Source organism: Rhinolophus hipposideros (assembly GCF_964194185.1).
Source record: "Rhinolophus hipposideros genome assembly, chromosome: 4".
Lineage (NCBI taxonomy): Eukaryota > Metazoa > Chordata > Mammalia > Chiroptera > Rhinolophidae > Rhinolophus > Rhinolophus hipposideros.
The window spans coordinates 39,731,603-39,875,781 of NC_138050.1; the positions used below are offsets into that span (position 1 = coordinate 39,731,603).

The 144,179-nt window shown below is 39.3% G+C and overlaps 4 protein-coding genes across 7 annotated transcripts; 2 read left to right on the plus strand and 2 right to left on the minus strand.

Moving 5' to 3' along the window:
• Positions 1-9,957: 9,957 nt before the first annotated feature.
• Positions 9,958-32,849, minus strand: SARAF (store-operated calcium entry associated regulatory factor). Of its 3 annotated transcripts, XM_081046491.1 has the most exons (7): positions 31,089-32,172; positions 27,842-28,269; positions 21,154-21,332; positions 17,284-17,689; positions 15,309-15,438; positions 14,507-14,658; positions 9,958-12,731 (listed from the first exon to the last, which is right to left on the minus strand). In XM_081046491.1, the coding sequence occupies exons 2-7, from the start codon at positions 27,978-27,980 to the stop codon at positions 12,706-12,708; spliced, it is 1,032 nt and encodes a 343-aa protein (XP_080902617.1). In that variant the 5' UTR covers positions 27,981-28,269; positions 31,089-32,172; the 3' UTR covers positions 9,958-12,705. The 3 variants fall into 3 exon arrangements, with proteins under 3 accessions (XP_080902617.1, XP_080902618.1, XP_080902616.1); XM_081046492.1 differs by lacking the exons at positions 27,842-28,269; positions 31,089-32,172 and adding an exon at positions 32,621-32,849; XM_081046490.1 differs by lacking the exon at positions 31,089-32,172 and having other exon boundaries at positions 27,842-29,848.
• Positions 32,715-44,068, plus strand: LEPROTL1 (leptin receptor overlapping transcript like 1). Its single transcript, XM_081046493.1, has 4 exons — positions 32,715-33,174; positions 38,239-38,314; positions 40,343-40,529; positions 41,779-44,068. Exons 1-4 carry the CDS (start codon positions 33,159-33,161, stop codon positions 41,893-41,895), a joined length of 396 nt encoding a protein of 131 aa, XP_080902619.1. The 5' UTR covers positions 32,715-33,158; the 3' UTR covers positions 41,896-44,068.
• Positions 44,069-53,307: 9,239 nt separating this feature from the next.
• MBOAT4 (membrane bound ghrelin O-acyltransferase MBOAT4) lies at positions 53,308-59,778 on the minus strand. Its single transcript, XM_081046494.1, has 3 exons — positions 59,298-59,778; positions 56,825-57,049; positions 53,308-54,394 (listed from the first exon to the last, which is right to left on the minus strand). The coding sequence occupies exons 1-3, from the start codon at positions 59,414-59,416 to the stop codon at positions 53,431-53,433; spliced, it is 1,308 nt and encodes a 435-aa protein (XP_080902620.1). The 5' UTR covers positions 59,417-59,778; the 3' UTR covers positions 53,308-53,430.
• Positions 59,779-63,062: 3,284 nt separating this feature from the next.
• On the plus strand, positions 63,063-84,307 carry DCTN6 (dynactin subunit 6). 2 transcript variants are annotated; one of them, XM_081046496.1, is made up of 8 exons: positions 63,790-63,858; positions 64,335-64,404; positions 69,848-69,912; positions 77,513-77,618; positions 78,962-79,050; positions 80,303-80,350; positions 81,696-81,838; positions 83,363-84,144. In XM_081046496.1, the coding sequence occupies exons 5-8, from the start codon at positions 79,011-79,013 to the stop codon at positions 83,459-83,461; spliced, it is 330 nt and encodes a 109-aa protein (XP_080902622.1). In that variant the 5' UTR covers positions 63,790-63,858; positions 64,335-64,404; positions 69,848-69,912; positions 77,513-77,618; positions 78,962-79,010; the 3' UTR covers positions 83,462-84,144. The 2 variants fall into 2 exon arrangements, with proteins under 2 accessions (XP_080902621.1, XP_080902622.1); XM_081046495.1 differs by lacking the exon at positions 64,335-64,404 and having other exon boundaries at positions 63,063-63,858; positions 83,363-84,307.
• Positions 84,308-144,179: the final 59,872 nt, after the last annotated feature.

Consider the following 144,179-nt stretch of genomic DNA (forward strand, 5'->3'; position numbering starts at 1 on the left):
AAAATCTAAAATTGAGCACTGAGACTGAATTCCGTTTTGCTCTCTACAGATGTCTGACACAGAAGAGAGAACTAGTCCAGATGTTTCCCACTTGTTCTTCTCCACAAGGTTCCCAACATAAGTGATGTCACTAGCAAGAAAACATCCTAGCAACTGGGATGGGGAGGAAATCAGACTAAGAATGTACCTTAGGTAGGTGGATATAGTATAAACTGGGGCAGATGTTCTCAACCCTGTTTCCTCTGAGACATATCTGAGAAAGAAAAGTCACATTTGAGACACACTTCCAAAAGAGATATTTTTTTAACAGTGAAGATTGACTATGGGTTATGCACAGTACCGTGATTTGTTGATCTGTCAGTATAAGCCTACCTCTTTCTCTTCCTCATAACAGGAAGCAAAATGTTTGACCTAAGATTTTAAAATAACAAGGCATTGTAATGGCTGTGTGCGATGTCATATGGGTAGTGGATAGGGGGAGGGGAGTTTTCACTGTGTGAGGGATATAAATGATAAATGTCTAATTATTACATTGTTTTGTGCACCTGGAACTAATTTTTAAAATGTTTTTAAAAAAAGATAAAATAAGATAAAGATAAAATTAAAAAATAAAAAGGAATTTTTAAAAATTAAAAATTTAAAAATCACAAGGCATTGACTTTGGACATCTGACCTCCTGACCTGTCTACACCAGTCCTATACCTGGCCTGGGGCGATTTGTGAGTACTGGTGATGCCTTCTGGATAGCGCCTGCTGTTTGCTTACTATTTCCTCATTTTTTCTCACAACTGTAGCTTTGAGAGCAAATCATTACCCCCAAAGGGAGGTATAGTAGGAGGACAAATTAAGGACTCGAAGAAAAGATTAAGAGATCAAGAGGAAGAAAAGATTAAGAGATCAAGAGGATGCCACCCCCACTGCATGAGCCAGTCGTTAATTAACAGTGACGGTTGGAAGGGGATGGAGAGATGCAGCCAGAGGTTTCCTATTCTATCTTTCTTCTCCCTCTCACTACTACCTCTGGTGCTATACTACCAATCCCAGTCATCTCACCTCTCCCAGAGCCTACCCTGTAGTAGTAAGAAAGGGGGTTTTCTTGCTAGTGACACTACCCTATAGTGGCCCCAGGCAGGAAGAAGAGAGAAGTGAGGGAAACAGAATGAAAGGTAGAAGAGACGAGACAGGTCCTGTGGATGTGGACCATTCCCAAGAGGCCACACACACGTAAGGATCATAGTGGGCTGGGTCATGCGGGTGGGGGATTACCAGATGGGCCCAAACTAGTACAGGATAGGGAATTTACATGGTAATTCTTTTTAATACTAATGAAAGCTACTTTTACAATTAGAGATTGGAATTCATACTTTGCAATTCTCAGATATTATTTTTAAGTGAAGACAAAAGAGGTATTTTACTTTTAAATAGTTTGTCCTATCCAGACTCAAAATTTCAGTTAATGCATGTTTCCGATGCTCTTGAACAGGTGCACATTGATTTAAGAATATCTAGCCACTTAAGATCCTAACACTTGTTCCAAAGGACCCTTGTCTTAATTACACACACACACACACACACACACACACACACACCCTGTATTCTTTCCCAACAGGTTTCTGTGAATTCTTTGAAATCAAGGTAACCATCAAATCTTTCCATTCCTTGACTATTCCTCTCTCCCATGCCCAACCTTACAGGAAGAAGCAGGACAGGAAAGCAAGAAGATAAAACAATTTCTTTTTCAAGTTTCACATTATTATTTCTGGAAGACAGTGTTGGAAAGAAGGCTGGCAAGTCCCAGGCAAGATCTGCAGACTGATTTGTTAAGCTGAAAACCAAGGAAAGCCGGTGGTATAGTTCCAGTTCCAAGACTGCAGACTCGAGACCCAGCGAGAGCTGACGTTTCAGTTCAAAGGTGGTCAAGAAGGAACAGCATTCAAGCCTCACCCCCCTTCCCTTTGTGCCCCACATCTGGACAAGCTGACGGGAGCTTTCACCCCAGCTCCATTCTCTAATCACAATGAAAACCCATTTCAAACGTGTTTGAGAGGTCTGTCCTACTCTCCCAAGAGACCTCGGTTATGTAAGCGATAAATCACCTTTTATACCCTCTTGTGTATGTCATTGGTCTCAACATCCAAACCAAACTTTGGGTGAGAGTCCACTCGCCTCTGCAGGGACCATAACAGAATATATTTAAAATAAGTGATTGTGTACCACTATATTTGTGAATCCAACGGTAAAAATAATATTAACAATCTGTTTATTGTCATGATGCTTAAGGAGTTCCCAGGTTCAAAAGAATTCACTCTCCCAGTTAACATCCTACTTTCAAAGACTTTCACTATGGTTTTAAATAACCACAGAAAGTAATTTCTCTAATTCATGCCATTGTTCCTCCTTTGCTAGTCAAAGCATGTATGGTGGGCTATCGTATGAGACCAAAACTACTGTATGACCAACTGCTTATTCATTCGATACGTACTACTGAATGTACTATAAAACAGGCACTGTTCTGAGCAATGTGGATATAGTATAGAACAATACAGACAAATACCCCTGCCCTTGTAGGGCTTATATTCGAGGGAGGAGAGGTAGAAAAAACAATAAATTATGTAAGTTAGAAGATAAGTGCTATGGGGCAAAAAATGCAACAGAATAAGGAAGATACAAAGTCCTACGGCAGAAAGGGGGAATTGAAAATTTTAAATAGTTTGGTTTTACCAAACGTATTTGTTTTTCCATTTCCAGGCTCATGATAGGATGCACTTCCCGCCATATTAAAGTTAGGATTAGCCATCTGACTTGTTTTGGCCAATGAAGAGCAGAAATGACATGTGTAGTTTCCAGACGGAAGCTTTAAGAAACGTGCATGAGGGCCAGCCCGGTGGCTCAGGCGGTTGGAGCTCCGTGCTCCTAACTCCAAAGGCTGTCATTCGATTCCCAAATGGGCCAGTGGGCTCTCAACCACAAGGTTGCCGGTTCGATTCCTTGAGTCCTGCAAGGGATGGTGGGCTCCGTCCCCTGCAACTAAGGTTGAACACAGCACCTTGAGCTGAGCTGCCCCTGAGCTCCCGAATGGCTCAGTTGGTTGGAGCGCGGGCTCTCTACAAGGTTGCCAGTTTGATTCTTTGAGTCCCACAAGGGATGGTGGGCAGTGCCCCCTGCAACTAGCAACAGCAACTGGACCTGGAGTTGAGATGCGCCCTCCACAAAGACTGAAAGGACAACTTGAAGCTGAATGGCACCCTCCACAACTAAGATTGAAAGGACAACTTGACTTGGAAAAGAGTCCTGGAAGTACACACTGTTCCCCAATAAAGTCCTGTTCCCCTTCCCCAATAGAATCTTTAAAAAAAAAAAAAAAAAAAGAATGTGCATGAGTCTCCACATGCCCTTCCCTGTGCTGCTGCAACTGCAGAACACGCCAAAAGGAAATTTCCATCAGCCAGAATCCCTGAGCAACTGTGATGAGCAGTAGCTCCTGCCAATGTGTGTGAAGACATGTGGTGTGAGCTGTGTTTTAAGCAAGTGAAATTTTGGGATTGTTATGCAGAATAACCTAAATTACTCTACTAACGTAGTCAGAGTAGACCTCACTAAGGTGACAGATGGAGGCTTGAACCTGAGTGGCAATAGTGGAAAAGATGAAAAGTCATCAGAATCTGGATATATTTTTATGTATAGAAAAAAATTAAGTCCTGTATGAGTGAACACGTGAGAACAGTGACAGCAGACTGCACGGGTTCTAGTAGTACATCAGAAATCTCTTGTGTGAGTAACACCTCTAATGTAAGCAAACATTATATTCTGGTAAGTCTGGAAGGAAATAAACAATCTAGTAGGTCTACAACAGCATAAACAATTTGCTAAGTATTAAAAGTTAAAAAAGAGAAAAACAGATTTCACTGCCTACTTTGTATAGTGGAGCATTACTGCCCTCTAGTAATGGAAAGAAAAAGAATTTAGAAAAAGCTTTAAAGTGGCAACAACTGTTGCAGAGAAATATATATTTTAAAATTTTGTGATGAATACAGATGCAAAAATCCTAAACAAAATTCTAGCAAGTCGAATACAATAATGCATTAAAAAGATTATTCATCACGACCAAGTGGGGTTCATCCCCAGGGCACAAGGATGGTTCAACATCCGCAAATCCATCAATGTGATACATCACACAAACAAAATAAAGGACAAAAATCATATGATTATATCAATTGAGGCAGAAAAGGCATTTGACAAGATACAACATCCATTTATGATTAAAACACTTAATAAAACAGTTATAGAAGGAAAATACCTTAATAAAGGCCATATATGACAAACCTTCGCTAATCTCATAATTAATGGTGAAAAACTGAAGCCCTTTGCTCTACATTCAGGAACACGACAGGGGTGTCTCCTAGCACCTCTGCTTTTCAACATAGTGTTGGAAGTCCTTGCCAGAGCAATCAGGCAAGATAAAGAAATAAAAGGCACCCAAATTGGGAATGAAGAAGTTAAATTGTCACTCTTTGCAGATGACATGATGCTATATATAGAAAACCCTAAAGACTCCACCAAAAAGCTAGTAGAAACAATCAACGAATACAGTAAAGTTACCGGCTACAAAATCAACGTACAAAAGTCCATTGCATTCCTATATACTAACAATGAAATGTCAGAAAAAGAAATACAAAAAACAATTCCTTTTGCAATTGCAGCAAAAAGAATAAAATACCTAGGAATAAACTTAACCAAGGATGTGAAAGACCTATATGCTGAAAACTATAAGACATTTTTGAAAGAAATTGAAGAAGACACAAAGAAATGGAAAGACATTCCGTGCTCATGGATTGGAAGAATCAACACAGTTAAAATGGACGTATTACCCAAAGCAATATACAGATTTAATGCAATCCCCATCAAAATCCCAATGGCATTTTTTAAAGAAATAGAACAAAAACTCATCAGATTTGTTTGGAACCACAAAAGACCTCAAATAGCTAAAGCAATCCTAAGAAAAAAGAACAATACTGGAGGTATCACACTCCCTGACTTTAGCTTGTACTACAGGGCTACAATAATCAAAACAGCATGGTATTGGCAGAAAAACAGATACACAGGGTCAATGGAATAGAATTGTGAACCCAGAAATAAAACCACATAAATATGGACAGAGCAGTTTTGACAAAGAAGCTAAAAACATACAATGGAGAAAAGACAGCCTCTTCAATAAATGGTGCTGGCAGAACTGGAATGAAACTGGACTGCTATCTGTCACCATGTACCAAAATTAATTCAAAATGGATCAAAGACTTAAGCATAAGACCGGACACAAAAAACTGCATAGAAGAAAACATAGGTACTAAACTTATGGACCTTGGGTTCAAAGAGCATTTTATGAATTTGACTCAAAGGCAAGGTAAGTAAAAGCTAAAATAAACGAATGGGATTATATGAAACTTAAAGGCTTCTGCACAGCAAAAGAAACCAGCGATAAAATAAAGAGGCAACCAACTGAATGGGAGATTTTTGCAAACAGTGCCCCAGATAAGGGGCTAATATCCAAAATATACAAGGAACTCATGCAACTCAACAACAAAAAAACAAACAACCCAATTGAAAAATGGGCAGAGGACTTGAAGAGACATTTCTCCAAAGAGGACATACTAATGGCAAATAGACCTATGAAAAAATGCTCAACATCACTAATCATCAGAAAAATGCAAACAAAAACCACAAGGAGATATCACCTCACCCCAGTCAGAATGGCTATCATCAAGACAAATAGTAACAAGTGTCGGAGAGGCTGTGGAGAAAAAGGAACCCTCATACACAGTTGTGGGAATGCAGACTGGTGCAGCTGTTATGGAAGGCAGTGTGGAGGTTTCTCAAAAAACTACGAATAGAATTACCATGTGACCCAGCAAATCCCTCTCCTGGGTATCTACCCAAAAAATCTGAAAACATTTATACATAAAGACACGTGTGCTCCAATGTTCATTGCAGTTTTGTTTACGGTGGCCAAGACATGGAAACAACCAAAATGTCCTTCGATAGATGAATGGATAAAGTAGTTGTGGTATATATACACAATGAAATACTACTCGGCAGTAAGAAAAGATGAGATAGGAACATTTGTGACAACATGGATGATCTTGAAAATATAATGCTAAGCGAAATAAGTCAGAAAGAAAAAGCAGAGAACCATATGATTTAACTGATATGTGGTATTAAACCAAAAACAACAAAAGAACAAGACAAACAAATAAGAAACAAAAACTTATAGACACAGACAATTGTTTAGTGGTTACCAGAGGGTAAGGAGGTTGGGGGCTGGGAAACGAGGGTTAGGGGGATCAAATATATGGTGATGGAAGGAGAACTGACTCTGGGTGGTGAACACACAATGGGATTTATAGATGATGTAATACAGAATTGTACACCTGAAATCTATGTAATTTTACTAACAATTGTCACCCCAATAAATTAAAAAAATAAATTAAAAGAAACTTTTAGAAAGGTTAAAAGAAAAATTTTGAGTTGTCTTTGTGCCATGACAGTTTACTTTATAACAATTTTTGATTAAGACATATGAGAAATTCTACCAAGGAAAACAAAATCTGGCATTGCTTTTCAAAGTTATCCATAGTTTTCAAGAAAGCAAGAACCCTGAAACCCACTGGTTAAGGTACAATGACTATTGTAGGTATAAGAATTAGTTCTTATAGTGATATCAACAACACAAATCTTTTCTTGTCATCCATAAAAGATGACGAAGTGTAATGAGTTTAACTGGGAATTCCTGAATTTAGATCTTTCGGTTTTTTTTAGTCTATTGTACAAGATGGTGACAAACTTCCAGGCTGTAAACAGAGTGTTTTTTATTTTGTTTTTTGTTTTTTGTATCATCTTCCAAGGCTTAATATAAAGTACTAGAGAGATGGAGCTAATAAAATGCACTGCACTAATAAAATGTGCATCTACATCAAGGAAGTAATATATGCACTGAAATTTGTACTGGTATAACCAGTATGAATTATTTCACCAGCTGGAGGGACAAATATGATTGCATCTCTTATTTTTTCTGATTAAACTAGGCCAGAAGCCCAATATTTTAAATTAGCTGGAAATATATTACCTTTCAAGAGACCTTTCTTCTTATCCCTTTATTCAAGAACCGCAGGGACATTATCCAAAGTAGCTGACCATATTCCTTAAATGCCTTCTAGAGAGCAATTTGAAAATCTGATCCATCCACCAGCAGACTAAAATTTTTAGCTACCAATTATTGTTGCCACATTGTGAAAAGTGGTTTTGATGTATTCTTCTCACGGTTCCTTCCAGTCCCTATTCTTGAACTGGCCATAGTGCCCTACTCCTAGATGTCCCAGATTATAGCTCTATAGTTTGAGACCTACATGTTCAGCCACTCTTTCCAAAGCACACTCGTCGTGCCGTATTAAGATCTGGGGCAATTCCAGTTCCAGACATAGCCAGCCACAAGCTAAATCAAAACCAGGTTTCCCCTCAGACCATCTAGAATCCGGTAATAAGCCAGAATCACCGGTCTAAACTCATCTTGCCCTCCCTCAGTTAAGTGCTCTAACCGTCCAAAAGGTACTATTCACGAGGTACTCCAAGAGAGAGGAGTGAAAGATGTTGATACATTGTTTTCCAATAGCCACCTTGGTCTCCATGAAAATTACTTCCTCTTAAGCAACCTTTAACCTTTACATATTAAAAGGTATTAAAAGAACTGGCCTTCATTAAGCCATTTTTTTAAAGTCCTGTTATACACTTTCCCAAGAGCAGTAAATGGCTACTTACCATTTATTTACTTAAGAGTCCTCTCAGAACAAAGATCTGCTTTGGTGACTCACCTTTTCCACCCAGGTGGAAAGATGGGAGGTCATATTTTAATGACAGCTCCTCTTACATCCACATCCTAATTTCAGTCTGGGTGCCACATTGAAACATGGATCTTACCACTCCAGAAATATATCCCACAAATCTAAACATAGACATATGAAAGATCTAAACTACATTAGAGTGCAACTCTGTTGCTTGGGTGGGGGCCCATCCTGTCTCTTTGTAGTGACATAAACACATGTATTAAAGATGTCTTTGGATGCTCATTATCACATTGCTGAAAATAGGAAGATTTTTGAAAACAATGCAAAAATCAAGGGCAGATTGTTATGTTATATCCACGTGATGGAATGCAATGCAGCTATTAAAAAACACATTCTTTATGAAAAAATTTCTGGATGTGATGTATTATTTCTAAAACAACTAAAAAACAGAGATTACTTCTACGTACAGACCACTCTGAAGGGAGAGAGGAACGACCACAAGGAGTAGTCCAGATAGATTCGTTTTGCTTTTCTCTTTATATCCCTTCTAAACTATTTGAATGTTTTACAAAGAACTTACAGTATTTTTATCTTTAATTATGGAATATGTATGATTATGACTTAAAAGTGTTAAAATATGTATAATTGCAAATCAGTTTAATTACATAATTTAACCAAATACAACTTAAACAATTTAAATTAATATTCATAATCTTGAATGTCTTAATGTAAGGAAAAAAATGTTTTTTCCTCTAGTGTTATATGGAAACTAAGAGATTATGCTAGGGATAAAAAGATAAATATCAAACCTAGAATGATGACCAGATAGATGGTGGGAGACCTAAAAACTAAAGAAAGAAATAATTGATGTTTTGGATGGCCACCTTGGGAAAAAGAGCTATCCTCAAATATGTAAGTGAGGGCAATTCCACTTCCAAGTAATTGAGGACTACATGATTTGTATCAATCCTATCACATAGGGAAATTAGCAACACTGAACAAAATATGAAAAGACACCTTCCTGAAGGCATCATAGAGCTAACAAAACCATGAAGATTTACTGCTCCTGGATCCAGGGGAGAACAGAGACCCCTATAAAATATGTGGGGATAGTTCATTGCTGCATTTCCTTCACCATGAAATGAGTTTCTTGGAAACAATGTAATGCAGAATACTGTAATGCTTAATAAGGCATTCTGTACATCCACTTATCATGTATTTTACAAGAAGCATTTCAAGTGGGAAAGGCAAATCCAAACCTACAGTAAATGTATATTTCAATGACAACAAACCGTAACAGAAGTAGTTCAATGTAATCAAAGGGACCAATTCCCTGGTTCCCCAGGGAATGGTACCATACCCAGAACTCATTGTTGATCTCTGTTAAATATTGGGCACTCACCAGTGGCTGTAGCCAGACCAAATTTGGTAAGTAAAAGCCTCTGTTGCTGAGTCTGTGAATAACCTTCACCCCCCCTTACCACTGGAAAGAGTCAAGAATGCCTTTCAATTTAATCAGATTAGAGAACATATTCTAGAAAACCAAGAACCAATTCAAAAAAAATCATCCTTAACGATTGTTTCTCCAGAATCATTTCTGATACCAAAATCTGTATCAGTTAAGGTTCAACCAGAGAAAACAATCAGTAGCTGATATATAAAGAGGGATTTATTGGAAGGAACTGGCTTCAATTGTGGGAATTAGCTAAGCAAGCCCAAAATCCACAGGGTAGGCCATTAAGAAGGGCAGGTGCTAATACTGCAGCTAAAGCTGCCATCCACAGGAAGAATTTCTTTTTCCAGGAAACCTTAGTTCTGTTCCCAAGGACTTTCAACTGATTGGAGCAGGCCTACCCAAGTCATCAAGGATAATCTTTGCTTAAAAGTCAACTGATTGTACATATTAATTACATCTACAAAATACTTTCACAGCAATACCCAGAATAGTGTTTGAATAACTATAATCTAGCCAAGTTGACACTTTATATAAAACTGACCATTAATCGTACTACTGGGGATAATGCCAAGCAATCAGCATTAAAAGTCCTTCAGTGATTCCGATGCTCCTTCAGGTTTAAGAACCACTGGTTTAGAGACCAAATCAACAGAGAAGAACAAATGTCGGGTGTCAATCACAATGTTTTATTACAATCAGTCTGTTGCTTACAATGAAAAAATCTCAGGAGATTCACCATACATATAAGGTTCTTAGTAACAAACAACAGAAAACGACTCTACTAAACTGGGCAGAAAAAGAATTTATTAATGTATGTATCAAACAGCTCACAGAATTGATGGGAAGGCTGGCAAACCCATCTTAGGAAGAGGCAGGTTTTCAGGAATGCGCATCCAGGCAGCACACCACCCAGCCAGGACATACCACAGCAACTGTCCAGTTAGAATGTCTCCCTAGGAACTACCACCAGACACTCACCAATACCTCCACTAAGGCTCTCCTCTATCACTTCTGGGAATCTTTTCATTGCCCAGAGGTCTTTGTGCCACTACCTCCAAGACCTGGAGGAAGCACCTGATTGACGTAAGTTAGTCACGTGACAATGCCCTAGTTGCAAGGGGCAGGAAGAAGGAATATTTGACCCTCTCCCCTAAGGAGCTCAGAGTAGTAAGAAAGACCTGCACTTAAAAGACAATTACAATGCAGTAATTGTCTTTTAAGTGTAGCAAGTACAATAGTTAAAGTGTGTACAATGCATTATGGAAGAGCAATAGATAAATTTAAGCTAGTCTTAGAGGATAGGGGTCAGAATGGAAGAGATCAAGATTTACAGAGTATGCATGAAACTATAGAAACATGCCTAATTGGTTGAAAATATCAGAAATCCCATCCTAACATCCAAAAAGTTCTGCTGAACCCTCATGTGACTAAAACTGTAAAGCTTGTCTTCAGCTCCTTTTTACCCCTTTTCTCCTTTTATGCCCTCCCAACCAGGCACACCAAGCTCCAAAATGAAGTACCCCACATTCCCTAGATACCAATCCCTGTTGCAGGCCATCAACTCCCCAAAGGGACCCAGTTCTATTGTCCTCTATTCTCTGAGTCTTAGATCTTGGAAGTGATACTTCAGAATCTTTTCCATAAATAACAAGGAAGTATACACATACAACACTTAAACAAGGAACTCTCTAGTGGGGATGAGGGTGAGGAGAAGATCTTAAGCCCTACATACTCAGTTTCTTTGCCCTCCTTCCCTCCAGGTAGCCTCTGAAAGAGCCTCAAAGAACACCCCAAGGATTTCTGAGAGCAGTCGGAAAGCCACCAATTTAATCAACTCTATATTCACTATTTTCGCACAATCTGAATGACCTGCAATAATGTATTCAAAAATAGAAATCTGAGCAGTGTTTTAAAAACAGCAAATTTAAATGCAGATCAATATAATCAGACCAATCTATAGTTTTAAATTAACAAATTTTTCACTTTGCTCTCCATTGCATACTCAATGCAAGATTATCAATTCCTGTAGCAAAATAAATAAATAAAAACCCAAAACAGTAAGCAAATGGGGAAAAAGGCAATAAGTTGATTTTCCTTTATTCCATCTCTTTCTACTATGGAGAAATAGGTTAAGAATTTTGTGCAACAAACCTACTAAGGAAAAACGTGTTTCCTCTGTAACATAAATTAAAATTTCTACTAAGTTTTACCAATAAAGAAAGGATAGTTTCATTCACAGTACCCTTTAAACCACTCCCTAAATTACATTCTAAAATCTAAGTAAGTTTTTACATAGTTCCTAAAAGGTAAAAATGAGACTCTAGGATTACATAGCTTAATTAAAACAGACTGTATAACCTTTGAGGATTGTGAGGCTTAGAGATTTATTCTTTTTAAAAAGCAATTTTTTAGCAGAGGCTTCCTTCCACACCATTTCTAAATTATTTTTTTGAAAACATTTACCAAATAATGGTAGCTGAGACAAGACTATCATGGGAAATTATTGTTTAGGGAACCAGACCTTCTACATGAACCCTTTTCCCTCTGGGAAATAGGGCAAAAAAGTAACATCAATTTGTGTCAAAGCAGCTAGAAAGAATAAGAATAAAATCCCTTGTTAGTTTATTTTCATCATTTTAATGTAAGACCAAAACAGACTGCTACAACAATATTTGGGATTCCACAGTGAACTGCATGCTTTTGATATTAAAAGACCTTTGTTGAAGCATGTGAACTTTACCTTTTAAGACATGAGTACGGGGATTTCAAGAATTTTTGTCAGCACACAATCATTCACAACAACCTTCTAGGTACTTATTTTTTCTATCGTTTCCAAAAAAAGTAATTCACACTTGCCAGAACCCCCTCCTCCCCACCACCACAGAAGAATTCAAAGTTCCTGAGCTCAAAAGTGATCAAATCCCACAGGTTCGTAAATTAGTAGTCCAAAGTTTGGTTTAAAAGTTTGAAAAACAGCAAACACCAAATACTAAATACCAAATAGACTATTATTGTTTGTATGAAGTAATGACTCATCAACTAAAACCAGACTGAAATTTTCTGTACCCAGGGTCCACTGGCAGAAAGCCTTCACTCTTAATGCTTCTCATAGCATCACAGGTTTTAGAAATTAAACAATACGTTTTCAGTATTCCACAGTAATCTTCACTTTCAAACACTGTAATAAATATCTACATGTTACACTAATATACAATTTTCTACATAAGCATTTTGTCGTATTACCAACTCTTAGTCTCAAATAATAGAATACAAGAAGCTATATAGGATAAAACACTATAGAGCTTTTGAATATTCCTTTCCCCAGCTGTTAGCAGGTAGCACTTTTTTTTTTTTTTAAGAGAAAGTGATGAAAAATCAGTAATTTTGCATCCAGTTTGACTTCAACTTTTTACTTTATCGTCTTCTGGTACCACCATACCCTAAATGAGAAGAGTAAAATTTACATTAGTTTTTAAAAATGCACTAGAATTGCTCATAAAGTTAAACAGTAATACATTTTCTTTTTAGCAAATGAGTAAGAGAAAGATGAAGGAAGGAGAGAACGAGCGTCCCGGTGGAACAGCGCTATGCAGGACGTAGGGCATCGCCTCCCCACAACGGCACTCCCTATCAGCCAATCATCATCAAGTATATGAAACTCACACATGCTTGCAACGAACAACTTTCAGTCAGAAAACCAAAGATGTGTTCTATGGCGGGGTCAATGTGGTACAGGCAACACACAAAGTCTAAGCCAAAAAGTAGGAAGGCCAATGAAGCCTAAGCCATGTCCTACTACCTCGCCCAACTCCAGCGGTAAATAGAAGTAATGTAGGGGAGGGCTACGGACTTTCAAAATCACGCACAGGTTACAAAAGGACTTTTCGTCTGAAAAGTCTCAATTTTTTTCAGGTTTTCCTTTAGGGTTTTTTTGGTAACGTTTTTATGATTTTCTTCATGTAAGTCCCGTACGTTTCTGATTGATACTTATGTTTTCTTACAATTTGTTTCCACTAAAAATGAGTTTTCTTTTGTCATGTTGTACCCTATGCAGTTCTATTTTTATATATCCTCCCAATCACTACTTCACCTTTTCTCCCTAAAAGTAACAACTACCTTAGCATCTAACACCATAGGTTAATTTTGCTTGTTTTTAGACATGTAGGTTTATAAAATATGAATGCTGTAATCATATTGTACATATTCTTTTGTGTCTGGTTTCTTTACATTTGGTAGACCTATCCACATGATTGCATATAACTATTTATTTATTCTCACTGTCTCATAGTATTCCATGGTATGTATATAACTCAATTTATTCATCCATTTTACTGCTGATGGATATTCCAGTTGGAGGTTATTATGAATAGGGACGCCACAGACATTCTTATATTTATAGTTCTGTGTACAAGCATATGTATTTCTGTTACAATACATTTGAGTGTGAAACTGCTGGGTCCTGGGTATGCTTATGTTCAATTTTAGTAGGTAATGCCAGTTTTTCAAAATAATCGTGTCAAATTATATTCACACCAGCACTATAAAAATTTCACTTTTACATTTCTAAACATTTCTAAACATATGTAAGTATATTCTATCAATTTCAAGAACTAATCATTGTTTTATAACTGCCCTGCTGAAGACAAACTCAATTCACAGCATTCCATTACTGCCTCGCTACCTACAACCTCCCATTCTCTGCTAATTAGCTGGATGTTTAACTCCAAATAGTTAATGTTTTTAATATTACATCTTCACTTTTTGCAAAATGTCCTCAACAACTGCAAGAAACATTACAATCAAACTTTTGACAATTATTTCAAGTATGACTCAATATATTTTTGAGTTTTACTGAATTTAGAAAGTTCAAACTTCTACTAGAAAAATCCACTTTAGAGCTTAAAGGACCCCTAGATATCACAGAATTAAACCTATATAGAGAAACCAATGTCCAAAAAGGTTTTAGTTAGAATCTTGGTTAGTGGTAGAAGTGAGTCTAAACCAAATCCTCATTTGATTTTTAAAAAATGTATAGAAGTGAAAGAATATAATTATATTTTAATCTCAGTGAATTCTGCTATTAATATTTCTAGCGGGAATGCCAAATAAAACCACAATCACTAAATGAATGTATAGTTAATCATCCTTCTTAAGTTCCAAAACTATTTCTGTACTTTACTGCTATGTAATAGAAACTTCTGTATTTTGCTCTTACCTGATGCTGTTCTGGATTTTGTCTCTGAACTTGAACATGCCGAATGGCTGTCTGAGCCTTCATGAAAAGGTGAGTAAGCACGTCTATTACATGTGCTGGAGTACGAGGGATGAGACGGGTAGTACCACGAGTCTGAAAAGGGTGTTGCTGCTCTAGAAAGACATAAAAGTGTGTCAAGCATTGTTCTTGTGCCTTTAATTTTTAAATACCTTCCTATTCCTAAATTATCAGAAAAAAAATCTTTTTACCAAGTGTTTTTTCTTCCATGTTCTAGTATATTAGGGTTAACATGAAATAAATACTGTCTTATATCTCTGGTTGTTGCCATTGGACCAGGGATAGTGACAGGGATAAAAGGCACTTTCTTTCTGAATTTGCACTCAAGTAAAATCTAAACTTAAACTACCAGTAATACTGAAGACATTCCAAAATCTGGCTCTACGCTTTTTCCAGCCTTGCTTCAATCATTCTCCTACCAAACCAGTCTGCTAACTATTCTCCAAAGGTTGTGTTCTTTCCTGCCTTCTCATTTTCTCAGATGTCAAGTAAACAGTCTTTTTCCTATGTCATATTATCTATAAAGATGACATAGGAAGAAACACAATGAAAAGAAAATAACATAGATAATATCAATCAAAGCACATACAGTGTACCTTGTCCATCCCCAGAGAATCCGATTTAATAGGGTAATGTCACTGTAATTTATTTTCCATAACAAAACCAAATCAAATTATAAGCAAAACAAAGAACTCTCGAAAGAAAAGTTGAATTAAAGACCAAGTGAGATAAATGCAAAGCCTACCTATTGCTGCCAAACAAGTATCCTAATATTCCTCCAGTTCCCAAGCCAGTCCAGAAACCTGGTCCTGAATTTTCATGTCCTTGTTGTCCTGTGAAAGCACTGCCAAAACCAGAAGTTGCACCATGTGGTCCTAGAAATAAAAATGATTATGTATCATCATTTAAACAAAACATAGCATACAAAACCAAACATAATATGACGCTTCAATTATTTTATCTGTCTTATCGTACTTATTAGTAATACTCAGATCTCAACTTATAAATTACTTGCATTCAAAAAGTGTATTTGTAAAATATTGGTTTATAACTAAGAAGCGCCTTTCCCACAGACATAAAAAAGAGGAAAGTATTTTAGGATTGGCGGGACCTTCCTATAAGCGTACATTTTCTCTGGTTAAGATCACCTACTACCCCCACTTGTCAGTTACTTCCTTTCTGCGTTGTGAACATCTCTACAAGCTCCAGGTGACAACTATATTTGAGTGTCTAATGGAGGAATCCATTAGAGGCAGCTACTAGATATTTATTAGTTGGGAAGTCAGATCTTAAAGGGACCAAAAAAGCATCTTCTGCTCAGAGGAAGTATTTTTAAAATTGATGTATAATATACATAAAGGAAAGTGTGTTACTCTTACACGTACAGCATAATAAATTTGTCTATATGTACCCACGCATGCACTACCCACATCAATAAATCATTTCTAGTAGCCCAGAAGGCTCCCTCATGACAATTCCCAATAGAGAGCCATCCACATCAGAGAGAAGCTTTACTCTAACCTCTTTCACCATACTCTAGTTTTATCCACGCTTGAACTCTTTATAAATAGAACCAGACAATAGGTACTCTTTTGTGTCTGCTACACCATTATGTCTATGAGAGTCAACCTCATTATTGTGTATATCATATTTTAGGTTTTTGAAACTGATGTGTGGTATTACATTGTGTGAAAGGAAATCACAATTTGTGTCATTTTAATGTTTATGGACACCCTATTTCCAGTTTTTGGTTACTGTGAATAAAAGTGCTATGAACATTCCTGTGCATGTTTTTTCATACACATACTCGTATGCATGCATTTCTCTTACATACATATCAAAGAATGGAACTGCTAGTTCATAGGGCAGGCATGTGTTTAGTAGGCATTTAGTTTTCCAAAGTGTTTTACCATTTTACCTCCTACCAGCAAGTTCCAGTTAACTATACCCTTGCCATTACTTAGTACTGTGTTTTTAATGTTAGCCATTACAGTGGTTATCTGGTAGTTAATAATGAATTCAGTGTGGTCTTAATCTGCATTTTCCTGAAGACTAATGAGGTTGAGCACCTTTTCATATTTTTATTGGGCATCTTGATATGTTCTTTTACGGTAAAACGGCTGTTCGAGTCCTGTCCATTTTTAAAATCGGGTTGTCTGTCTTAGATTTGTGGGAATTCTTTATATCTAGATACAAGTTCTTTATCGTATAGATGTCTTATAAATATTTTCTCCACAGTATGTAGCGTGCTTTTTCACTCTCTTAATATTTTCTTTTGATGACCAAATGTTCTTTCATGGCTGGTACTTTTTGTGTTCTACGAAATTTTTGCCTATCCCAAGGTCATGACAAATACTTTCCTACATTTTTATCTAGAAACGTAATTGTTTTACTTTTTATGTTGAGATCTATCATACTTAATAAATGTTGTGTATGGTGTAAGACAGAGTTCAAGGTAAATGCTTATTACCAAATCTGATCAAATTTTTCTGATTAAGATGATTTACAACCTATTAATGCATCCTAGAAATAGTAATCACAAATACCTCAGAGAAAAAAAGAACAAAATTAGTAAAAAAAAAAAAAAATTGAAAGTAAAAAATAAAATGAGAAGACAAATCTGCTTTGGTTTCCCAATGCAACCATTTTCTATTTCAGAAACTGCACAGGATTCATACCTCACATCTACCCGATGATGGCCATTGGCCAGGCAAACATACCTGTGAACTCTGGCTTAAAGCCTGAGGGAGGGGGTCCTGCTGAGTTGGTGAATCTCTGATGACGATGGAAATTTGGAGGATACTCAGAATATGGTGGAGGAGAATCTTGACCATCGCTAAGGAATAACTTATACACTCCAAAGGCAACAGCAAGTAGCACCACGATGGTAATCAATCCACTGATGCCACTGGAAACTGGGGAGTACAACTTATTATAATAATCAGAGAAAGAGTTTTTTCCAGACTCTCTCATTTTCTTCAGGCCAAGTTCCGTGTAATCTAAGTTATACTCCAAGCCACAGGAACCTCTTAGTACGTACTGGTCTTCAGAGGATTCATAGCCTTCACAGCTCACCACAGTTTTTCCAAATTTGTATGCAATATCTAAATCGGTCTTACATTCCCACTGTGAAGAAAAGTAGAAATAGGTTATTAGAACAAAACGATTTTTTTTTCTCACTTAATACTTATCATTTGTACTGTCTAGCTGTCAGAAAACAGCAAAATGAAGCAAAGAAATGATAAAACAAGATTCAGGACAATGAGTATTCCTGTGTTGGGAGAAGGGCAAGTTCGGGGCATCGAAGATATTGATGATGTTGAAGGTCTACATAAGCTCGGTGGTGGGGACATGAGTGCTCATTTTGTTACTATTCCTTATTCTTTACGTATAGATGTAAGGAATTATTTTGTACAAATTAAATATTCCCTAATTTATAAATTTTAAGCAAATTTTCTAAATGTCAACTTTTTGCCACTATTGTTCAAGATGCTTTCCTCAAAAATAGAGGTTTTTAAATCTTAAGGCTCAAATATCAGCATCATATATATGATAGCTTCATATACCATTACAGATAGTATATAATCTTCTGAGAAAAGCTTTCTACGCAAATTTTTTAAAACTATGGACTAACTTTTCAGAGTACAATCCTGCTAGTAATTCTCTTAAGTTTTCTTTTTAAAGATTTTCAAAAAATGCAGAAAGAATCCATGCTAGCCTCAAAAATTTCTACCTTTAAAAAAAAAAAAAGCCAGGTTTAATTTAAATTCTGTAACTGTATTTTGAGCTAAATAGCTAATATACTTCTTTAACAAAATTTAAAGAGACACTAGCTAAAATAGAGTTGATTGGCTCTATGACTGGTTCTATTGCCTTTCTGTGAGTTTATCTCTAAGAGGAAGACAAATTACCTCTTCTCTCAAACTTCAGATGCACTATTTTTATAACAGCCTTAATAAGATATAATCTACATACCATATATATTCACCCATTTCAATGGTTTTTAATATATTCAGAGTTGTGCCACCATCATCACAACCAATTTTAGAATATTGTCATTGCCCGTATCTCATATCCATTAGCAGTCACACTTTATTTCCCCCCAAATCTCCCATTTCTAGGCAACCACCAATCTTTCTCTATTCTGGACATTTCATGTAAAAGGAATCATACAATATGCAGTTCTAAGTGACTGGTTTCTTTCACTCAGCATAATGTTTTCAAGGTTCACACATATCGTAGCATGTCAGTACTTCATTCCTTTCTATGGCTTAATAATATTCCATTGTATAGATATACCATATTTTGTTTATTCATTCATCAATGATGGATATTTGGGTTGTCTACTACTTAGCTACTATGAAGAATGCTGCTACAAAAATTTATGTACAAATTTTTGTGTGGACACATGTTTTCAATTCTCGAGTATATTCCTAGGAGTGGAATAGTTGGGGTATATGGTAACTAACCTTTTGAGGAACTGCCAGTTTTCCAAATCAGCTTTTTATGTTCCTAACTGCAATGCATAAATTTCTCCACATCCTCAGCAACATTTGTTTATCTGTCTTTTCCATATTCTAGATACAAGTCCCCTATCAGATATATGATTTGCAAAAGCTTTTCCCCATCATACCGGTTGTCTTTTTACTTTCTTAATGGTATCCTTTGAAGCCCAACATTTTAATTTGGATAATATACAATTTTTATATTTTGTTGTTGTTGTTGCTACACCATTTTATTTTTAAGTCATTTTATTTAGAGGAAGATTTGTAAGTTTGCTGATGTAGGTAAATAAAACAAACTAAATCTCTATTAGCATTTCATGTTGTCAATTTCTTAATAATATGTACTAAATGTGGCTTCTAATTATTATTTAAACTCTTAGAATTGGAAGAGGCTCTCCTGCTACTAAGTCAATGTATGATATCCTCTAAACTTCTTTGCTAATGGTATTCTCTTCTCTATCTCTTCAGCTCTAAAAATCTTAATGCTTCCTTCCTAACACGGCACATACTTTCTTCTTTAAGTCTTTCCCAATCCCCCACCCCCCCTTTGTTGGTACCAACATGTAATTTGAGTGTTTGTCTTATCTCCTCTACCGGGAAGAGAGTTTCTTGGGTTATGACTCCATCTCTTTCATTTTTATATACAGTTTCATATATGTTGAATGAATGACGTCACCTCACCATTAGTGTCTTTTTTCCCATCAGACTGTAGAAGTAATTTAAAAGTAAAATGAGAGTGGGACATCTGAAGATTCTTGATTCAGTTAGCAGTAATAGAAAAAAATGTTGTGAATTAATTAAGTATTAATTAATTAAGTAAATCTGAACTCTCTCTGTGAACTGCACATATCATGCATAAAGGTTGGAAGGGGAAATCAGCAACACAAGTTTCTTGCCAAATGACCAGTCATCTCAAAACCTTTTTAAAAGCAGGCAGAATACAAAGTAGAATATATTAGTATTGATTTAAACTGAATTCATTTAATAAAATCTATTCCATTTCTAAAGAATAAATTTTGGAACTTCAAGAAGATGGTCCAGGGGCCGGCCCAGTGGCTCAGGCGGTTAGAGCTCCATGGCCCTAACTCCAAAGGCTGCAGGTTCGATTCCCACATGGGCCAGTGGGCTCTCAACCACAAGGCTGCCAGTTCAATTCCTCGAGTCCCACAAGGGATGGTGGGCAGCGCCCCCTACAACTAAGATTGAACACAGCACCTTGAGCTAAGCTGCCGCTGAGCTCCCAGATGGCTCAGTTGGTTAGAGCGCAGGCTCTCAACCACAAGGTTGCCAGTTCGACTCCCACAAGAGATGGTGGGCTGCGCCCCCTGCAACTAGCAATGGCAACTGGACCTGGAGCTGAGCTGCACCCTCCACAACTAAGACTGAAAGGACAACAACTTGAAGCTGAACAGCACCCTCCACAAATAAGATTGAAAGGACAACTTGACTTGGAAAAAAGTCCTGGAAGTACACACTGTTCCCCAATAAAGTCCTGTTCCCCTTCCCCAATAAAATATTTAAAAAAAAAAAAATTATATATATAAAAAAAAAGATGGTACACCCACAGTACAAAATGCCAGAGTCAAAACAATAAAGACCACTGAAATGCTTTTGTTCAGAAGTAACCACGCTCAGTTCTAAAATAATTTTAAAATCAGCTGTTTGAAGCACAATAGGAAGACATATATTCCCACTGTTTACAATCTACAATTCCTTATCATAACTTTAATATATTTCTTAAGAATAAGTTGGTATTCTTTAAGGAATGACAGAAAACTAACAACCAGAAGAAATCCTACCTCCCCCCCCATCCCAAGTATATGAAAAGTATTGAAAATTTACTAATGTCTTAGAAGAAAGTTCTGGTACAGAAAATTACAATGAATATTTCCAGGCCTTAAAATCAGTTCATTTCTTTTGGAAGAAGTTTCTGCCAAAGAACGAATGAAATGATTTATATTTATATGTTTTAGGTTAACCTGAGATTTTCTATAGGTGCTACCCCAAAATACTGAATAATGCCACAATAAACACTTTATTGAATAAAAATCCCATTTAAACTGCCATCAACATAATGAATATTACCTGTACATCATAACCATCCCAGCCTTTGTTCTCACACTGTATGACTTTTGGGGTATAAGAATCACATCCAGCTGTGCCTCCAACACATTTCAACTGTGGGATTGGCTCCAGCCTACGGGAGGTAGTATAGCGGTCATAATGGAGGGTAAGAGCTTTCACATCCCGCAACAATATTCTGTCTGAAATAATAAAGACACAGATGAACAGATAGTAAATATCTTGTCAAACATATAAAATCATCCTAATAAAACTCCTGTCATACGAAATACTTTCAAAAGTAAGGGTCTTTCTCACTTTTTGAGGATGACTAAGAAAAAGATGAAACAATCTCCCAAAGTCATCCTAACTACAGAAAATTCAGGTGGTCACACTTTTAAGGCCTTCCTTCATTTCAGGCCTGATGCTCCCCAAACTGCTTCTATATCACAAGTTCTACATAATTTTTGCAAAATCAGAACAAAAAGTTCATTAACCTGAAACATACTCTTGTACGACCACATTAATGGTTAACTAAAATGGCAAAAAACATACATCAATATACATCAAACACATTTAATGATCCAAATGTCAATAGGTGAATGGATTAATAAAATTTTGGTTTATTCATACAGCAGAATATTCTACACCAGTTAAAATGAGTGAACTACAATTTATGTAACAGTCTAGGAATATTAAAAACATTTTAAGTAAAATCCAAGATGCCAAATATTTATGATAGCTTTACATAAACCTTGAAAGCCAGCAAAACATTACTATATATTGTTAATGTCGATACGTGTATATAATGAGAGTATGTGAACATGAACAGGAATGATTCAACCCCAAATTCAGATGAGTATCTCTGAGGAAAAAAGAGACTATTTATTTAGCTCTCCATTCTTGTTTTATTACTTTTGGATGGGGGGAAGATTTGCTGCAAATATGGTAAAATGTGAAGATTCAATAAAACTGTGTGGTGAGTGTATGGGTGTTCATTGTGTATGTACTTAAATATTTAAAATATTTCACAATTATACAAATTAAAAATATTTAAACTATTTTATAATTTCAAAATCACATTGACAAAGAGGTTTCAGAATAAGAAGTCAAATAAGAAAATTATGTCTGGCATTCATATTCATAAATGAATTTCAAAGCGCTACTGGAAAATGAACAGTCTTCCTACTTATCACACTTGGATTATGATAAAAGATGACCGTGAACTGGTTCGCTCAACATCATTTCCCTCTCAAATTGGTATGCCTTCTTGCAAAGCTAACAGAATCCCAAAATCTCTTGCAACTTGAGTTCCCAAAGAGGGACTCAAGCCAGACCTAGAGAACAGACCTTAAACCCAGACTGCATACTGTGTCCTTTGGCTGACAAGCAGTCATAGGGGCTCTGGGTTTTCGTGACAGCATTCCAGTACCCCTTAATCAGCTTCGTGGATGTCAATAGGCTTGACGTGAGCAATCCATTTTTCACTGCTGCATGTAGCAGGCATCACTTTCTACTATTTTGTTAGCATCTAATTCCCTATATTCAACCTGCCACAATTAACAGAATTTGCCGCCTCCCAAATTCTACTAAAACTACAATAAATGGATTGTTTTGTTGATATGAATGAACAATGTCAAGGAAAACAGAAAAGGAGATGACAACAGAATTTTGGAAGGTGAAAGCAGATGGACTAGTGGTAGGTGACTAAGCCAAATGCCAGACCAACAGATTTGGAAAACTGAGAACCAACCTCACATACATAACAGAATCCCTAAAAGGAACAAGAAATGGCAGCTCTTGACTTGGAGGCCTATAATAAGCACTACAAGGCGAAAGCTACTTGAGAAGCTACAATCTCCAGACCCTCTCCCAACTCTACACTGCTGCAACTTGCCCCTTCTCCACCAGGAAAATGTCTGGTGACGTATTCTCTAAGAATGGTAAAAACTGAAGGGCTCTGCACTGGGGCACAGCAGAAAGGTACAAAAACATAACAGGGTGCCCAAGTAACTGTATGCACTCTGAATGCCAAAAGCATAGACCACTTTCCCACATGGCTCACAAAATGCTAGCAACCATTCCTTTGCCCTCTGAGTGAGAGACTGGAAGTCTATTCCTGCTGTAATCTAACCAATAAGAAATACATATACCAACATCAGGAGTTTCCCCAAAAAGAACCGCCTAAGTAACCTTAGTCACCAGGTTGCCCCACAGTAAAGTTCAAAATCCAAAAGCACCAACCACCTTATCAATATAAGCTTCCAATCAGCTTTTTGGTTCCCACCAGTAATCATGAGCAGAGCCAAGAATTACTGAAAATATGAGGAAACCCCTAACATGTAATACAGCAACCAATACAAAGCAAAACCACAAAAGCAATTTGGAGGAAAGAGAGACTGTACAGAAGAAGAAAACTTTAAAAAAAAATTTTTAAAGCTATGATCCTCAGAAATATAAAACATTGCATACATAAAACAGTCGTTTTTAAAAGGAACACTCAGAGAACAAAACAAGAACTGGAAATTAAAGACAGGGCAGCTGAGATGAAAAACTCCATAGAATTGTTATAGGTTAAGAAAATCTCCTAGGAAGTAGAACAAGAAGATGGAAAGTAGGGGCGGGGGGGGGGGGGGGGAAGAGAATTACAGGACCAATTCGGAAAGTCCAAAAATCTAACGGGATGGGACAAACTCAGTGATATAATTTAAGAAAAATTCCCACAACTAAAGAATGTGAGCTGTCCTACTAAAAGGACCCAATAAATACCCAGGCCTCAAAACAGACCCACACGAAGGTACATCATTGTGAAATCTTAGAACACTGTAGACAATAACTGCCAACAAATTGTCAGAAAAAAAGGGGAAAAACAGGTCACATACAAAAGATAAAGAATTAGAAAAGCTTCCAATAGCTCAACAGGATAGAAGAAGTGGAGAAATGTCTTCAAAATCTAAAAGAAAAAGACTGGCGGGGTATAGAATTCTAGATTGTCACTCAAACAGGAGGGTAGAATTTTCAGGAATATTAGTAATGGTACACAGAGTTCTTTCTAGTCACAAGCCAGGGGAAAAATTTAACTTCACAAGAGCGAGATAAAGCCACTTTAATCCACTAGTCAATCTTCGCATCATTAATGGCAGAACAAATTGACATTACACCATCTCCTATGATGTAATCCCCCAAAGTACTTAACATGAACCTAATCAAGCCTTTGGACCTAAGCCAGTTTACTAAAAATACAGAAGAAAGAAAACCAAGCTAAAACAACATCATGAGAAAACAGAATCCAGAAGGTAGACTATTCTAAAGGACAACTGGCCCAAATTCTTCAGACAAGCAGTAGCATGAAAAAAAGGGCTGTTCTACCTTTAAAAAGACCGAAGGGATAATTCAATTAAATGCACTGCATGTTTCTGCATTGGGTCCTGGTTTGAACAAACTAGCTTGGACGTTTTAGGGACCACTGTTATATCTGAATATGGAATGGGTAATTAATGATATTAAGAAATTAGGATTAGTTTTGTTAAATGTGATGTTTTTACTATGTGGAGAAAAGTTCCTTTAAAAAAAAAAAAAGGATGAAAACTGGAAGACTTATGGGGTGGCCTGTCATGATGCCTACAATTTACATTAAAATATTTCTACATTTGAATAAAAAAGAGTTGAAAGAAAACAAAGAACTTAAGACTGATAACTTTCCATAAAAATTTAAAATACCCTTCCAAGAATTCCCCTAGCAGACAAACTAGAATGACTCAGCATCAAGGGATTCTACTAGGAGGAGTGTCATGCAGGGTCTCAGCTCCCACTCCCCACATAAGAACGCAGGACACGGTGAGGCCCAAAAGGAACACCCATGGAGCCATAAGTAGGGGAGTAAAACCAATCTATTCTCCCTGGCGGCTGGGCTGGAGACACAGGAAGCAGGATCTACATAATCTGCCTAACTGCAGTCCACGCTTGCCAGCCACCATCTTCTTGCTAGCCCCCATTCCTTTTTCTGCTAGCGTAGCCACAGCCGTTATATTAGTGGCCAATGGCCTACGGGTTACAGCTGACAGCCAACTAGCCACAGCTTCTGGCCATCTGATCACAGTTGATGGCCATTTACTACCCGAGCCAGCACCTTTCTATTGTGAGGCCAAGAGCCTGGAAACTGTTTTTTGGGGCTTTGTCCCCACAAGGAGTATTTGGCTTTTCCAGTATTATCACAGAGGTAGACAAGAAGGTAGAGAATGGCTTCTGAGTAATCATCCAATAGTGTCTGTCACACTTGGTACAAACAGCAGAAGAAAAAACATTTTATTTAGAGTTTCTGGACCTACAAAATCCAAGAGAACTTCCCAAAAAACAATCCTATTATAATTAAAGAGTAAAACGGCTGCATATTTTATCAAGTACCAAAAGTCAATAGCTTTTTCTATACCTGTAATATCCAATTACAAATGAAAATGGAAACACTATTTCAAATTAGTGACAAATTACATACCTACAAAAATATTTACAAATAAGCTTAAGGTCAAGATGTGATCTTCATATATAAGAAAATACTATATGAGACCTAAATAAATTTAATGCACTTCCAACCAAGAACCCAGTTGGGTTTTTTGGAACTGGAAGGAAATTATGTTAAAGATCCAATGGACACTGATTTGTGGTTCTTCATTTATCCTATTAAATTTTTCTATATTCTAAAGGAAAAAAAGAAATCCAACAAAAAATTTAATGTCTATAAATAGCCAAAGAATTTTTGAAAAACACATTGCCTACCAGATAATAAAGCTTACTATAAAGTTACTATAATTAAAATTGTATGGAATTGAAACAAATAGACAAGGGAACTGTGAAACAAAAGGAAGTCTAGAAATAAATCCAGATATATGTGGGAATTCGATAAAAGAATAAAGTAATCTATTTAATAGAAAATGGATGGCTTCTTTAATAAATGACACTGTCATAACTGACCATACAGCTAAAAGAAAATCCTCCTAAAGCTACATAAAAAGTTAATTCCACATGGGCTAAAAATCTAAAATTTCCAAGAACTATATTAAAATAAAATGTGCTCTATTAAACCCAAACTACCTCCTCAAAAATAAAAAATTTAACAATGAAAATGTTCAATGGTTTAAAAAGCCACCAAGTATAATTAAACTTAACAGGAATAATTTGAATTTATTGTAGCAGAGTTAAGATAACATAAAGAACACTGCAGTTATTAATAATTCCCATCACTACCTTGCTTATGACTTTGGCCAAATCACTTAATTTATCTATATAAAAGTTTCCTTTCCTGTAAAATTAAGACAATAAATCCAAGGTAAAATTGGTTGTGAAACTTAGATATGAATACTAAAATTATCTAGCAGAATACTTAAAACATAATAGGTGATAAAGTACGATACAAATTATTGAAAATGTTTATGGGGTTGTATACACATGGGATACCACCGTGTTTCCCTGAAAATAAGACCTAGCCGGACCATCAGCTCTAATGTGTCTGTTGGAGCCAAAATTAATGTAAGACCCTGTATTTATTTTGTTGTGTTATGTGTTGTTATGTGCCGTGATGTGACGTGACGTTATGTTATACCCGGTCTTATAGGAAAATAAGACTGTGTCTTATGTTAATTTTTGCTCCAAAAGATCCATTAGAGCTGATCGTCCAGCTAGGTCTTATTTTCAGGGAAACACGGCATTACCATAACCCTACAGCATCTTTCCTCCCTAGAGGTCCTAAAGGTCACTATGTTTTGTGTCCCCCAAAAGTCGTATGTTGAAGCACTGATCCCAGTGTGATACTATTTGAAGGCAGGGCCTTTGGGATGTTATTCATTTTAGATGAGGTCATGAAGTCAAGCCATAACATCTTTACTCTTCAGAACAAAAATGAAATTGTAACTGTTTGTTTTTTAATTCTAATTTAAAGCACGCATCACTTATTAAATGGAAATCTGTATATATGTGATACATACACACATATTAATTACAAGGAATATTACTGATTCCATAAAAAATTATTTACATAATTCTAATAACATAATGATAGAACAGAGCATTTTCCCTAAAAATCTCTTATGTCCCATCACAAAAACTAATAATATGAAAATATTTCTTAAATTCTAAAGTACAGTTTAAAACAATGAGAAAAGCTGGAATAACACAACGTAATTCACTCTCATGGTCAGAATAAGCAGCATGAGTTCTGCTCTCATAACTGTTGTGATTCTGCTAACCTACCCACAAGGTCGGCTGCCTCGTCCACTGAGCGTGACTCAGAGACTGAGGATGTCACGGCAACTGCCAGCCATAGCAACAGGCAGTCACGGAAACAGTCAGCGACATCAGACACTCATGAAAACAAAGCGAGATGCGCAGGTGAGCGCCGAGCTTCCCAGCCCGACTCCGGCACGAGGGCCGTAGCCCGAGAACAGAGCAAGGGGACAGATTCTGAGTCCAGAGAAGGAAGAAAGGAGACGTGAGAATGCTGAGCGGTCCCGCCCGCCCACTCCCCAACGATCCCCCCTCTCCCGTAGGACTTCTGGGGAGACCAAAACGCCAGGCGGCTCACAGATGAATAGAGAGCGGGATGAAAATGAGGAATTGGAGCAGAAAGGCTCAAGGGGCGGCAAACGGAAACGGTCGCCCGCGAAGCCTCCCGAAAGCAGGCTGAAGGCGGCAGGAAGGCGCGAGTGAGGACCGCACTCACCAGGGTTGTTCCAGCCCAGGACAGGGCCCCCGATCAGCAGAAGCAAAAGGAGGCTGAGGAGATGGCAGCGTCCTACCGCTCCGGGCCCACCGACTGCGGCCATGGCGCTCAGTGAAGATGGCGCGCGGCTGCCAGGCATTCGTGATGCGGGAGTCAGCGCGTAGCCGCTGGGCGATGCCGGCAGCTCGGGCCACGGAAAACGAAAGGTCTGTAAGCAGAGGCCCAGCCACTACGAAGGTTCGGCCGCCACTGTCACGTCACTGCCGCTGCGGCGCGTGGGGGAACGTGAGTGGACGCGGCTGGTCCCGCCCATGGTGCTCTGCGCGGGCGTGGGTGGGACGCCGCCATTGAGGGCGGAGCCAATGGCGGGACGCGGAGCCTGTGGGCGGGGCCGGGGGCCGCCCTGCGGGAGGCTTTCCGCTCAGGTGCTGCGATTGCAGAGAAAGAAACCAACACAGTGAAGTCTAAGATGTGTAGTCAAGTTATGTATTTACAAAAACCTCAATAACTTTCCCCAGGGAAAGTGACTATGCCTTATTCAACTTTATGTCTTCAGCACCTCGCACAGCACCCGGCACTATTCGCGTTCCATTACTGCTCGCGAAATAGAGAAGATTCGAGCGAAAGGTAGCACGGAAATAAATTGTCTGCTTTCCGAAGCTCAGAAACTTTACATATTTCCTTGTACGTGGTGGCAGTAAGGATTTACAGAATACCAGAAGAGAAACTACTGCCTACAGAGCCAGCCAGAGGAAACAGTTCTAAGAGTGCAGAGGCATTGTCTTTAAGGTCTCACAGGCCTGCTTTCTCTGGTTCATTCATTCAACATATATAGGTGGAATGCCTTAGGTGTGTCAGGTACTCTTTTAGGCATGAAGGATACACCCAAGGTGCCTGTACTCATGGAGCTTACACTGAAGTGGGATAGGACACACAAAGCTAAATAATAAATTAATAAATAGTATAGGTAGAGATAAGGGCATTGATGAAAATACAAGTGACACCAGTACAATATAGAGACTGGGGGGCGACTTCAAGGAGAATCTTGCTGAGGAAGTGATTTCGAAGATTTGATACCTGAATGATGAGAAAGAACCAGCCATGCAAAGATCAGGGGAAGAACCCTCACGGTCCAGTGAACAGTGGATGCAAAAGCCCCAGCTTTGTGTTTTGAGGAACATCGTTCACTAATTTGACCAATATGTTTATATACTGACCACCTACCAGTACCTAGTAGTACCTGCTAGGCGCTATTCTAGTTTCTGGGGATGATACAGCAATGAACAAAACAAAATTGGGGGTGTGGGGGGCTAAACGGGGAGAGGCAAACAAGGCAAGTATAACTGAAGCAAAGTAAATTAGGGGAAGAGTGAAACGAGAGAAGGCAGAACAGTAGTGGCTTGGAGTGGGACCAAACGGGACTGGAATAAAGATAATAGAGAATTCTATTCTCAGTATGTTAAGTTTGAGGTAGGCATTCAGGTAGACATCTTATAGACACCTGGATACTTGAAAGTCTGAATTTCAAGCTAAGGTAAACTTGGTAGCTGTTACCAAAATGAAGACAGTATTTAATGCCACAGGAGACACAACGCATAGGGAGAGAATTTAGTTTAGATATGGCAGTAGCAATGTCTGAACCTAATTTGGATCCTTATTCAAACAACTATAAAATAAATGACATTAAGAAGATAATTGGAAATGTGAACACTGACTCGATATATAAAGGTATTAAAGAATCATTTTTCATGTGTGATAAATGTACTATGACTATTTATTTTTAAGAATTCTTTTAGAAAAACTAACATATTAAAGGTTAAAACTTGTATAAGGAATTTCCTTCAAAATAATATGGGGAAAATAATATGTGGGGGGGAAGCAGATGAGGAGTATAGCAAAACAACATTGACCATGTGTTAATTGTTGAGGATAGCTGATGGTACATGGAAGTTCATTATACTACTCAGACTACTTTTTTATATATATTTAAATTTTTCCATAATAAAGTTTTTTAAAAACTAAAACTAAAATCTTCTCTGATTTGATCTGTAAGTTAGTAATTCAAAATTAACAAAATTGTGGGGAGGATTAAATCAGATAAATATTTAAAGCACCAAGCACATAGCAGCTGCTCAATAAACCACAGCTCTCTTTCTCTCACTTCCATTCCCATCTTTGTGAATTAACTTTGGAGGACAGGAAACCAACTGATTTAAAAGTTTTGAAACTATGAAAGGTTAACTATTATGTAAGAATACTTAGAGAACATTTAAAGGACATAACATTAATGTTTAGTATTCACTGGGCAAACTGATGAAGAAAACTGACATTCTGCCTTTTTCAGATAATTATTTTCAAGCTTTAGTTTGCATGGGAAATCTTTAGGGTGCTTGTTAAAATTTCAGATTCCTGGGCTCTGCCCACAAAAGTTCTGATTCAGGTCTGGAGTGGGACCCAGAAGATTGCATATTTAGAAAGCATCCCAAAGAATTCTGTTGTAGGTGGTCTTTGAAGTACAACATTTGGAATCACTATTTTTAAGATCTCAACTGACTCTTGACAACATCTATAGACCAAAAATAGTCCTTAAGGTAGTGTTTTCTTCCTAGAAATACTATGAATCTCATGGGAAAGTCAAATGACACAATCTCTTAGGATCCTGTGACCATAGAAGCAAAATATAGATCCTCCTAACCTGAAGAACAATCCCAATTACCGATGTCACCAAGAATGAATGTCTGATAAAAAATAAATAAATAAATAATAAATAAATAAATAAATAAAAAGAATGAATGTCTGTCTGTAATGCCCAACCCATTGTATTCACAAGCGGAAATTAGCGGACTAGCACTTAACCTTGCCACAGGGGCTTGTGGAAACTCCAAAAGGCTTCCTAAAATGTGATTTTCCCGAGGAGCCAAGCTATGAGCCTATGAGATAAGAACCTATCACTTCCCCATACCACCACCACTGATCAGCTATGTCTGCTATGTTTCCCCAACCATCCCTGCTTTCAAGGATGGAATCCTGTGAAACAAAGCAAGAAAAGGTGTTAGTGGTGACTATTTGGGATGGGATCATTTACTTCCCCAGGAATTCTACCTACTCCTTTCAAGATGGTTGGGGAGGATGCATACGCCTACTTCAGTTTAGAGAGCTGGTGTTCAGACTGTCTAAACAGCAACATTTCTACAGCATTCGAGGTCTGACAATTAAGTGAACTCATCCTGGAAAAAGTGCTACATACCTCATTGCTGAATATCACTATGGTCACCTTTGAAATACTCCCCTTGGAAAGCTATGCACCAATGCCAGCGCCTAGTCCACCCTTCAAAGAAATTTTGGAACTCTTTTTTTTATGGAATGGCCATCAGAGCTGTCGTCTTGTTACTCTTGATGTCCTGAATGTCATCACAATGTCTTCCTTTCAATATTTCCTTTATCTTCGGGTAAAGAAATAAGTCATTGGGGGCCAGATCAGGTGAGTAGGGAGGGTGTTTCAATACAGTGATTTGTTTACTGGTTGAAAACTCCCTCTCAGACAGTGCCCTGTGAGCTGGTGCATTGTCGTGATGCAAGAGCCATGAATTGTTGGCGAAAAGTTCAGGTCGTCTAACTTTTTCAGGCAGGCTTTTTAACACTTCCAAATAGTAAACTAGGTTAATTGTTTGTCCAGTTGGTACAAATTCATAATGAACAATCCCTCTGAGAGCAAAAAAGGTTGGCAACATCCTTGCAATAAGTCCCCGAACTTAATTGTCGGATCTCCTATATTCGAGTGTGCCTTGTGGTTCTGCTACCACAATCCTTAAATGGAAACTCTTCATGGTACAGAGGATGGCAGAACTTTTTGCACTAACTTGACTAGAAAAAAAAAAAAAATCCTTCTCCACAAGACACCTATAGATTGCTTTGGGACATTAAGCATCAAGAAGTGACCTGCTTACAGAAAGAATTGTAATTCAACCCTGGACGTAGTGGAGAAAGGCAGAGTGGACAATACCTTTTGCTTCCCAGTAGCTCTCATTTTTAAAGCATGGTGGAAACCATTCACTCAACAAAACTATACATGCCAGTTTTAGTCTGACGACTGAAAATATTTTAAAAATTCCAATCTTATGTCACCCACCTCCACCTGTATCTTTTTAAAACCCTTCAAAAAATTCTCATTGCTCAGAGAGGGGGAAAAAAAACTCCTTATATAGGACCCTACTGTATAATCACAGTCCCCAAACCCCAGGATTCCTGCTGGCCTTCTCTCCTCTCCAGCAGACCAAGCTCCTGGCTCCCAGTTTGCAGCCAAAGCTCACCACCTCGCCCCCTCCACAAACACACTACCCTCTCCATGACGGCTTTTCCCTCTTCTCCAGTAACACACCTGTTCATCCCTCCAGGTGTTCCTCCCTCGGGGAAATCTTTTCCGACTGCATCGAAGGCTTTCATGGGACTATTAACCCATTTTCCTAGCAATTATCACTGTTGCAATTTCACACTTTTATATGCCTGTCTCTCTCACTACACGCAAGCTCTTGGAGGGCAGAAACTGTACCTAGTTTTGCTCACCCAAGGGCCAAGACCTGTTCCCAACACATAGTAAGTGGTCAGTACGTTTCTACGAGGACTTCAGTAAATGTATTTGTATCTCTGCTCTCTCCTTTTTTCCTAGCCCTGTTACTACCAAAAACCCAGCGGTTCTCACAAACTTCCAAAAGATCGGCTTTGTATTAAATTCACCCTTTCCAGGATCCCGCTCCTCCCTTCTCTGGAGGTAAGTCTCACCAGAACCCTAGTTCTCCGTCGGAAACCGAGAGGCCAAGTGCAGACCACCCAACGAGCCTCACTTCTCCTTCGTTACAAGGCTGGGAGGGGAAATGGGTGCGTTCTGAAGATCGCAACATTCTCCCCACAGACACCACACCTCGCGAAGGTCAGCGGCCACTTGCGCTCCCTCCTCCTCACAGAACGCGGGACGTTGCGGGTGAGGGAGAAGAGCTGCAGACGGAGCTTCCGCCAACCCTGAGGGGAATCTGGGGGCTGGCGTCCGCACGCCCCGGAAGCCGACCCGGGAGGAAAGCCTCCGCGGGCGGCGATCTGCAGAGGAGCGGGCCTGGGAAGGAAGAACTAGGCTAGACAGCACCAAGCCCGCGCGCCCCCCGCGTCCCTCGCGCCCCCGCTCCAGCGCGAGCCGCCGGCGGAAGTGCTGCGTCGCGCACTTCCGGGTGTTGTCTGGTCGCCGCCGCCGCGCGTCTGTGGTCTCCCGGCCGCCGCCGCCGCCGCCGCCGCCTTGGGTCCTGGAGCCAGGAGCGACGTCACCGCCATGGCCGGCATCAAAGGTGGGCCTGAGACGCTGGACGCCACAGGGCTGGGTGGTCTTCTGGGGCCAGGGGGACGCAGCCCGCGCGGCCCACGCGCGCCGCCGCCTCAGCCCGGGCGCGCGCCGCGGGGTCCCTGCGCCCGAGGCCGACCCCCGACCCTCGAACCTCCCTCCGCCCTCGCAGCCGCGCGGCCGAGGGGGGCGCGGCGCCCTCTCTGCAAGGGCGGCCGGGACGGCGGCTTCTTCCACAGCCCCCACTTTTGGCTGATCTCGGCAGCCTCTGTGGTCCCCATCGCCCCGAGTACAAGGAATGAAGTGGTCCGCGGTCGCTTAAAAGTCCCGCAGCGACTCGAGCCATCAGACACGTTTTGCAGGAGTTTGCCTGCGGGAGAGAGGACGGCAGAGGGTGGGTTTGCGGGGTTCGAGGCCCTAGAGATGCCAATTACGGAAAATCAGTGTCATTTCCCACTTAAAGGCAGAATAAGTGCGATCTTCAGAACGGAGTCCCTCAGGAACGCCCAGGAAGGGCGTAGGGACGGCTCTTGCCCAAACCTGGGCCGTCACATCCACTCTCAGGACCTGTAAATGCTCCAGGAACGGATGCGTGTTAATTTGTGGTGTTTATGCGATAGGCTGGACCCGCTAAGCGACTCCGGCGTGCTCCTGTTCTCTGCCTTCTCCACAGTTGCCCGATGAGCCCTTTTTCACATTTCAAAGTTTTTATTTAGTTAGGTTTTCCAAAGATAGAATTGTGTTACAACTTAAGGAAAAATTACTCGTTCGTTTCTTTAGAAATGGGAAATGTTGCGTTTTTTTCCCAACTGTGTGGCAGTTTTGTTAGTGTGATGAAAAGCAAATACCATTAACAGCATTTTCAACTTGACAGGAAACTACATTGATTTCCTGACCTGCGGCTTTGTAAAAGGGGCAGATTAGCAGGAAATGAAGAACTTGGATAACAGTGTCTTTCTGTCTATTTTATTTCCTTTAACAACAACTTGTGTTGATCTTCTTCCCCAGAGTCACATTGTACTGTTTCTTCTTTAGCTTTAATGTCAGGAAACATTTTATTTCCCATATAAAACGTAATTTGAATAACTGAGATACTTTTTAATCTCCTTTTGAACTATAATAGACCTTTTTAAATCCTTTAAATCCTTTGAATCAATGCTGTGGTTTTTAGGATGTTGCCACGTGCTCTGCTCTTCCCCATTTCTTCAGTGTCATTAATGCGGGAGTCTCTTCTCTCTCTCAAAAAAAGTAATGTCTTTCCGTAAACCTAGGTCAATATTAATTAGGTGAAAGTTTCTCAGTGGAATTGTACTTACACTTTTGGTTTCAGTCAGATTTTCTGATTGTTATGATTATCAGGATATTTTCTTCCTGGCCTGTCTTTACATTAAGTAGCGTTGCTATAATTGAATTCCATTATTTATTTCTTGAATCATTTGCTCATTGCTTTGTTATATATTGGGTTTCTCTGGTAACTCCCAGGTTAGGGAATTTGTCCCTTCTCCTACTTTAATTTCTTTGTAACCACAGAACCATCACGCTGTCTCTAGAGAGTTTAGATAATTGAGCTGTTTCATTGCGAGCCTAGAGGCTTTGGGAAGAGAAGCCAGACTCATCTAAGTTTTGCTTCCAAATGTTGCATCATTCAATTGCAGTATAAATTCTTGTCTTGTTGATGTGTCATCTAGAACAACCATTTATACACAAATGATGAAATTTATATATAAATCAGCCTCGTTGCTGATTTCATAAGACTGGAGATACTTTACAAGTTTTGGAAATACTTCTGAACAATTTATTTAATTCCATTGGCATTTGTCTTATCCAATATGACTGGGAGGTAAGATGTCACATAAAATTATTTTTTTGATACCTGAATCTTACCTCATTTTACTTGATTTTTTTTAAAAGAAATTGTCTTTCATTAACTTCGAGTATACTCAAAAAATTTAGACTTTTTTTTTGCTAAGATAAATAATTGTTCTCTGTCAGAACAGAATTAACCTCAGAAACAGAGTCTACTTGCCTGTTGTCCACGATTACCAAAAACTGGTATGCTTTTTGAGAATTTTTCTGCCTGATGTAAAATATTTTTCAGCCTCCTCCCTCCAGTCAGAGGGCAGATCTTTCTCATATGCAATTCTATCTCCTCTTTCTCATTTGTTTCAATATGGCAATCAAGATCATCAAACTTTCTAAATTTTATGTCACAAGGTACAGGTAACAGTGATCTTTTCTGGGAAGGGAAAGTTACTTTTTACTTAATTTTGTTCTGGGTACATGAATTATTATTGAAAAAATATAAATAAGCATTAAATGATTCTTTAAAATAAAAATGTTTGATTCTGCTGAAATTCACAACAATTGAGCCCAAGTGGCTGTTTATAAATAATGTTAGCTTTAGTGTATGGGCTTTGTGACATCAATTTTGTCTCTTTAGAGACTTTTGTTTTCTCCAGGATTCTAAACTATAATCTGGATAAATGGTGTTATCATATAGTATTTATAGTGGTGAACTTAGCTGTTGGGCAACTACTTTCAAAAAGTAGAGATGGTTTATTACTTCTTCAGCATGTCTTATAACAAATATCTTTAGTGTTCAAAGAATTATTTGCATTTTAGCTCTAGTCCAACTCATTTTATAACAGAAAGAAATGACATCCAGACATAATTATTTAGACAGCTAGTATGTGGCTGGTAGGAGGCAGGACCCAGCATCTCCTGACTTTCAGTTAAGCACTTTTTCTACTCAGCTACATCAGGTACTGTCTTTCCCTACCCTTACCTCCTCTTCTCTCCCTTTCTCTGTTTTTTCCTCCTTTGGTTCTTTTCATTCATTTTACAGGTATTTATTGTTAAGAGCTGGAGCATCAACAACAGAAACCTTTTACCCTTGTGGAGTGAACAGTTTAAAAGGAAAGACAAATAAATCAATATAAAATTATAGCTGTGATAACTGAGCAAAGGGGAGGTGTACAGTGCAAAGAGAGCCTCTGCACGTGTGTGACCCTCTGCCAGATATGCTCCCTCCAGTTATCCACATGATTTACTCTCTGATTTCATATAGATCTCTGCTCAGATGTCACCTCATCAAAGATGCCTTCCCAGGCTACTGTGTCTAGAATAGCACTCCCTCCCCTTACTCTACCTGATTTTTTCCATAGCACTTGACTTTTATTTGGTTACTTTTTAAAATCATTTTATTCTCCCACTACAATGTAAACTTCATGAGAGCAAGAGCTTTGATTTTTTTCGTTATTTTATCTCCGGTATCAAGAGCTGTGATATACATTAGGTGATCAATAGATACTTGTTGAATGAATGAATGTAATTGGGGGAATTGGTCTAGTCAGGAAATATGGAAAAACTTCACTGAGGAAGAACTGATTGAGCTGAGATATGAAGGAAAAGTAGGAGTTAACTTGGAGGAAAGAGGAAAGACTAGGACAAGAATGCAAGCTCTGGTGAGTGTGAAAGAGCCTTATCTCATTTATTAACATATCCCCAGGACCTGTTACATATTTGATGCTCAGTATGTATTTTTTTAATGAAATGAATAAATGAAAAAGTGACTGAGATAGAAGAGACAACATGTGCAATAGCCAGGTGAGGGAACCTATTGATTTCCAGGAAAGGAGAGAAGGCCAATGTCACTAGAATGCAGAGGGCATGAATGAGTAGCCTGGTGTGATTGATGATGTGTCAGAAGTAAGGAGGGCAGATTATGAGGACCTATTTCAAACTGACCAAAGCAAATGTAAACTCAGTATTTTCCTCATCACTTACATTGCCTTCCCTTGTAAACATAAAGTTCCTCATTTGCTGTAAAATAAAAGTGCAAATTTCTTTCTCTTTTCTTTCTGTAACTGAAATATTATGTATGGCATTAAGGACTAAATAAATGTGTTCAGGGTTGATATGCCCTATATCAGTGATCCAGATGAAAACTAAATCTGCCATGCTACCATATCAGTGAGTATCCTTGATTATGACTATTTTAATTCAGAGAAATTTTATCAGTAGTACTTGGCAGCATTTAAACCTTTACTGTTAATTTTGGTTTCTACATGTTAGATTTTGTCTTGGTAACTTTTAGAGCTTGTACAACTCTTAAATTTTAACTACATCATTAAAAAAAGACATACGTTATTCTCTTAATCACTGTAGTTGCAGAAATACAGATTATACATAACTCAAAATAAATTGATCATTTATTTTTTTGCTTAATTCTAGGTCATTGATTAACTAGGCCTAGTCAAGACAGTTGTTTGTACTCACTGATACATGTGAAAACACTTTGTAAAATATAATGCTTTGTATAAGTATGTCTGTAACTTTAGAAGCTACATTTCACCTTTAGAAACTATATTTCACCTGTACAATGCATCTGTTGCATTATGATAATGTCTTAAAATAGTAATACTACAAAAAGACTGTACCCATTTTCCTGCATATTTTCTAATGTATAAGAGATTAGGGGAGAAAACCCAGCTATAGTTTTGCCAAATATTTAAATATCTGGAATAAAATTAATCAATTTACATTATTAACTACAGATATCCTTGTATACTTTTTTCTTGTAAGTTTTGCGCCTGTTGGGGGTAGACTTATATACAAAGAAGCAGAAGCTGAACCAGAGAGATTTTCCCAATGGATGAGGCTTCTAAAGTTCAGTAAAGCTGACAATGCGGAGTTTCTTCACATACTGTTTTTCAAAACAATAGTGATCTGTGAGTAAATATGATACTAATGTCTGGAGGAGCATTGATCTTGCAGACTGGGATACTCATTAGAAATGGAACCAGTAATTAGGGAATACAGTGGTGTAATAGGTCAGGGCTTTGAAAATCAATATTGCTTTATTTTGCTTTGAAGATGCTACGCAAGACTTAATTCTGATACTAGATAACTACTCTTGGGATAATACTCACTTTTAATACATTTCTTTTGTGTGTATTTTATTTTTTGCTTCGGGGATCACGTAATGTTCAGACTGCTAATAATATTAATAAAAATAATATTAACATAGTTTAATTAAATATTTCTATTTCACTTTTTATTTACCTTGCAGCTTTGATTAGTTTGTCCTTTGGAGGAGCAATTGGGCTGATGTTTTTGATGCTTGGATGTGCCCTTCCAATATACAAGTATGTAAAATTTTTGTCTTTTTGAGAATATAATGGCAAAATCTTTCTACTTTTACACCTTAAAAAAATTTTTTTACTATTGTAGAAATAATCCTGAGAAATGTTTATTTGCCAAGGACAAACTTTTTTTTAAAGTGTTCACTTAAAGTTTGTTTGTAAATGTTTTAAGACATCAAGGTGCAAAAAAAAAAAAAAAAACACTTTGGCTATTGTTCCTTAACTGTTGCCAAGTCTGTAACGGTAAGATAGCAAGACAGTAGCCTAGCACTACTATCCAGTTTTGAGCACCTACCGATAAAATTAAATACAAGAAAATTAAAAATACCTTTTCAGCAAAACATACCATAAGCAGAGTCAAGAGACAATTAACTAAGAAAAAAAGTCATGTAAGCAATTACTTTTCTTAAAATAAGAAAGAACTTTTAAAAATTACTAGGATAAATAGTAAAAAATATATAGAAAACTCAGTAGAAAAATGAAATATGAAAAATGAAAATATGAAATGAAAAATGAAAAACAAACCTGAAAATTAACTTCAAATTGCCTATGAGCACTTGAAAATATACTCAATGTCACTCAAAATTAAATGAAATCCATTGGCAAGAATAAAAGATACGGGAAAACAGGCACTGTCATGTACTGTGAGTGGAAGTATAAATAAGTGCAGTCTTGGAAGCCAGTTTGCTTGCAGCTCACAAAATGTATTTATTCTTGGAACTAGCCCTCCCACTTTTTAGAATTTCTCATACAAATCTACTTGCAGATGTTTGCAAAGATATGTGTGCTCGTAGTTGGGTGAGAGTATGGATGTTCATGGCAGACTTGTTTATAACAAAAAAAGCTGGGAGCATCCAAAAGATCTGTCAAAAGAAAAATGGTTAAATTATAGCACATCCATCAAGGGAAATATGAAGCAGTCTTAGAAAAAATAAGGAAAAGGTGTAAGAGCTAATACGTAAAGTTTAAGATACACCGTTAAGTGAAAAGGTACGGTGATCCACTCATATTTTTGGAGTTTATCTATATGGAAGTATGGAAGGATCCACAGGAAGCTCAGTGGAGAGTGGGAAAGAAAACAGGAGATGTGGGCAAATTTGAGTTTTCACTTTTTGTGCTTTTGTATTGTTTGAATTCTTTTTCCTTAAGCATTTGTTCATTTGTAATTGTTTTCTATTCTCAAAATATTTAGGGAAAGATTTTTAGTAAAAACGTAGATAAATCTTTGCTTGTCATAAGCCTGTAAATATAAGCAAATCTCCACTGTGATGTGTAGTTTATTTTATGGCAGTTTCAAAGACTATTTCTTTTTATTTTGAAATAATTACGGACTCTCAAGAATTAGCAAAAATAGTAGAGTGGTCCCTGTACCATTCACACAGCTTGCCCCAGTGGTATTGTCGTATGTAACTATAGTTATATTATCAAAACCAGGAAATGACATTGCACAATACAATAGCCAGACTGGAGACTAAAAGTCATCGATTTTTGTGATGAATTATTTTTTCTGGCTGAAAGTCTTCAATATTATTTTTCAGTTCATGTTCTGTATTTTGATTTCAGTATTTTGGGGGTTCCTAAGAGATGTTTGGAGGTATTCCAGCACTATGCTAAGGCAGGATATTATTGAAATCAAGGGCATGAATCTTGAATTGTAAAAATTACTGTGTTAATATTCCCCATTTTCCATATTCCTCTTTATAACCTAAAATGAAAAATATTTTTTAATTTTGGGTCTTGATTCCAATTGTTATAATTTATAAAGCATTTTCTTTTAATATAAGAAATATTTCATTGTGTCATAATTGACATTAGGGATACTATGACTAGATGTTTCTCTATTCAGTGTTCAGGTTATAGCTTTTTTAAAAGCTATATTTTTTTACATATTTACATATATACATATTTTTAAAATGTATCATGCTTTCTACCTTTAGTTATTCCTTTAGTTATTATTTTTAAAAAGCATATTTTATGTACGGGAAAATAACAGATGGCAAAAACTACATTAACTTATTTTTCTTTTTCTAGCCAATACTGGCCCCTCTTTGTTCTCTTTTTTTACATCCTTTCACCTATTCCATACTGCATAGCCAGAAGATTAGTGGATGACACAGATGCTATGAGTAATGCTTGTAAGGAACTTGCCATATTTCTTACAACAGGCATTGTTGTCTCAGCTTTTGGACTCCCTGTTGTATTTGCCAGAGCACATCTGGTAAGTAAATACTTTCTTCACTAATGTGATGTAGTTTTTCTCAGGAAAAAGTTTTTGTTAAATGACATGAAAAAGAGCCGGCCCAGTGGCTCAGGTGGTTGGAGTGCCCTGTTCCTAATGCCCGCCCGGTTGGATTCCCACATGGGCCAGTGAGCTGCGCCCTCTACAGCTACGATTGTGAACAACAGCTCTCCCTAGAGCTTGGCTGCCATGAGTAGCCAGAGGTCGGCGTGAGCTGCCACAGGCTGCTGTGTGCTGCCACGGGCTGCCATGAGTGGCTGGCAGCCAGCATGAGCGGCGGGCAGCCGGTGAGAGTTGCCGTGAGTTGCTGTGAGCAGCCGCCTGGCGACTGACTGCCTGGGGCGAGGGGCATGAGTCAGGGAGCTGTGTCCTACACAAGTAGACTGAGAAACAATGGCTTGAACTGGAGTGGGGGCAGGGGAGGCAGAAGAAAGGGAGGGTGAATGACGTGAAAAAGAGATGAGAGACATAGGAGACTAGGAGATAGAGATAAAAATCTTATTTTCATTGTTAACTGATAAAAAGTATATTGGAAAACATGGCTGGAGGCTGCAGCAACAGTTGGCTTGCCAATACTTCGCCCTCAGAATTGGGCACAACAGCTGACCAACCCAGTGCTGAACAACCACAGGCCTGCCCTGTACAGCTTAAAACATGGGAGACCCAAGGAGGTCCTGTGTTCTTTGCAGGTGGGAAAGTGCAAAAGGGAAGGAGCTGGGCTACATATACTGGGTTCTTCCACGTTCCCGAGTCAGGTTCAGTCTTCCATCTTGGGAGCTAGACAAGGCAGAGAAGATAGGCAGATGGAGAGGGCCACTACTCCTCTTGCCCCTTTAAAAGAATGTGCTTGAGTGTGTTTTCACCTATGATACTTTAAATTTAATGTACTCTCTAGATAAAGTTTTAGATTCACTAAGAAAGAGTTGGAGCAAATTTCTTTATAAACAGAAAATTGTAGAATTCTGTTCTGCCTCCTCATGGCCCAAAGTCAAGCTTGCCTTTGAACAGTTAATCATCTTTCCATGACTTTGTCTTTTTAAAAGAAATACAGATAAATAAAACCAGCAATATAGAAGTACAGGTAAGTGTTCAGTAGTGTGAAAGTTATTATTACAGGTCTTATTTGTTTTAGATCATAATTGATATACGACTAGAGCCTTGATTTGCTTTTCATTTTCTTTCTGCTTTTCTTGTCTGTTAACTGGGTGTTTGTGTGTTATTTCCATAGATTGAGTGGGGAGCTTGTGCACTTGTTCTCACAGGAAACACAGTCATCTTTGCAACTATACTGGGATTTTTCTTGGTCTTTGGAAGCAATGACGACTTCAGCTGGCAGCAGTGGTGAAAGAAATTACTGAACTATTGTCAAATGGACTTCTTGTCATTTGTTGGCCATCCATGCACACAGGAGATGGGGCAGCAATACTTAATGGGTATAGCAAGCCTCTTGGGGGTATTCTAGGTGCTCCCGTCTCACTTTTATTATAAGCATACTATTTTCACAGAGACTTGCTAAAGGATTAAAAGGATTTTCTCTTTTGGAAAAGCTTGACTGATTTCACACTTATCTGTAGTATGCTTTTTGTGGTGTCCTGCTGAATTTAAATATTTATGTGTTTTCCCTGTTCAGTTTTTTTTTTAATCAATATACAACATTAAACATTTTTTAAATGTAATAACCATTCACATTGGTTAGGAATTAGATTTTTGCTGGCTGTTACTGGGCTAAAGTATATTTTTTCTCTTAAAATTAACTTCATCATTACAAAAAGTTATAAAAGTAAGTTTTCAATCAGTCAGGATGACATCATTCCCAATTTTATGCAAACATTCAGACTGTTGGCATACCTTATAGACTATATACTCAGTGCAAATATAGATGCATTTATACCTCAGAGGGGCCAAGTGTTAATGCCCATAAGGATTGCTGATTTTGCCAGTAAGCAGGTGTTTTGTGAATTGAAAATTATTTTATGGAATTGCTACAAAGGAGTGCTTTTCTTCTCAATTGTTAGAAGAAGTTTTTGTTAAACTTTAAGATAAGGGTGTAAAAACGGATTTTGACATATGGTTTTTATTTATGTTTATGATAGAGTGAGTTGAATTGTGGGAGGAAATGATGTTGAAATTCCATTTTTTGAATCCTGTTTCTATTTATAAGCGATCTTTTGGATCTTCTGCCTTTCATGTTTTACTATGGGTAAAATGGACATTCATGGAACTACTGATAAGGGAAAATTGTGTGTTTGCATCATATATACCAGAAAACCTTTCCCTGCTCCTTCCTTTTAACTTATTTTATATGATGTATATATTAAGTAACTTTTCAGATGTAGTTTAACAACACTTTAAATTAGAGGTGTTGAGCTCACCTGGAAAGGAATTGCTATGCCATACATTCAGAGTGCTCCCTGCCCCACAAGGCCTTGACGTAATTAGCAAGTGACTTGTTAGTCTGGCAGATAATTCATACATTAACAATTTAAGATTTAGACCATGGTAATTATAGTTCTTATTCTCTAAGGTTATATATCATGTGTACTTTAAAAATATTTAAGACAAGTTTCCTGTATACCTCTCAGTTGGTTTGATTTTTAACTCATCATGATAGATCTGCTGTTTACTTTTAATGGCATATATTGTGTGAATTAATGCAAAGTAGCCAAATCCAGCTGTACAGCAGCTTCAGACACAAAGCTGACCCAACAATTCCCAGTAACTAAGCATGATCAAATTGTAGTGGTTATTTGCAGCTCACAATTATCCGTACTTTTTTCAGGAGCTAGTTATGAAAATGTTCAAGTTGGTCTAACAGTATTTTGTTAAGGTTATTTGTATGTTTCTTTAGTATACTTACATAAAAATTGTTTTGCCTTGAGACAAAACTGAGTAATCATGACAGCTATCTTTTGTTGTTTTATAAAGTTTATTTCTCAAGAAAATGGGAACAAATTTTGGGTGTGTTTAGTTTTTTACTAAAGATGCCTAAAAGCCACAGGTTTTATAGCTGAACCCAAGTTGTTTCTTTTAGTTGTGAGATGGGAGGCAGAATGAAATATCTGCCCGGTGGTTGTCCCATTTATATGTTAGGCTGAAAATGGCTTACAGTGTTATAATGTTGTACACTTAAAAGAAGAAGGTACGGATACACATGAGTTAGTTGGTGAAACAGTTGGGAACTCAGTGCCTGTGATTTACTCAATTTTTGGGGGCAGGAAGTACATTCTCTGGTCCTTCCGCATTTTCTGTTCTAGAATGTCAGTGCAGTGCACTGCAACTGTTTTATTCACTTGGCCATAGACTCTTTTTCTAACAGCTGCACATTCTTCCTGTATACTAACTACATTGGCAGCGTTGTGTCTTTGATCTTGCACACTAGCTCGACATAGTGCTGTCTCTGATTTCTAGGCTAGTTACTTGAGGTATGAATTTTCCATAGAATATGCACTGATCCTGCATTGCCATTGTTCTATGGAAAGAAAACTTTTGATGATGAAACAATAAAGATTTTAAATATGTTTTTAGTTTGTGGGTGTTTTTGAAATGAAAATATACTGCACACTTCAGTTTCTGAAGTGCGTTATCCATTTTAATAGTGTGATATAAAGCAGCTATGACATTAGTTATAACAAAATAGTCACTTCCAAAATAAAATTGAAGCCATAATAATAAATATTATAATGAAGCCCTGTGATTTTGAGCTATAGTAAAAGGATTGGTAATCTGGGGAATTAGAATTTTAAAATTTTTAACCGCTTACCAAAACAGCCATAGAAGGTTTTGTTGACATAAAAAGAGAACTGATGATCTAAAGTCAAGATTGTACTAGTTCTTAAAATTTTCAGAACTTTTTTTATGACTACGTGTTTTAATATATTTACTACCATTTATTATTGCTGTTTACAAACGTTTCAAACAGTTACAGGTAAAAAATTAATCTGTGTGGTGGTACAATGTGAACAGAGAAAAGTACTGTTCTCTTTTATCAAACATGAATCTTGTTCCAAATTGTCCTAATTATAGTCTCATTGTATACTTTACAAAGTATAGATTACTGGTTCTTAGTGTCTGCTTTAATATGATTTTAGGGGGAATTGTCATAATCCAGATTTCTAGAGTTACTCTAGAATATTTTATTAAATGTGACTGGATTCATAAGTTTCAGATAACTTTGAATCAGCGTGTCAAATTTAACAAGCAGCCATGCAGCAGTACTGTTAAATGATATGTACGTTTTAGATCTCAGGATGCTTTATAATGTATAAAATTGGTGGGAAATGCAAATTCGTATTTCTTCCACCTAAACCTGTATTGTCCTTTCTATCAATGAAGATAAGGGAGCTCTTTTTTTATTATAGGCCTCCTAATTTTTTTAGCATTCCCAGGGAACAGAACATATCCTGTAAAATAAATAATTGCAGATAACTGAAGCTTAAGTCAAAAAGAACTAACACTTGCTAACTGGAAACCTGAATGAAAGCAAAAGATGTTCATTGTCTGCAAGTAGTGGAGTGCAAGCTGTGGCAGATGTAAGTTTTTTCAGGGGCTGACAAGATTCTGCATGCCACTGCTTTTAACCAGATGTAAATTTGTGACTTTGGCAGTAGTTTCCTTACCTGGGTAGTAGTGGAAACTTACTGACCTCTGGATTACAGGTACAGATGGCTAGCTCCTTAACTTTTGTTCTCCCAAGCATTCCAATGATTTTTTTTTTAAGTCAACTTTAATACCAAGATAATTCAATGGGGAAAGAATAGTTTTTTCAACAAATGATCCTGGGACAACTGGATATCCATATGCAAAAGATTGAAATTGGATCCCTACCTCACACTATATTCAAAAATTAACTCAAAATGGATCATAGACGTAAATGTAAGAGCTAACTTATGAAAGTCTGAAATTTACATCAGTGTAAATCTTCAATGACCTTGGATTAGGCAATGGTTTCTTAGATATGACAAGCAACAAGCAACCAAAGGAAAAACATATAAATTGTGCTTCATCAACATTTTAAAACTTGGGGGCCGGCCGGTGGCTCAGGCGGTTAGAGCTCCGTGCTCCTAACTCCCGAAGGCTTCTGGTTCGATTCCCACATGGGCCAGTGGGCTCTCAACCACTAGGTTGTTGGTTCAATTCCTCGACTCTGGCAAGGGATGGTGGGCTCTTCCCCCTGCAACTAACAAGGGCTGAACTGCGCCTTCCACAACTAAGATTGAAAGGACAACAACTTGACTTGGAAAAAGCCCTGGAAATACACACTGTTCCCCAATAAAGTCCTGTTTCCCTTCCCCAATAAAATCTTAAAAAAAAAAAAAAAATTTAAAACTTTTGTGCTCAAACGACACTCAAGAAAGTGAAAAAACAACCTACGGAATGGGAGAAGATATTTGCAAGTTAGCCCTCTAATAAGGATTACGTATCCAAAATATATAAATAACTCATAACAGTGGAAAGACAACCCAATTAACAAATGGACAAAGCATCTGAATACACATTTCTCCAAAGAAGATACACATGCCAATAAGCACATGAAAAGATGCTCAACATTAGTCATTAGGGAAATGCAAATGCAAACCACAATGAGATATGACTTCACACCAACTGGACTAGAATGAAAAGACAGATAATAAGTTGGTGATGAAGCGGAATAATTGGAACCTTCATACAATGCTAGTGTGAATTTAAAATGGAGCAGCTATTGTGGAAAATAATTTGCAGTTCCTCAAAAAGTTAAATATAGTTACCATATGACCCAGCAATTCCACTCCTACATATATACATAGACAATCGAAAACATATCCATATAGAAGCTTGTACATGAATATTCATAATAGCTCAAAAGTGAAGTATCTGTTCTTTTGTGAAGCATTTTCACATTTTTTGCATATTTTTACTGTACAGGCTCTTATTACTGAGTTGTAAAATCCTGTGTCAGATGTGTTACTTTTAAGGTTTGTGTTTTGCTTTCTCGATGCCTTTCAAAAAGCAGAAATTATAGTCTTATATTAAGGCCTATGAGTCATCTCAAGTTCATGTTTTGTATGAAGTAAGAGCTGAGGTTCACTTTTTTTCTCCATATGAATATGCATTTCCAGCATTGTTTATTGTTAAGACTATTTTTCCCCTTTGAAGTTTGGGCACTTTTGTAAAAAATTAATTGACCATGTAAGTGTGACCCTACTGTCGCTTTATGATCAGCCTTCATACTCTTCATTTTTTTCAAAAATTGTTTATGCTGTTCTTAGTACATTTATATAAACTTTAGAAATAGATTGTCAATTTCTATTTTTTAAAAAGCCTATGATTTTAATTGGGATTGCATTGAATCTGTCCATCAATTTGGAGAACTGAAATCTTAACAATTCTCTCAGTTACCTATTGCTGCATAACAAACCACCCCAAAACCTATTGGCTTAAATCAACAGTCATTTAGCTCATAAATCTGCAGTTTGGGCAGGGCAGAAGGTTCATTTCTGCTCCATGTGGTATCACCTGAGGTGGCTTGACTGATGGCTGGTGGATCATCTCCCTAGATGGCTCGTTTAATGCTAGCAAATTGGTGTTGGCTGTCAGCTGGGAGCTCAGCCAGGATGAGGGCCAAGGCCTCTCTTTCTCTCCTCATGAACCTCTACTTGTCCATGGAAATGTGGTTTCATCACAACATCATGCCTGACTCCTAAGAGCAAATGTCCCGAGAAAACCAGTGAGAAGCATATGGCAATTTTATGACCTACCTTGAAAGTCACATAGCATCACTTGGGTCAGACCAGTCTAAAAGGTATCCTGCCCCCACCCAGGTTCAAGGGAAACGGCCACAGACCACTCAATGGGAAAAGTATCAATGTTATTTTGTAAGAAACGCATACGGAAAGGAATATATTATGGTGTCCATCTTTAGAAAATGTAAACAGCCACAATTTTGAATGTTTCAGTCAACATGTATATATCTCAAGTTTTTTTGTTTTTTTATTTTTCTCAGAAAATGTTTCGTAGTTTTTAGTATGTAGGTCTTATACTCATTTTACTATCACCATGTTTTCCCGAAAATAAGACCTAGCTGGACAGTCAGCTCCAATGCATCTTTTGGAGCAAAAATGAATATAAGACCCAGCATTATATTATATTTATTATATTATATTATATCCGGTCCTATATTAAGACTGGGTCTTATATTCATTTTTGCTCCAAAAGACCCATTAGAGCTGATTGTCCAGCTAGGTCTTATTTTCGGGGAAACACAGTAGGTTGATGCAAAAGTAATTGCAGTTTTTGCAATTATTTTTAACCTTTTAAACCAATTACTTTTGCACCAACCTAATATATTTTACTCTATTTAAATATTTCAGGGTTTCTAATGTCATACTGGCATATTTTCTCTCAAATCTGAAGTGTGAAATATGTTTGCATGGTTTCCATGTCTTGTTCCTGTTTAGGAAACTATCCAGGCCTTTATTTAACAATAGGTAAAAAGTATAATTTCATTTCATGAAAAGTAATATGAAGCAAACAAAGGGTAAGGAGGTGGGAATGCTGTAGTGGAAAGGGGGTTTATTTTAGAAAAGGTGGTTCTGTTCATTTGAGCAGAGACATGAGTGATGTGAAGGAGCAGCCATATGTAGATCTAAGTAAGAACATTCTAGATTGAGGAAACAGTAATTTCAAAAGCTCAGAAACTTACCGTTTAGGCAGATAGAAGGAAGGTCAGTACAGGTGGACTGCAATGAAGAAAAAAAGGCCAAAGGTTAAGTTGGCAAGATTAGCAGGTAAACCGCACTGCCTTTTGTAAACTAATCTTAGAGGTGACATACCATCACCTCTGTCATAAAATATTTGTCACACAGACCAATTTTGGTTGAATATGGGAAAATGTGAATACCAGGGAGAGGAAATCGATCATTGGGGTTATCTCAGAGGCTTCTTATCAGAGTGATTTTTACAGTTTTTGTTCTTTTCATAAGTTGGGGGAGGGAAATTCCTTAATATGACTTCACTCTACCATATTTACCTAGTAAATATGGCATAATTGTTTTTTTTGCATAATTGTTTTCATGTAAAAGGTAATAACTTTTTCTTTTCATGTAAAAGGTAATAAAAGAAATAACGGGAAGAAATATATGCCAGTTGTTTATAAAGAACCTTAGACACTCAGCAGATTATCTTTTATTACTTCCTGCAAAATTTTTTGCTTGATGAATAGAGGCAGGTTGGGAGAAAGCTGCTTCACCTTTCCTATGTTGAAAAATTGAGAAAGCACACAATCATAATGCCTTCAGTTTGAAAAATAAAGGATATTTTATCCACCTTTAGTTTTGGCACACTAGGAAACTTGGGCCTGGAGAGGGAATGGCTGGGGTCACACAGGTAGTTAGTGCTAGGCCTGGGACTAAACCAGACCCTCTGCCTCCTAGAGAGGTTCTCTGGCTACTTCCCCACTGGGCTGTCTTGTTAACATCAGAATCAGCAGTGATTACGAATCAAATGCTAAAGTAGCAATACGCATTTTACTAGACCTTTTTTTAAAAAAATTGCTTTGGAAATAGGTGCAGTTGAGAAAGGGCACATAAAATATAATCCCTTTACCCCTCAGTGCTGAACCCCGAGATGATAGGGAACCAAGTTTCCTACACCATCTGCTGCCATGTTTTCCCAAAAATAAGACCTAGCCAGACCATCAGCTGTAATGCGTTTTTTGGAGCTAAAATTAATATAATACCCAGTATTATGTTCTATTACACCCGGTCTTATATAAGACCCAGTGTTATAAAGACCCAGTCTTATATTAAAATAAGACCGGTTCTTAAATTAATTTTTGCTCCAAAAGACGCAATAGAACTGATGGTCCGGCTAGGTCTTATTTTCTGGGAAACACAGCATGTTACAAAAATGTAAAGAATCTCTTGGCCTGATCACTGTAGTTACTGTACACCTGAAACTGAAGTTGAACAATAATGAATGTCTACTATAATTTTATATATATATATATATATATATATATATATATATATAGAGAGAGAGAGAGAGAGAGAGAGAGAGAGAGAGAGAGTTATAAGAAGCGGAGTACAGCATTAGGAATAGAGGCAGTGGAAATGTAATGCCTGTGTGCGATGTCAGAGGGGTAGTGGACGGGGGAGAGGAGTTGTCACTGTGTGAGGGATATAAATGATAAATGTCTAACTATTACATTGTTTTGTGCACCTGAAACTAATAAAAAAGAAAAAAAAGGAAATGGAGCACATTGCAATTAAGCAAAAAATTATGTTGGAAGTGGCTTGAATCTATAGTCTAATAGTTGGCATTTTAATCAGGATAATTACTAACGATTGATTGCCATTTATTCTTTCATAGCAGTTGGTCATTGCAATACCCATAATCTATTGGTCTCTACAGTGTTCCTATGAGAACAGAGGTCAAATAAGCTCTTTCACACCTACAGAACCTGCTTCACTGTCAACCTGCATCTCATTGTTAGGTCCCTTTCCCTTCACCCAGGATTGGCAGGCTGGCTGCCAGGACCTCTCAGGTGACCATAGAGACAGCTCATTGCCTCCAGGAGGTCGGTCATATAGGCTGAGTAGCATCCTTTGGACAGAGGTAAAACTTGGCTTTCTTGGCACTTACCTGGTTGGAAAGATCTAATCCTTGCCATGATAAACTCCTCAAAATTCTCCATCTGGGCCTCCTTTCCCATGTTCTCATGGAATTGAACAAGGATTGGATGTGTATCAGTGAACTCTCCCTGTGTCTGCTTTATAAAACTACATGGGTGAAAAAAAAACCAAGACTGGATTGTCTCCTGTGGAGAAGTTTAACAATTAGGGTGGATCGCCAAGTCTGGGTTCCAGTTTAGGTCCACTGGCTACCTATTGGTCATGGCACCTGCCAGCAGAGTAAAACCAGCACAGGTGAGTGGTTACCTATGCATTAGAGGGACATGAGCCTAGCTTATCCAAAATAATAGGTCAAGAGGTGACCTTAAATTTCCATGGAACATTTATTAGGTAATGCCATTTCACAAATAATGGTATCTGTAGTTCCTTGGTGCTCTTAGGAAGGCACATTTTGTGGCTTTCTGTTAAATAATTTTCTGACTAAGCTTTGCCAGGATTCTGGGCTTTGCAGTTACCATGGCTTATCCCATTTTCAGGGATTTCTTAATCACCAGAATTGCACACAATGATATTTTCAAACAACTGGATAGGGTCCCCTGCTACCAAACCCCCCAAAAATGTTACAGTAATGGCCCTTACCAAGCCCTTCAGAGTGATTTCTCTGATAAAAGGTGGGAGGCCAGGGGTCAGGATGCGTATGCCCACTGGGGGCTGTTTCAATGAGTCGCTCAGCTCTAATACTTTGCCCACAGAACCTAATTCACTTGTCCAGGGCTCCTGTCTACAGGCTGTTGGCCCCTTGCATTTGTAGAAGATAAACATGATTTGTCAAAATACTATTTAGTTTGGGCCAACAAATGGGCCAGAACAAAGACATAAAGCAGGGAGGCCTGGGGGCGACTTCTATATCAAATGACAAGAAAAACATCAAATCCAGTTCTGGAAGCAAGTCAGAGCCATGAGATTAATAAGAGAGGTGAATAAGCAGGTGCTACCAGTCATGTATCCAAGGGAAACAGGCAATGGGTAGAGTCTTGGGAGTGACAGAATCAGTAATTGAAGGAAAGGAAAACTAAAGTTGCCAATTACTGAGGTAGCATCTGGGGCAGGAATCTGGAACAGGAGTTAAGTCTTAACAAAGGAAATGAAGACTGGAAGAAGATCCATCCTCCCTATTCTCTACCCTTCTTGGATCCCAGGATCACATTTCTGCAGACAGATGGTTCCTGCTGGCTTTGACTTTTTTCCCTGAGATTGAAGTCTCTCAAATCGCACTGTTCTTTATCCTGTCCAGTTCTTTATCCTGTCCAGCTTCATGAAACCCTTCCTCTAGGTTGAAAATAGAAGGGATGGAAATAGATGTTCTGGTTTTAACCAATCAGAGGAGCAGAAATTACCCTTGGCCATCAACAGAGACCAAGGGCCATAAATTTGGAGACTGAATTGCATTTCAAAAGATTTTACTAAGCAACTAATTTTAAAAATTGAACATTCTCTCATAAGCATTTCCCTAAACATTAAAACCACTCACTTAAAAAAAATGATTGAAGTGTAACATACTACAGAAACTTACGTATATCTTAAGTGTGGAGTTCTAAGGATTTTCACAAACTGACACATACATACATGTAGTCAGCTCCCCAGAAGTGCCTCTCTGAAAAGCACCCATTGTTAAGAGCTGTGTAGACTTATCATAATTTGCTTAACTATTCTGCTAATGTTGACTATTTTCTTTTTCTATAATAAATAGTGCTGTAATGATTATTTAAATTTTCTGTCACCTTACTACACTACCACCACCACCCCACTTGCCTTTCCGGTTTGTAATCTCAGTAAGGATCATTAGTTTAGTAACATGTTCAGAATGCTCTTAGAGTCATTCAAAACACCCTTGGATATATCTACCGTTTCCCCCTTAACTGTCCCCAACCCTGGGAAACCCAATTGGTCTGTGTTGTCTCCTTTAGGCTACTGACTGTGGTGTGAGGAGTATAGAATTGTGATGATTCAGGCTAGCCCACGTCCATGCCATCTGTTCAGCCAAGTCCTCACTGCTTGTTGTGTGATAGTCTGCGTGCTAAGACTAGGATGTTTGCTCCCTTCATGTTAGTGAGTGATAGTGACCGAGAACCTGCTAAGTGACCTATGACTTCTAACTTAGTATTATTTTTGTCAGGCTTTAAATAGTAAAAGCTTGCAATTTTGTATTTTGAGAAGGATGAAAATGATTGGTTTGGGAAGTTTAGATAATTGTACAATGCTTCCTATGGTAGAGGAGATGTAATCCTGGGTAAGCAGGTGATTTTAAGCAGTACACAAATACACGTCTTTCATTTAAACAAGTATGTGTTTCTTTTAGTGAGTACTAGAATAAAATATAATTAGGACACTACACCCAGTTTTCACCAATGCCAGTTCTTAAAAAGAGGGAAGGCTTTTAAAAGTAAGTGGAGTTGGAGTTGATTTAAAGAAAACTAGTAATTATATCCTAGTCCAGGAGGCCTGCAAATGGGTAATGGTGAAAGTGCTAGTTAAATGGCATTGCTTCACAGTAACTTGGAGGTGAGACATCTTTCTCTCAGTGTATTTTAAATCCTCACAGAGGAAGGAACAGAGGGAATTATGTAGGATATGTTGAGAAAAAGGAACCAGACCTTCAAAGTTGTGCTAAAACAGTGCTTACTTCTTGTTACAGGTCTCTTCATGTGACATATTTCATGAATCAGTTTTATATTTTATAATTATGTAAGTGGTTATCAAGTCTTAGCTGCATTTTCAGTTTATTAACATACCTCTGAAATAATATCAGCCTTTTCATTTTTAGACCACATTTTTCAGATTAATAAGGATGAGTCTCTAGTTCATATAACAAGCGAATATAAAGGGATTTAAGTGTTGTTTCATTGGTGTTTTTGTCTTGCTAAACTCACATGCCAGGATCAAATGGACCAATCGGACACTCAGTTTTTAGAAGTCCATGTATATACCTTATGTTTTTATGTATCGCTTTACTTAAACTGCTCCTACACCGAAACTGTAAATTACAAGTGAAGAAACCACAGCTTTTTTCTTTTGGGGATCCTCTGTACCAGTATAATAGCTTGCTAAAATAGACACACAAATTACTATGGCAAGATATCAGGTATATTCATGCCATACTTAAAAAAACCTTTTATTATGGAAAAGTTCAAACATAGGCATCAACAACGCACCATCTGTCACTTTCTAGATTCTGTGTCATGGATGTATAAGATGAAGGCTGGAGAAAGATGTCAGTTAAATTTATACTTTCTCTTTGCTAACAGAAAAAGCAAAATACAGTACACTATAGGAAAGACACTGTTGTAAGAATTACACAGCAGCCAGAGAGAGGAGAGGCTCCTGACCTCCACGGCCAGCATTACGTAGGCAATGATGAGTTGGGTGTGGGCCCAAGTGACAGTTCTATAGACCAGCTGCATCGGCCAGGATCTGATAAACAAATTGGCAAAGGTGTGAATCAGGTAGTCAGCTTCCACCATCACAGCCCAGCAAAGGAAACCAAACACCTGTCCCGGGTGGAGTCCATGCCACCAGGCAGAGAAGGCAAAGGTCTGCAACAACGGCCAGGCCCTGCCGTGCTGGAAAATGAGGCGTCGGAGCCACCGAGCTGTGCTTTGGTTCCACTTTCTCGTGAACAGGGATATCCTGTGGGTTGTTTCCAGCGTCCAAATGTCCGCATCACGGAGATATCCCTCCTCCCCAGGGCTCTGACCAAACTCAGATCCAAAGCCCGCTGCACAGAGGAGGGAGTCGTCCAGGAGCCAGTGGGAGTAGTAGGTGAGTTTGAAGAGCCCAGCTGTGGACCACATGACACAGATGCACTGGAGTCGCCGGCAGTCGGCCAGCCCCGCGCCTGCACTCACCACCCCCCTCATAACCACCTTTAGGCACTCTAGTCCCAGAATCTGCAGACCCCTCCAGGTCAGAGCCCAGAAAGAGTGCCTGGGACACAAAGAGCTGGACCCTTGAACACGAGCCTGAAATCTCTGGAAAGAACACAGAGGGCCTCCTAGGAGAGCAGGGAAAAAGAGCAAGTAGCTGAAGTAGGGCAGTGCCTTACACAGATGCTCAAACAAAGAGCTCCTGCTCCTGATGCCTCCTGATGGTGCCTCCACTTTTCCCTCACAAATATCCAGTGAGAGGGATGTGACCCTCTGGGTCAAGAGCATGAGGGAAGAAAGAGTGATGCACAACCTGAAAGAGATGTTTTTTAAAATGTAAGAACACTCCGTATTTATTGCACCCCATTCCAGTCCCTCCACACAACCCCACAGAAAATGGGGGCCTCTGAACAATTCAGATCAATCTCACGACCTGCAGTGTCCCCCTGCAGTGACTCTTGGAATGGGCGGCCAATTGGCTCAGTTGGTTAGAGCGCAGTGCTCATAACACCAAGGTTGCCAGTTCGATTCCCACATGGGCCAGTGAGCTGCACTCCACACTAGATTGAAAAAAACAATGACTTGACATGGAGCCGAGCTGTGCCCCCGCCCCACAACCAGATTGAAAACGTCGTGACTTGGAGCTGAGCTGCGCTCCCCACAACCAGATTGAAAACGACTTGACTTGGAGCTGATGGGGCCTGGAAAAACACACTGTTCCCCAATATTCCCAATAAAAATTTGGGGAAAAAAAGATTCTTGGATTAATTCAGAACCACAGGCTACTCTGGGCAGGATCAAAAGGTAAATGGGGAAAGTAATCATTAGAGAAGCAAATAAAAGAATCAAAAAATATTGTGGGGAAACATTGATTATAATATTTCTATGAGTGGTTTATAAAGATTAGGATCAGGGACCTGGGAGAAATTTGCCATAGAAAAAACAAAAACATAGAGGCAAAGAGATGATAGGAAGTTGAAGATTTTAAACAGGCACAGTTCCTGGCTGTAGGAGTCTGAGGGTTTCAGGATTTGTGCTGAGAAACAGTGAGTCAGGCTAGAGGTGAGGCTGTGCCCTGAGTCCTTAGCATTGGAGGTGTGTTCTCAACCAATTGCCTGAACTGTTCCCACTGCGCCATCACAGAGTAGAGAAGATCCTGCTGACAAGATTATTGGGGAGAAAATTAATGAAAATTACAGCGATGTATTCTACAATCAGGAATGTTCTCCTGTGGAGAGAAAACAGCACAGTCTCCCAGTCACTGCTGTTTCTATCTGTGTGTCTGGGGATATAACGACAACTGACCTCCCCATTTGACTTACCCTGACAGTAATTCACCTTCTGTTAAGGGCTGAATGTGTCCCCCACAAATTCATATGCTGAAGTCCTAACCTCCAGTACCTCAGAATGTGACTGTATTTGGAGTAGGGTCTTTAAAGAGGTGATTACATTAAAAAGAAGTCATTAGGGTGGGCTCTCATCCAATACGACTGGTATCCTTATAAGTAGGAGAGATTAGGACACAGACACACGCAGAGGAAAGACCATGTGAAGACACAGGGAGAAGATGGCCATCGACAAGCCAAGGAGAGAGACCGCAGCAGAAGCTGAACCTACCAACACCTTGATCTTGGACCTCCAGCCTCCAGAGGAAATAAATTTCTGTTGTTTAAGCCACTTGGTCTGTGGGACTTTGTTACGACAGCCCAAGCAAACTAACACATCTTCGATCTCAGCTCGGGTTCAGCCTTCCTCCTGTCCAGCTAGATCCTGCTTAACCTTCCTCCAGCCCCGTCAGGTCCTGGCTTCCTACTGAAACCCTCATTCACCACATCCTAATCAGTACCCTCCACTTCCTGCCCACCTGCCATCTTGCCTTTTCTTCAGAGAAGCAAACCCTGAAGCTTTAGTGAAATAGTCACAAGAAAGAAAAGGACTCTAGGTTTAGTAGGGATAGCAAAGTGAGTGAATCAATGGCCGGCTAAAATCAGAGAGGTAGCCCACCTCGACAGGTTAAAGCCCCAGTTCTCTGAGTGACCGTGGATCCATGCCAATTGTGGTAACGGGGAGCCAGGACAATAGGCCTCAAGATCACAGAGATATGTTTCCCCCTAATCTTGGTGATCTCATCGATTCATGAAAACACTTTTCTATGCTGTAATTAGTGCCTGAATTTTTATTTCCTAGATATTAGGTGACTTCCCTTCTGGGAGGATGGAACACCTGAGTCTCAATGAAGGTACAGCTGTAACACAGCAGGTGCCAAGGAAGGGCAACAAAGGTTTACAGTGGATTTATATCTCTCCTGTCCTGCTAAAGGGGAGGGCAGGCGGCTGGCTGTGTGTCTAAACCATGTGAGGTAAGCAAACTGTGTTTAGTCTCTTCCAGGCAGGCCTCATCTGTGGGCCCTGGGACTCCTGGGATCAACCCCCTTCTCAGGCACAGTGACACTTACAGCTAAGTGCCAGACACTGGGCTTCGTAGGCAACACATGGTTGTTATTAGTAGTCATATAATTACATTTAATTCATTACCTCTAACATAAGAATCTTGCAAGATAGGTATTGTTATCCCCTCACCACACACTTTTTTTCAGAAAAAGAATTTGAGGCCAAGAGAGGTTAAATGACTTGCTCAAGGTCACACTGCTCAAATGCAAAAACACCCAGTTCTCTCCACTACCACCACGGTACAAGCAAATCCTCGGTCAGTTCAGTACAACCAAATAAACAAACTGCCTTACCTCATGGAAGGAGGTTCTTGCAGATAATACTCAGTGTAGTGCAGACCCAGGTGACACAGCGTCTGCCAGCTCATCTGAAAGAAGAAAGTCCACCTGTGCACCTCCTGTGGGCCCAGGGAGTAGATCAGAACCACAGAGCACAGAGCAGGGATGTAGACCAGCAGAGCGAAGGAACCCATAGCAGCCCAGGCCAGAGCGCCTCCTCCAGCCAGGAGGAAGAGGTATCTGAAAGGAAAAGGGACACCCTGTGAGACCGACTTAGAACAGTGCAACAGATGAGTCACTTCAGAGGTCATTCTGGGTAACCCAATGGAGTCAGGGCTCCCATAACATCTAAAGAAGTCAAATCATTATCACTCCAAAATCTTCCATTTGTTTTTCTGAAGGAAAAAGCCATGGGAGAAAGATCCAGAGTCAATTTGTGAACGATTACTTCAAGAGACAAACCTTGATTCCTGACTCAGTGAGCCTGGGAGCCTCTCTTTGATATTCACCTTTCAGGTAGGAACAACACCTGTCCCTAACCATCCTGTGGATAGCAGATCCAGAAGGTTTCCTAGTAGGGACATCTTCAAAATCTAGTGGTAAAAAAATGATGTCAATCTAGTGTTGAGAACCTAGGAAAGCTCTCTAGACATCATCTCATCTTTCCTTTTCACAGGGTGTGTGTGAGAGTGTGTGAGAGAGAAAAAAAACAACTCAATGCCTCCCTTTGGTAAGTGTTTGAAAACTCAATGAAAAAATCTTTATAACTGCCCTTAATCTTCTCTACTGTAACTTTACGATATCATGGGTTAGTGTTTTTTGTGATGTAAATACCCATATCAATGAAGTGGTTTGTGGACACGACTCCCTTGGAAGCCAGTAGATGCCCTGGGAGATTTCACATTCTGTAGACTTGGTTCTTCTTTCCACAGCATAGGAAGGTTTTCTGTCTTTTTGTTTGTTTTTCATTGATACCAAATTAATAAATCTAAATGAAGAGGTCAGAAAATGTGCAAAACAGGGACTGACTAGTCAAGGACAGGGAAACTGAGTAAAGAGGACTATGTTTTCTGTACGTCACAAGGCATATGTCATGACACCGTGACACACTGACGTTGCACACCATGGTGAAAATTCTTTCCTGAGGGAGATTGGTAGTTGCCTCAGTGTGAGAAGCTCTATTACACATGCCCTGAGCCATTCCTGTGCTTCTCTTCAAAACCACCCCAATTAACACTGTGATCCAAACCTTCATTTCCCAGCTGTGGGAAAGTAAGGGGAACTCTTATTCCTTACACAGCAGAAGTAGCAGCCTGAAACAACACTCTACCCAGAGGCAACTGCCCTGGGGATTTGCAAACATTAAAATGTCTGTACATGTACAACGTAGAACGAATGATTTTTTGAGCACTTATTTTATTCTAGGCATTGTGCTAATAATCCCTTTATAAGAAATATCTTTATTTAAGTGTTATTATTTCCATTTCACATATAAACCAACGAGAGTGGATTCACAAAGGACACTCAGGAAGTGAGGGGGCTAGGCTGCATCAGGCTGACTCCAAAGCCAGCGATCTTAATCCTATGGAAATTAACTCTCGTTTTGTAAGTGTTTTGCTTTCTTGTTTGTGATCCTTTCTCAATAGAAAATGTTTTTACAACTGCCTCCCCCATCTCCTAAACGAAGGTAGCGGCTGGCAACCAGTTGTGAACATGTAGTAACACTACATAGTTTAATCAAATTCGGCCATCCTAACTAATTGCTAGAAACAGTTAAATTTTACTTAACAATCCCCCATATATAAATATCCTAATTTCCAAAATAAGTGAATTATTAGGAGGTAGCCTTTGGCAATGGATTTTTCACTTGACAAAAGGATATTCCACAAAACTTTTTAAAAAATAGGAATTGTCTCTAGTGTACCGAGATTATTAGCTATAAAAAACATCATTTCAATCAAGTTATCAAGTATCTAGTGACAATTGTTGAACCCCAGATTGAGGTATAGCTAATGTAACAAAATTTGTTTTGACTTATTTCATTTCTCTAAAAAAATCATACAAAAGTATTTAAAAAATCACATTTAGTTATATATTTAATACAATTTAATTTTATTGAAAATTATAGAATTCCTTGAAATTAAGAGTGTGCAAGAACACGTGGGCATACAGTTGTACAGCTGCATCCATCTGGCGCATTCCTATACCAGCTCAACTTCCATCTCCGAAGTTTATTTTCATCTTTTTCCCATTTCATGTGAAGCTATTGAATTTTAGCTGAGGCAATGCAGACATGATGTCAATTTCCATTTCACTTTTACTCGATTGGACACCTTCATGATCAAGGAATCAATAATCGGTGGCAGTGATAACTTAAAAAACAAGCAGTGTAATTAATATTTAATCTTCACGTCTGCACACCAATCTGTGTTTTTTGACCTACTATAGTATTCATAAATGTAAGAGCAAAATTAGCCATCCAACCTACCTGACATGAGTGGGAAATGAATCCATACTGCAGAGATAATTAAACAGAAGTGCAAAAGGAAACGCAGCTCCTTGATAAAATGAGACAGGATGGAGGAAAAATAGCTGAAGCCAACCCATGATGAACTGGAACAAAAGATCCTGTCCTTTCCAGAGTCCTTAACTGGTGCCTTCCGACAACAGAAACCTCAGTCAAGCTCTCTTTGATCTCTTTATATGGTTCAGGAAGGCCCGGGTGAGCAAAAGGCAAACAAAACAACTGGCGATAGCAGCAAAAAAGTTGGCATTCTGATCAAGAGAACTGCACTATAGAAACCAAAACGCATTTGGGGTTATATTACTTAATAATGATATGTACTAAAAACACTGTTTTCAAAAGGTCTGGTTTTGTTTAGTTTACATACCCCAGTATTTGCCTTTCCAGCCATCTAACTGTCATATTTTCTTCACTAAGTTAACGAAAAATCTCATTCTCCAGTTGTGGACCCACAATTCCCCGGCCTGGGAAGGGGAAACGAGAACATGAGCATGAGGAAGGGAGGCAAATTCTCAAAAAGTAAGAAGATACCCTCCCCCCAACTTCCACTGTTCTCCTTATGCTATTTCTTCTTCTTTCTTTAATAGTACCCTCATAAATCCATTATGCTACTATGTCAGCTCTACAAGGGAGGGACTTTATTTATTGCTGTATCCCCAGCACATAGAACAGTGCTGGGCACATACTATGTACTCAGTAAAATACTTGTTAAAGTTAAAAAGGTTTTAATTTTAAGAAGCAAAGTGTGAAGAGGAAACACTTAAAGAGAAGCTTGTCTGCGGTGAGGGCAGAAATACAGGAGACATGCCTAGAGAACAAGGGGCCATCTCTTAGCTAGCAGAGCCCCTCTACTGAACTCAGCGCACTAAGCACTGTCCCTGACTAGCCATCTTTCATCCTGCAAGAGCAAGCAGCCTTAAATAAAGGAGGGAAGAATATGGCCTGACGCAAAAGCATTTTAAGAGCATTTTAAGGATGAGGACCCCTCTTAGTGAGAGACCTGTGCTAAACAGTAGGAATATAAAAATGAATAAGACATGGCCCCTGTCCTCAAGGAGATCTCAATAGACTAGGGAGACAGAAATGGCAACAAATAATTTCCTTAAAGAACTATAGATGCAGTACAGCACAAGTATACTGTAGTGAAAAATAAATAAGCAATCATTGGCAGAGATAGGGGATTTTTAAAAAGCAAGAGAAATACAGAAGTGAAAATGCTAAATTGGCTGTTTCCAAACAGATGGATTGCTTTTTCCAGGCCACAGATGGCACAAAGACCTAGACAAACAGTAAAACAATTAATGGGGAGGAGAGGGCTCCCTAAAAGTGAGTAAGCTCATGAGACAGGTTAGTTAGCATGTTGTTAGGTAGACAGGGAGGTCCCTGGTGGAATAAACAAAAAAGCAGCCATATCCTGAAATTCCAGGATCTGAAGTAGCCCTGAGGTTAATAAGTTACCTCATAAATTCCTTTTGGCTGGACAAACGGAGCAGATCTGATAGATAGGAATGGGTTATTTCATTAATCCCTTCGGGATGGGCAAACAGGACAAACCTAATAGATTAATTCCATTAGTAGGCACCAGCCCCCATCCCCAAGCAGGCAAGGGAAGGTATAAAAATAAGAACTTTTGCCTCAGTCACTGGACACCCCCCATTCAGAAACTCCCTCCCACTCGGGAGGTGTATTTCTTTGTTTTTATAACTCTTTGCCTCTCCTTGGTCCGTGCTTCCATTCTTCAGTTTTACGAGACAGTATCCCAGCACTCACTCACAGAAATTCCCCACATCATTTGGGGACTCACAGAAAAATCTCCTACATCACACACATCATAGTAAACATATTAAAATGCAACCATATCCCCCATTAAAGATAATTGGTAGGTACAGAATTGAGTTCCAGTTAATTTGTTAGGAAAAAAAGGTTTTTTGTCTTTGCATTAAATATTTTTTATTTCTACGTGTACTTTTTTTTTAATTTTTGGAATCAGTACATTTTATTTTCAGGTCTCAAATATTTTGTAGATTCCTGAAAAGCTTATAGGCTCTAGACACTGTACCTAATGTTGATAAAATGGTCCTTCTTATAAACATGCTTTTGTGTCAACTCAGTTAGGTTATGATGCTCAGTTATTTGGTCAAATACCAGTCTAGATGTAGCTATGAAGGTATATATATGTATGTATATATGTATACATATATATACATGTATGTATATATATGTATATGTATATATATACACATATATATATGATTAACATTTAAATCAGAAGACTTTGGGTAAAACAGATTACCATCCAATATGTGGGTGGGTCTCATCCATCACTTGAAGGCCATAAGAGCAAAGACAGGTTTCCCAAAGAAGAAGCAATTCTGCCTCAAGATTATAACATAGAAACCCAGTCTGAGTTTTTAGCCTGAAGATTTTGAACATCAACTCTTCCCTGAATATCTAGCCTGAGGGTCTACTACAAATTTCAGACTGGCCAGCCCCACCCAGTGTGTGTGTGTGTGTGTATGTGTGTGTGTTTGAGTGAATTGGTTCTGCTTTTCTGGAGAACCCTAATACACATGCCGTGGAAGTCTTTCAAATTAATTTAGACAGATATCACTTGAAAATGGATAGGTGTTTATATACTTGAAGACAACAGAATGTTTTAAATTCATCCTGTGAGATAACAGAAAATATATATATTGGTCTCGGGCCCCAATTCCTTCCACAGAGTTCCTAAAACTCTTGTAAATTCATAAATGATAAGAGCACTAGGAGCATCTTGTTTTAATGAGGCCACTCTGGGTGGGTTCCCGGATGGGGGTTGGTCACCAGAAGGACCAAGCCATGATTAGAAGCATGGACCTTTCAGCCTTACCCCTCACATTGGCTATCTTCTTGGTAACCAGAGGCCTTAGAGGTACTTTCTGTTGTCCTGGCACATAGGCTCGTGGCCAATGCTCAGATCCATCTAAATCTGAGCTTGGTTTAGCATCAAGGTCAGATCAAGAGCTTTCTTTTATTTTAGCTATTACAAATAATAACCAAAGGATTGGTTATTAGCATGCTTCTTATTATTTGCATGTACTTACATTTCCAATGAGCCAACTCCTCAAGAGTCGGGTTTACCCCCATCTCTAAGTTCCATAGGTAACTTTTACCTTTAGTTACTGATCACAGTGTAGCTGCAGTTTCAGTTTCATACCATGAGTGACTAGGTAGCCATCCCGGGATCAAAGGTTCCTCATCCCCCAACCTTTTATCCTTTCTCTTCCCAAACCACGTTTGCATGAGCCAATGCTGTTCTAGCAAATCCCACTTCACTGACACCAACTGTAACGAAAAAATTGACACACTGAGTACGATTTGACATATGAGAATGAAAGGATCAAAGGAGGGTGGGCATGGGACAGGTGGAAGCTGTTTGGGAAGAGTCAGCTTGGCTTCTTAGAGAATGAAAGTGTGATTAGAGAACGAGGAAGAGGAATATGAAATTAAAGAAGAGAGAAATAGGCAGGGGCTGCATCTAGCTCACAGAAAGGTTATGGAAAGGAGTTTGGATTTTAAAAGGAATAGAAAGTAAAAACCAAACTGGGTTTGGTGTTTATTTTTTATCATTAGAAACTATGTTTTTTTATTGTTGCATTTTTTTAAAAATTTGTTTTTAAAGGATTATTTTAACTACAGTTTTGGATGTGGGTGGAGGGCAGGGATGGGGGCGTGGCTTTAGAAATCAAAGGTGGAAGGAGCAGACAATAGGGGAGAGATGGCGCTGAGATTAGAGAGGTGGTAATGAGAAGTGGAAGAATGAGCTATAGGACCAGCAGAACTTCCTGGTGAATGACACATGGAGTGCGTAGGATGACTCGAGTTCCTGGAGGTGGATTCCTTTACTGAGATGGAGATCAAAGGACCATTTGGTTGGAGAGAGGGTGAGAGCATAAATCAAAGCCCCATCCTGGACGTTTTAGGTGTGATAAGATGTTGAGGCAGTAAGCAGTCGAATAATCACGTGTGAAGCTCGGCAAAGCGGACAGGACTAGATATATTGACCCGAGAAAGCCAGCAGGTAAAAGTACTTAAATTATGGGAACGATGAGCTCATCAACGAGGAGATGAGCTCACTGAACAGGAAATGGGCTCAAGGCCTCGCCCAAGGAAGCTTAAGGAATAGAGACCGGAAAGAAGAATGAAAATAAACGGTGCGACATAATGAGGTCATAACGACGTGCTTTGGATTAGACGAAACGGGTGTTTTAAATCCCAATCTATCGCTCCCCGGACTGCGCTAAAACCAGCTGCGACTACACCTCCCCGCGCCTCGCAGGAACCGGCTCCCCCTCGCAGAGGGGGCGCGGCGAGTCCTGGCTGGCCCCGCCCCCGCGGGCAGGCCCTCAGCCTGGCTCCGCCCTCTTCCAATCCTGCCAGGCTCTCCAATCGCTTGTAGAGATCATCGCTTTACCCAAGCGGTAGTGTCGATCTCGGCTCCAATTGGAGACGCGATCCAAACCATGGCGGACAAGAGTCAAAAGAGGTGGGTCTGCTGTTTGAGAAAAGCTTATTCTCAACTCTGCAGAGGTGGAAGAAATCGGGACTGAGTCAATGGTCGGGACTGAGGTGATGTCTTATCCCTGACACTCGGCCTGCATAATTCCTAAAGCCCAGGCCTGGCGTCCGCTGAGGGGGGAGGCGACAGAATTGGGGTAGGGAGCGCTGGGCAGGGATGCGGAAGCCGTGCCGGGATGGTTTTTCTTTCCTCCCCCGCCGACCTCGTCGTTCCTCTGCCGCAGCGCGCCTGCGCGGGAGAGGCCCCCGGCGGGTGTGGGCAGCGACCGGCGTGGCGCCTCGCGTCCTGCCGCGCTGGGTGCAGCTGTTCACCGGCGGCTCGTAGCTGCTTTGGTTGTGTGTTCCCCGGCACCCACGTCAGTGTTGGCCGCACCCCGGTCCCTTCCTAGCCCTCGTGGGTGGTGTGTGTTTGTATAAACCGACGCACTGTCGCTTGTCACTCAGGGGGCCGCGCCCGGACTAACCTGACACACTGCCCAGCGTGGACAAGCTCCTTTGCAGACGTGTGCGGACGGTAATAGTGGCTTCTTCCCCGTCTTCATTGCTGGGAACTTGCTGGTGGGCAGGAGCAGTGTTGATCCCCCCTGCTGGCCCTTTGCAAAGAAAACCGACCAACTATTTCTGGTGCCAGAGGTTAAAATTTAGATTTTTCTTCGACTTAGGTAACTGTAATCTTTTTCCATAAGCTGCAGAGGAAAGACTCCATAGCTGCAGAGGAAAGCCTGCTGCCCACTCCGTCTCACCACTCCCAGGTGCAGTGGCGTCTACCCGAGGTGTGCACCGCGTTTTATTTGGGCCAGTGGTGAATTATGGCCTGCTTCACGGAGAAGTATGCCGATTGTGACACAAACTCCACCTGCAGTGTCTCTCGTAGGCGTAAAACCGAAGACAGCGGGGCACGGATGAATCGCTCCTATTTTCATCCAAGCCAAGTCAGATAATGCTCTTTTCATAAAAAATCACAGTGAAAGGGAGGCTGAGGGAATGAAAAGTTAGAATGTGAAATAAAGTCTAAAACGAGACATTTTATAGACCCTAATTTAGTTGACCCAGGGCTTAATAAAATTGCGTATTTTAACACACAACCCCCTCCCACTCTAAATGAAAAGCATCAGAGAAATAGCGTTTACAAATGGTGATACATCAAGGACAGCATCATTGAGCTGTCACAGGGAAAATATCCAAATGACAGGTTGTTTCCAGAAAACTTTCAATGAACAGAAAAGAGATGATTGGTGTTAGGATAACGATGCCTCAGGAAAAGCTGCTTGAAGAAACTTCTAGTCTCAGTTTCCTCATCTATAAAATGAGGGTTGGATCATTTTCTGCTGTTTCGTGTTACTGACGTTTCCTTCTATTCACCAGAGGTTATATGTTTTCTGTGATTTCAGCAGAGTGAAGCATAGTAACCCATGTGGGTCATTTTTAGAAGTTCATTAACTTAAGCCTTGTAGGTAATTTCATTAACTTGAGTCAGTGCATGTCAAAATAATGGAAACAGATGTAGGTAGCTGTGTCTAATCTCACAAACATTACTTGAAAGTCAACCCAGGGATTATTAGTTTTTTGTTTGTTTGTTTGTTTTAATATATATTCTTTTTGCTTAAAGCTTTAAAAATACTTTGGTAGAAAATTTTGTTCACTGAAATTTGTAGAATAAAGTTTTTATTTATTTTGTTATTTATTTTAAAGATTTTATTGGGGAAGGGGAACAGGACTTTACTGGGGAACAATGTGTACTTCCAGGACTTTTTTCCAAGTCAAGTTGTTGTCCTTTCAATCTCAGTTGTGAAAGGTGCCGTTCAGCTTCAAGTTGTTGTCCTTTCAGTCTTAGTTGTGGAGGGCGCAGCTCAGCTCCAGGTCCAGTTGCCGTTGCTAGTTGCAGGGGGCGCAGCCCACCATCCCTTGTGGGAGTCGAACTGGCAACCTTGTGGTTGAGAGGACGCACTCCAACCAACTGAGCCATTCGGGAGCTCAGTGGCAGCTCAGCTCAAGGTGCCATGTTCAATCTTAGTTGCAGGGGGCACTGCCCGCCATCCCTTGCGGGATTTGAGAAGTTGAACCATCAACCTTGTGGTTGAGAGCCCACTGGCCCATGTGGAAATCGAACCGGCAGCCTTTGGAGTTAGGAGCATGGCGCTCTAACCACCTGAGCCACCGGGCCAGCTGTAGTAGAAGAAAATTTTGTGTATATCTTCTTTCTTTAGTTTTTCATATGAGTAGGGAAGTTGATGTGATTTACAAGAAATATTTTTGTTGTCATTTTGCACTTGTCTTTGGTAAAATTTGGGGGGATTCTAGAATATGAATGATGGAGAGACACATAAAAAAGTTTGTATCCTGCTGACTCTCAGAGCTTTATTTCTGGTCTATAGCTTTCTTAATAACTCCAGATTGGTGTTTTCAATTGCCTGCTGGGTCTTTCTCCTGAATTTTCCATGGACACCTCAAACTGAATTCATCCAAAGCTTAACAAAATAACTTCATTTATTTCCTTACTTTTGTATGAACTGATGTTTTTCAGATCTTCCAACAGATATGTCAAATGCCTAGTAATGTTTTTTTTTCAAAATGCTCCTTACATAACTTTCTTTTTTCTTTTTCTTTTTCTCCCCTTGGAGATCTTCCCCCTTTACCATCTTTGTTCTCTAAGACTTTGTTCTCTAAGACTATTGTACAGCTATTGTCCTGATGTTTCCTTCAGTCCTTAGAAGCTAGAGCCTTTGTCTTGTCTGTTGGTTTATTTTTATTTAGCTAGGTACATCCTTCAGCAGCTTTCTAAGAAAGAGTGCATAGAAGATACTTTCTTTTTTCTTTTAAGTCTTTGCAATTCTGAAATTTTTTTATTCTCCTTCCATACTTGATTGCTATTTTGGCTGGATAAGTAGCTCTAGTTTGAACATAGTTTCACTCAGAATTCTTTAGAGATTGTCTTCTGGTCTTCTAGCATCAGTATTAATTACTATTGAGGAATCTAATGGCATTTGGATTATTTTTTTTCCTTCATTGTGTGACTTTTTTGTGGGAGTCTGAAACTTGGAGGATCTTTCCATAGTGTTTACACATTTTAAGATATTACTTGGCATGGGTCTTTTGTATTCACTCAACTTTTTCAGAATTGAGATAGATATCTTTTAGTCCTGGGAAATTTTCTTTATTATTCTCTGATAATTTTTGCCACAAATATTCCTTTTCTCCTTTTGAGATTTCTTTTATTTGAATTCTAAAGCTCATGTATTAGGACTCTAATTTTCTTGTGTTTTTCTTCTATTTTCTATTTTTTGTTTTTGCATTTTGTTCTACTGTGAATATTTTTGTGGTTCCTGATGCATATTGGTACAGTATTTTTAAAGAGGTGTCTCAACAGTGCAACCAGAGTGTCCAAGTGTCTCAGTTAAATTACAGCTGCAGCGTCATGGATAGCTATCATAAGTAGAAAAATAAGAACACCTCATCACCACAAACAAACTAATATGAGATAAAAAATGGGCCAGAATATAACCATATTAAATATTCCAAGTATTCACATTTAGTTCATAATACATCCTTTCATTCCTTATACTGACTTGTATCGTGTTTCTGCTAATACAGTATCAAGCATCCTGAGTGTAATATGACACAGAACATTTGTGAACAATGGTCTAGAAATACTATAAATGAATACCATTGTGAATACGGTATTTGAAATTAATGAGAAGTGAAACTAATGAATAATAATTTTATCCTTGATTAAAGAGGATTGTTGCTGACGCAATGGGAGAAAATGATTTAGAGAACAGAAAAAACGGTCTTAAAGGAAAACTAAGGAGTCTAAAATTCATTAAGTGATACTTAAGAGTTATAAGAAAGTCTTTTTAGATAAAATAAATACAATTGAAGGGGGAAGACCCTTGTTGGCATCATGATTTGAGGGGAACTTTGTAAAGAAAGGGAGATAAAACTTCACCCTGATTAAGCGAATGTATCTAGGACCTCTTTGGCACATGGCCTAAAGAAACATTAATTTATCTTTTTGTTTGTTTTATTTAATTGGGGGTGGATTTGTGTGATTCAAAATGCACATGGTTAAAAATGGTATTTAATGAAAAAAATCTTCCATCTATCCTTGTGTCCCTGCTGTCCAGCTCCTCACTCTGAAGGCAGTGAATATGATTAATTTCTTATCTACTAGAGATAATTTGGAAATATTCAAACAAATACAAATATTCAGCAGTTACACATTAGTACAGCTATACTGCTTGCACCAGTTGTAAATGATGCTCAAAAGTTAGAAAAATTGTATGTGGTATACACTTAAATATTTTATTAGAACTGCAAGTATGTCCTATGTAAGTTCATGTTACCTGTAATGAAAATTTGCAATCATCAAGGAGGACTGTCAAGGAAGACAAATTAAAAAGCATGAATCTGTTTCACAGTAAAATGTTTGAAAAAACAAAACCTTGCAATAACAATATTTTTAATTAAAAATATATCCAAAAATGACATGCAAAACAAATAGAAAGTACCATTAAATTTTTTATACTCTCTACTGTAAGTTAAAAATAAGCAAGAATTTTCATACATGAATATTTATAGAACTTAAAAAAAACAGTTTTGATATGAGTGAATCATTGCACTCTAGATTTCTGGTCCTTGCTGGTAAAGCCGAAAAGAGAAAACTACTTTTGGAACATTTATAAATCAAGGCAGTAACATTTTAGTCCACAAAGCTTCAACTGTTTCACATACCAGGTTTTAATAAGTTACTTAAAATGCTAAGTTCATGGCTTAGAAGATAATTTGATAGGTTTTGTTGACCTTATGTAGCTAGGACAAGACAAGGATGTCTGGTCTCATCACTCCTATTTGTATATCATACGGGCAATAAGGCGAGAAAAAGAAATAATATGCATACAGATTGGAAAAGAAGAAATAAAACTGTCCATATTCATAGACAACAAAATTGATTACATAGAGTAAGTAGAAAAATTTTACTTGAACTAAGTCGGTTTAGCAAGGTTGCTGGATACAAGATCAATGTACAAAATGATTGTATTTCTATATACTAGCAATGAACAACTAAAAGTTAAAATTTTGAAAAATCCAAAAAGAATTATAGTCAAAACACCTTAAATGGTATTGTTATTTCATAGAAGCTGAGAGGAGCTTTAACACCATGAATAATATAGTTACTAAGAAAAATTCTTTATTTAATGGAAACAATGACTGTCAATTTAATGGGGAAGTCATTGGTGGGTTCATGTCAGCTCATGGCTCAGCTAGAGCAGCATTTGGCTAGATTCATCTGTGTCCAACAAAAGATCACAACAATATTAAAAAGCATCAATAAATTATTTAGAAATTATTAATGTTTTGAACAATTTGCACTATATATAACAAAGAGTTTTATATATAGTTGGAAAATAAATAGGAATATTTGTATGTGACACCGATTTCTATATTAATATTACCTTGCTGGTTGTTAAATAATTTGAATGTACATTCTTTCCCCACCTTTGTACAAAAAATAGTGGCATATTGCAAACTGTCCATTTTCTGGCTTTGCTTTTTCGATTTCATTTAGCCTGGAGATCATTCCAATTCTTTACATAAAGGATTATTCATTCTCTTTTATATGTATCCATTGTTTAAGATAATTTATTAACTAGACCCCTCCTAATGGATATCTACATTGTTTTCAGCTTTTTGGTATTTAGAACAATGCTGGTGTTAAAAAAGAAAAGGATCCAAAGCCTCTTTTTTTCTCAAGAATTATAGTAAGGCATCATATATTATTTTAGCCCAATGGATAGTGTGCCACTTGTATTTATATTATTACCCTCTAACAGTTTACTTTGCATTTTTCCATCAGTTTTTTTTTTTCTTAGCCTTTTTCTCATTGCAGTTCAGGTTAACTTCTATCACTAAATTTTTAAACCTTATCCATGATAAGTGTTACCTTTTTCTTCCTACAGTGTGAAGATTGCTCCTGGAGCAGTTGTGTGTGTGGAAAGTGAAATTAGAGGTGATGTAACTATAGGTAAGAAAATAGTTAATTAGTGTTGTTTCTCAAGAATTGATGTGATTTAATTTTGGTGCTTTATAGTAATTGGGTATTATATTTGTTTCACTGATACCCTAATTTTATTGAGAAAACAATGTATTTTCTCCCATAAGTGTTTAATATTTCTAAAAGAATATAATATGATGGAGTCTATATTTAAACTTCTATAGGATAATGAGGCAATATAATAACTTGTTTATTTGAGGAACATCTATTGTGTACCTACTATGTGCCAGGCACTGTGCTAGCACTAGGGACACAGCAATGAACAGAGCAGAAGTTACCGCTTTTGTGGAGCTTACATTCTGCTGGTAATTATTAAGATTGTGGACCATGAAATCTGACACACTTGGGTTAGCATCCTTGCTCTTTACCCGCTGGGTTACATGGGACATATTTCTTAACCTCACTAACCTTCCTTTTCCCCATCTCTGTAAATGTGTGCTTCAGGAATAGGTTCAGTTGCATATAGGGGTGGCTTACACATGCCAAGGTTTATTCTCTTATATAAAAAGTCTAGAGGCAGGCAATTTAGGGACGGTCAGTTGATTGTCCAGGAGTGTCCAAGGAGTTCCAGCCTTGCAGGCAAAGATGTGATGGCTAGAGCACCAAGTGTGACCTTGGTTAAGAAAGAGGAATGGAGACAAAAAAAAAAAAAAAATTGTGTACCTCCAGTTGAGTCAGTTCCCTTTAAATAGTCTTCCTGAAAGTTCTGCACAGCCCTTCTTTGTGTATCTTTTGCCTTGGATTTAGTCTTGTGGACACATAGAGCTGCAGGGAAGGCTGGGAAATGTATAGTCTTAACGGGGCGCATTGCTGCCCCTAGTAAAATATGATTCTGTTATAAGGAAAAGGGAAGAATGGATATCACATGCAAAATAGGAGTGCCTACCTCCTAGGTTTTTGAAGGATTAAATAAGAGAATATTTGAGGATTAAATAAGAAAGTGATTGTTCAAAACCTAACATAGAATAAGCACACAATGAAAGTTACCTAATTATACTACTAAATCTTACCTGTGTAGCCTTGCTAGAGGTCAAGTCCAACAGTTAAAACAAATGAATAATTCAACATATGGCAACTTGCTTATATGAACACGATTCCCCCAAACTCACATTTTACCCAGTTCTTTTCAATATGTTTTCACTGGATATGGTCCCCTTGTAGCTTTAATAATGTGAGCCTATTCTTACCAGCAGCTACATGTTACTAGAGTAGAGCCTTAAGTGAATTAAATACACTTTCAGAGAGAAAACATGCCTTGCTACCTTATATTAACAGTATGTTTAATAGGAAAAAAATTATAAATTTTAGTGTCTAAGCTTTTAACCAATTTAGGCATTCATGTCTTATAAAAGCAGTGAAGATTGTGTCAGTATTATGGAATATCAGTAGGAGTTTGTCGGGTTGGATTTATTTATTTTAAATTGACATCATTTCAAAGTTTAGAAGGTGACCCTGTTTCTTTTCAGTGCTGTGTTAGCTCTCTGTTAACTCTTCAACCACTCACAACTTTTTTATGAGGAGACATTATCATGGCCACGTGTTTATCAAAATACTCATCTACATTATTTTTATTCTGGTATTTTAATGGTTTCATCATGAATCAAAGAACATCTAATATTAGCTCCCAAGATGTTCTATAAATAGAAGGAAAGTAACACTAAAATTATGTAGCTAATTTTATAAACTTTGCCTTTCATTTCTACTTCTCCATGTTAAACAATAAGTATACAATATCTACTATATAATAGGTATATAGAAACTATAGATACCTCTATTGGTACAAATATACACACGGGTACGTCTCTATGTGTTTGTGTGTGTATTTCAGATTTGAAATAACTCCTATTACTTGTAGCAGCTTTTCTGAGAAGCAGTAAAGGCTTTATCCTCTGAAAGGTTGGCCACTGGACCACTGCATAGGATTGGGGCGTGAGGGCATCAGGAGTCAGCACTCTCCATCTGCTGTTTCTCCCTCTGTCTTTCCCTACTTTGTGCTCCTCCCCTTCCTTTATCCCTTTTATCCTCTGACTTTCCCTAAATATTTATTTATCTCAATACAGTGATTAAATCTTTCTATATAGTATTTGACTGGTTGATAGGGTACAGTTCTGATGATTAAACTATAAAATAATAATTCAACACAGATTTTCAGTGATGGATTATAACATAAGAAGTAATAATTTTAAAAAATGGATTTAAGTTAATATTTGTTATGTTATTTTTGACCCAGTTTTTTAAAACCAGAAAATTTGCTCAAATACTTTACAGAAACATCTCAACTTTAAAAATTAAGGAAAAGATTCAGAGTTGATATAGTTCCCCAGTGTTCTGTCTTCCACAGTTCTTATCTCATTTTTAATATACGTGTTTCTTATCTTTAATTATATTTGTAAATATGGAAATTTTCCAGAATTAGTATTTAGATAGTCATTTCTATCATTGTATTTGGTATAAAATATCTCTCACCTTTTGGCTACTGTTAATTCATTTTTCTGATATATCAGATTAAAAAGCTCCTGGGAGATATAATTATAAAGTTAAATCAAAGCACAGAGTAGAGCTAAGTTATCTGATTAAAACTTGATTTCTGAGCTTTTTCATTTTATGGCTTGTGTTGTTTTTGTTTTTTATTAATTTAGCAGAATAATTGATTTAAGTCTTTTTCTGTCGTGCTATGAATATAGAAATTTAAACACTTAATAAGTTGTTTTCTAGGTTAAGTAGCAATAAACTTGAGTGTAGTTTAACAGATTTTTCAGGATGTTATACATAACTTTTCATCCCCTACTTGTTTATATATATTTTTACCAAATTATTCCATTGTGAAATATTTGGAGAAGAAAGTAAATTTTTCCTTTACTATGTTTCGGTGGAGTAGAACTTTAAATCCAAACTCCTATTTTCCTAGAGAATCAGGTATTTGGTTTAACAAAGAAACTAGTCCAAAGCTTTGAAGTATTTTCCTTAACCAGAAACCATATGACTTGAAGTTCTGCTAGAGTTCCTTCATTAGAGGCTTCTAAGAAACAGACCTGGGGAAAAATAACAGCTCTCTTGTTAATTATAATTTGGGTAAATAAGGTTTCATAGTATCAAGGCTGTTTTTAATTAGGCTGCCTTGATTCATGGGCCATGCATTATTTCCTACAAGTGTTGTTTTGAATGCCGAAAATATTTCAGAAAGGTACTTTAAGCACAGTCCTGTAATCCCATAATGGGGTGAAAGGCAGTCTGCTGGTGTCAGGCCCTGGCGCTGTGGGGACATCACAATGTGAAAGCAGAACTTGGCACAATGGAAGAGCTTTGTGGTGGAAGCACCATGTCCCACTTACTCTGGCTCTCTTGTCATGTGAGTTTTTAATATAGATCAAAAGCTCACCGTTTATTGTGGAAATCTTTTTCAATGAGGCAGAACAGTGGCTTTGACTTAAGAAATTCATGGCTATAAAGCAGTTCTTACAGGTACTTCAGCTTACAGGTCAAAGGAATTGCTTTAATTTTCAAAAGCGAGCTTGTGGCTTTTTGAACTATTTATTGACATATGTACACAAAGATTGCTTTCTGTGGCAAAGATAGAGAGGAAAAATGTCCTTTACCAAATGAGGGGAATGGAAATTTGATGCAAGGAATGTCTTTCTGGCTATGTTGCATCAAGCCCAGCCAACCATTTACAAAAATAATTCATCAGCCAGTAAGGCAGCTCCAACTCTAGACACATTTATCCAAACAAGGAGATAAGCCAAATAGGGTTTCAGCACATTTGGTAAGAAAATATACAAACTGCCCTGCCAGAAAGAGCCCAAGAAGGTTCATAACAGCCTTTAAAAAAAATTTTTTTTTCCATGGTGACAGATTTTTATTTTTAAAACGTTTTAACCTCAAGACCTTTAAACTTGGTTTGAATTCAGACCCATTCTAGGTAAAAGTGCTTCCTGCATGCAGTAAAGCGTGGAGCAAACGTGCCCACATTTCCGCGTGCTGCCGCTGCCCGTGTCTTGACACAGCGCTCTGGCGCTGACGCCCAGCACAAAGCCGCGCACAGAGCAAGCTGCGCCGAACCCATCACTCACCCGAGTGAGTCCAAACATTTTCGGTTTGGCGACCTTCTTAAAGGAGTTCTCATTTACCGAAGCACATGTCTTCTAACCTCTCTAGTCTCTTCCTAAAAAAAGACCTACAGGAGGTTTAGGGGAACTCGTCCGTTTATTTGTCGCCCATGACATTGGCTGTTACTTCACAGCTCCAAGTTGCTAGTTTCACCTTTTGGTTATTTCAGCCCTGAACCACCAGGACTTGTAGTTTGGCAGTGCTACCACCAGATGGAGATGGTGTCTTAAGCACAGGTCTCTCAAAAGTTGTTAATGCTGTACCCCCCAGTCAAGGCCCTCAAATTTGTAATCAGGAATTTCCTACCGTGTTTCCCCGAAAATAAGATCTAACCAGAAAATAAGCCCAAGCCGATTTTTCAGGGTGACATCCCTTGAACATAATCCCTAATGCATCTTTTGTAGCAAACCTTAATATAAGACCCGGTCTTATTTTCGGGGAAACACAGTAGTTATTTACTAATTTACTAATAATGATAAAAATAAAAATAAGAAAACACCTGGTCAAAATAGCTCAGGCATTATTTTTAAATAATGTGTAAGAAGACATCTTATGAGACTTGGGATTGATATTTTTAAATTTGAGTTTATCTTTTTTTTTTCCTATAATTAATGTGTATCGATTTTGAAAGGGAAAAGTGAAAATAGCAATTGTTTTCAAAGCTATACTTTAGAGCAACTTTTAAAGAAACATAGGTTTAGTGGTACCTTTGTCTTAGTCCATTCTCAGGTAGCTCCTTGCATATGTGCTTGCTAAAAGCTCCAGGCTGAGGGCCAGCAGAATATCTAGTGCCTCTGGCTGCTTACTGGCAGTGCAAAGGATCTGCTTTTTAATCACAGCCATGATGATCTCTTTGTCCTAAGATTTTTAATGCTAGTGTGGGAGTTTCCCTTATCAATTTTTTTACTATCTTTCAATAAGGGGCAGAGATTTTTTCCCCCTGGTTGAAAAGAGTTAGATAACCTGAGTAGAGTAAAACAGACCCTTTTCTTCTGTATCTTAGACCAGAAGGAGTTCTTTTGCTTACTACCGTTTGATAAAGTTATTTGTTAGCTCTTAGTGTCAGATAGTGATGGACCTCCATTTTTAAGAACTGTGGGCCAGACACCATGATCTACCTATCAAACACTATTTCCTATAATCCACACTTCAACCCAATGAGGTAGATTGTTAATAGATCTCATCTTTCTATAGATGAGAAAACAGGCTTTTTGAGAGATTAAACACATAGCCTTTAAGTGCTGGAGGCCGGAGTCTAGACTTTCTAGACAAGGGGTGGGGTGCTGTCTGGGATTTTAATTACAAAGAACCTAAAATAGAAAGATTGTGTCCCTTTATCATAGAACATTTTGAAGTAAATTATCAATCTAGTATTGTGCAAACTACAGATTTAAATTGGCTGACACAGCTGGAAGACCGGTAAGAAGTACCTCGTGTCAAAGGAATCCAATGTTTGTTTCAGCATTGTTTAGTACTTCTCCCCGCAAAGTGGTAACATCTAAATGGCCATTATTAAAGGATTAATTAAATAAATTATGGTGTGTTAATACGATGTTGAATACTGTTCAGCCATAGCAAACATATGTACTTAGATGTGCTTATATGGTAAAATGACCATGACATACATATTAGGTGAAAAAAGTAAATTACAGAATAATAAGTACTGTTCCTTTGTTTTAAAAAAAGTATGTGCTTGCAATCCATGTTTTTTTTCATCTTCAAGATGAATTTAGTTTTTAAATTTCTAATGAGATACAGTAGCGTTTAAGTCTGGAATAGTATACGTCAGACTATTAAGAATAGTTACTTCTAGGGAATGGGATTAGTATGAGAGGATCTTTATATGTTTTGCTTTGTTTGAAGTTTTGGTAATGAACATGTATTCCTTTTATAAGTGTGTGTGTGTGTGTGTGTGTGCGTGTGTGTGCGTGTGTGTTTAACAAAGAAGAAATGCACATGTGTTCACAATCATGGTCAAGTTGACAAAGCTTCCCAAGGATCTGAGAAATCCTGACTTCTAATCTGAATAGGAGAATTTGCCAGGGAAATTTTACATTAGCAGCTGAAGATTTGGGGAGCCAGAGAGGTGACATAGCCACTTTCATGTTATTTCTTACTAGACTGTGCGTCCTTTGTGCGTCTGGTTTTAGCTCTTCACCCCCTTCTCCCCCCGCAATCAATCCTCAGCTCTTCATTGCTGGGGGGAAAAATAAGCTGCACTGAGGTTCCTTCCAATTCTCTGGGCACCAGGAACATCACCTTATTTATTTTAATACACTTGTGAGTAAGTGTGTAAAGTTCCCAGTTTTTAAGATAACAGGCCCCAAGGGCAAAAATAGCATGTGTGTCTCTTTGTTTCCCCCTAACATACAGCACTGCATCTTGCCTGTCACAAGCAGATAATGATTACTGAATAAATTAACGATCTATACAACTGAATTTCATGGTCCATGTCACCTTCCTGTCTTCTGGTTTGCCGGTACAAATAGCCTTGGTATTGGAGGGCAGGTAGAGCGGGTGTGGGAGGGAGAGGCTAAAATGAGGTTCTGTTTTCTCACCCGTGGTTTCTTTATCACCAAGATGCTAGGACTGTGGGTAAGTAAAAGCTACGAGGGAGAAGGTGTCAGCATTCCAGCATCTGGGTTTAGGTGATGCAGTGCCTCTATCAACCTGATCATGAAATATGGATGTGATGAGACTCCTTTCCCGCTCCCTTCAATTTGAGATTAGAGGCCTGGCCCGGGGTCTCCCTACAGCAGAGTCTCATGACTCCAGTAATCGCATTTATTTAGCTCCTTCCATTGCCTCCCTTTAACCTTTTCCTAATTTTAACTGTTAAAAATCACATCCTGGACCAAACAACAGAAGCTCTGCCTCCTCCCCACGGGTGAGCTTTAATAGGGATGGTGACAAAGTAATAAAGCTAAAGTCAGCCCATACTCCCTCTTACTCATTTAATAAAAATACGAATCCTGTAGTCTACTAGCATAAGAAAGTGTTAGGAGGTTCACTAGCATAAGAAAACACCAAGCCTGTAAGCAAAGAGAGCCTTACCTTCATAAAGGAAAGGAAGGGAATTAATTTTTATTGCCAACTATGTGCCAGAATATTGGGTCTACAAACATTGTCTCATCTAACTCTTACAACAACCCTGCAAGATTGGTATTATCACCATCTCCATTTCACCACTGAGATAACGAAGGCTTCAAAATAGAGGGTGAGCCTGGGGTGTCTGGCTCCAAAGCCTGTGCTGTCTGTCTCCACTCACCTTGGTCTGAGCTTTGGCACTAACTGCTAATGATAACAGCTGAGGAGATAACATTTGTAAAGTGCCCTGGGTGGTGCCTGGCACCTACTTTAGAAAATGTTCCTCCCAACAGCCTCCTTCCCCCTCCGTCACCTCCTACCCTCCTGTAGGAAGCTTAGCCTCCACCAATAATTTCTTTCACCATACTTTTAACAGGACCTAGGACAGTGATCCACCCTAAAGCACGAATTATTGCGGAAGCCGGGCCAATAGTGATCGGTGAAGGTAACCTAATAGAAGAACAGGCGCTTATCATAAATGCGTGAGTAACACGTACAGGTACTCTGAATTAAGTGCCACACATAGTGGGTTTATTAATTTCAGCTCACCGTAGGAACCTTTTAGAACTGACATCTGCACAGCCCACTGTTGTATCTCTAGAGAAACATTTTTCAACACAAGCAATTAGAAAAATGAGGAAACCAAAGACCAGACGAGTGAAGAGACTTGTCCAAGATGAGGTAGCTCCTTGGTGGCTGGCTGGACTTCCTGACTTGCAGTCTGATCATTTTACCCTTTTGTACCATTGCCTCCTCTCTTCCTTAAGCAAACATTTCCCGAGTACCTCCACTGTCCAAGTGCTGTGCTGACCATCCTGAAAGGAGTCTTTTGGTTGGATTTCTTGCTTCTGGCTGAAATGTTATTATGCATGCTCAGAACTTTACTTTGACCTATATCTTCATATGCTTTGTAGGAGTAACACCCAGAATTATATTTGAAAAAATTGGGGTCCTAGAGGCAATTTTTAAACTTTAAATATTAAAAAAGTAATAAAATGTTAGAACATGTACATGATCTTAGTGAACTAGACTGAAATACCCATGAAATTTTCATAAGCATTTATAAAGCTTTCTAGATAAAATTTTGGCAGGAAATGCAAGCTTATACCTAATTTATAACAACAATGTATGGAATTTGTAACAAAAATCTTGAGAAAATATTTAACTGATAAAGGTTTTTTTTGTCTTAATGCTTACTTAGGGATTTGGAGTTTCTCACTATATTAAGTAGTTTCATTTTAAAATGTATTTTGGCACCTTTAGTGCAAGTCAGTTAAAAATACCTATATTCTGCAGTAACTCAACTGTCAGAGATAAATCACCATTTTAAAATGGTTTCCTCCTCTTAGACCACAAAAATTTTATGTTCCAAATATTTCAACTAACTACCTAATAGCATAAAATAATTATTTAATGTAAATATCTGTTTACTTTTCACAATTTCAAATGATTGAGAATGGAAAATTTTAAGCTTAGGTGTGATTTTGATTCCAATTCAACAAGCTAAAAGTCAGTCATTCTTTGCCAGTATCTTTTTCACCTGGTCCTGGAGAAGGCCTTCTGGGTTTTCAGTTTAAAAGGTAAAGTTATAGAAGGAAGGCTGTCCATCTATACATATCCGTGACTTCTTTACATTTCAGTAGTTCTTTTTCATCTCAGAATCAAGTCGTCTCCAGTAATTTACTTGGATTAAGAAATTACTTACTAAGCTACATATTTTTAAGCTTGATGTAGTTAAAATTGAGAGAATGAACTCAAATTCTAAAACAGGATAATTGCTTATTGCATTATTGACTTTTTGATGATTTCTGTCTTCTTTTTATAGTCACCCTGACAATATCACCCCTGATGCTGAAGATCCAGAACCCAAACCTATGATCATTGGCACAAATAATGTGTTTGAAGTCGGCTGTTGTATCCTTTACAATAATTTAATATAAATCATCCCCAGCTGTCTTTTAGTACCCAAATCTCCGTAGAAATTGTCATAATTTATCAAATATATTTATATATATATATATTTATTACATGTTTAGAACTAGGCCATCCAGTTCTTTGAAAAGACTTACTTACCTTGTATCAAAAATATTATCCCTTCTCTTCCACTAAATAACCCAAGAGTAAAGGAAGTATGCCCTTTTCAGATGTGTTCGCGCATGCACACTCCCCTTTAGCTCACCATTTTGAAGGTATCGTTCCTATTGCTACAACTTGTTGACACATAGCAATGACTAAGTGGTAGTAGACACAGAAATAGTAATCCTGTCTTCTGTCCTGATTTAAGAAGTACAGTTCTGTCCATTTGATTCCTATATCGTTTTAGTTTGACAATACATTGTCTGATGCAAGGAAATGGTGTGGGGATGAAAATATTTCATTGTTTTGGTTTTTCTCCCCCGGAGTGTCACCAGTTCTTTTGCTTGATTTTGTACTCTAAAAAGATAGTAAAATCTTTTTATGATGTTAGCTAAACATTATTTTATAGTAGAAAATACTTGGAGGAAAAATATCTAAATGTTTAGCAATAGCAAAATATTTAAATAAACATCAAATGGACTATTAGGACTATTAAGCAGTCATTTAAAATTATGCTTTTTTAACAATTTTAATGTTATATAGTAATGCAAATTTATAGGTAACAGAGTGAGCTGCAAAAGTTTATACAGTTTAATTTTAGTTTGATTTTCAGTTATATAAAGGGATTTATACATATTTATATAAAGATATATGAAGGGCCGGCCCGGTGGTGCAGGTGGTTAGAGCTCTGTGCTCCTAACTCCGAAGGCTGCCGGTTCGATTCCCACATGGGCCAATGGGCTCTCAACAAAACAAATTGAAAAAAAAAAAAAAAAAAAAAAAAGATATATGAAACCATTAACAGTGTTATCTTTAAGTGATTGGCGCAAATATGTCACTCATAGAATTGGGGTATTATGAGGTGCTCATTTCTTTAAAAAAACATAGAAGTTGTTTATTTATACATAGAGGTATTTATATTTAAAGATTAAAACTTTCAAACTCCCCTGAGCAGAGTTTTGGCCAGGCTGAGCATGCGTGTCCCTTCCCATGCCTCTGTCCTCTGCAGTGCAGGAAGGATAAGGACCTAGTCAATTAGCAGAGAAAAAAGAGGAACATATTTATAGTGTTTACTTAACTCTGCTTACAGATTCCCAAGCCATGAAAATGGGAGATAATAACGTTATTGAATCAAAAGGTAAACTATGTTTGGAGTTTTATTATAAAGAGTGGTTACCTCCTTTCTCTTTGTGGTGGCCGGAATACAACCTAAGTACAGGCATACCTCACTGTATTGTGCTTTGCTTTATTGCACTTCACATATATTGCATTTTCATTAACATCAAAGCAAGACACTCCACCAGCAAAAAGACGACAATTTGCTGAAGGCTCAGATGATAGTTAGCATTTTTTAACAATAAAGTATTTTTTAATTAAGGTGTGTACATTGTTTTTTAGACATAATGCTATTTATTGCACACTTACTAGACTATAGTATAAACATAACGTTTATATGCACCAGGAAACCAAAAAATTCATGTGACTTGCTTTATTGCAATATTTGCTTTATTGTGGTAGTCTGGAACTAAACCTGCAATATTTCCGAGGTATGCCTGTACAAACTATGGCAAAGTAGTATGCTCAGAAGGAAGGTGTGGTTGGAAGTGGATTAAAGTAGCTGTGAGACTAATTCTTTGCCTTTAAGGAACCCAATTTGGTAATGTGTTTAATACATTAAATTAAAAATTCAGCTGTGTATGCTTAAATCAGGATTGAATTACAAAGTTCAAGTGAAAGTTTGGAAAAAGATTTCTACTAAATCCTAGAGTCAATGACAATATAGTTGATTAATGTTGTTGTAGAATTAAGGGAAAAAAATCAGTTTCTCTAGCAGTTTGCTTTCTTTAATTTCATGTCTACTACCCTAGCCAATCAAAAGCAAACGTAAGCTACTTATCATAAATGAGGCCAGGCAAGGGGGCCATGTAAAGTCACCACCACCTTGGGAAGCAGCTGTAAGAACTATGGTTCAGAAAGAACCTGAACCGTGAGGCATCTTCAGAATAATGCTTTATCTTTCTTGGTTCTGATTGGCCTGAAAGAAAATGGTTCTCTTTAAATAATAAATTTAGACTTTTTGTTAATCTACTTAATGGTTTTTATCTTAATTTAGATTACCAATGATTACCATCACCATTGTCATTTCTCTTATATATACTTACTATGTGTCGAACCTGTGCTCAGCACTATACATCCCATTTATTCCTTACAACAAACTGTGAAGTCAGGTGGTCTCTCCGTTTGATAGATAAACTTGCTCAGAGAATTTACAGTGCCTTGCCCAAGGTCCTACAACTAATCAGCAGCAGAGCCGTTTTGAATACTGCCTCTATGTTATACAAACTCTGAAATGAAGTATTTTCTTTAATTTTTTTTCTTAAGGCCAGTTTACATTTTTATACCTAAATCATCTTAGAAAAACAAAATAGTGTTCTAATCATCTGATGTCTTAAATTGTAATTCTTTCTATGTTTTTACTGCAGCATACGTAGGCAGAAATGTAATACTGACCAGTGGTTGCATCATTGGGGCTTGTTGCAACCTAAACACGTTTGAAGTCATCCCTGAGAATACAGTGATCTATGGTGTAGATTGCCTTCGTCGGGTGCAGACTGAGCGACCACAGGTACTAGAACCTCTCATTTAAAAAGAGTTCTTTCTAGGGCTGCTAGTTTTTCCAAAATACTACATAATTGTTTTAATGTGGCAGTGAGTCCACTATTTAAAAAGCAAGTGATTAAAATAAAACATCAGAGAAACATTCCTAAAACTAAAGTTTATTTGTAGTGGAATTACTCAGTTTTTAAGGTAATATAAAAAATATGTACAAAGGATGACAATGTCAAATTGATGATGGGAGAAGAAAATCCAGAGATATGATCCCTGGTCTTATGCATTTTCACTGAAGATGCATCACCAAACCTTAAAGACATACTGATTCCTCCTAAAATATTAATCTTAGAGGGTAAGGAATGACCATATCAAATTTATACTGGACAGCCAATTTAGGCTCATCTATTAGTTTACTAACATAGCTAGGTTAAAAATAAATACATTGTGAATATGTAAGTGTGTTTGGATATTTTCCTGGCTTATGAGAACTTGTTCCCTGTTAATAACCAAGAGTAATGAAGAATACATGTTGGAGTGTCTTGTAGAGTAGGAGATGCATAAGAAAGGGCTTTTGCAGCTTCCTTTGGACAGAAGACATTCTGATTGAAATTGGAGCTTTAGTGGTTGGCACACTCAATATATTTCTTTAGTTACCCAGCCTCGTTCCATTCCTCCAAAAGAAAACATTTTTAAAGACATTTGTCACTTTCCCTCTAATTCTTAGCCATATTTTATCAGAAATTTAAACTCCAGTTCTTTCTGGGTTATGCTATTTCTGTAATGTTTGGCTTTTATTATTACTATTATCATAAGCAAGAGGTAAATCTGTAGACTAAAAAGGAAATAACAGCCAACCCAGTATTTTTTCACTATCTTCCTGTATAACAGCAAAAATGATTAAAGAGGGAGAAATGAAGCTGGAGTTGGGGAAAGGAGATTAGAATTAAGTAAGCAAGAATACCTGAAGTTCAGTACGTAATGGTATGCAATACTGTTTTCCAAATTTCAGTGGTTATAAGGATCATGTAAAGGTTCTTATTTAAAAAAGGATTTCCTAGACTTACTGAATCAGTGTCTTAGGCAAGGGCCTAAACAATCCATATTTTTCATAAGTACCCCAAGTGAGTTTTACAGTGAGGGGAGTTTGGACAAAGCTGGTATACATGAAGAGTGAAGATCAGTTGGGTGTCACAGATGTGTGCTGTATAGGTCTTGTGGAAAGCAATGTACTCTGGGTATTTTATTTATGTTGTCTTCTGTAATTGGAACTTTTTAACCTTTTAGAGGCCAGGATGAACTCTATTAAGAGCAAGGTTAAAAATGGAATCGTATATATTTTTATATATAAAATCTTTTGGCCTTATTACCAAACTTAATATATGTTCACTGTAAATTAAACAAAACGAAACAAACAGGTAAGCAAAAATAAGTCAGTGATAATCACCTGTAATTCCATGACCTAGTGATAATCATTTCTGCCTGGTACTCTTTAACTTTGCTTACTGTAGGTCAGTTCTTAATTACTTTATCTTTTTAGCCCCAGACACTACAGCTGGATTTCTTGATGAAAATCTTGCCAAACTACCACCACCTAAAGAAGACTATGAAAGGAAGCTCCACTCCAGTTAAGAACTAAGAACAATATATGACATCAAGATAACATTTGGTCTTTGACCACTGTCTTTTGAAAGGGCCACAGTGTTTATGCCTTCTTAGCAGTTCACAGAATAATACATGTTAACTTTATTTTGTAAAAATTAAGTTAGACAGAAAAATAATGAATTTTCATTGTAACTGTCCTCTGTAATTTATAAAAAATGTATTATTTTCCTATATTCTTGCTCCTTTTCTGATTTAGATTTAGTTTTCTTTTGTTCTGTAAAATGTTGGCCACAGATTTTAGTTATACAAAAGACTAACCATGATAAGAAAGGGCATATTGTTATGTATTTATATTCTAGCACTATATTCTAGCACTATATTCTAGCACATAGTAAACTAAATAAAAATGTTGATGACAAGACCTTCAGTGAGCGTACTTTAATCAATTTTTCTATTTTCATTAGCTTTCCCAAAATAGCTCTTTCAATTGCTTTTATATACTACCATAGTGCTATTAAAACTAATGTGTTTGCCTTTTCCTTTTGTCGATTTGTAGCTGTTTAAAATTTCAGGTGAAATTTCACCAGCTATTGTATTAACTTAGACTTCATTTTCTTTCCAAGAAAAATATGTTTTGTTTTGTTTTTAGCAAAACAAAAATGGTCAGGGAAAGATATATTCAGTAGAATACAAAATAAAAAAGAATGGTGTCTGATGAAAATGTCAAGTGACCATTAATTGAATGGTTTTCCTGGGTTTCTGAGGACAATGAAACTAAAAGAGATTTTGATATATTTATAAATTTATGAAATTATTTTGAATTACTAATCACTAATTATTGAGCTCATTATAATTCTATATAGCTAATTACAAAATGGGCAAAATAGTGAGGATTTTATTGTAATTCTTTGTATTTTTAATAATTTAAGTGCATACATTTAATGTAATATACTTGTGTCATGCGGGATCTCTAGTCCCGCTTCCCACACAAGAACGCAGGACATGGTGAAGCCAAAAAGGAACACCCACGGAGCCATAGATAGGGGAGTCATACCCTTATAGTCTCGCTGGCGGCTGGGTTGGAGACACAGGAAGTAGAATGAACACGATCCGCAATCCACAATCCGCTTGCTAACTGCACTTGCTAGCCACAATCCGCAGTCTGCTTCTCTGCCAACCAACCAACCTCCGAGCGTAGCCACGGCAGTTATATTAGTGGCTAACGGCTAACCCATAACAGCTGATGGCCACTTAGCCACAGGGGATGGCCATCTGATTATAACTGATGGCCATCTAATAACCGAGCCAGCACCTTCCCACGTGAGACCGAGAGCCTGGAAACTGCACTCCTGACTCTGTCCCCACACTCTTCCCCTTCAGGGTCTCGTCTCACAATCTACACGACAAGTGTCTTCCTCGAGGGGCCCTGTACCAGGAACCCAGCTCACGAGAAAGTTTTAGTCCAGTTCAAGTAACGTCCCAGTAGGTGTCCACCTACTTTCTAGGCACAGCCAGGGTTTCTCAGGGCACCGCCAGTCTTTCTGGGCACAGCCAGACTTCCTGGGCACAGCCAGGGTTCCCAGGGCACCACATTGGAACAATAGTGGCTCACAGCCAAGGTACTTACATATTCTCCATGGCAGCCAGTCGAGACACAGGAAGCAAACATCCTCCAGCACCCCAACAAGGGGTCTTCCTGCAGCACAGTATTCAATGGAAGCCGGGTGAGACACAAAAACAAACATCCGCCAGTTGCACTACATGGTGGTACGTTCCCAAGCAAACAGTCAAGTGGGCCATCAAATCAGGGATGGAAGGCAATTCCCCATAGTCCACAGTCACTAGCCAGGGCTGTGTGTTGGCCTCACACTGTGTGCCCTCTCCGCAGGGTGAGGGCTCCAAATTCTCCCCAACCTGGGGATGAGGGACGACCTTGACCTCACCCGCATCGTCCACTGGGGACTCAGCAAGCGTTTCCTCCTGGGACTACAAGTCCCGCATCTGGGCTGCCCCAGCAAGCACTTCCCAGCCCACACAGCCGCAATGACCTTTGCTTTCTCCGGCCTATGCTGGTTAAGGAACCGTCCACGTCATCCCACTCCTCCACGGGGGTCCAGCTCTCCGGCAGCTGTTCCTCCTGGTCTTCCTGAGACTGAGTGTTCACATGCACAAACTGCTCCACCGCCCTTCGCTTTGGCCAGCACCGTACCCTGCTCGCTGCGCCATGTGTCATGCAGCATCTCTGTTCTCACTCCCCACACAAGACGCAGGACATGATGAGATCAAAAAGGAACAACGGAGCCATAGATAGGGGAGTCATACCACTATATTCTTGTTGGTGGCTGGTCGAGATGCAAAAGCAAACATCCGCCAGTACCCCAACGAGGGGTCTTCCTGCACCCCAGTCTCGCTGGCAGCCGGGCGAGACACAGGAAGTAGGGTCAACACAATCCACAATCCACAATCCGCTGGCTAACTGCACTTGCTAGCTGCAATCTGCAGTCCACTTCTCTGCCAACTAACAACCCCCTAGCGTAGCCACGGCAGTTGTATTAGCGGCTAATGGCTAACCGGTAACAGCTGATGGCCATCTAATAACCGAGCCAGCACCTTTCCACGTGAAGCGGAGAGACTGGAAACTACTCTCTGGGACTCTGCCCCCACAACTTTTCAACTTTGAATCAATAGATAGTGGTTAATACTAAGATATTAAATACTAAGGTATTTTCTCTTGAAATTTAATTTTTAATTGTGGATAGTAAAAATTGTTTTTGAATTTCTGAAACTGATAGGCACAAATTAGCCTAATTGTTTCAAATTTGAATGAGTTGGTTTTGGTAAGAATACTCATGGTTCAAGTTGGAAAACTACTATTGGACAGAATACAATGGACAGAAAAAAGGAGAGCGTCATATAAATACTCTATTTTTGATAACTAGTATTTATTCATTTTTCAACTCCTGGTGATCAAGTCAGGATCACCAGGTGTTGATCGTGAAAATTTTCTTAGATAAAAGATCAGCAATTGCAAAACTGCCTTTGAAATACTATGCCAGTTCTAAAATATCTCTGATCAAGCTTTGATATGCTAATAAATGCCTTCTGATACAAACTGTACAGGTAGTGTGTGAGGGCACTTGTGAGATACCTCCCAAGGGCTTGGTAATAAGATACCCCCAGAGAATTAAACGAATTAAATCAACATATAGTGAGAAGAGCCTCAATGTTTCCTAGATACACTGATTTTTAAGTGATATTAACTCATTTGAGGAAAAAGAAAATGTGAACAGAAATAGTCAATTTACTAAACAGGATTTGGAGGGAATAAAATATGACAGTGTGTACAGTGTTACCCACTGAGGGGAGGTATTGAATCCAAAAGATGTGAGCAATTTGTGACCCAAAGTGTTCTCTACTTCAGGTAGGATCAGTTTGCTGAGACTTGCTGGGAAGAACGTACCTTCAGACTTTCCCCTTCTTTTGGCTCTTAATTGCAAACTTCACTGGACCACCTTCTGATTGCTAGCATGGCCTTCAAGCTATCATTCAGGAAAAAGAGGAACTCGGGATGAAGGCATCAGAATTCTATTCCGCACATAGTACATTTAGAGAAACTTTCTGACTTCCACATTAGTTTCATGTGAATTTAATTTGCATAGTTCTGCCCCCAAGTCTGTCCATTTAGTCTATGAGTTCTGAATATTCTAAAGTATAGTTTCTGACCCTTCAGGATAAAGAACCAAAGCCCAGAGAGTTTATGGTAAACTTCATTTTTGGGGGCTTCCATAGGCAGGCTACCAGTCTTCTCCTAGTAACAGATTGCACTCAAACTTTACCAGAGATATTCTAGGCAGTTATGCTAACTGATAGGACAAACCCTGACAGCTTGTGACGTAAAAAGTAGCAACTGGGCAGGGAGAAGAAAGAAACCATTTTATCACAGCTTCTTATTGAAATTTGGCAACAGCTCTTAGGCCAAGATGATGGATTTTCACTGGTTGAATAGTGTCAGTTCTAGAAAGGTTACTTTATACTGCTCTCTTGTTCATTTCAGCCATAAATACACACTGTAGTAGTTATCTATGCTGTGTAGAAAATTATCCCAAACATGTGCCTGCTTAAAACAATGAACATTTGTTATCTTACATGGTTTCCGCAGGTCAAGAATCTAGAAGTGGCTCAACTGGTAGTTCTGGCTCTGTATCCCTCATGAGGTTTCACTCAAGCAGTCAGCCATCCCTGCAGTCATCTGGAGACTGAGGAGGGCTGGAAAATACGCTTCCAAGATGGCTGCCTCCCAGGGCTGTTGGCAGGAGTTCTCAATTCTGTACCACGTCGCTCTCCACGGGACTGCTGAGTATCCTCATGACATGGCACCTGGCTTCCTTCAACTTCCTTCAGATCCAAGTGAGGAAAGACCTAGGCTCTAAAGTTGCACACCATCCCTTCTACATTTTATTTATTCGAAGCAGGTCACTAGGTCTACCTCACACTCAAGGGGAGGGGATTAGACTCCACCTTTGGAAGGGAGGAACAGCCAAGAATTCATCTTCTGAAACCCCTAGCATATACACACGCACCCATTTAAACTGGGTTCCTCCCCATGCGCTGTCAGCATCTCTCAGGGGTCTCACACTGTGGGGAAGATGCTGTTTATTCACGGGTACGGCACACGATATCATCAAGGTCTTCATTTTATAACCTTCTGTAAACTCTATCTTCCTAGAAATTTAGATTACTTGTCCCTAAATATATCATACATTTCATTATGCATCAGTTTAACCTGTCTAGGTTTAGTAGACATTATTAATAAGAATCTTGAAGGATAACGTTGAAAGAGAATGTTGAAAGTAATACAAAAACTATTCTTAACTTTAAAATGTATGCTTAGTAAACACATTGTTTTTTTTAAATTTGCATTTCTTTACTAAACTTGTATAGAACCTATTATATGCCAGGCACTGTTAAAAGCAGTTTATACATAACTTATTAATTACACATTAACTCTTTTAATTCATAGGTATAACTATTTTACAGATGTGGCAATTGAGGCACAAAGAGGTTAAGTAACTGTCCAAGGTCACTCAACATTTTGACTCCAGAGTTCATGATCTTCACTCCATTTAATGCTGCCTTTTGGAAGACTTGTTAAACCTTGTAAGATAGAGATTCCATAAGTCAATGGGCTTCCTAAATGCTAGTTAGGAAAACAGCTGTGGATTTGCATTGCTTGGTCTTTGCTTCTCCTAAATAAAGTTCTTAAATTGCATGAGACAAAACAGTAGGAAAATTGTAAAAGAATTGTTTGGTGTTCCCTCTGAATTCAATAAGAACCACCCAAAGAGGGATCCTCTGTTGAGGCTACAGGTTATTTTGTTCAAAACTTTAAACTGGTTCTGCCTATTATTACTAATTGTGGTGGTAAATTGTGGTGCTGTTTTTGTTCTTGTTTATACTCATAAAAGTAATATAATTTCATTTTAGACAATTTAAGGGAGGCCGGGAAGAAGTACTTCTAATTCCATGGCCCACCCTCAAGCACCACTTTTTTTATCGTTTTGGTGGGTAATTCTTAGTGTACAATTTAACCATTAATGAAGGTAAGTGCAGATCTCTTTCAGATTAAAGCTTTATAATCCCCACTGTAGACCAGCTGTTTTATCACAAGAGAACACCAGGAAACAAGAGAGTTTTTCCCCGACTGGTTAGCAAATGGGTTCTTTTGGAGAATTTTATTATCCTTAGTAATCTGACCCATATTAAGGCTACTTTAGACTTCAATATTTTATTAAATACAAACGAGGAACAGTTCCTTTCCTGCCTCCTTCAAAGCGAGATATATTTTAATATTTTAGAGCATTTACCAGTAGACTCAGGGACACTAATCACATCCACATGAAGGCTCAGGCATCACGCCCTCCCACAGAGAAGCTTCCCTGGTCCTACTGGAGACCTAGCAAAGAAAGGTTCGCTCAAATCTCCTTAATTAGCATTCCTCTCAAAAGAATTTCAGCACTAATTTCATGTGAGTTTGAGGGCTAAGTCTCAGAATTTAGATTTTCGTTTCTTAAATGGGCTCAGCTTTCCTATGGTTCAGACCTTTGAAAAATATGCCTGACATTTTGGGGCATATTTGGGCTCAAGGCCCACCCAATTTTTACAACTAGAAAGTAGTCTAGTCCCTGATAGGCTAATTACTTCGCTCCCTAAGTGAGTTGTATGCTTTCCAAAAGTCAGGCATTTGTTCCCAAACTTGTTTATGCAAGTTATACTTAGTAATTACATAATTAAATTCAATATTACTCAAACCATCCAAATATGAGTGTAAAGAGGGTCATCTCTATGAAAATAAGTTGAGTGCTTGGGAAAAAACAGATAAGGACAAGACTTTATCAGGTCTTTCTCAAGAAAAAAAAAATGTTGTGGAATTAGGTGTGGGTAAAACAAATGTGAAAGTTTGGGTGGGGGAAAAGGTTGCCAAAATCTAGAATTCTGCCCTCAGTTTTCGCTTGAGTCCTCACTGAAACTAAAATTGACAATGTTACTTGCTGTGTTAATGGAAGCCTTACGCGCAGCCCCAGTTAATATGCGCCCCCCCCCCCCCCCCCCCGTCAAAGAGAAGGCCTTAGCCTGATACCGAGTGGTGGATGAATGGACTTGTATATGTTTTCAATTAAAAATAAAGTTTTAAGGATATTTATTATAATTTTGTGATTCCCTACTTTAACTGACCAACTACAGATCCTGACTACATAGGGAAAGAGAGCTTCTTACAGTAGACTTTCAGGAGCTGTCAACTAAAAGTACGGGGAAATGAAATGAATTGCCTGGACCTCAACACTTGCTAGTGACTTAGTACTCTCAAATGAATAACCTCATATTTATAAAGGTTACCCATAGAGTCCGTTATCTCTGGGATAAATGTGCTTGATTTTTAATACAGCATATTTTAGAACTTAATCACTTATAATAGGCCTAAGCCTATGTCATGCGAGGGACCCTGCTTGCTCCGCCATTTATCATGCGGGGCGGCCTGCGGGGTCTCAACTCCCGCTCCCCACATAAGAACGTAGGACATGGTGAGGCCAAAAAGGAACACCCACGGAGCCATAGGTAGGGGAGTCATACCACTATAGTCTCACTGGAGGCTGGAGTCACATGACCTGCAACTTGCTGTCAACTTCTCTGCCTGCCAACCAACCGACTGGACTGGACTCTCTACTCTCTCAACTCCCGACTGGACTGGACTCGTGCAGCTGGCTGTTATATCAGTGGCTAATTGTCTAACTGGCTACACCTGACAGCCAATTAGCCACAGCTGACGGCCTTCTACTACCGGAGCCAGCACCTTTCCACCTGAGGCCGAGAGGCTGGAAAATGCTCTCTGGGACTCTGTCCCCACAGCCTATTAGATGAAAGAATGATTTCAGGTCTTTCCGTTTATCCTATAACTGTGCCTAGAACCTTTCCTTTTTACTTAACAGCTGGCCAGCACAATTGCAGATATGTGGTGTATATGTATTGCTTAAATGCTTAGAACCCAAAATGGAGGAGGGTGACTTTGTGTGTACCCGTGGTAAGAGAACCTCTTCCATCATGCTCAATATATACATGTATATTTTTTAAGTGATGATTTTTTAAAAATATATTTATTTTGTGTGTTTTTCCAGGACCCATCAGCTCCAAGTCAAGTAGTTGTTTCAATCTAGTTGTGGAGGGTACAGCTCACAGTGCCTCATGTGGGGATCGAACCGGCAACCTTGTTGTTACGAGCACTGCACTCTAACCAACTGAGCTAACCAGCCTCCCCTCGATATACTTTTGAATTGGAAAAAGAAAGACCCACCTAATTCTGTATCATAGTCTTTACATTTTAACTTTATCATAATGCAAGAATAATCATTGGAAAGCTCTTTACTGAATTATAGATAAATTATTGAATTTTGCTTATGCCAGATGACAGAAAATCAAGTGCATTTGAATTTTGAATATTGAAATACAAAGAGGGAACACTCATGCTGTAAGTGATATTTTGTAAAGTTACCTTCCTTTTTCTGCACTATAGGAGGGTCCCTTCCTTATATTTCAAGCTTTGCATAAAAGAAGAGACATATTAGGTCAAGGCAACATGTATTACCCCTGTTCCTCCTTCTCAGCAGATCCTCAAAGTTTGTTCAGCTGTCCACCCAATCCACAGGTAAACCTTAATCATGCCAACAAGTGTTTGGACTTTCCCTGGTCCACTGCGTCACATGTAACTTCAATTTGCTAAAGGAAGAACTTCATGTTGGAGGAGATTTTCCATCTCCCACTGCTAGTGAATAGAAAAACATGAAGCCAATTTGCTGCTGGCAGCCACCTTACCACGATGAGGGGAGGCAGCAGAATGGAAAGAGAAAAAATTAGGTGTTTCAAGACGTGCCTGAGCTTAACATTACATTAACCTACCTAACTTTGAACTTGTTCGGTGAAATAATACATTTTCTCCCTATGTCAGCAAGTGTGAGCTGGGTTTTCTGTTACCTAACAGAAATTTTGTATCCTAAGTGAGACAACATATCAAAAGTTTTCCAGAAATGTTGGTTCCATTTTTTGGTGCTCTGTTGATGTAGTTAGCATGTGCCTGGTTTGTCTCTCCAGCAATCCAGCACTACCAGCTGCTGCATGGATGGCAAATTGAAGAGGGACAAGAGCATATACGAGTAGAGAAGGAGGCCAGGTAAGAAGCTTTGTTAACAAAAGACAATGTTGGCTTTGGGATATAGAAATAAATACGGACAAGTGGAAAAATTAAAGAGATATTTAGGAGGTAAAATGGATAAGATTCAAGGATAGACTAAATATTAGGGGAAGGGAGAGACAGGTGCCAAGCCTGACACAGGGGTTTCTATTTCGTGTAATTAGATGGATGGTGATTGTGGGGACAGAGCCCCAGAAAGCAGTTTCCAGGCTCTCGGCCTCACATAGAAAAGTGCTGGCTCAGGTAGTAAATGGCCATCAACTGTGATTGGCTGGCCATCAGCTGTGGCTAGTTGGCCGTCAACTGTAACCAGTGAGCCATTGGCCACTAATATAACTGCTGTGGCTATGCTAACAAAAAAATGGGGGCTAGCAAGAATATGGTGGCTGGCAAGTGCGGACTGCAGTTAGGATGACGGGTTGCGGACAGTGTGGCTCCTGCTTCCTGTGTCTCCAACCCAGCCACCAGCGAGAATATAGTGGCATGACTCCCGTATCTATGGCTCCGTGGGTGTTCCTTTTTGGCCTCACCATGTCCTGTGTTCTTATTTGGGCAGCGGGGCCAGAGACCCCGCCTGCCACCCTGCACGACAGTGGTCCACTCACTAAGCTCTAGAGAGCACAGGAAGAGGATAAGCACGTGTTCTTTGATATTAAAGAACATGAGTTTGATATTGGATACACTGAATTTTAGATGCCTTTGAGATATCCAATTTAGATTTTTCTATAGCGGTTTGAGACACATTTTATGTGGTTTTTTAATACATTCACAGAGTTTTGCAGTCACCATTACTAACTTTTAAAAAACATTTTCATCACTGCAAAAAGAAAACGCCATTAGCAGTCATTCCTCATTCCTCCTTCCTATCCCCTGGCAACCACTAATCTACTTTCAGTCTCTATGAATTTTTTTTACCTATTGTGGACATTTCATAAAGATGGAATCACACAATATGAGGTCTTTTGAGACTGTATTCAAATTTCCCTTTTTTATAAGGACACTAGTCACATTAGAGTAAGGCCTATTCTAATGACCTCATTTTAACTTTTGTACCTCTGTAAAGACCCTATCTCCACTTAGCATAATGTTTTCAAGATTCATATATGTTGTAGCATGTATCAGTACTTCATTCATTTTAATGGCTGAATTATATGGATATTACCTCTTTTGTTTATCCATTCGTCAGTTGATGGACATTTGAGTTGTTTCTACTTTGTTTGCTATTATGAAGAATGCTGGTATGAACATTCATGTACACGTTTTTTTGTGTGAACAAGTTTTTATTTCTCTTGCCTAATCCATTATCTAATCCAAGGTCACAAAGATTTACATTTCCTTCTAAGGATTTTATAGTTTTAGCTCATACATTTAAGTCTATGATTCATTTTGAATTAATTTTTGTATATGATGTAAAGGAGTGCAACTTCATTCTTTTGCATGTGGACATCTAGTTGTCCCAGCACCTTTGTTGAAAATATTATCCTTTCCCCCTTTGAATGGTCTTGGCACCACTGTCTAAAGTTGATTGACCATATGAGTTCATTTCTGGACTTTCAATTCTATTCCATTAATCTATCCATCTATCCATCTTGGATTACTGTAGTTTTGTACTAAAATTTGAAATTGAGAAATGTGACTCCTCAAAATCTGTTCCACACTAGATTTTGATGTAGGCAAGAAAATATGTGCGTCTGGAGCTCAGAGGAAAACTTCCTGTTCCTGATCTTGGTTTCTGAGACTTGTCTATTAACACTATCATCCTCTCTGATAAGTGTATCGTAGTGAATTAGTGTTTGGGCTTTTTGCTCAATAATAACTCAATTTCTTTCTTGACCCTGCTATATTAATATATTTCTACAGCTTGAAAATTCCTATGCTGGTTATAGTCAAGGAGCAGGAAAGCTTGATGGAAGAATTCTTACTCAAATCGTCTTGGATTTATAAAATATAAACATGTGTTTATAAGACAGAAATTAGATTAGTGACAGGTGGTAGAGAGAAGGGGCAATTAGGAAATACAGGGTTTCATTTTGGAGTAAAGGTAATATTCTGGAATTAAATTCAAAACATTGTGAATTTACTAAAAATATCACTGAATTGTTCATTCTACGTGTTTAAAATAATTTTGTTTCATGAAATTTAACTCAAAACAAAAAAATTTCTGTCAGAATTGTCAAAGAATGATGAGACTATCACGCAATATCTAAAATAAAAGGGAAAAAATTGAATTTATTGCTTGCTTTAATAAGGGAGAACTCTCCCAGTCAGGCACCATCTCCAAGAACAGAGGAGACTGGTGATGTCAGGTAGGGTTGTTGAGAAGTATGGAATTTATGGGCTGGTAACTTTCAGGGCTGTAAGTCGGTAGATATCACCTGTAAAAGTGTGGTTGCTCAGATGATTCGTTGCTCAGATGATTGGCTGGCATTTGTTTTTGTTGGAGTGGGTCCATTTTTACTGCCTGATTTTCATAAGCAAGAGCTGACACTGACTGGTAGGTTTCCAGAAGTATGTTCACTTCAGTTAGTTGTTACCAATAGATAAACAGATTTAAAACCAGTTCTGGTGGCTCCTTGTTACCATGACTACAAAACCATTAGTCTTTTTCTAAGTTTGTAGGATCCTTTTTATTCTCATACCAACCTCTTCCACTTCTATAACCTCTTTTAATCTGTCCCTTAGGATCCGATCAATGAGAGGGAAAGGGCAGGAATCTCCTTTCACTATGGGCTCTATGCTTCTTTATTCATGCAATTATCCAACAAAGTGTGTTATGGGATACAGAGGAGAATAATCCAGTCCCTGTCTCAGAGTCCCTACTGCCTAGTCAGGGAGCCCAATTGCACACTTGTTTCCAATTCAATGTAGAGGACTACCCAGGGAACCCTCTGTCTGGAAGAGGGAGGGAGGTTCACAGAGAAGAAAACCTTGAATGGACCTTGACCCTGACCCACTCCTGGCCCTTACTCTATGAGCATAAGTGTGCAGGACAAGTCAGGAGAAAAGGCCTTTCAAGCGAAGCAAGTTAGCAATATATTATGACTAATTTTCTATATCAGTTCATCTAGATAATTAATATTTATTGGTTATTCACCTTGTGCTAGGCATTTTGCTATGTGCTTTAAATGGATTGTTTTACTAAAACCTCACAAAAAACTTAGGATTAGCTACCACTGTTGACCTCATTTGCCAATGAGAAAATTTAGCCTCAAAGAACTAAATAATTTGCCCAAGTTTATACGGTGAGTAGGAGAGACTGGACACAGACACAGACAGTCGGACTTTGATAGCTACTTGGGCCCTTTGATAAATTACAAGTTCAGAAGAGGTAACGTAAGAGTAACCTATAAAAGAGGGTATTCAGTTTCCATGTGAAGTATCCTGAAACTACCTTAACAGGACATTTATAATGTTTGGATCACAGATCATGATTTGCATTCAAAAAGTATTTTAATAATGAAAAAATAGTATTTTAAGTATTATAAAAAGTATTTTGAAAAATATCCCATAATTTAACAGATAGCAACTTCATTGAATAATACTAATTGAGCCAGCAGGTGAAGGAATTATAGTAAGTTTACAGATCTTATCCTTTAGAAAGGAGCTTATGATCTAAATGGGAATGTAATAAGAATAATAAGTACATATGTATATTTATTAAGGCTCAAATCAAAACACTAATTATCTGAACTACTTATCCTGTGGTCCATGGATTGGATGCAAAATGTATTTTTCATCAATTTTGTTTGCATAAAATACCACTGTTTTATATAATAAACATGAGCAGAATAATTTAACAAGAATGGCTGTTGTCTTCTTTCTGATAAACCATCAGTTCTTTAGAATTTAAGACAAACTAAAGTCTTCACAATTAACCACTCTTTAGAAAAATCATTCCAAAATTGTATTTCATTAATCAAAATGTTACCTTTCCAAAAGAAATGTTAAGTGGGTTAGGATAAAGCATGTGTATGCATTAAGATTAATGAAGCAGAAATAAATATAGCAAGCAAGAAAATGAGGAAAAGCAGATGTGCTAACCCCTGAGAACCAGCTAACCACTCTGACTGAGCCCTAGAATTGGCTTCTAGAGCAGGTATACAAAGCCGTTAGTAGAAAACTTGAAACACGGTAAGTGCTAATAAGTGGTAGCCAATATTATTATTATTTATAATCACTATGACATTTCTCTTCTCACATACCCATGTTATTTCGCCACATGAAGTCGCAGCTACATCCATTTTTTAAGCTTTCAAATAACTTTGGAACAAGACGCTTTCGGATCAGAATCTTCTAGTCTAGTCCAGCACCAAGTTCTGCTGGGCTGTGTGTGAGCTCACTTTTCTTCTGACTCAGGATCATGTGAGTCTTGTGTTTCAGGAAATAAAAAAAGAATGATTGAACTGGCAATATGCTTTTGCCATATGTTTAGCTCTTTCATCTCTGACTGGAAAATGTGGAGGCAATAAGGTCCCCGAAATTTTGGTTTGAAACACGTATCTGTGACTCTGGTTAGCCATGACACATAGGAACACATAGGACAAAAAGGGTAAGTTCGCATTGTTCTCATCACACATAATGGAAGGTTTCAACTAGAAGACTCAAAAATATTTCTAGTGCAGGTCAGAGAGCCTGGAGAATCTAACCAAACGGGATTTTCCTCTTATCCCTCATCTGGCTCTGAGATGGATGCCCTCAAGAACCTACTTGTATACCCGAAGGCCTGGTGCAGTCCCTCAGAGTCTCCTGGAAATGCCACAAGTGTGGAGGTCTGGAGTGAGAGCCCCATTTTATATAGGGGATGATGGTTGGCACCAATGGTACAATTGTAGACCTGAAAAGAACTAGCAGAATTCCACCTGGGCACAAAGGCCAGGTCTCTCTTTATCTGTCCTTCTTTAGCTCTGCCTTTTTGCCTTCTAACAAATTCTTAGGTGATTCCACTTTTAGATGCACCTGAGATGATACCACAAAGCATTACTTCTCCTCAGATTACTTCTTATATTACATATAAAAGCATTACTTCTCAGATATCCTAGCACAGTGCGTGGTAGGCTCTCAATAAGTAAATGAATGAGAACCAAAAACCATTCAGAAAAAAAATGACCCTAATAGTTCAAGTTCAGTTCAGAAAATATTCTTTTTTAAGTGAGGAATGGGTTGTCAAAATAAAATTCTCAAAATGAGACCCCACAGATTTCCCCACATGCAGCTGCCTCCTTCAATCATACCTGTTGGATGTTCCCTCAATCTCTATGATTATCCAATTTCCTCGTCTTACGAGAAACTATCATCAACTATTATTGTTTAGCAATTCTGTCTTAATGAGATTAAGAAGATTTGGGGTGAAGAGAGGAGCAGCAGATGCAATATAGTCTATTTTCTCAATTGATAAGAAGAGAAAGAATGGAATGTAGACACAATCAATTTCCATCATTAATCAAAGAGAAAATACTAACTTTATAAAAAGAAAACTTAAAAAAAAAGAAAAAGAAAACTTGTGGGTTAATTGCCTCTTTACTTTTTCTTGAAAAATCTGCATTTGGTCCCAATCCACCAAAATGGATGCAATTTTCTCGGATTTATCTTAGATTAATAATGACCCTATTTTGCTTCATTTGTGATTTAAAAACCTCTAAAATCTACCTCCTGTCCATTGGAATTTTTATTTAACCAAAGAAATAAACATTATTACTAATGTATGTATCATTTACACTGTGATTGTGAAAAGTAGAAAAAGTAAGAGAACAATTTTACGTATAGAGCCTTTATATCAAATTCTCCAACCCTGTCCCATCACATTCCCATATTAAAAATCTTCAGAGATGATTATAAAACTTCATGCATATATTAAAAAAAATCTGTTTGCACATAGGATAGAATTTCAATGAACATGATTCTGCTTGCTATGTGAACATAGGTACACAAACTTTTCCTGACACTATTACATATTGTTGTTTATTTCTTTGGGTAAGTGAAATTTCCAGCTGACACATGGTAGTGGTTAGAGGTGCTTAACCGTGAAGATAGCAGCTGGCTTGCCAGGATTAGAACATGCCATGCGGTTCTTCTGATAACGGGGGGGAGTGCTTTATTCCCCCTAACTGCTGAGTGTCATGACCTTCATCAATCAGCCCAACACCCAATCTCTCAGCCAACAAGCACCAGATTCTTAAGAAGCTTTTTTCTTCTTTTTCTCCTGGAATGTTCCTACACAAGATCAAAGCCACTCGCAGAAATATCTCTGCATGGTATCGACGCTGATATATTTTTTTTCTCAGTGCAGAACAAGAAAGGACAATGTTGGCCCAGTGGTCCAGAAGCTCTTATCCCAGAGATGAGTGAAAGGAGGTTATAAGATGCTTCTTGCTTTACCTCTGATGCCTGGGGATGGAATCCCAAAATGTCAAGGCAGTGGCTTTCCTTAAAGCCATGAATTATAGGCCAAGAGCAAAGTAAGCTGGGCCTAGATTGAGAGCAGTTAGTACGCGGGCACAACCGTCCAGCTCCCACTGCCTCCTGGGCACAACCGTCCAGCTCCCACTGTCTCCCTTGCCCAGCTTCACTTAGGCCGACACACACCTCCTCCCTGCCCTGCCCACTTCTTCTTGCTCCCACTGTGCTTGTTCCACCCCCCCCGCCCCCCCTCCCCCCGCCCCCCCTCCCCCCGCCGTCTGTATTGGCTTTACTTGCCTCTTAACCAGCCTGGTCCCATTGTATGGCACAGTCCCAGCCTCTGCTCTCTCCCTGTCCTCTTCATACCTCAATTTCCACTGCCACCCCTCCACAGCGGCTCCCTAAATGCTGATGTTCCTTTGGTTTCTGTGCTGGGCTCTCCTTGGATGATTTCACCCATCACCTTGGCTTCAGCTGCCTTCAGTACCCTAATTATTTGCAGCCCAGATTTTCAACCTGCCTATCTAGGTTCCTGATATCTCAGCTCAGGCTGCCTTCTAGAAAGTCCTTCTAGAGTTTCATTCAATGTGTGCTTTCATCCAATGAGTCCCAGAAATGCCTCATATGTGGGCGTTGGGAGTGAGAGTTCTACTTAATACAGCAAACAGTGGTTAACATCAATGGCACAACTTCACACCGTAGAAAAACTAGCAGATTCCACCTGGGCACAAAGAACAAGTCTCTCTTCATATGCCCTCCTTCAGCTCTCCCGTCTTGCCTTCTGCCAAATTCGTAGGTAATTACATTTTTATATGCTGCTGAGATGATACCAGAAGAAGGCAGTTTATATAAGTGTTACCTATTCTCAGGTATCCTAATACAGTGCTTGGCAGGCACCTATTTTCCCAAACTAGCAAACTTTCCAGCACACTTTACTCCTTTCTATATCATCAGTACTCAGCTCAGCTCAATTCTGCATCCCACTGCCTAAAGCAGGCTTCATCATCTTTATCCTCTAACCGCTTGCAGATTGATTTTTATCACTCCCCTTTAGTCTACCCAGTTATCTTCCTGAAACACAAAATGCATCATGCCTACGTACATTTGATAACTTCCAGTTGCTTGTAAGTGAAGCCCAGCTCCAGTCAGGGCCTTTGCACTCAGCCCTCAGGCTACTTTACCAGCCACCTCTGCTTCTCCCATCACTCTGCAAACACCTAGGCCTCCAGCCATACCTGACTCCTCCCCCACTCAGCACACTATTTCCCCCCATGCTGTCTCCTCAGCTTGGAATGCCCTTGTCTTTCCCTGTCAAATATCCACATGCCATTTAAAAACCCAGTTCAGGGAGGCCGGTTGGCTCAGTTGGTTAAAGCGCAGTGCTCATAACAAACACCAAGGTCACGGGTTTGATTCCCACGTCGACCAGTGAGCTGCGCCCTCCACAACTAGATTGAAAACAACTTGACTTGGAGCTGATGGGTCCTGGAAAAACACACTGTTCCCCAATATTCCCCAAGAAAATTTTTTTAAAAAATTCTTAAAAAACACACACACAAAAACGCAGTTCACAAGCGACACAAGTGCCGCTGACTCCCTGGAGCAGAGGCAGTTTTCCCCTGGGCCATGGCCCTACCTCTTAGAGGACAGGACTGGCTGTTCTCTGCCTCATCCGAGCGCCAACCCCACTCCCTACCCTGTTTCCCCCAAAATAAGACCTAGCCGGACAATTAGCTCTAATGCGTCTTTTGGAGCAAAAATTATTTTCGGGGAAACATGGCAGTGCGATGCGTTGACAGGGCAGGTCCTCAAAAATGTCTGTTGCTTCTGATTTCACCAGAATAAGAAAGTTGAAAAGTCACAGATCTGATTGCTAACAGTCTCGTTACATTTTAATTATTTCCTCTCCCCACAACAGACGTTATTTAAATGAAAACCTAACTTGATAGATATTTACTGAAATGACTTCTGGAAGCAAAGAATAAGCTCTTACAAGGAAACTCTTACAGTGGAGGCCTATTTCTGAGATAATAGAAATCTCCCCTGGAGTAGTCACAGGGTCTTCACCTGGCCAACCTGGAGAGTGGCAACAGAAGGTGGTAAGAGGAGGGAGGAGGAAAATTTGTTTCCATTAAAGAGGAAAAAAGTGGTTTTCTAAAACCCCCCAGAGTTAGAACCCCAGTCCCCTAACACCATAACTTAATCCCTTCATAAGTGTACACTTCAATTAATCTGATAGAGAAGTAACTGGACTTATAAAACTGCAAAGAGCAAATGAAACCGCACAGTGATCAGATAAGGACACTTGGAATGCAGAAGCACTGGCAGGCTCTATTTCTGCCAATTCTCTGCTGTGGTCTCTTTCCCTCCCCAGACTTCCTTCTTCCCAGTTGTTTAAGGAGAGCCTTTCTGAAGGTTGGATCATCTGGAAGGCTGGGGAGCTGCTGGGGAAAAGGTTGGCAAGGGGCAAGCAAGGAGAGGAGGCTGGAAAGAGGAGATGGAAATGTCAGCTGGGTTTTGGGAAGCAGGATGGTGTGGAAACTTCTCCTCTCTATCACTTTTTTCCCTGCTGGAATTTGGGCCCTGATTGCCTCTTTCCTGTATTGTTTTCCCTGGTGACTAAGCTCAGTAATCCACTGCCACCATTAGGCCCACCATCACTCTGGTCCCCAGGCTGCTGCCAGAGCAGTGTCCCCAATGGGCTAACCTAACCATGTCTTTCCCCTGCTTCCCAAGGCCCCATTCTATTACAGGATTAACCCAAGTGCCTCAGCCAACATCCATGGTCCTCCCCATCCTGACCCCTGCCTGCTTCTTCAGCCTTGTCTGCTGACATCCCTACCTCACATCCAAGTTTATGGGTCTTCGCCTGTCACCTGGTGGTGCCTCAGTGCATTTCTCCATCCCCTTCCGTTTGCTTGGTAAACGGAAGATTTAGATTCAAGATTTAGGTCAGACATCTTGTCTTCAAGGAAGATATACACACTGACACACTCAGATACTCAGACACACTCATAGACACACAGACACACATATGGATACATACATAGACACACACAGGTAGACACATACACACACACACACACACACACACGACACCACACCACATTACAACACAGGGCTCAATCCCTTCTCTGGGCTCTCATAGCACTTTATTCAAACCTCTGTCACTGAACTAACCATCTTTTCCTGACAAATCTGTTCTCCGATCTCAATGATAAATCCTTCAAGGTCACAGACTATGCCCTTTGCAACTTTAAACACCCCATCTTCTCTCACACACTACATAGTTCATAGAGGGCCACAATAAAGGTTTGCTAAACTGAACCCAACAATAATTCCAGGGCAGGCCAGTGGAACTGGGAAATAGAATGACTTCCATAGCAACCAAATCTAAAATTTATTCTTCTCTCCAAGGTCTGGGGCAAAGACAGATTGCAGCCTCTCATGGCAGTTGACAATCACAGCATCCCCACACTCTTCAAGCCTCAGCCTTGCCCCTGAAAACATACACAAAAACGATACTCCTAAAACTTAGCCCGTGGCTGTTAAATTCAAGGCCTTTCTCCAATTTGAGATATTCAGCAGAATAAACTGAGTCGATGCCACTTCTAGGCAGCCAAAGGGAAAGAGCAAAGAAACTTGCTAAAAGCTTCGTTCAGCACGTATTTCAACCCTCCATTTAACTCCTGTATTAAAACCCTTTGAAGACAGACGCTGTGTGATTATTCTTTATACTTCCCCCAGCTCCTAGCAGAACACTTTCAGTGTGAACATCCAAGTATTGGAGAAGATGGGATAGAATGGACACAGGCCCTTTCGATTTTCCAGAAGGAAAAAAATAACATCTAACTTGGAAATGTGATAAAACCTTCAAAAGCATGTGACACTACTTTATGTAATTTGTATGTAATTTACTTAACGTAATTATTAATTCAAGCATTGAATTCATTTATTTATTTTTGTTTTAATTCCTTTTATTTGGATTGTTTTGTTTTACTAATTTGTTTAATCAAATAATTACAATTTTAGTATTAAATAATTATGTACTTTACTTAAAGTACGTTTTGAGAACTCAGCGTGTTTCTATTTGCTCCACAGCAATCCACACAGCTGTGTACTCCATTCACCTGTGTCACATCACAGTCAAGAATACAGGCTTTGGGACCAGACAGCTCTGGTCAGAATCCCAATTCTGTCACACACCAGCTGTCCCCCCCGGCTTAGCCTGTTGGATCTCAGTGTCCTCATCTGTAACGAGGAAAACAACACAGATCTCACCGGGAGGGTGCTGAGCACAGTAGCTCGGAGCTGGGCACATAGGATGTGGTCTAGAAACGGTTACTATTTTATTATTGTTCTTGTTCTTGTTATGTGAGTCCTCAGGAAACTGGAAAGGAGAGTAGAGATTCTAAATTAGAGCAGAACAGTATTAAACTATTAGTGGATTTGGCAATTTGAAGATCCCACCTGAATATATGTATAGACAAAAACAAATGAGTAAAGCAACTTGTTAAAACCATAGGCAGGATGTTTCCTTGGCAAAACAGGGCAGGAGTGGAGGAGGGGGGGTTTAGGCTTCTTCCAACCTGCCCACAGATGCTACATCCTCACCCCAGTTTGACTTGGTTCGTTCCCAGCTTCTGGTTTCAGCAATTTGCCTCTTGGTCAGTCAAGAGTGGCCTATGACATCACCCCAAGGACTCCAAAATCTAGTGGAAAGTTCCAGGCTGGTCTCTTCACTGTCTTCCCCTCCCCCCACCCCACTCCCATCCCTTGAGTTCTGTCCTGCCTTGGTGGCTGCTCTGCAGGTCTGAAGCCTACTCCCTCATTTCTTCCATCTGGTCAATTTCTTCCATCAGAACACTTGATTTGGGTTTTGAAGGATGAATAGAAGTTTGTCAATCATAACTGAAAGATTGCTTTCTCTGGAAGTTATAGTCATTTACCTCATCTGCCTAGACATTTTAATGCTGGACCAAGAGCTGGGGTGACTGGTTCTAGTGGAATATCCTTGTGGGCCCCGTGCCCTGGGATTTGTGTGTGACCTACAACCTAGGTTTCAGTGCAACATCTCCCAAAGTAATTAAAAATACTTTAGCCACAGATTGACATTGAACTCCCGTCTCTGCACCCAATTAAAAAAATAGTAATAACAGCCTTATTAGATCTAAAATAAGCCCCAAATAGAAACAGCCTGTTTAAAAATCAATAAACTTTTCTTAATCCCTGCAGTGGAAAAAAGGAAGAGGCTCCTCTCTGTCTTCCCTAAAAAGTCAGTATTTATACAAAGCATTATGTTGCTGGATTCGGAGACGCAGAGGTGCCCAAGCTTCCACTTAGCTGCCTGCACCCTCTGAATTCTGCATGACTTATTTGGCTATAACTAATCTCAGCTGTGGGCTTGCTTACATTTTTGGGTTACCCTTTCGCCTGGAATGCATCTCAATGTTCTCATTAGTGCTGTTTCCCAGCCCGGCCCTCACTTTCCTTTTGTTGCTGTTACTTTCTGTCCTGCCATTAGTAATCTTGACTGCTCCCAGCACGCAGCCAGGCCCTGGTTTGTTCCCCATCATGCTGACACTCTCTGTTCCTGTGCCAGAGCAAGGCTCAGACTCCTCACTCCCGCCCGTCCCCACAGCCACGACCTTTCTGGCCCTTTCTGGATATTTTCAGTAGGAACTTTTTGAAATTCTTTTTCTAAATAGATGTTATGCTTTTTATAGAAGACTATAAAAAAATTGAGAAAAACTCTCATGATCCACATTCAGAGTCAAACACTTTCTTCCTATCATAATCCTTATTTAAAATTTATTTCGTTGTATGTTTCATTAAAAAAGCAATATATCTCGATATGATATGATGAGTATGGCACTTAACTTCTGTCGTCTCTTTCCTAATCACTCATAACCCCAGTCTAATCATAAGAAAAACATCAGACAAACTCAAATTGAGGGACATTCTGCAAAATATCTGACCAGAACTTCTCAAAACTGTCAAGGTCATTAAAAACAAAGAAAATCTGAGAAAATGTCACAGTCTAGAGATTCCTAAGGAGACATGATCACTATTTGTAATGTGGTATCTGGATGGGATTCTGGGAAAGAAAAGGGACATTAGATTAAAAACTTTAAAAATCCCATTAAAGAATGGACATTAGTTAATAATGATATATTAATACTGGTTCATTAGTTGTGACAAATGTAATATGTTAACAACAAGGAAACTGGATACTAGATAAGTGGGAACTCTGTATTATCTTTGCAACTTTTCTGTAAATCTAATACTACTTTCAAATTTGAAGTTTATTTTTTAAAAGGGCTACGTGATCACTGGGGGGAAATTTCAGACAATATGGAAATATGTAAAATAAAAAACAAAAATAGTTCTCTGCTTCCATCTCCCCACCTCACAGTTGGCACCAGCCTTATTTTCCTCTTTATTGCATCGTTGAACTCATAGTTGAGCAAGTGCAATTTTGAATCCTGGCTTTTTTGTTTAGCCTTACAACATAAGCATTTCCCCATGTCCTTAAGAACTTAAAGACAACTTTATAGGTTGCGTAATATTCATTGCACTGTTTCCTTGCCTAAATTAGCTGTGATCCAACCTTTATGTTTCCATGAGATGTGCTTTCATTGCCCATGTCTTAGAATGTTTCCTCCTGCAGAGAACCGTTCCTGTGCTTTCTCTAAGCAACAAAGAAGACAGCAAAATCTTCATCGATTTTGCTGGGACGTCGATTTTGTCTGGGAGTGCCAGACAACTTGTTTAGTCTAATGTGTTTCAACAGAGTTCTATGTTAAAGACTTTCTTTCCTTAATCTCTTCCCTCGCCTTTATTTCTCATGATGTAGAGATCTATAATCCATTGTGACAACCGGGTGCTGTCATTGCTGATGGCTAAAATGTAGAATGTTTGAACCAAATATATGGGATTGAATAGCGCCCCCCCCCAAAAAACAATTATATCCACTCAGAACCTCAGAATGAGACTTTATTTCAAAATAGGATCTTTGCAGATGTAATTCTGTAAGATGAGGCCATACTAGATTAGTGTGGGTCCTAAATCCAATGACTGATGTCTTTCTAAGAAGGCTATATAAAGACACAGGGACATACAGAGAGGAGAATGCCATGTAAAGACGGAGACAGAAATTGGGATCATGCATTCTACAAGCAAAGGAACACCAAGGATTGCTGGCAACTACCAGAAGCTAGGAGAGAGGCATGCAACAGTTTTTCCTTCACAGTCTCTAAGAAGAAACCAACCTTGTTGATACCTTAATTTTGGACTTCTGGTCTCCAGAACTGTGAGAGAATAAATTTGTATTGTTTTAAGCTACCGGGTTTATGGTACATTAGTCCCCCCCTTATCTGTTGTTTCACTTTCCATGGTTTATTACCTTCCATCAAACACAGTCAGAAAATACTAAATGGAAATTTCCAGAAACAAACAATTCCTAAGTTTTAAGTTGCTTGCCATTCTGAGTGGCGAGATGAAATCTCATGTGGTCTCGCCCCGTCCCACCTGGGACATGACTTATCCCTTTGTCCAGTGTCTCCACGTCGTAGACATGCCATGGCAGTTAGTCACATTGTAGCCATTTCCATTATCAGATCGACTGTTGCAGTATCCCAGGGCTTGTGTTCAAGTCACCTTATTTTACTTAATAATGGCCCCAAAGTGCAAGAGAGTGACGCTGGCAACTCGGACATGCCAAAGAGAAGCCGTAAAGTGCTGCCTTGAAGTGAAAAGGTAAAAGTTCTTGACTAATAAGGCATTTTATCATCTCACATCATCACAAGAAGAAGGGTGAGTACAGTACAATAAGATATTTTGAGAGACCACATTCCCATACCTTTTATTATAGCATATTGTTATAATTGTTCTGTTTTATTATTAGTTATTATTGTTAATCTCTTACTGTGCCTAATTTATAAATTAAACTTTATCATAGCTATGTATGTATAAGAAAAAACATATCATGTATGGCATTCAACATTATCTGTGGTTTTAGGCATCCACTGGGGTCTTGGGATGGATCTCCTGAGGATACGGGGACTACTGTACTTTGTTACGGAAGTCCTTGCAAACTACTACAGTGGGCTGTGGTGTCATACAGGTGCCTGCATCTTGTGGGGAAAGAGGCAGTGTTTCTCACTGTGAGGGGTAGTGAGCTATTTGGGGGTATTCACAGGGGCCAGGCATTGAACAAAGGTCCAATCAGAGTGTAAGTGTTTTGTGTCATTTCCCTTCTCTTCAATCCTCCCCACCTAGTGGCCATTTCTTTCTGGGCAGACAGAAAGCAGACCACAAAGACCACTTTCCCCTTTTTATCTGCCTCCATAGTATTTCTAGAAGATTTAAGTGGCTGTTTGCCAGAATATGCTCTTAATTCACAAAGCATCCAGGTTGCAAATATGTTAATTTCAAAGCTTTGGCTATGACAAAATAAATTACGTCAGCCCTTCATTAAAAAAAATTTAGAGTGAATTTGCTTTAAGAACACCTGCACACACAAAAACCTTAACAGTGATTGCTTATGTATTTTCCAATTTTTCTAAAATGAGCTCTTACTATTTTTTAAAGAAAACATTTTTTAAAAATTTCCTTCAAAAATAATTGCATCCTTTAAAAAACTGATTTTGGGATGGAGAGATTCTCCTCAGATGAGAAGCTTGAGGTTGGTGAGGAAAATGTAAGTGGGATGTTGGCGATACATTTTCAATGTGTGTGACCTGGGAACCTCTCAGGTCCAAGGAGCAATTGTCTGTACGGTGCTTGGAGGTACCATGAGGTGCTGAGGTGAGTGTGTGGTGATGGATCAGTTCCTCTGGGGATGAGGTGGGGAGTGGATGGGGATGGTGCCCGAAATCAAAGTCTTGAAGGAGTTTAATGACTTTTGGTAAAATTATGGGGTCAGAGTGGCAAGAGAAAACACTTCTAAGTCTCTCCCTAGGCTGCTGTGAATGAAAGCCGAGGAAGGAGGATGAGGTTTGTGGGCAGAAGAGAAAGCTCCTGCGGTTCACCACAGGAAGGGAGGCCACACACCTTCGCGCCCTCTGCAGGGCCCAGCATCACTTTCTGTATGAGTTATCTATTGCTGTGTAATCTCGAAATTCAGTGGCTTAACACAATGATACACATTTAGTACCTCATAGTAGGTAAGCAGTTCAGGAGAGAATTAGCAGAATAATTCTGGCTTGAGGTTGCAGTCTAGATGTCAGCCGAAGCTGTAGTCCTGTGAAGGATTGACTAGGACTGGAGGGTCACTCCCCCAAAGCGGCTGTTGGCAGGAGGCCTCAGTTGCTTGCCCAGTGAGCTCCTCCACGGGGTTGGCTTCTCCCAGAGCAAGTGATTGAAGAGAGAGCAAGGCAGATGCTGCAATGTCTTTTATGACCTAGTCTCAGAAGTAGCACACTCTGTCTCTCCCACAATATCCGATTGGTTACATGGTTGGCCCTATTCAGTGTGGGAGGGGCCGTAAACCAGGAGGTGACGATCAGTGGGTGCCATCTTGGAGGCTGGCTGCCACACTCTACACAGAGCTACTGTATGAGTGTGGCTGCATCATCGGATCCATGGCTCACTGAGTGCCTGGAAAATTAATTCTGGGCCTGGGAACTTCCAATACCTGAGCAAAAATGTATTCTTTCTTAACCCTTAAAGTGAAGCATTCAGAATATGCCCAGCCATATTGAGAACCTAGGAAAGATCCTGAGGATTATCCCAAAGAGGTCAGAAGTCCAAGAGAAACCTCACTCTACCCATACTCAGCATTTCCTCCCAACTCTTTCTAACCATTTTTTCTTTTGATGTGAATTTTACATATCATTAAATGCACAAATCTTAAATGTACATTTATTCAGTTTTGAATAATGCCTCATGCCTTCATAACCCAAACTCCTGTAGAAATATAGAAAGTTCCCTTACATTCCTTCCCAGTCAACCCACCTATTCAACACACACAAACACACACACGCTCAGGCAAGCATTGTTCTGATATCCTTCCACTGTAGTGTTATGTGTTCTAGAATTTCAGATAAATGGAATCATAAAGTATGTACTCTTTTGTGTCTGGTTTTTGTTTTCTGGTTGTCATACATCAGTAATTTGTTAACCCTAACAATTTTTTTAATTCCAAGCTACAGAAGAACCAGAAGATAGTACAATGGACCTAGAGCTACCAGTTGTGAAAAGTTTGCCCCATTTGCTTGCTTTCACTTTTTTTACTGAACCCCTTGAAAATTGCAGCTATGAAGAAACTTTATTCTTAAATACTTTCAGCATGTGGTGCTAAGAACAAACACATTCTCCTCTATAACCATAATATCGTTATCATACCCAAGTCATTTGATATTGACACAATAGTATTATCCAATGTATAGTTCATATTCAATTTCTCCTACGATGTTCTTTAGAGAAGAGGAGGCACATATCGTAGGAAGTGTGGTGAGGTCTGGGAGTACAGGGAGAAGAGGTTCTCTCTCTGCCTCCATTCTTTCCCAGCCCTTCTCCGTGGCCATCCAGTGTGCATTCTGCCCTGGCTTGGATCGTCACCCAGCTTTCTTAAACCTGCTCAACAACTCCTGGGCAGTTTACTTCAGCTCTATTTATAGGAACTTTCCTTCCATTTCCTTGGTGGCCAACCCCTCCACAGTGGACCTCAGATATTCACAGGCTCCCCTCCCCAGGGATCACTTGGATGAATCTCTGTGATGGAAAGAGTTGTTGTCCATTCCTCGAGGTACCATAGACACTAGGAAATAATCCCCCCTCCTCATTTTTTGAGTGCTCAGGTCTAACTGCTTACAAAATCGCCCTCCTCTCAGTCTTTCCCCCCAAGTACAAGAAAGGTTTCCTGGGCTAAGAGTAAACACACCTTTCCAACATACACACATAAGACTATACCAGCAGCCTCACACTCAGGTCTGATTCTCTCCCACCACAGGCCTGACCCTCCGAGTGGCCACTAGGGTGAGGCAGGAGCGAGAGAGGTAAATGTCGTATTTAGATGTAGATTCACAGCCCTCTCAGCTCTGCAGTCTCCTTGCTCTGAGCCCTTGGTAAGCTAAAGGGGCCTCCTACTCAACTCCAAATGCCCAGCTATCTCCCCCAACCTCACTGCTAACTTGGTCTCAGGGCAGAAATATACAATTTTCTCTAGACAGTAATTGGTCCTTCTCATTACTGGTCACTCTAAATATTTCTATTCAGTTCCCTGCATCAGGACATTGTCAACAATGCAGTGATGAACCTCTCATTGCAGCTGGCCGTGGTGCTTAGCAATTCAATCAGCAGAGGTTTATTGAACATTTATATTTTATAAGATGCTATGCTGGGTGCTGGAGATAAAAAGATAACAGATTTCACCTCTGCTCTGGAGAAGCTCGCTGCCTACTCTACCTAGGAAAGGCTAAGCTGCTATGTTAAAGAGACATCTACACACACGCGCGCACACACACACAAAGGATGACTCCAAGAAGATTCAATTTATTTACTTCTCATGCAAGAAACCGGAGGTGAATGGTCTAGCCTGGTGGGGCTGGTCAGCTCCATCAGGTCAAGATATTTTGCTTCATGGTGGGTGGCCAATTACCAGGAAAGTTCACCAGGTATTTTGAAAGTCAACTTAAAAAATAATCCTTTTGCATTGCCAGAGACAAGGAGATGAATTAAAAGGAAAGGGTGACAGAATTGATAGAAATAGAAAGTAGTCCATTTTGCACTGTTCACTCTTCAAGGCCCCCACCTCCCTTTTCCACATACAGATCCTTTCCTAAGAGACCTCGCTGCCCTTTAGATCTTCCCTTTCTGTGACCCCCAGGGCACCTTTAAATCTGGCTCATTCATTCAAATATTTAATCATATGTTGTATTAGAGATCTGAGGTGGCTTACGAAAACATAAAATAGAGATTAAAAAACTCAGGTATAATATTGGCACAAAGAAAAGCACAGTCTTATACATCTGCTAAAAGAAGGCCAGAAATTTTCTCCGAGTTTTCTGGAGGCCAAAGCTAAAGGGCAAACCATCCTTGTAGGGGCCGCACAGGGCCCTTTGGTGTGATCAGACTGGTTTTTAGGAATAGAATATCTCTGAAAACTGTGAAAAATCTCTCTAGTGGGCCCAGCTGAAGAGCTGGCTGTACTATCTCTTCTGAGAAGACGGCTAATTTTTCATAATAGTGTGGGGTTTTTGTTTTGTTTTGTTTTGGTTTGGTTTGGTTGGTTGTGATTCTCCCTTATCCCCTGCCCCAGCACCTTTTTTTAACCAAAGCCACAAGTTGGCTCCAACAAATTCACATTACCATCGTGACTAATTCCTTTGATAGAAATGAGAAAAGCATAAATTGGTGTGAAAGGACAAGAAAGAATCACAGGAAGAGGGAAAGGATGGGAGAGGCATTGTACAGTTTATCAAGATCAAAGGACAGGAGCGCATCTGTAAAAAAAAAAAAATCAAAACCCAAACTCCCAGACCAGGAACCATGTCTAAAATTTGCTGCAACCACACTACAGCTCCCATCACAATGATTGGCCAAGAGTAGCTCCAAATTATTATTGATCACACTGGCATTACCCCTCCTATTTGTAACTTACAATATGTATTTAACAACTGCTTTCTTATCTCTCCTTCACTTGACTGAGGACTCATAAACAGCCAGGGTTAGGCTGCAGTGTTCCAATCTGACAGCAGATGCCGCCATCTAACACGATTCAGAGAAGCCTGACCAGGCAAAGTTATTTTCCCTTACTTTAAAACTTTCCACGGAACCTAAATAAGGGCAATGTCCAAATTCCAAAGTAGGACATCCCAAGCCCTTCAGATTTGATCTAACTCACTTTTTATGGCCTTGGTGTACCAATTCAGGCACCCATTCAATCAGCAGAGGTCTATTGAACATTTATATTTTATAAGGTGCTATGCTGGGTGCTGGAGATAAAAAGATAACAGAGATTTCGTCTCTGCTCTGGAGAAGCTCACTGCCTACTCTACCTAGGAAGGGCTAAGCTCTTATGTTAAAGAGAAATACACACACACACACACACACACACACTCAGTGACTTAAAGAAGATTCAACTTATTTACTTCTCATGTAAGAAACAAGAAATAATGGTCTAGCCTGGTGGGGCTGGTCAGCTCCATCAGGTCAAGATATTTTGCTTCATGGTGGGCAGGCTACCCAGGGAAGTTGGAGGGCTGTGCTGCACTAGGATACCCAGGAAACAGGCCCCTTCTGTCTTGGTTCTCAGCCTCTCCTAGAGTGTTGCCCTTCTCTGCAAGATCAAAGCTGGCTCCCAGCACTATGCCTGCATTCCAGCCACCAGCAGGGAAGAAGATAGCAGGAAGGCATATGCCCAGTATTTTTAAGGGCAAGACCCAAATGGCACATAATACTTCCACTCATAGGCCTTAGCTGTGTAGTCGTGTGTCCAGCAGAAACTATTCTATGGAAGAAGGAGAGAATGGATATGGAGGAATAGCTAGCTACCTGTCTGCCTCTAGGTGATTTCTGAAAGCTGCAACCAAAAAGTCCCAACTTGAACTCCTCGGTACTTGATTCTTAAGCTATGTCACTGCACTAAATTCACCAATTTATTTACCTATGTGGAAGAGACTGCTAGCTATTTCCAATTTCTGTTCTTTTCCTCTTCCGTAATAGTTAAATCTCCCTTCCCCAGGTTTTGTGTTTGGCACATGGATAAATGGAATAAAGCTGACATTTGTCAGGCTCACTTTCTGTTAGGTGTGGTCAGGCGATGAAGTCTGGCTAGGACGATGCAGGCGAAATGATGTGTGACAGGTTCCAAGAAACCCTTTGCCACTTCTCTTCCTCATGCCTGCTGGTTGGGATAGCAATGACATGGTTGGAGCTATGGGAGCCACCTGCGACCATGAAATGATCTTGGGAATGGAAGCTATGCCTATTAGAGTAACGGGAGAGAAATCTTAGTTCACAACACTGTACTGTGCCACGGTAGCTCTGGGCTACTACATATATCATTTTTCAGAGAGAAGTAGACTTCTGTTTTGTTTAAGTCACTGTTGTTTTGGGCGTCTCTGTTACTCCCTATCAAACCTAATCCTTACTCTACAGCTCATGTCCTTGAAACGGCCCAGTAGACTGTGAGCCCTGGAGACTAAGGACTAATGTTTTAGTCATCTTCACATTTCTGGTGCCCTTTCTTCAGACTATATTCCTGTATATGAGACAGATTTCAATTTGACCCTAACCAGATTGGTTCTATTCTACAAACGGTTCCTTAGACCTACTGAGTAGCAGTATTAGGCTTTTCCAGTCCACTTACTCTCTTAAGTATGATTTCAAACCCACTCTATTCTCAGATCTCCTCAGTCTCAGCAGGTTACCTTACTCCTACTGTACAGTGAAATAGAAGTGGTTGAGGCAGCAATTGCCTCTTCTTCTCAACACCAAACAAAAAGCCAACATGTCCTCTTTCCTCTTGTTATGACAAGGATGCTGTCCCTTCTACCAAAAGGTAGGCCCTCCATTCCCGCCTTGAATCTTGGCCTAGAGCCCTTCATACAAACATAAAAATGTCTGTTATCCCTTCTCTCTCCTGTTCTCAACCTCTGGATCCTGCATCCTTGCTATTGACTCCATAGCATATGCAAGCCATTTCCAAAAAGAACAAAACAAAACATACACCCTGGATATGTCATCTCCACCAAATCTCCTTTGCAACCAAACTTCTCCAAAGAGTGGTCTACGACCGCTGCCTCCATAGTCTCACTTCCTACTCATTCTTCAACCCATTCAGCAGCATCACCAAAAATGCCCCCGATGCTAAAGCCAACAGCTGAGCTTCTGTCCTCCTTTTTCTCTCAGCAGTGGTGAACCACGTTGACGATTCATACTGGAGATGTCTATTCCCTTGGCTACCATGTATCCCTCCTGTCACCTGGCCTCTGCCTCATCCTTCTGCAGACTCTTCCTCTTCTGCTCAGCTATTAAAATAATGATTGACTCTAAGACACCTGAAGGTATTAGGTGCACTCTTTCTCGTTCCTCTCTCCTGAGTGACCTTCTTCATAGCTAAGGCCTCTGACACTCGCTCTAGGCGAACAACTCACATATTCATTTCTCTAGCCCAGACTTTACAGCCAATTGCCAGTCTGATATATTGGCAGCCTAAAAGCCACCACAAAGCGAACACTTTGAAATACCAAACTCTAGTTCTTCCCTCTAGAAGGAGGTATTCCCTTCTAGAAGGGAATACCCCCTAGAAGGAGGGTATTCCCTCCTTCTAGAGGCAGTTCCATTCCAAAACCTGGAACTGCTATCCATCAAGTTGCACAAGCCAGAAATCTAGATGTCATTCTTAATACTTCCCTCATTCCCATTTCCAGCCTATTCCTAATTATTGATTTTTTTCGTCCAAATTATCTCTTGAATATGTTTACTTCTCTGCATTTCTATCATTATCACCAAAGTTCAAGCTCTCCTCTTCTCTCTCCTGGGTTATTGTAATAACTTCTTAACTGTGTCTACCTATACCCATGTTCACCCCCTCTATCATGTTCAGACCTTGTTAAAAGACAAACTGTGGCATATTAACATTTTTTTAAGAGTTTATCTGAGCAAAAATCAATTTGAATTGGGCAACATCCAATCTAGTAGATAAAAAGGAGCTCTGAGGAGTTGTACAAAATGAAAGTCTTTTATAAGCAGAAGGGAGGGGGACAAGGAAGTCACACTAGGCAAAAAAGCATAGTGGTCATTGCAAAATTACTTTCCATCAGGGGATGGCAGAGGCCTATCCGGCAGATTACCCAACTAGTACTGATCAGGTGATTCCTGATGGACTGGTTTAAGATTCCATTTCTCGGAGAGCTGTAACTGTAATAAAGGTAAGTCTTGGTTTGGTGATGTGGGACTTACGATAAGCAACTCTACTGGGGGCCTGTTGTCTTATTTTTAACACCACACAGCAGTAAAAGTGAAAGTTTCAAAACACAAGTCAAAGCATAGAATCCTCCTGCTTAAAACACTTCAATAGATTCCCATTGTTCTTAGGATTGGGAAGAGGCATCTCCCAAAGCGGTCCACAGGGATCTTCGCGGTCTGTTCCTCCCTTCTTCTCCAACACCCTTGTATGCCACACTCCTCTCCTACACTCCAGCCTTTCTCATTACTACCTACTTGCCATGGTTCCTTCCAGGACAGGACATTGGCATGAGTCACAGCCCTGCCTGGAAAGTGTTTCCCTCCCCACTTCACCTGGTGACCCCTTGACTTGGTTTTTCTTGTGTCACTTCCTCAGGGAAGCCTGCCCTGAACTCTCTGGCTGTGTCTACATCCATTATGACTCACGTGTGTAACTCCCCTTCATGTCCCACTTGTCACAGATATACTCTTCCATTAGTTTGTGTGATGAGTTAGTTTATGTCCTATATTCACAGTTATTGTATCCCCTTTGTGGTTCTTTTCTTCCCCACCTGGACTGATCACCAGTGCCTTGAAAGCAGGAGCGTATCTCATTATTCTCCTTCAAACGACCAGGCCTGTTCCTGGTGTCTAGCTGTGATTGGAATAGTTAGCAGCTGTAAGCCCCCTTTCACAAAGGTATGAGTTTACATCTGAATAACACAAACCCTTAACGATTCCACATAACCGTGTGTGCACGATTACAATGCTCCTGGCTATATACCTAGGTAGTTTAGCCAGCTGCCTATTAGAGTTTTAGAGAAGATGAGATTCACCCATCCGTTTATGCACATATACAGGTATTTAATCAGCAAATGTTCATCGATCAGGCAGAATGGTAGGCCATGGGGGGTGTAGAAATGAATAAACACAGTAGCTGATGACAGGGCTTTCCCTGTACGGTTCTGCGAGCTGTGCACAGAAGCCCAGTAAGGAAAGGAGCACAACCTGAAATCCAGTTTATGCTTCACTAGGCAAGTCCGGCAGCAAATGGGCTACAAGTGCCCAGAGGGACGGCCTTTATCAGTGAACTCAAAGGAGCTATTGGAGGCCCTGGTTAAGGGCTGGTTGCTTAAGGTTGTGGGAGAGAAAAAGAATGCCCTGTGAAGTAAGCGCAGTAATTAAGAGAAGGCTCTGAGGGCTCCTATGAAAGAGTAATACAAACCAGTGGAGAGCTGACCAGGCTTTTGGGGGAATGAATTACCAGACTGAAATCCTCCGTCGTAAAGTGAGCATGGACGGTCTCCTCTGACTCAGGTGCTCTTTCTCAGAAGAGGCGCAGCGCCACCAGGGAGCACACAGGGAGAGCGGGTAGTGAGGAGGAGGAAGGGGGAGACACCAGCAGAGAAAAGGAGGCCCTGAAGCTCTTTTTGTCATTTTGCTCTGGTTTGACTCTGAAAATATTTATATTGCAGATATGCTCTCTCCCCATCAGGGACGCCTAATCAGAGCTGGACACAGGCAGGGAGCATCCAGGCCCCCCAACTATATGCTAAGTCTGGAATGCTAATATGCTAATTAGCAGCAGCCCCCTCCCAGCCTTTCCCACCATCCAAGGGCAACCGGACACCAAGGTAAGGTTGATGGGAGAGGCGGTTCTGTGCAGCAGAGAGTGTTTATCTTCACAGTTTAGGTTGTCTTGGTGAAGACAAGGGAGAAGAAGAGGGTAGGGCTGAAGTTTGCCCCACGTTGCTTCAATTTGTGGAGGCTTTCATTTCTGGAGCCAGAGATTCCACTCACATATTGAGTCCAGAAGCCAAATCCTCTCCTTGCTTTGCCTCTAGCAAGATGTGTTTTAGATCCTTTAAAATGATTGATAGTATTACATACATTCTTTTCATTTAGTAAAAACCCTCACGTATGTTATACAATTTGAGACAGAAAACAGCTCAGTGAGGTGTGAAAGGACCATCTCTCAGAGAAGTGGGGTGATTCAGCTGAGGTCATATGCATGGCTGGTTAACTGGCACAGCTAGGATGGAAACCCCTGTCTGCCTGATTTCAAAATAACTGCTCTAGTTTTCACCCAGAGAAAGGGAATAGCAACACCTGCCTTATGGGGTGGTTGTGAGAATGCAATGAGAAAATCCATACGAGATGCCCAGGAGAGCTCCCTGTATACAGTACTGTGTCTCACACACTCAGAAACTCTTAATCCCTGCAGCCAAGAGTGACAAACCTCTGATAAACCACAATACAGAGAACACGGCCTGGTCCCAGGCCACAGTGGGCTTGTGCGTCACTCTCTCTCTCCCTGTGTGACTTCATGGTGTCTACCTTCTGCTTGCTGTCCAAAGATGGCTTCCTCTAGCCATCCAAGCTCCTTGTCTTGCTCCTTTCCCAGTAAAAATACAAAAGGTCACACGAAAAAGAAACAGCAGAGGGGGGTGGGCTTTTAAGACCATTAGTTATTATCAAAAAATACTCAATCATTCCATTTTAATGTGGTGGCTATCTCGGCACAGTGCCACAGTCTACAGTCATCTGGGACAGACAGCGGGAACAAGTAGAGGGAAGAAAAGCATCTCCTGATACCTCTAACCTACCAGCCATAGGAAGTCTCACTAGATAGGCATAGTGGTTCTCAACCTTACTAGATCCAACTTTCCCTTTTTATAATAAATACTCTGTGTGTGTGTGTGTATATATATATATATATATATATACACACACACAGTATATACACACAGTATATAATAAACACTAATAATAACAAACTGTAATTTTTTGACAGCTGTCTTGAAATAATTCTTATTGAGATAATTCTCAAAATTATCATGAAATACAATTTTAAATCAATATAACTTGCCTTTAATGGGGTATTGCTTGGAAGGGGATGCAAGGAACCCTTCTGGAGTTTGAAAATGTTCAGTACATTGATGTGGGTGGTGGTTACATGGCTATATTCATATATAAAAACTCATTGAACGATGGCTCTTTCTGTATTATTTTTTACAACTTTATGTGAATCTACAATTATCTCCATAAAAATTTCAATTAAAAATGAGATCCAGGTATGTTTTATTTTATATGTATTTTACCACAACTTTAAAAAAAACAAGATGTGCTTCACACTCATCAGATTTGCAGAAATTGAGAAGTTTAATGATATTCAATTTGGCAAGGATGTGATGAAAAGGGAAATTTTTAAATGCTGGTAGGAGCATAAATTAGTACAATGACTATGGAAAACAATTCAGTATTACCTAGTAAGATTGGGAACGTAAATGCCCTATGAGACAGCAATTCTAGTTCCAATTACTATTGAGAAACACTTCCACACATGAACAAGAAGATATGGATGAGAAAGTCTTTGGAATATTGTTAGTAATGGTACAAATTGAAAACAAAATGTTCATCATTTTTTTCCTTTCATTTAAAAATGAAAAGCCAATACTGCGCAAAACTTAACATGGAACAGGAAATGTGGATGGAAATGTCTAATTTGATTCCATGGTGTGAGGAACTGTACAGTGCCCAACAGACACACACATACCATTAGTAAGAAATTATGGTTATTTAAGAATAAAATCAAAATATTCTTTTTCTTTAAAAAAATCACACTTCCATGTTGCCTGCCAAAACTGTAACCAGTAAATAATGTATTATGCCAGTAACACATCCCTGTCTGTTTAAAAACCTCCAGAGAAGCAAGCAGATGAGCCTTGGAGTTAGCTCAGGGGTGGCAGTTACTGCTTGGCTAATTAGAAAGTGTTCTCGGAACACTAGAAAACAATAAGGAAAGCACAGCCCTGAGGTTCCAGGAGTGACTGTTGAAAAACACCAATGCAACAGTGAAGACACAGGAAGTTGAGAGGTCATGTGATCCTGGTACATTTGTGGAATCCTGAATTGAATCCATCCATGGGGCAATGTGATAGACATCCCCCAGTAATCCTAGCCTCCTGGAATTCATGCGCTCGTGCGGTCTCCTCTCACAGTGAATCAGAACTGGTCCTGTGTAGCTAGTAGAAGATGGTGGAAATGACAGCATCTGGCTTCCAAGGCTAGTTCATAAATGGATGTACCACATTCATCCATTCTTCATTTGATAGACATTGAAGTTGTCTCTCCTTTTTAGCTATTATGAATAACGCTGGTGTGAACATTCATGTACAAAATTTTTGTGTGGTTGGTCATGAGCATGGGAGGCCTAGACTTACAATTGGTCTCTGAAGTGGGGGCAGTCTTGTGGGACTGAGCCCTTATTAACCTGTGGGGTCTGCAGTAATTCCAGGTACTTTGCATCTCTGGGTAATTCTCCAACTCTCCATTTGGTGTCTGGAGAGTTGGAGAACTGATTGATGCAGGGGAAAAAAACCTCACACATTTGGTATCAGAAGTATTCTAAGTAAAAACAGATCATAGTAGTAGGAATTAATGCATTCATTCTGTATTACTGCTTAACAAGCTATCCCAAAACTTAGTGGCTTAAAACAAAACCATGTATTATGTCTCATGACTTTGTGGGTTGGCTGGTGGTTCTTTTGCTGGTCTTGCTTGGGCTCACTCAAAAAGCTGCATTCCCCTGGTGGGTTGGCTGGAGCTGGAAGATCTAAGATGACCCCACTTGGCAGGGATAGCTGGAAAATGGAAACTTTTCTTTTCACATAGGGTAAACTTCTTTACTTGACATCTGGGTTCCAATAAGGTAAGCCCCAATGTGTAAATGCTTATCAGGCTTCTGCTTGTGTCACTGTTATGTCTCATTAGCCAAGAAAGTCAGAAGGCTAAGGCCAGAGTCCATATTGGAGGAGATTCTCCAAAGGCATGAATACCAGGAATACCAGTGGGCCTGATTCACTGGGAGCCCTCAGAGTAACAGTCTGTAATTTTAAATACATCATGACGAATACTAATAGGAGCATGCCACATAGTTGTTATTGTCTTCCCTTTTTACAGATGAGGAAACTGAGGTCCAGAGGTCTTTCATTGAACAAGCTAGAATCATTTGGGCATTTTGGTTGCTAGAAGGCAGAAACAGGAAGGACCATAGGTAGGCAAAAGGAACAACTATCACTGAGCTCCTACTATGGGCCATTCATCATCTGTCTTAATCTTTACATCTGCCATGATGGAAAGTCTTGGTCCCAGTTAAAGGTGAAGAAACTGAAACTCAGGGAGGTTAAGTATTGTGGTGGTTAACTTTGTGTCAACTAAACTGGGCTAAAGTATGCACAGATAACTGGGAAAACATTATTTTGGGGTGTGTCTTTGAGGGTGCTTTCCCATTAGCCTATGGGGATGAAAGGAATCAGACTGAGGATGAGCTAAGCAGAAGGAAAAGCAACAGCATAGCATCTTACGTATACGGGAAACTTGTACTATATGCAGAGAAATGAGTTCAGTAAGAAGTCAATCAGTCCTCTGCATGTGTTGGGGTTGGGGGAATGAACTGCATTAAAAATGTTTGCTCCTTTCTTTTGCTAGGATTATGGAGGAAGAAAAACAGAAAACTTTCTAATTAGATGTTTATAGGAAAATTCATAAGCTGTTATGGCAAGGTGATCTCTAGCCAAGTGCTATGGAGATATTATGTCTATGGTAAGGAGATGTCCATATTTGATTGAACTGGAATCTCAAGTAGTTAGACACCTCAACTTACTGTAAATCAAAACCAAATGCCTAAAGCCAAGAAGGTTCTAGAGAGGAAACATAGCATAGAGAGACTAAAAAGAAAATTACACTTTTAGCAAGAAATGCCCTAATTATAATTTTGATTGTAAAAACTAAATGTTTGCAACATAGAGAAAAATAATACCCATATTCTTAATACTACCATATCATTATTTTTGAGCATTATTTCCAAAGACTTGGTTTTAACCCCATTTGGATCTTGTCATTACTCTGCTTAGAAGCTTTGAGTGGCTTCCCATTGCCCATAACTAAAGTTCCAATTCCTTAGCCTGGCATCCAAATTCCGTCAAAATCTGATACCAACACAACCTGCCAATTTTACCTTCCACCGTGCCCCTGTGAAGTCTATGCTCTGGTCAATCCACTTTATCCACCTTCTCTGAAATCTACCTTGATCTTTCCTGTATTTGCCTACACCTTCCTAGAACATCCTCCCTGTTTTCTCAGCTCCTTTCTAACTTACAACTGTCCTGTGAGGTCCAGTTGAAATCTTGTTTCCTCTGGCCTTTCCCTTGCCAGCCTAGCTCACTGACTGCTTTATATCTTTTGTTACTCTTCAACATTTGTGTAAACCGTTATGGATACAATTTTTTCTGTTTATGTATTATCTCAACTACAGTACAAGCTCTTTGAAGGGAGGAACTAGGTATTATAGATTAAAAAGTAAACATTAGCTTGAGTGGCTGGGGGTGCAGGGGTGTTGGATCAACCTCAGAGCACGGCAGAGGGAAGAGAGGAGAGAGGAGCGAGAGTGAGCAGGACACTTCGGGAGGCAGGAGACCGCAGGGAGGCAGGGGACCGCAGGGAGGCAGGGGACCGCAGGGAGGCAGGGCCAAGGCTGCCGCCTCCTCCACCTGGGACAAGGTGATGGGAGGCAGACGAGCCCAAATTGGGGGGGTGGGGGAGAGACGAAAGAGTCCAGAGCGCCGGAGCAGCAGGACCAGGAAGGGGGACAGGCGGTGGCAGCCAAGGCAACTCCAAAGGAACCCCAACAGCAGTCCCCTGAGGCTGCGGCGGTGGCAGCTGCGGGGACCCCTAGCAGTTGCGTGCTGAGGGGTGATGGGACCGCCCGCCACTGCGGGGAGCCGCTGCCAGCGTGTCCCGCAGGAAGAAGGCCGAGCATTCCCGCCCTGGGAGGAGCAGCCCCAGCGCCAGGCCTCCCAACACCCCAGGGCAGCAGTCCCAAGCCACAAAGTCCCTGTCGCCAGCTCAGGGCAAGACGAGTCCGTGACTTGTTTGTGTAGAATAAGTAACAACCGACGGAGAACCAGTTCAGAGTTGCAGCGAGTGCCCTGGTATTAGAAAATGGAAGCAGAAGAAACCTAAGGTCCTCAGTAGGGAAAAACCTATATTCAGCTAAGAATCCGAAACCCCTAAGAGACCGCCATCGCTACATAAGGACAAAACGTTCTCCTCACACTGAGATGGCGCTGGGTGGACCAGAATCTCTTGAAAAAAAGGAATTCGCTCTGATTTAATACTGCCTGACCTTTTAAGTCCAAGGATCAACCCCTCTGAATTAAAACTAGCCAGATTGATCTGACCGCATGCAAGCAGACTCCTGAAGCTTCAGAGCAGTAAATTCCCTTAGTAGTAACCGTGGTTTAGTCTTCTGCCTGCCTATCCTCATTAAACCTGGCTTGCTTGTTTGAGCCTAGTTAAAGGCCCGACTTGTATCTTCTTATTTACTGCTTCTGTTTGAAATTTTGCCTCTGAGAATTTCTAAACTCTATTTTCTTTACTGTGACTCCCCCTAAACTCCCATATCAGTTATCTATTGCTGTATAACAAACCATCCCAAAACAGTGGTTTAAAATACAACAGCTTGTTATCTTCTAGTTGGGCTGTTTCCTTTTCTCATTGGTCTATCCATTTAGACATTTTCCTGTCACGGTGGTCTTAGGGCAGTATTCCAGGGGCTGCAGGCAAAAGCTGCAAGGCATCTTGAAGCCCCTACCCACATGACACAAGATCAACATAAAAATCAGTTGTGTTTCTGTATATTAGCAACAAAAAATTGAAATTATAAAATTAAAAAATAATACCATTAAAATAGTATCAAAACTATGAACTACTTAGGGATGAATCTGACAAATAGGTGAAAGACTTATACATTGAAAAGTATAAAACATTGAAATTAAAGACCTGAATAAACAGAGCAATGTACCTTGTTCATGGGTTTGAAGACTCAATATTGTTAAGTGCTATTGGGAAAACTGGATGCATACATGCAAAAAAAAAAGAAACTGGACCACTCTCTTACACCACATACAAAAATAAACTCAAAATGGGTTAAAGGCTGAAATGTAAGGCCTGACTCTATAAAACTCCTAGAAGAAAACATAGGAAGTAAATTGTTTGACATCAGTCTGGGTAATATCTTTTTGGATATGTCCCCTCGAGCAAGGGAAACAAAAGAAAAAATAAACAAATGGGACTACATCAAACTAAAAAGCTTCTGCACAGCAAAGAAAACCTTCAACAAAACAAAAAGACAACCTACTGAATGGGAGAGTATATTTGCAAATGATATATCTGTTAAGGGGTTAGTATCCAAAATATATAAGAAACTCATATAACTCAATAACAAAAAATAAACAATCCAATTGAAAAATGGGGAGATGACATGAAAAACATTTCTCCAAAGAAGACATATAGGTGGCCAACAGACAAATGAAAAGACGCTCAGCATCACTAATCATCAGGAAAATGCAAATCAAAACCACAATGAGATACTACCTCATACCAGTCAGAATGGCTATTACCAAAAAGTCAATAAATATCATGTGTTGGCAAGATTGTGGAGAAAAGAGAATGCTTGTGGTCTGTTGGTGGGACTACAAACTAGTGTAGTCCCTATGGAAAAAAGTATGGAGATTCCTCAAAATAAAAGGATATTCCATATGACCCAGCAATTCCACTTCTGGGTGTTTATCCAAGGAAAATGAAAACACTAATTTGAAAAGATATATGCAACCCTATGTTCACTGCAGCATTATTTACAATATCCAGGATATGAAAGCAACCTAGGTGTCCATCAATAGACGAATGGATAAAGAAGACATGACATATATATATATATATATATATATATATATATATATATATATATAGTCATATACAATAGAATAGTGTGCAGCAATTAAAAAGAATAAACTCTTGCCATTTGTAGCAATGTGGATGGATCTAGAAGGTATTATGCTAAGTGAAACAAATCAGACAGAGAAAGACACAACATATGGCTTCACTTATATGTGGAATCTGAAAAAACAAAACAAGCAAACACACGAAACAAAATGAGATAGACTCATAGAAACAGAGACCAAATGGATGGTTACCGGAGGGGAAGGGTCGGGGGGACAAGTGAAAAGGGGAAGGGAAATATAGTCAATAATATTGTGATAAGTTTATGCAGTAAAAGATGATTATTAGAATTAGTGAGGTGATCACATTGTAAGGTACAAAAATGTCAAATCACTACATTGTACAACTGAAGTTAATATAACCAATATAAGATTGTATAGCAACTATACTTAAATTTAAAAAAGAGTAAGTAAAAGAAAATTGCAAACACTCAATAAAGAATTATATAAAGGTCAAACTTGGTAACTCCATTATAAATAAAGATGCTTCTTCCATGCAAGAGTCAAACAAGTAGCAAATACCTGCCAAGTATTAGCTTCTAGACTAGGTGTTACCTTCCAGAGAGGAGACTCCCCAAACTCATGTTTCTGCTCCTTTATGTACCCTTCCCCATCTCTGTTTTACACAGAGGGAGGGGACATTTCTGATGCATTATGAAACATCTTAGAAGCTGTCGTTTCCACCTTAAAGGTCAGCAGCATCATGGTGCTTCCCCTCACCCTTCTGCTCTCCTGTGCTGAGCACTGCCTGCAGGTGTTTTATCCTCCAGACAGCTTCACATGCCCTTGCTGCATCCCAAGATAATGAGGAGAAAGGGTCAAGGCCAACTTCCCTGGGCAGTCAAGCCTAGCCAAGTCTCTATTCTGGCTCCTCTCTGCCTTCTAAGTGAAGGGGTCAATTAGCTTGAGATCCTTGGATTCAAGAAGGCAGAGAGCCAAAAGTCCCACTGTGTCTTCTTGGCCTAAGTCACACTCTCCAATCCATTTTCACCAAGGCGACCCACATTTGGGAGTATGGAGGGCTCGGACAACTATTACCAAGTCATGCTTTGTTGCCCATTTGACTCTCCTTCCCTGCATATGAGCCGTTTGAAGATGTGGACCAGAGGATGAAGGAAGTCCTATGCTTCTGGCCTTAATATAATCGAATACTGGCAAAAGCTCACTTCTAACTTTTAATATTGCCTTTGTTTAAGCAACATGGCGTTGATAAAGACTTTGAATAACTTTTATCTTAAATTTATTTATGAATGAAATAACCTCTGAGCTGTCAAAAAGCATTTTAAAGTTTTAGTTTAAAAAAGTAGCATGTGATTGGATAGAAAACGTCCTAAAAAGTCTTTATTTCAGATCTGTGATCCCTCTGCCCCCAACCCCACAAAAAAGCCACTCCAATAAAAAAAGGTAAACTGGGTCAATGGTAGTCTGGTGCACACTACAAGTTTAAAGACACAGAAAATGTTGCGTTATATTTGGGGACATAAAGTTTTCCAGGCTTGGACAACCTCTTATAAGCAAGAGCACATGGCAGGAGGTGGCTCCAGTGGGCTTTTTCTTGTAGCCTCATGCTGTTTCTGATATTGTGAGATTCTCTATGCCTATGGTATTTCTGTTATTATTGGCAAAACTTTATTCCAATTTTGAAAAATTGTCTACAATTTTCTAAGGCATCCTAAACTTTGCTCAGGTGCAAACAGACACAGCTTTAAGGCCATTGGAATTGAAGGAGGTGCGAATAACAGGAGGCTTATAGAGCAGTTTGAGCTGCTAATGCTGCTACTCGAGTCCTAGAGCACAGAAAAGACTTCCACACCGGGAAGTCGCAGAAAAGACTGAAGCTGAAGGGGCGGAGGGTCAAGCAAAAGCAGAGGACAAGGGCAGCCACAGATCTTTGTCTTCAAGGAGCTGGCAGCTGTGCACTCTGAGAATGAGCTGGCAATGGCATAGACCTCAAATCCTCAAAACTCTTGGAGATGAATGGAGGGACTGTGAAACTGACAAGGTGCCAGCAGAAGTGGGAAGTGACACACCCTCTCCGCTACTCTGTCTTGCAAGCAAACACATTCTGAATGCTCTTCACTGGATGATGTAATGGCTGTTGTACTTTTTGACTTAAATGCAATGTGAGTTACCTGTTCCAGAGTAGAATGTTTGCTTAATGTGGGAAGAATAAATGTTAGCAGAGGCAAAGCTTTACTGTGTTGACCAAACTCTCTACAAAAAGACACTAGTTTTAGGGCGGCCAGGTGGCTTAGTTGGTTAGACAGCGAGCTCTCAACAACAAGGTTGCTTCAATTCCCGTATGGGATGGTGGGCTGCACCCCCTGCAACTAAAAATTGAAAAGGGTGACTGGACTTGGAGCTGAGCTGCGCCCTCCACAACTAGATTGAAGGACAATTCCCTGGAGAAACACGCTGTCCCCCAATAAAATTTATTTAAAAAAATGACACTAGGGTTTTTTTGGTTTTTTTTTAAAGGTTTGTAATTGCTCAAAGATTTATTTAGACATTGCATTTGAGACTAAGGGGAGGCAATGCACAGCTTGGGGATGTATTGTCTTGTAGGGCTGACTAAGTGGGGATACAAAGTCTGTGAGGATGTTAGACTGCAAAGAGTGTGGTTGGATAATTCTACGTTGGTTGAACCAGGGGCCCAATGATGTTATTAAGGAGCTGATTTCTTTCTGTCTCTGTTCTGTCTTCTTCAGTTTCAGCTTCATCCAAAACTAACTTTCCACATCCTGGCAAAAATTCCTACGGTAGTTCCAGGGCTCACATCTCTTCTTTACACTATCTAGAATAGCACCATCCAGTACAAATATAATGCAAGTCCTATGTGTGATCTAAAGTTTTCTAGTAGCCAAATTTTTTAAAAGCAAGAAGAAAAGGGTGAAATCAATTCTAATAATATATTCTATTTAATTCAATATATGCCAAATATTATCTCAATGTGTAATCATTTAAAAATTTATATCATACATTGCATTAATTTTCTTTTGTACTAAGTCTTCAAAATTCACTATATTTTGCACTTACAGAACATCTCAAGTCACAGCACCCACATTTTAAGTGCTAAAGAACTGAATGTGGTTCGTGGTTATTGGACAGGACACGTCTAAAAAAAGAGGGAGAATTCTTCTGTCCCAGCGTTCCTAGCTAGAGCTGACATTCACTTTGATTGGACTGGATTAGGCTGCATGCCTATGACTATACCAATGACTGTGGCCAGGGGAATGGATTGTGCTAATTGGCTAAAGCTAGGCATGACAGTGGTAGGCACAATAATGCCGCACCCCTCAACATGTCCATGTCCTAATTCCTGGATCCTGTGCATGTGTTTAATTACATGGCAAAGGGGAAGTAAAATTGCTGATGGAATCAAGTTTACTAATGACTTGATCTTGAGATGAGATTATCCTGGTGGGCCCAATGTAATCTAATCACAGAATCCTTATAAGTGGAAGAGGGAGGCAGAAGAGAGAACCAGATATGTCAGCATGAACAGGACTCAGCTCTATGCTGCTGGCTTTGGCGATGGAGAAAGAGGGCCACAAGCCAACGGATGGGCTTGCCAATTCTCGGGTGGCCTCTAGAAGCTGCAAAAGGCAAGAAATGGGTGCTCCCCTAGAGCCTGCATAAGAAACAGTCCTGCCAACACCTTGACTTTAGCCCAATGAGACCCATGTTGGACTTCTGATACCCCGAACTATAAGATAACAAATATATATTATTTTACGTCACTAAGTTTGTGGTAATTCGTTACAGCAGCCACAGGAAACTAAATCAATGCCCCACCCATGAAGTGCATGGATCCCATGAATAAAGAATAGAAATCCAAATTCTGAAGTGACAGACATTTTGAGAAATAAAGGACTTTTTGGTTCCCAAAGCTTGGTTTTCAAGTGTGAAAATAAAACGAGGAAGGAATCATAAAATTTCTGCTGTAAGAAATAGACTGAAAAGAGAACAAATAAAGAATTGACTACCTTGCCGCAAAGCTAGGGGAAGAGTTAGAGAGGCAACCCGAGAGTAAGATGTTGCTTATTTCTTAATGGGGTTCTTGCACTCTGTTGCCTCTTTCATTCTCACATAACAATAGAATTCCATATGTATTTAGGAGAATCTGAGAGTAGACAAGCCCCACTTTCTACTGGAAAACTGGGAGCCAACGGAGTAGGTTTAGGCAGAGACAGCATGAGGTAACCCGTCAGTTTTTCTCCCGTATTCATGGCCTGTGGTCATGCGAGTAAGGGTATAGAGTGTGTGGCCCCACAAGAGGTCATAGTAAAATATGGACATCTTAATGCATGTCAGGAAGATCGACGCTGACAGGAAGACCAGATGGGAAACGGTACTCCTCAGCAGTGACCTGGGCAGTCCATGATGAATGACTACATGCCACTCACTGCCACATTAACCTTACGGCACTATCATAAGACCCCTAGAACTTAGAATCATCTCTGTAGATGCAGAGAGTTGAAGGAAAATTATAAAATGAGTGAGTCTAAACCTGAAATGACTGAAAACATCTAGACTTGAGTACACTGTCTCTTGACATCAGAGAGAATAAAGGCTCAAAAGAGACACAAAATTCACCTATAGAAAAATAAGTTGCCTTTTATTGTACATGTGAATTTTGTCATCTAAAAAATTCTGTATGCGCTGTATTCATAATATGAGTATTGGGAGCACTTAAATATCCATAGGTGTATACATGATTAGGGTTGTTATGTACTCTCATTGAACTGGCTCCTTTAACATTATAAAAACATACTCTTTATCTCTGGTAATATTCTTTGCTCTAAAATCCACTTTGTCTTGCGTTATTATAGACACTCCAGCTTTCTTTTGATGAATGTTATCATAATATAACAGTTAACGTCCCTTTAAAAAACAACTTTCTACTTTGAAGTAATTTCAAATTTCCAGAAAAGTTGCAAGGTTAATAAGAAGAAATACCCTAAATCCTGCCCCCGGTCTCAGGTAGTGTTCTTTCATGATTAACATGCAGCAGAAATCTGAAGGAGAATCATGTGAAAATCTCAAGAGCGCTCTCTCTAGGCAGCTCTCTCTTTGACAGTACTCTACCTGGTACATTCTAGTTTCCTTAGTTCTCAATTCCATCTCCTCAACTCAGGTGATGCCCAGTCCTATACTATGGCCTGAAAATTCTCTCCAGGCAATAAGGTGGGCAATTTTAGGGTTCATCTCATTCATTTGCGTTTTCTCAAAGATCATTGTCATACACTATCTGTTGTCCAATGCCTGAAAACTGGTTTGTTTCTTTGTTTACATATTTTCTCCTCAGGCTTTTAATTGTTTAATATACAATGGTAATTCTGAACTCTGATCCTTGCTACTCCATCATAGCCATAAGAGAAAATCTGGTGATATTTTAAAATTAATCTTCACACCTTACACTTATATAACATACTCTTTTGTATACCTGAATTATTTCATTATTTAAAAAATTGTGATCACTAAGCCAAAAGGGTTCATTGAGGTCAAGTAGGAAAATAATGAAAACAACAAAATAAAAATCATTACACTCTCACCTCCAGAGAAAAATTATTATTAACATTTTGATGTACTGAATTGTTCCAATCTTTTCTTCAAGCATATTTTTTAACTTAGAATTATTTTGCACAATGCTACTTTGTAACCCATTTTTATTGTGGTAAAATATGCATTACATAAAATTTATTATTTTAACCATGTTTAAGTGGTTAAGTATATAACTACGTGGCATTTAAGTCCATTTACAATGTTGTGCAACTATCATCACGATTTTCAAAACTTTTTCATCATCCCAAATAGAAACTCTGCAACCATTAAACACTAACTCCCCATTCCTCTTCCTTATTCCTTGTAACCTCTATTCTACTTTCTGTCTCCATGAATTTGCCTATTTCAGGTACCTCAGCTAAGTGGAATCACATAATAATTATTCTTTTCTGTATGGCTTATTTCACTTAGCATAATGTTTTCAAGGTTCAACCATGTGGTTAGCATATGTTAGGATGTAATTCCTTTTTAAGGCTAAATACTATTCACCATTATATGGATAGACCATATTTTGTTATCCATGCATCTATTGGTGGACACCTGGGTTGATGCCAGCATTGGCTATTGTGAATACTGGTTTGCAGGTACCCGAGTCGCTGCTTTCAATTATTTTGAGTATATACCTAGGAATAGAATTAATGGATTATATGATAATTCTATGTTTAACTTTTTAAGGAACCACCAAACTGTTTCCCACAGTGGCTGCACCATTTTGCTTCTCACAAGCAATAAACAAAGTGTTCCAATTTCTCCACATCCTCATCAACACTTGCTATTTCCCAATTTTCAGATAATAGCCATCTTAATGGGTGTGAAGTGGTATCTCTATTATGGTTTTGATATGCAGTTCCCTAATGACTAATGATGTTAAGCACCTTTTCGTGGGCTAATCGACTATTTATATATCTTTTTGGGAGAAATGTATATTCAAGCCCTTCTCCTATTTTTGAATGCTTTTTTTGTTGTTGTTGAGTTGTAGGAGTTCTTTATATATTCTGGATATTAATCTTTTATATGATTTGCAAGCATTTTCTCCCATTCTGTTGGTTGTCTTTTCACTCTCTTGATACTCTCTTGCACAAGTTTTTAACATGTCTATTTGTTGTTGTTGTTGTTGTTGTTGCCTGTGCTTTTGATGTTGTATCCAAGAAATCACTCCAAATTCAATGTCGTGAAGATTTGTAGATGTTGAGGGGGTCATTATTGTAAACAATTGTTCTCATGTCCTGGAGGAGTGTCCGCATCTTGCCTGTTTCCTTTCAGGAGGAGTCCTGGAAGACCACCTGAGATTTTCCATAGATAACTCGGTCTCTGACAAAATGTCAGCACAGCCAGCTCCCCAACTATCTTCCCAGATGTTCCTAGTGTGTTCTCACTCCAGACCGTGCTCCACATTGTCTGTGGTCTGCAAGCACTGAAATCGTGTAGACTTCATAATATTTCCTGGTTCGCAGCCTCGTGAAAATCTAGCTTGTCTTCTCTTCTCTCCTTTGTACACAACGAAATTTGTCTCTCTTAATTTCTCACACAGGGAAAAACCCAAGTGACTAGCTGCTGCCTCTCCCTCACTCTGCAGTGGCACTGCAACCCCCTGCACGACTGTGGAATCTTAAAGAGTTCTGACCCTAGGATGTTTCATGGAAGTTGTAAAAGTAAGTTTCTGGGGGGAAAGTATTTGCATATATGTATTTATGTGTCTATAAGTAAGAAAGAGAGAGAAAGAGGAATTTTAGTATATTTTATATGCATTTGATATACATTTTTGTATATTTTACCTAAGTATTTTTGTATGCTCTCCAGTATTTTTATGCTCTGTAGAATGTATTTTTAAATACATGTAGTAGGTACAGTATATATATTTTTTCAGCCTCCCAAACAGCTTCCTCTTGCCCCCTCCCAATTCCTGTCAAGGAGTTACTACTGGCAGCTCTGTCACCCAAGATTAGTTCTGCTTGTTCCTGAAGCTTATATGAATGACACATGTGCTCTTCTGTGCCTGGCTTCTTTGACTCAACATTATGCTTCTCACCTTCATCCACGTAACCTGCAATCTACCACTTTCTCCCAGGAGTCAGAATATTGCAAAATCTCCAAGTAACTAAAAGTGTGATATTTTAGGATCTGGATAATCAATACTTATACTTACCATATTTGGCCCTCCATAGGCACAATTACCTTAAGGATATGAACAGAAAACTCACATACAACTAATGTATGGTTAACTAATTAAAAACAACTAATTAGGAGGCATATAAGAAAATGTTCAATCTCACTAGTCAAAGAAATACACGTTAAAAGAAAATGCCATATTTGTTTTTTCAAATAATTAAAATTATTATTCAATGATAATATTTGATGCCAGCAAGAGTTCAATAAAATGGGAACACGCTCAGTGAGACTATAAATTAGTAAAGCTCCTAGAGAATAAAATTCAAGAAGCTTTTAACACTTTCATTCCCCTGTAATATTTCCCTATCTTGACTAACATAGAAAATAATCTTAAATATGGAAAGAGACTTTTGAACAACAATGCCCATCTAGCAGCATAAATAACATGAAAAGTAAGAAACAATCTAATATCCAGTACTTGGGGAATGATTATAAAACTGTGACAGCTTCACTCAGTAGAATATTATATTGTTTTAAGGGACTGGCAGCCAGCACATCCAGTTGGCTGTAGGACAAAGAGAGAGGGTTGGAGAAGGTGAGTGACTCTCCTTTACAGCTTGTTTGGGCAGCACTGGCTATTCTGTTTTTCATACAACATTACAAAGCTGGAAGCTCTGGAATCCAGGGATTTGTTTATAATCAAACAATGGATTTATGAAACTATTTTTAATTAATTAAGATGAAAGACATGTATTGTGGTGAGAGAACACAATGTATATGTATCACAGTTTCTAGGACATTTTTCTTTTCAAAGTAGGTAATAGTGATTATCATGGTAATAATAAATATGTTATTGAGTGCCGACTATATACCAGGGGCTTTACTAAGTGCTTTATACCATCTCATCTTATACATTTTTGCAAGGCCTGCCCATACATGGTGTTGGCATTTTGTTTTTCTCCTAGGCATTATGCCTGCCCCTGCGGGATGGTGGCTTCTGAGTTATATAGTCGGGGATACTAGCAGCCAGGTCTCGGGTTTTGACGTGGGTCTGCTCATTTAGCTTATCCAAAGCTAGGATCCCCAGATATACGAGGAAAGGGGCAAGGGACATGTGAAGTCCTCACTGAGGCTCAGAGCTGAGTTGGCCCTGCCCACACAGTGCCGTCGGCAGCACTGAGCCCCCAAAGTATTGTCTCAGGAGGAAGAATCACCAGAAGGCCAGGTCTGCCTGGTGTGTGAAGTCTGCCAACACAGAAAATACAAATCCCTAGGAAGCAAAGGAGATGCAAATTCTTCCATTGGAATTGAACTTTTACAAGCCCATTCCTCCACCCCCCAGAACTGCCGCTTGCAGTTGGATAGATTTCCCGAGATTTGCCCCCTTTCAAGCCAAACTGGGAGAGACAAAGAATTCTGTCTTCAGTCATACATTTTGGAAAAACACTGGCAAGGCTTTCTGCTCTCCTTTCAAGGGTGTGGCAGAGATAAGTCAACTGAGTCAGACTCTGAATGGCTCAGGCTTTAGAACCACCCAACTGAGCCTGCCCTGTGTAGAAACCTGAAATCTGAGGCATTTCTCTTTTATTCCTTCTCATTTCTTTCATATTTTTACATTTTCATATTTTTTTATGGAAAAAAAACATTACTTAGTTTAAAAGCTAAATACTGCTAGAATTTAAAAAGAAAACTAGACTCCTTGCTGTATTCCTCTATGTTTAATTACCTGTCTTTAAATTTTTTTTTCTGGTCTTTACTCTGTCTTTCTAAAATACAAGCCTACTCAGCCCTTTCTCAATTTTCAGTTTTAGATATTGGCTGTCACCTTTCTAGCACGGAAGATGAAGGTCTATGGCTTTTCGTCTGCACTGCCTGCCACTTACACTCCCCCCTCCTTCCACTCACACACACATTTGATTAAATCCATGTTTAGGGTCTCCATTATTATGGATATAATTAATTAAATTATAGAAATCATTAAATTATTTCCATTTCATTCACAGCTGAGGCAAAGGCACGCACTCTCTGTGTTCTCTTCTATTTACTTTGTCCCCCTGGTTTAGGCCCTTTGCCATTCCCTTGCTCCATTTTAGTGGATTGGGGGGAGTGAGAAATATTCTTGTTTTCTCCAGCCAGTCCTCTCTCCTCCAAAGCCTTGACTTGCGTCCATTCCTGTCTGTGAACTGACAAAAGAAAAACTTAAGCCATTTCCCTTCCCAAGGGTTCTTGCATAATTTTATTAGGAAACACTGGATGATCCAAAATATTCAGGCTCCAAGAGAGAAGTTTGTACAGCAGAATTTCTGCCAAGTTTGGGACCAGGGCACTTGGATGGCATCCCTTGTATCCTATCTGTTCTAGTTTGAAGCTGGCAGGGGAAGGAGGGGTTAAGAGTCAGCCAGCAGGAAGGACTAGGAGGGGAAGCAAAGGGAGAGAACAAAGGAATCCAGGCCTCAGAAGGAAGGCTGGTTGGCTGCAACTGGCTAGTTCCTTCCCTGACTTGCTAAATATAACTGTTAAGTAATCTACAGTCACCAGGTCATTCTAATAGGAGGAGCGAGGCAGGGAAATAAGTGGTTGTTTGCAGTTCCAGGTCAAAGGTATTCTGGAGCAAGCCCCATTGGCACATTCTTTTCCTGTGATTCAATTCCATGAGTTCAGTGTCATTGTTTTCAGGTTTCACACTGAGTTGTTTGAGTAGCATGCTCGCCCTTGCCGCCACATGATAGGATCCTCTGTCCTTGGGTAACTTTGAGGGCCTGCATTCCTCTCAGTTCTTTATCTGCGGAACATTCCTGACTAAAACAGGTCAGATCCCAGAGGAGTGCTAATGGACAGGGGACCTCTGCTGACAGCACACAGAGCCGGCCCCACCGGCCCCACCGTGACTTGCTTCCTGGGATGGGAGTCCCAGACAAGGCTGCACTGCCTGAAGGGACATTCGAGAGGACCCGGGCTGGGGTGGCACTGCTGCTGGAATGCTCGGGTGTTCCTGCCTTGTTTGTTTAGTGGGGCAGCCAGAGGCCTGGTCACTTGTGTAATGTTCAGTGAAGGAGCTGAGCATGGACTCTGTCAACTGGAAACTTATGTTCTCTGGTAAAAAATAACAACAGAAAGAAAATCGTCGAGGACAAGGCAAAGAGAAAGGGACAGCTGGATCTAGAGACCAGTTATATTTCACAGGAAAGAAGAATCCCTTGCGTATCTTTGAAAAGAGGTTTTCGTACCCTCAGAAGAGGTCTTAATAAAACAGTATCCCCTTTCATGCAAGCACACTGGTTCTGTTTATGAAAGAAAGCAGACATTTTTCCTGACCATGTGTGTTGTGGGAGAGTATTGTTTACACACACACACACACACACACACACACACGCATGTGTGTGCGCGCGCGCATGCATGCTAGACACTTTGCAAACACAGCCTGTGTAGGATTTACCTAGGCTATGATTCCTTTGCTCTTGGCACTTTCTTCATTTGCTTCTCTAAAGTGTTTCAACTGTTTTTCTGAGGCCTCCAATCAGCAGGCAGCACTAAATGTTCAAAAAGGTCTGTCCCACTCTTTTTCCACATTAATGGCCTTTCAGGACCAGTGAATAGGGGCCAGCTAGCCTAGAATTTTCTTCTTTGACCATCACCATCTCTCAGTCACTCTCTAGAAGCAACATGAGAGTTTTGAGTGCTTCCCACCCTTGTGGGAAGGTTGTTCTGGTGAAGTGAATTGAGTCAGCCGAGTGCCTCAGCCTCCAATAGCAGGGCTCCTCAAATTCCAACTTGCACACAAATCTCCTAACTGGCTTGTTAAAAATGCAGATTCTGACTCTTGAGGCTTGGGTGGGGGTGAGAGTCAGCATTTGTAATCAGCTTCCAGGGAATGTCAACACTCTGGTTCAGACCACACTTTGAGTAGGGAGGCCCCAGGGGACCTTGTTATCGGAACACAGAACCCAGAGCCCTGAAGAATTTGTCCTTCAGCCTCTTCCTCTCCAGGGACTTGGGCTTTCCCCGCCACCTTGGTGCTCCTGGACAATGTCCCTGTCCTCGTACTACTCAAGGACTGGGTGACACCATGCACACTGCCTTCCTTCTGCTTCCCACTGAAAGCTTATTGAATCTATAATAATACGAACAACCAGCTCAACTCTGTGGCAGGTGCTATGCTAATTACATCCACACATGTCCACAAATCATCACAAGTGAGGTAAAGTACCTTCATACCAATGATCTGAGGGAGCGCATCAAGGATCTGAGAAGTCAAATAACTCACCAAAGGTCACACAGCCAGTGGGCGATGGGGCTGGAAATCCTAGTCATTGCACTGTGCTGCCGTTAGTGACAGGGTGACAAATGCCAGGAGGGATCTGAAGAGTGGGGTACTTGTGGACTCTGGCTGTAACTCTGGGACCCATGCCTAATTCCCCTATCTGTAGGACTCTACCCGCACCAAACAGGACCCACTGCACCTGGGGCACTGGAGCTGGGGCCACCCCAAAGCACTGGCAGGTGGGTTTAAAAATAAGTGGAGAAGGGTTATCTTACACCCATGCTGCAGGGAGAAGCCAAAAGGGGTGATAACCTTCAGATCACAAGGCTTTGGGAAAGAAGAAGCCATAAAGAGAAAATAGGCTTTATCTTACTAGGTGACCTTCAGATAACCTTTGTTTCTACTTTCTGCTCTTAGACCAGACATTCCTTTTTTTCTTTTTTTAGTGACAAGACTGAATAAGAGAGTCAGGGAAGCATGTATTTTCTCTGGAATCTTTTACATTCAACTGTCTACTGCAGTAAGTGATCAAAAAGGAGGACATAGGTCCCTTATCTCCAGACATAGCAAAGTTCCAGTGAGCCATTGTTATCTTGCATGCACACACATGCATATGCACACACACACTTATGTACACATACATGCATATGCACACACACACTTATGTACTCACACATGCACATGCACACACACTTATGTACACACACATATGCACACACACTTATGTACACATACATGCATATGCACACACATACATGATTTGCTAAGCAAACAAAGGGCTCACGGGCAGGAGGGGGGATATATACACACTTGTGAAAACAATCTTTTAAAAAGAATTTTAGGAAACTCCATCTTCCTGTATCTGCTTCTGTATCATTCCTGTGAGCCTTGAGCTACTTCTCACTTCATTAAACTTACTATGGAAAATTATCAACCATGCTCAACTTTTTTCTACATTCTTATTTCTCTACAGGTTAGTCTCAGCTCTCCTCAGGGCACTTAGGGAAACCAGTCATCTCTTGGAAATAAACCATCCCATATCCCTAATCTATACTTCAAATGCTCCTTTCATCACCTCCCTTCAATCAAAGTCTGACTTTATCTGTAGGACAACACTTTCCTCCTCTCCTTTCATAGCAATCCACACACATACCTACGATTCCCCATTCCAAACTGACATACCATTAGAGCCTCTCATTTTCCTTGTTGCCAAGTTCCTTTTCCTGATATTTTTTTCCATCATCAGCTCTCAACAACGTCTATGGAAGTCTCCACCATTCTGTTTCCCCACCTTTCCCAGTCCTTATTCTCCTTGCCTACCACTCTAGAGGATATTCTTCAGATGTCCTAGTCTCTTGCTCCTCCCCATTCTAGAAACATCATAGATAACCTTTTCTTATAGTTTCTCAGCTGCCTCAAGTCTAAAGACCTTTATCCCCACTGATTTTATGTCATCAAGACAGAAGCAGATCAGACAGAAGTGCTCCAGGCCCACACTCTGGAGCCCTGAAATTCTCCTTTCGGCCCTGCAGGATCTCACACTCCCTTGATCCTACTGAACAAATGATCCCATCTCTTCTCACTGCTTGCACCTTACTCAGGCTACAGACTTCCCATATTTGAGCCATGCAGTCTCCTTAGGGGGTCGTTCTGGGCCTCAACCATTTCTATGAGTTGTACCTGCCAGCATTCCTCTTCTTTCTCTTTCACAAACTTCATGAGGTCCCCACTCTGGGTAACTCGTACCTTCTCTTCTTTGCTGTGAGGCCACCAACTGAGGAGACTGGTGGTTGGTTTTACTTCTAGTTCTTAGTGTTTAACCTCAAGGAAGCCATCAGTGGCCTTTGGCAGTCCTTTAGTCCCTCCTGACTCCTTCTCATATCCCCCTCCCCACCAGGCCTATCATAGCCTTTACTTCACTCCTCGAGTTTGCGGTCCATCTCTATCTCTTGCTCTTCAGATATCCTTCTTTACTGAAAATATTGTGATTATCTGAAGTAAGGAGCTTCCTCATTTTCCTCCCACTCCCTGTGGGCCTTCTCCTAGTTAGAATATTTATTATTTTCATCTTGGTACACTGTAATAACCTCCTAACTGCACGACCATATTCTCTCCTCCATTCCAATCCACTGTTGGATTTATTATTCCAAAGACCACATTCCTCTTGCTTAAAAATCTTCGTCTCCCCATTGCTGCTAAATGATTTTACCCGCCAGCATGTTTTCCACACATACTCCGTTTTGTCTGCTGCTAAGTCTTTGCTCGTGTTATTTTCTCTGTCTCAAAGACCTTTTCTCCCTGGTTGCCACAGGATCAAAACTTATCTTACATTAGTAAGCTCAAAAGCTGTCTCAGACGAGGAGTTGTCCCTAAACCCTTCTACTAGAAGTGATTTCTTCCACCTTTGCTTTCTTATAGCTCTTGAATCCTCTTGCAGCATTTATTACATTCCACCCTGTATCACAGTTGACACACAAAACTGCGAAGTCCTTAAGGGGAAAAGTCCTATTCTGTACATCTCTATATGCCTCCTAGCAGCATAGCACATGACTCACAATCCTGGATTATTTAGGGTACATTTATCACAAATGACAGGAACATAGCTAACACAGGGAAAAAAGAGAATTTGTCAAATACACACAACATTTCACACAGCAGTGGGCCGTAGAGGGGAACAGCTGGGCCTCAGGAACAACTGGAACTAGGGACTAAAATTCAATAGGACACATGCTCTATGTCTTTGCTTCTCTCTACATGTTGGATTTGTTCTCCTGCTGCCGTCAGGATCCCTCCACATGGCACTGAGAACTCCCAAGACTCACCACCTCCAAAGAGGGCTTAGATTCAAGTTTCAATTTGGAAAAAAAAAATCTTAGAGAGGTTGGTTCAGCCTGGACCAATCAGCTACGGCCAGGGGACTGAATGACTAAGTTAATTAGGAGCTCACTCCTGAGTTCTGGGGTGATTTTTATTTTTATTTATTTATTTATTTTTATTTTTTATTTTTCATTTTTTTTTATTTATTACTTTCAGGTGTACAAGACAAGGTAATACTTAGACGTTCATCATTTATATCCCTCACACTGTGAACCCCCCTTCCCCCATCCATTATCCCTCCGACCTCGCACCGAGCCATCATATTATATATATAAAATTATAGTTGGCATTCATTATTGTTTAGCTTCTGGTGTACAATGCCATGATCAGGCATCCACATTATCTCTGAGGTGGTCTCCCAAATAGGACACATGTCCATCGGATACCCAACAAAATCTTTACAACATTATTGAATACGTTCCCCAAATTAATTTTCAAAAACCCTGAGGCCATCTTGTGGTTACCAGCTGCTTCCAAATCCCTTCACCTTTCCCCTTATCCCCAACCCCCCCCCACCACATCCATCTAACAACTCTCGGTTTTTTCTTTGTGTCCCCAAAACTGTTTCTGATTAGTTCATTCACATAGTCTTTTCTTTAGATTCCCCATATAAGTGAGATCATATGGTACTTGTCTTTCTCTTTCTGACTTATTTCACTTAACATAATGTTCTCTAGATCCATCCATGTTGTTGCAAATGATAAGATTTCTTTCTTCTTTATGGCTGCGTAATACTCCATTGTATAAATGTATCACAGCTTCTTAATCCAGTCGTCTACCGATGGGCATTTCGGTTGTTTCCATATCTTGGCTATTGTGTAAAGTGCTGCAATAAACATAGGAGTGCATACTGATTTTTGAATTGGAGTTTTGGATTTCTCCGGGTAGATGCCTAGGAGTGGAATAACTGGATCATAGGGTAGATTTTTAGAAAACAGGAATCTTCATGAGCCAGGCAGGCACCACAAGAATTATAGCACACTTGCGTCCAACAAATTTCCATTAATTGATATGAATTATGTAGCAGTCCCATAAGAAGTCAGGCATTGCTTAGGGTGGTTCTTTGTCATTTTAACTCTGTACCTTATTCTTACCTATTCATTAAAATAGGGCTTCTAATAGTTCCATTTGGTAAATTTAATTCCAATTAGAATATATACTTGGAAGGAATAAAATTGATTCTTTCTTAAAGGACCTTTAAAATCAAACAGTCCCCTAATCTAGATAGGCCTTACCTCCAACTAAAATGGGTTGATGAAGTATATATATATATATATGCTTCATATACATATATACACACACACATTTTAAAAAAGGAAAAAAACTGTATTAAAATTACATTGATTATAACACCTCTTGTAATTGCAGAAGTCAAACATGATTTGTATTCATCTTTCGTTATCAGTATATATTATTACAATTTTAATACAGTTTTCCTTTCTTAAAATGTATATATGACCTCTGAGAACATAAAAATGGTATCAAGCTCAATTACAGCTTTTTGTTGTAAAAATTCCTCTGTATTTTGATTAATCCCCTTTCCTCCACTTCCATCAACACTCTGTATTTTCAATTCCAGCATTTGTGGATATGGAGAGCATATATTTCTCTTGCCCACATTGGTCATTATTTGTTATGCAAAATTATGAACATATTCCTTAAGATTGGCTTTTCTGGCAGGGTCCCTTATGGACAGGGCTGTGTGAACCAGATTAGACAGTATGGCAAAGACAAGTTGGTTTTGTCACTTTGAGCTTTTTTACACATTGAGATCTTTAATATACAGAGTAGTCATTCTGACCCCTTTTATCAATGTCACTTTCACTGAAAATCAATAACTGAATTACCCAAAAGCGCTATCCTTGAGTCCCTGAGAGTTAGGGGGATAGCAAGAAAAATCTTTTGTTTCAAATGAACATTTAGGATTAAGGGAGGAAAAGAGTGAAAAGATGTATGGAGAGGAGAAAGTGGGCTTTTAACACTTTACACAATAGCCAAACATCTATACGCAAAGGACATTAATTTATTCAGATGACACACCAATCAAATATCTAGACAATGGACTGGATACTTCTTTCCATAGATTTGGAGTTGCCAGATTAGCAAATAAAAATATAAGATGCCCAGTAAAATTTGAATTTGAGATAAACAGTGAATTGTTTTTAGTGTAAATATGTCCCATGCAATACTTAGTATATACTCATAATAACAAACTGTTTGTAGTTTATCTGAAATTCAAATTTAACCACATGTCCTGTATTTTATCTGGTAATTCTCCTGAGATTAGATGTTTTGGCCTTGTATAGACACTGTCTGAATTTCAGTTTTAAGCCAATAATGATTTTGTTTTTAGATATACATCCATAGATATGGAGCCCTTCCCATGGTTTATCTATTTTTCTACCATCTTTGAAATGGAAATGTAGACTGCTCTTCTTGATTCCAAACTTTCTTCCATGTGGCCCACACCCTTAGCAGGGAGCACTAAAGCATCACAGTTTAATTAATAGATAAATTAAGTTAATGCTCTATTCTGTTAGTATGCCCATTATTAATTTGATTGTCTCTAACTTTGAATACATTGTAGTGCTTAGTCCAGAGGCACAACCTAAATAGTGATGACTCCTAAATAGTGGTGATGCAGTCATCTATTCAATAACCAGTTCTCAAGCACACATTTCATGTGATGCACATTTCTAGTCTCTGTGAGGTGTACAAAGATGTATAAAATCCATTCAATAACTCTTTATGGAAAGTTTATTGTGCCAGGCACTCGTCAAGACTCTAGGAATGCTATAGAGTTCCCACCCTTGAGGGATTCTCAGTTATTGAGAAAGAACACATCAGATATTGTGGAAAAGAAACCGAGGTCCCCAACCCCAGGGAATGTGCTGTTCCACTAACTACCAAGGTTTTTGTTCTGCAAATGGAGTATACACATTCAGGGCTAAAGCTGACTTTCTTAAGATAGTAAAGAAAGTTTTAAAGTTGGGTAGGAGAAAAGAAAAGAGAGAAGAGGCAACTGGCTCTTAGGTAGGAAGAGAAAATATGTCTGATAGGGTAATGGATTAAGTTTCTGCTTGGTGATATGTATGGGATGTGACCGCTCTTTCTCAGACTCCAAAGAATCGTCAATAAAACATCAATTTTCTCATTAATGTATTGTGGTTTTGGAACATATGACAAAGTGATGAGTATGGCCTCAAAATGAACATAAAGTAAGAGGTGAGGCCCCCCCACTGGGAGGCCCACCCCATATGGGTTACATCTTGGGGATCCTCATCTTGCACATTTGACAGTAGTTAAAGAATCCAGCTGCATTTCAGGTTAAGTTGTTGAGAAGAAGACAACCTCACCATCCATGCCAAACATTTGGATTTTTGTGTGAGAGAGTGAAGATGCATCTGGCATAAGCCACAATAATTCTTGGCATGAGTTAAATTTCTTTTGTTTCAAGCAAATCAAGGCCAATTAAGCAAGAAAAAAAGGGAGGATATGGGAAAGGGATTGGTGATGCAATATATTGGAAGCACGTGGGAGAACTCACAGACTCAGAGGAAGAGGTGACCTGCTAAGGCCCTGGGAAGGACAGCAGGGCAGAGACCAGCGTTCCTCCAGGGACTTCAGAGGGACACAAATCTTATGGGTACTTTTTCTGGACTGCTGCTATCATGTGTTTCAGTTCTATTAACTTATCACTTGTTTACATTTTCAAATTCCTGTGAGAGAATCTGATTAGTACAACTGGAGTCAAGGGTCTCTACCCTTTGTGGACAGCCAGATAATACAGATGTGGCCCAAGGCAGAATTATTTGAGCTGGGCAGGCTCCTCTTTTCATGTCTCTAACATTTCTCAAAACTAGCTGGAAATGGTGTAATCTTAGATGTTCATATTGTTGTGTCCTTTTGGTGTAACTGAGTGTTTTAAATTAGTGCATTGCCCCCCACACACACACACTAATTTGGAGGTTATACACTCTGTTTCTATTCTTTTGGTGGTTACCCCAGAATTTCCTACTTGCATATTTAACCTAGCAAAGTCTTTTTAAATATCTTTATTCTCTTCCCAGGCAATACAACATCTTAGAATACTTCAATTCCATCCCCCCTTACCTACTTATTGGTTGATTTTTTTCATATATTTTAATTCATCTTTTAAAACACAACCAAAAATTATTAATTACAACTCTATATTGTCAATATTCATTTGCATTTACCACTTTTTTTGTTCTTCACTCTTTTTATATCTCAAAAACTCCATATAGGATCACTGTTTTGTTTTGTTTTTTTTTTTGTCTGAAGTATATACTTTAGTATTTCTTCAGGGGCTTTTGTTAGTGATGAACTAACAATTTTTATTTCTTTCGAATATTTGTTTCTTTTGTTCTTTTTTAAAAGAATTACTTATTATTTTTATTCCATTATTTTGGAATTTTTTGTAAATTCATCTCCACTGTAAAGAAAGTACATCTTCTTTAAACCAAACCAGACAGTTGAGTGTATGGATTTTTAAATTCGATAAGATAGGAATTGATTTTTCACTAAGGAATTTTCACAGCAAATTTGAGAAACTGTTCTCAGTTACCAAAATCTTTTCTTTCCCTTTTGAATCAGAACCATACTTTCTTCTTACCATCCTGATAGCAGTACCTGGACTGCACTTCTTTCCTATAGTCTTTATTCCCAACTATTTCCCACTATTTCCATTAGAATTATTTGTATTTATTTTTTAAATTTTATGCCCGATGATAAAGGAGAAATTTTAGAGCATGGTGTGTAGTACCGGGCACTAAGGCGGCTTTCAACAAATATTTGTTGTATAAATGAATTTCCTGGTTCCCATTATACTTAGTGGTTAATTCTTTCTTTCATTAACTTGACCTTGACATTGACATACTGTAAATATAAAAATTTTATGGCCATTAATATGATTTAACTTATTAACTTACTGTATAAGCAACTTTTCAGGAATCTTATTTGATAAGGATGGTATAACCAAACCATTATATATCACAGATTTGAAAAGTACGTCTTTATATAATCATATTACTTTTATATAATTACGATGAATTTAACATATGAAATTTTCTACCTGTAACAGTTTCAGATTGATTTAAAATACTAGTCTTGTTTATCTTGATACATTTAAACATTTACAGTGTTGGAACTGTTACATTTCTGAGGTATTAGAAAAAGCATTTAAAGAACTATTTTCAAAAATGTAAAAAAAGCCCAAAAGAACCAAAACCTTTTTGTGCTGACATATGAAGATTGCTGTAAACAAGGAAATAAATATCATTGTCTTTCATAAGCTAAGCCCTCTGCTTTGTGTTTTCACTAATTTTATTTCATTTAAATTTGTGACAAAGCTATAAGATTATTTCCCCAGTGTATAGATAAGGAAACTAAAGCTTAGGTAGAGTAAATGACTTGCACAGATTCACATAACTAGGAGGGATTTGAACCCATGTCTTTGGGCTCTAAGCCAGTTTTTTTGAGGAGTCATCCAAGAAATGGAGCTCTTCTGTAATGAACCAAAGAGATGAAATTCCATTTAGTTTTGGGAAGCGAATAAGTAACCTATGGAAAAACTCTCAACAGCTATGGGAACATTTCTTAAAAGGCTAAGCCTTACGGTTAAAAGTTTGCAGTGGATTCTTATCAAAGACTTACCCCCTCCTTATCCCTCGCAGTCTCTCATTTAGATATAAAACTTTCCAGAACAAATGTTTACTCTACTTCTATGGAAAGAAATCATCACAGCTGGTTCCCACTGCACAATTATTTATTGTATGTCTGTTTAGTTCTAATTTCATTCCTCAGTGTTTTATCATCACTTGTTTTTTCATGTTTTCCATTCTGGATTGTAATGTCTTTGAGGTATCTTGTTATATTTATCTGTGATTCCTTTCTCCTACGTTGTTCAGTACTTTATAGTGATAGAGGATGCTTAATAAATATTGAACAGTATTGAGTTACAGCATTTAAGGGTCTTTACAACGTGCCCTCGTTCACCTCATGGTATCCCCTCCTATTACTTTCCTATAGAGAGAGCCGAGGATTGTAGTCA

Coding starts and splice junctions, on each gene's coding strand:
- SARAF (XM_081046491.1), bottom strand. CDS start 27,980: ATGCCTGGCAGCCGCGCGCCATCTTCACTGAGCGCCATGGCCGCAGTC. Junction 17,690..21,153: donor GGGATGGTTATGATGTACAG/GTAATATTCATT, acceptor TTTTCTTCACAG/TGGGAATGTAAGACCGATTT. Junction 15,439..17,283: donor CTTTAAGCCAGAGTTCACAG/GTATGTTTGCCT, acceptor TTTTATTTCTAG/GACCACATGGTGCAACTTCT.
- LEPROTL1 (XM_081046493.1), top strand. Junction 38,315..40,342: donor TGTGCCCTTCCAATATACAA/GTATGTAAAATT, acceptor TTCTTTTTCTAG/CCAATACTGGCCCCTCTTTG. Junction 40,530..41,778: donor TATTTGCCAGAGCACATCTG/GTAAGTAAATAC, acceptor TTATTTCCATAG/ATTGAGTGGGGAGCTTGTGC.
- MBOAT4 (XM_081046494.1), bottom strand. CDS start 59,416: ATGGGTTGGCTTCAGCTATTTTTCCTCCATCCTGTCTCATTTTATCAA. Junction 57,050..59,297: donor TCATTTCCCACTCATGTCAG/GTAGGTTGGATG, acceptor TTTTCCTTTCAG/ATACCTCTTCCTCCTGGCTG. Junction 54,395..56,824: donor CAAGAACCTCCTTCCATGAG/GTAAGGCAGTTT, acceptor CATCTCTTTCAG/GTTGTGCATCACTCTTTCTT.
- DCTN6 (XM_081046495.1), top strand. CDS start 63,836: ATGGCGGACAAGAGTCAAAAGAG. Junction 69,913..77,512: donor TAGAGGTGATGTAACTATAG/GTAAGAAAATAG, acceptor TACTTTTAACAG/GACCTAGGACAGTGATCCAC. Junction 80,351..81,695: donor TAACGTTATTGAATCAAAAG/GTAAACTATGTT, acceptor TTTTTACTGCAG/CATACGTAGGCAGAAATGTA.